The following is a 119,408-nucleotide window of genomic DNA, read 5'->3' as shown; positions in this document are numbered from 1 at the left end:
AACTTTCTCAGCCTCTCTCCATACGGGAGGTGCTCCAGTCCCCTGATCATCCTAGTGGCCCTACTACCTACTTAGAAATACTATTTTCCTCTTCTCCTTCAGCTGCTAAATAACATGCCTAGTAAGTCTGAACTACATCGTAAATTGCTGACACATACAAACTGATTTCATCTTCTGTTTCTGGTGGTCCACTGTAAAATCCTGTAAACAATATTCATTTCTGATCATCCATTTAATTTCTGCTACCTTCATTGATTTTTCTGCATATGGGTTCATCTTTTCTTACCTGTATGTGGTAGCATAATAAATATTGTCAATGAAAGTAGGCTTTTTTTCTTGACTTGGTTCTGTCTTGCATTTTTTTTGCAGGTTTTACCCTGACTTGAATATTCACAATTTGTCTATGCTAGCTACAAATCCAAAAGTAAGACTTCAGCATCCATATAGACATCCATCCACGAACGTGAGCCGGCAGTGTGTGCTCGCAGCCCAGAAAGCCAACCGTATCCTGGGCTGCATCAAAAGGAGCGTGACCAGCAGGTCGAAGGAGGTGATCCTGCCCCTCTACTCTGCTCTCGTGAGACCTCACTTGGAGTATTGTGTGCAGTTCTGGTGTCCTCAACATAAAAATTACATGGAACTGTTGGAACAAGTCCAGAGGAGGGCCACGAGGATGATCAGGGGCTGGAGCACCTCCCGTATGGAGAGAGGCTGAGAAAGTTGGGGCTGTTCAGCCTGGAGAAGAGAAGGCTGCGTGGAGACCTCATAGCAGCCTTCCAGTATCTGAAGGGGGCCTATAGGGATGCTGGGGAGGGACTATTCATTAGGGACTGTAGTGATAGGACAAGGGGTAACGGGTTAAAACTTAAACAGGGGAAGTTTAGATTGGATATAAGGAAGAAATTCTTTACTGCGAGGCTGGTGAGGCACTGGAATGGGTTGCCCAGGAAAGCCTTAGGTGATATGGCTTAGTGTGGGGTGTCCCTGCCCATGGCAGGGGGTTGGAACTAGATGATCTTAAGGTCATTTCCAACCCTAACTATTCTATGATTCTATGATTCTATAATTCTATGTAATCTGAATTATTCTGGAATGTGTTGTATATTATTATATTACTTTTTAGTGAGGATTTTTGGTAGATTGGTTAAAATCTTCTATTTATTCAAAGTGCTCTGTTTTCTGGAAAAACTGAGTCATGGGGCTATCTGATTGCCTTTAAAACTCTTCATTCTTTTTTACTGTTGCTGGAAAACTTAAAAATTAGAAGGACAGAGCTCGGTTTAGGGCATTCAACTCTGGGTTTGTGGGGTTTTTTTTAACCAAAGGTAGATATGCTCATATTGATAGCCTTTTGTGACCATGTCAACAGTACATTGGCTGGCTACACAGATTATGATCAGTACTGGAGCTTGCTTTTGAACTGTCTGCAGTAACTTCACCACTAAAGTAACTAATTTAATTCTTGTTTTTGTTAAAACTTTCTTTTTTCTACCTTGAGAATGTGTTGAAACTTGAATGCTTGAATCAAGCTTTCTTTACAATTTCTTTTCCAAGCTAAACTTGGGGCCTTCAAGCCACAGAGATGCTTGTTCATGACAAAATGTTCATGGCTTCTACAGATAATTTTAAAACATTATCAGGTCTGTTTAGAAACAAAAAACAATCTCTCGTTCTCACCTGTACCAAAGTTGCATACGTAGCTGTGATCTTATAGCACTGGCTAGAAAATAGGGGTTTGCATGTTCTGCCATCACTGTTCTCTGTAATGTCCTTAGAGTCTCTGCCAACATAACCAAAACTGTCTATTTTTAATGAGGTAAAAAGTAACCACTTGTTTTTAAGCAATCATCTTAGGTAAGACAGCATGACATTGCATGAAAAACTTAAAAAATCAGAAAACAAACCAAACCTTCTTCTATAAACAAAACAATACAAATCTTCTTCCAGAAACCTGAAAAACATTCTTCAGAGAGAAGATAAGATTGATTCCCTCTCAAGGACTAGGTACAAATATTATCGTTCACCTTTTAGCCTCTTTATTTCAAGTTTCCAGAATTTGGTTAACTAAAAAAGTCTTGCCATACACATTAATTATTTCATTTTGTTCTAGCAGATGTACTATATACATTTTGGACTTGATTTTTATTTGTATTAAGACACATATGCTCCCTTGAGTCCTCTGTATATTATTGTAATGCCTTTGCTTTGGTTATAAAGTATACAAGCAAAAAAAAAAAAAAAAAAAAAAATCTCGGATCTTTATATTAACCCATCATGTTCACAATCTCTTTAGTTCACAACAACAAAGAGTAGGGGTAGCATTAATACCCTGACATTTGTCAGCTGCCTAGAACAAATACAGCTCCTTCTCCATTTCAGTATCAGCACCAGTAAAGGATGCTCAGATTTTCTTAGCAGAGAGTAACAAATATGAGAGCAGAATAAACATTTTCTGTAGCTTGAAAAGCAGAAACAGATGTATTCTTTCCCATAAAATGAAGAAAAGACATTTAACTTGTTTCTGCATGGCTTTGTTTCTGTCTACTAATTTTATAAGTTGCTTTTGACAGGAAAAATACTGCTCAATAGAGATTGCTTAATAAATGCAAGGTGAGATCGTCAAAGTAGCAAGATGAAGTATGAACTGACAACAAATATAGTTGTTACCTCTTCCATTCACCCATACAATCACTTAAAAAAAAATATCTTTTTTTGTTCCATCAATCTACTTACTTTGACCCTCTAGGGATTAATGTGCTTGTCTTACAGGTAAAAATTACTTTTTACACCTCTTAGCAGTGAGGAGTAATGAAGTTGAGAATACTGTGGATCCATTGCATTCTAAAGTAACAAGAAGATAATTGAAAACTCAGCTGAAAGCAACTGGAAGGGCTTTGCTGGCCAGATGTGACTGATGGAGTCATTTAAAGCTGTGAGAGCTGTGAACATGGGATAGAAGTCAGGATTTGTTCTGAAAAAATGCTATTAATAGAAGTGGGCAGTAAGAAAGAGGATGAGACCAAACCTCAGAAGCAGAATCTGCTGAAAAACTTAAAATATTTAAACAATAGTAATTCTTCTGTTCAAAGCCTCATTTTGAATTCATTAATAGATTTAGAGTACCTTCTAAATAAATCAGATATAATGGAAAAATTACAGAGAGAAACAATACCCTATTAAGCCATTTTTTCTTTCACCAGAGAGGAAAATGTACTTTATGTAATTTAGAGAAAAAGATCCTGTTACTCTTTTGTTATTCACATGATTAAAATAGATGCCAAGGACATATGAAAAGGCAAAGTGTCTGTTAAAATGACAGAGTGTAACAGTGAATATTTACCATTAAAATGCTAATTTTTAAGAGAATAAAAACTATGGAAAGCCTTTTTTTAACAATGAAATTAATTCTCAGTGCCGAAGTGACAATCCTACTGGCGAAATTAGTCTGTTTTTCTGTTCCATAGAAGCAGAGATGTCACTATTCATCCATGCTGTTATAGCTGCAGACTGGAAAGAATACAATACATGATGAACAGATAGCACAATTTCAATTTTCCTTCTCTTCATGGCTTCTTCAGTGAGTTGAACATAGCTGTGAATCAAAGCAAAGATGGTCTTTTTCAGTATCTTGGCACTGCTTTTCATTTTAGACATACCTGTTCTGTCTTGAGCTTTTAAAATATTTGATTCCTGAAATTCACTTTCTTTGACAGTTCAGACTTATGTGTAGGGATTTCAGTAATTTGACCAAAAAAAGTTATTTTAATTTCTTTTTTTACCTTTTTTAAATAGGAACAAAAGGTTGTACAGATACCCAGATTTGATTTATAAGCTTCCATTGTTTGTAAATCAGTTAAAGTTAGTAAAATGGCAGGTTCAAACTAAACCACCTTAATCGGCTCTTCAATCCAGATACACCAAGAGTTTTTTATTAAATTCTTCTCAAGCAGATACACAGACAAATGCTGAAGCTTCACACCACTGAAAAGCTCCAAGAAGCTACCTTTTTGTTTTACATCAAATCTTCCTCATCAATGTTTCTTCAGGTTGCTGTACAAATGTTTCTAATTTTCTGTTCCATAAAAGCTTCCTCTCCTATCCCACTTCCCTCCAAATTATTTAAGCCTACATTCCAAGAAGTTCACAGAGGTGAACTGACAGCTCTTAAGCCTGATACCTTAGCAGTTACAGTGCATTAGAAACAGAGGCAAACCTGTTCAAACAGGATTAGTGTGAGACATGTTAGGGGAGACTGTTTTTTTCAAAGCAGAGTAGCCATGGTTTGAAAATCCAGACTATGAAAAATCTCACTTTAGGCATTAAGGAAAAAAAAAATTAAAAAAACAGTTGTGGAAGCAAACACCAAAGCAAAGGCCAAAATAATCAGTTGTGGTAGCAGAGTTTCTAGCCAGTGCAGAAAAGGACGTTTGAGTTGTCCAGTAAAGAGAAAACATTACTGACAGACCTAGAATGACCAGAGTGTTCAGGCATTATTATACATAATAATACATTTTAAAATGACAGGATTCTGCAGCTATATATTTTGCTCTGAGCTACACCCAAAGCTTTAGAGACTGGAGAAGGTCAACAACAGTATTAACAACATATTTAATCTGTCAAAAAGCTGTATACTTCAGTTTTATCTCAGAAAAGATGGAGCAAATAGTGGAGCAGGTAAAAGTTCAACAGCAGTTTTCCAGGTAACCAGTGCAATCCATTAATTATTTTGCCACTCAGATATTGGCAATCATGTTGCTAAAAACAGTATTTGCTCCTTCCTTGAGTGCTCTTTAAAATGTTGACATTTTTGCTATAATTTCTACCTGTCCTTTGAAGGTGATATAAAGTAACATCTTTCATCATTGGGTTATTGGGGGGTTTTATGTTTCTGCATACAACACATGGATTAGTCTTTTTTTTCTTCCCCCCCCCCCCCCCCCTTCACTATTAGTAGTGATTTTGGAAATGGACAGATAAGCACCTTAATAGCCAGGAAGTAACACTGCAAAAATTAAACTTCTCCAGTGTCTGCCAGCTTAATCCTCCTCCTTTTTAATTTACTACTTGGTTCAGATTCAGTAACTCCCCTGAGGTCAACCATCTGTTCATGTTTCCCCACTCAAAACCCACCCTAAGAGTTATTTCTATAGCAAAAAGTGAGTCAGCAAAATTTCATTTTTTCAAATTCCTCAGAAACATTCACTCATTTTCAAAAAAATCATTCTTTTATTTTGTGGCTGAAGGAAGAGCTTTTCTTCATACTTGCTCTGGAAACTTGGACAGAAAAAGTAAAGTGGGTTGTTATTAGTTGTTCCCTGCATTTTTATTCTTAAACTCAGATGTTAAAGATGATGTTGAGTGAGAATAGAAGCTATAGGATCATAGCTGACCCTCCTGGAAATCAAGGTGAGCTGGTAACTGGTCCTGGCTCAGGTGTGGCTCTCTCCAGGCTGGTTTTTTGTCAGATCTACCAAGTGAAGTTCCATACATGTCAGCAACTCTGACAAGAAAACAAATAGTTATGCTGAAGTATAAAAATTAGGCAATCAAGATGGCTCACAAGGCTTTATCAATTTTATTCCTTCATTGATCTGGAGGCAGTAACATAAATGCTTTGTTAATGCCAACATTTAAAATGCTTCCCCAAAGACGAGTAGGTGGAATATGAGAATGAAAGATACTAGAATCATAGAATCTCAGGTTGGAAGGGATCTTAAGGATCATCTGGTCCAACCTTTCTTGGCCTGGACTAGATGTCCCAGCACCCTGTCCAGCTGAATCTTGCTGGGAATCCCATCCAATGCTGAGAAGTCAACCACTTCCCTGGGGAGATCATTCCAATGGCTGATTGTTCTCATTGTGGGAAATTTTCCTTGTGTCCAACAGGAATGTCCTCAGGATTAATTTGTGCCTATTGATCCTATTTTGTTTTCCAGGTGACTCCTTGTGAAAAGGGAGTCGTCACCCTTTGAAAACTGCAACAGTACTATCTGGATTATCCTCAGGAGACAATGAAAAATAATTACCCCAAAATTTACAGATGTCCATGAAGTGTTCAAGTAAGGAACACTGTTATTTCAATGTGAGTAACGCCACTGGAAAAGGAGAGGTTTGTGTCGGAGGGGCCGGAGGCATCGACTGCGAAGTGTGCTCATGTCCCAGCGCAGAGGCATTCTACATTCAGTCAACCGCCAAGGGCAGGAAGGGCACTGCGGAGCCTCAGGGCTATGGGGGAACAAAAAGCCAGGGCCATGCAACGCCATCCCAGGAGAGGTCGCCTACAGCGCCGTGACAGCAGCATAGCTCTCGCGCGGGAGCTGCAGCCTCCCCCGTAGCCGGGGTGAGGCGGTGGGGGAGACGCAGAGAGGCCCATGCTGCAGGTACGCGGGGCCGGTGCTAATGCGGAGCTCGCCGAGGGCCTGGGCCGGACCCTCTTCCCTCCCTCAACCCGCGGTGTTATCTGAGGCGGGTTCACTCTCCTGAGCGCCACGCCGTCGGCCCCGCTGACACCCGCCGCTGAGGGGAAACGAGGCAGCATCGGCAGTTTTGAGGGTGTCTCAAGGGGCCCGGCACCACAGGCGAACAGCGGGGGACAGCGGGCGGGCTCGGGGAGGCGGGGAGAGTGGGCGTGGGGCGGTACCGGGGGGGCGGAGCTGAACAGGATTTAATACTGGGACAGGGACTGGGTCCGGGTGGGTTGGAGCGGGTGGCTTTGGCAACAGCGGGAGAGAGGTGGGGGTACGGAGGTGGCATGGCTTCGTCGCAAGGCAAGTACGATGTGAGGTTTTCCGACTGGATGGCAGCTCTGCCCAGCAGCATCCACCGCATTCCACTCACCAACCTGGCCATCCCTGGTAGGTACTCCTCATTCCCCTCCCTGGCTGTGATGCGACGAGGGGAGGGGAGCGGAGCGTTCGCCGCGTTTCACTGCCGGTGCCGCTGAAAAGGTAGCGGGTGACTCCCGCGCTTCTTGGGGCGGCTCTGCTCTCCCCTCGAAGTGCCATGTCCCCTGCGCTGTTCCCAGGACGGGGAGGAGAGGGGATGAGGCGCGGCGGGTGAAGGCAGGACGCGGTTGTGGCGGCCCCGGGCTGTCAACAGCTCGGAGGCGCTGGAGGGCAGCGTGCACAGGCTGCACCCGCTGCCTCTGAGGGAAAGTAGCTCGTCTCTGTACTGCTTTGCTGGGGTAGCAGTCCTTGTACAGGACCTCACCCACGACCACAACGCGGTGTATTGCCCGTTTCCTCATAAACTCGTGCGGCGGGGCCGGGCGGGGCGCGGGGCTGCAGGGCGGGCACACGCATAGATGCGGTTTCACTGCTTATAGCCCTCGGAAGACATTCGGACACAACACTAGTTTAAGTCAGATGAGAAATGGCAGTTCACGGTGCTCTATGAACTCTTTCTTTATCCCGCTGTCTGCATTCTCTTGGGAAGGTGTTAACTACACCTATAGACTTACACAAAATACATGTCAGAATCCAAACCAGCGATCGATTCAGATGATCCTTGGTTTGAGGCAGCACCTCGTTTTGCAAGATCTCTTTACCAGCACCCTGTCCCCTCTGAGTTGTCTGACAGCAGTAAAGGAGGTTTCAGAGATGCTCAAGCTGCGATGTCTCTTAATAAGCTCCTTGTGAGAAGTGCTCGCTTCTTGCAAGTTTTGCGTAGCACTGCTTGTGTAACAACAGTTTTTATAGCACTAGTTAAAAATAACTTTTTAAGACAAAGTAAATGCAGCAGCTATTTGCTAGAATGTGTTTTCCATAGTTTTGTTTAAAGATGAGTATGCCCTTTTGAAGTCACGCCTCAGTCTCTTACAATTTACGCAAACTATGTCTAGTATTTCTATTGGTTTTTGATATTGGTTGAATATATCTTGCATAAAATTGCATGCCTCTGAGGCATAGAATATAGCATCCATAACTGTTATGTCAAATTATGTTGAAGATGTAAAAGCTTTCAGTTTGTTAATAACTTTTCATTAACCCAAAAACTGTGGAATGTTCTTGAAGAACATGGGCTACAATGAGAAGTGAGTCAATGATTCATTGGGCCCTTACAGGTTAAATGTATTGTGTTAGAGACTTTTTCTTGGTTTTGAGGAGACCATGATCAAACTTGCTTACTTCTAGATGCAAGAAATTCTCTTTGATATGCATTACCTTTAACTGGCTTCCTTGACTGAAGTATCATGAGGCTATTATTGGTGCATCTATCTCACCAAGATCTCTTAGTTACTTTCTCATAGCCTCTTTGTAAACTATAGAACAGTTTTTCACAATGGATTTTTTTTTTTTTTTCCCAGAGCTTTGGCAGTAATAATATAAGCTTTCACACTTCATTAACATGTTTAAGTAAAAAATGCAAACAACAACAACCAAAAAACCACAAACCAACCAACCAAAAACCAACAAAAAATCCCAATACAGCATTAAGCAACAGGCAAGTTCTGCAGCCTGTAAGTGCAAAACCTGACCCCGTATATTGGCAGAAGGGTTTTGTTCAAGTAACAGTCATGCACAGTCTTGCTTTTTGTGAAATTAGCAGCAAAACTTCCATGAGGTGAGTGGCACACTGTTCAGACCTTTGAAATTTGCCCTTCTACTAGTGTAAATTGACACATACCTCTTATCTGCCTTTCTCACTTTTAAAATGCCAGCTTTGGCAAATAGAACCCTGTGGGGAAGGGGGCAATATGTTAAGTATGAATTAGTCAGAGAGCCTGGCATACAGACTATAGGTCTGTGAAGTTTATATGTTATCTTCTAACAGTAGATTTATTATTATATTCAACATACAATGTGGAAATATACAGTATTCGTATTAAGGCAAACATGGGATTGGTTTCATCTTTTAAGAAGAAAAAACCTTTAAGACATTCATAATGCTTATTTGAAGGTTTCTTCCCATATGACCAGAGCTGAACACGCATGTTGTGTGTGTGTGTGTGATAACTGTTAACATACAACTACTATTCAAGTAGTTAATGGAAGGAATGTGTAGAATCGAAAACCTCATCTGTCAAATCTTCATAGTTTTAACTTGCGTTTTTCTGTTTTGCAAACTAACATTTATTTGCTAATGTATTCATAGAATTACTGATAAATCTTGTAAATTGCATTGTTTCTATTGCTGCCTTTTTTTTTTTTTTTTTAATAAAAAAAAAATTAACAGTACATCTTTATTTTTTTCCAGCAGGATGTAATCTTCCCTTGCTCTGTAGGAATGCTGATTTTGACCTTAATTCAGCAGGATAGAAATCAGTTCTGGAGCCAGAGTAACAGTCCAATGCTTATGTTGAATAAAACAAACTATTAGCTTGAAAATATTAGAATGAATTTTCCAGATGAATGTATTTTCATTTATCCAATACAGAGAATGTTCCATTATATTAGGGGAAAAATGTTGTTTTATTATAAATCATCAGTACATTTCCAATATTCTAGGAGTGTTGGAACTGAAATGATACACTGTGTCATTTTGCACAGACATGCAGATAATGTTTTAACTGTCGCAATAAGAAGCACAAACCCCATAATATTCTGTCACTATGGTACTTCGAACAATACTGTTGAAGTTATGTTATGCTCCTATTATGTTTAAAAACATGACTGATCACACTTTTTTTTTTTTTTTTTTTTTTTGTTAAGGTCAGTTGTTAAGCTTATGCAGACACAGATTTATACTGTTTATCACCACTTATACTTCCATAGCCAGTACTGGATTTAGTTAGTATTTCAGGAAATTTATTTGTTTCATTCTCTGCAGTTCAAGCCGGGTTTTCTTGTATTCATGAGACCAGGAATCCGGTAGATGAGGCCGAGACGCCTAATATAACTTATGCCAGCTTTGTCAATCAGAAACTTTTCCATTTGGATTCCTTCCAAATATGAGGATGATGCATTATACTATGATATTTTCTTCTTTCATTATGCTATGTCTGTTTTCCTGTGAACTGCAAATGGCAGATTTTCCTCAAGTGAAATACCAGTAGCAAATTATAGTATACGCTATTTGAAAATAAAATAGTCTCTTTGCTTCCAGAAAATATTACGCATATTTAATCTTCTATTCCTATGAGAATTACAGCAATGAAATGAAATACTATTAGGATTTTGGCTCCAGGTGTGTCTCCTAGTGTCTGTAAACTGCCTCTTATTTTTAAAGCTCTGCCTGGCTAAACTCGCAACAGTTTGGCTATGAAGAAGAGAGCTGTGGGTTTTTTGGTTATTTTTGTTAGTGGGAGAGTGGACTTTTGGTAGTTGGTAAAGTATGATTTTGTCCAATGCCTGTGTCCCTTTGACCAGCAAAAGAAATAGGGTCTTTTGTAGATAATGTACACTTCAAGAACTGAAATCTTTGTGCCCCTAAGTTGAGGTTGGAAGGTGAGGTACAAAAAGCCTGTGTATTCTGCTGTGTTAATGCCCTCCTGCATCCAGGTTGAAGATACGAGCTACATGCAATGCTGTACAAGAGACATCAGTAGGCAGCATTTACTTATGAATTGTCCCATGTACTGATCAATTAACTTTCTTGATAATCTGTAAATATGTACCTCTTTTTATATCAGTCTGAGTTTTTGAACAGGTAATATTTAATTCATATTGCCTTTTACCCTGGTGTAATATTCCAGACCTCTGAGAAGTCTGTGATAATTTGTGATAGAGAAAAAAGTATTTTCCTCTTCAAGAAACTAATCCCTCCACCCTAACTGGTGCTAAGATCTGCCATATGAATAGTCCTGATGAAGGACATGTTTGTCCTTCATATAGTTTAGATTAAAATCTTCTGAATTAATTTGCCCTGAGAGCATACTTTTGAGATCTGGGACTCTTCAAGCTTTAGTTTCACAGGGGAATTTTTCTCTGAGCAGACGAAATGTTTGGCCTCAGTATGTGTTCTTGTTCACCATAAGCAATACAATTCTCTGTGAAAAATTACTTTCACAGTGATGTCATCTTGGCAGAAATGTTTCCTTAAGAGGAATGGACAGGACCTGTCAGGCTTCCTTGTTATCTCTCTATCTTTGTTATTCTCTCTCAGAAAAGATATTTTACCTATAAAGTTCTTTGTCCATCAGCCAGAAAGCAATTACTAGACACAGCAGAGCTAACGATGCCTCATTTTAAACGAGAAGCTGTTGGCAGGTGGAATTTTATGGTACCTGTCTTTAGAAAGAGGCTCTAAGACTTGAAATTTGTGTTTCCCACTGTCCCATGCTTTGAAAACAAAAAGCAGGACCTCATAGAGAATTAGTTTACAAAATGGGAGTATGCATGTTAAGGTCAAAGATTTATTAACAGATTGAGGTGGTACGAGGAGACTTGGAGAAAAGCATGCATGTTATCGTAGCTGGAATATTTTGGCCGTTTTGTGAATGATAGCATTGCTGAGGTAACATAACAGTGCTGTTTCAAATATTTTCAGTCCTTGTTTTCTGTTGTAATACCTTGCAGATGTTCAAATGGTTACTTCTTGGGTAGACACGTGTCATTCTCACCCCTACAGGAAAATTCTTTCACCTTACAAATGACTAGAAATACTTCCTTGTTGGTTGTATAGACATGCAACATTTTCACTGTTTAAATGTTATGAGGCAGCTCTTTAATTTTGATCTTGAATAGCTGATGAATTGGATGTTTTTAAAGTGAAAAGTGATTGTCTTTAGGAAGCACTTGAAACTGGTTTCTGTCCATCAGCAGTTTACAGAGTATCTCTGCTTCACTTGCTGGGGTCTGATTCTGTACAAAACTAGCTCTGCCTAGAACCATAAACTGATGATGCAGATAAACTTATAAATAAACCTTTAATGCAGGTTGCCTATTAGCTTTTTGAAATGCATGTGAGTATCTGGGAGAATTGCTTCCTTTTCCAGCACACCCTGTACTCTATTTCAGCATTCTTCTACCTGAAATAAGTACTTTATGTTTATTTTCTGCTCAGAAAATAAGCAAAGATCTGACCCTAACTTTTTAGAGTAACTCTTTTCCTTATTGACGGCTGTCTTTTTATCCACAAAACAGTGCCTCACTGACCCTGCACATGCTAATGTGTCGTTTCCAACCCTTCAGAAGTATTTGTTTGATACTGTTTTCTGTGGCATTCAGAATTTCTCCTGCCATGACATGTTTTTAACACGCACAAAATGAAGCTGTTTCACTCCTCACACTGCCATAAAATTCAAATGGTTCAAACTTTTCAGTTACTTGCCCATCTGTTATACAGAGCAATTTGAAACTGGTTTTGCTTGGTTTTCCAATAGGAGCTGTTTATTTAGTCCAGCAGCCTCTGTCCACTCTGTCTCCTGCAGCTTAGCTGCAACAGAGCTGGCTTCTTCTCTTACCTGCCTTGCATTTCACCACCATGGCAGGTGCAGCACAGGGAACGGGTTTATTACCATCTGTAATTATTCCTCTTTTTCCATCTCACTGAATTGCTGCTTCACTTAATCTCCTGGCTGAAAACGTGTTAACTGTTCTGTATATCCAAACTGCCCTTACCTTCTGACAGTTTTTAACTTTGTGTTTGAAGTTTGTTTTGTGGTTGGCAACTTTGTAGCATTCTTACTATAGCACAACTTGTACTGTGTCTTTCACACAAGATGATATACTTGCTTTGAAGATGCTCAGACACACTCAACTGTGTAAGTAATTAAAAATGCAGGTGTAAAGTAGACAAACTTATGAGGACTATAACTTGTAAGCCCCCTAAGAGGGCTATGCAATTTCTTCTACTGCTTAGCACAGATATTAAAATTTTAGCTGCTGAATTAGAAATGAATGATATATTTTTAATAAATACTATTCAGATTTAGTAAACAGATTTGTGTTTAACACAAATGCTCTTCAAAGAGCAGTTAATTCAAGGGAGAATAACCTCCATGCCCATCTTGTGCTTTCTGCAAAGTAGGTACAAATTATAGGTATTTAATTTGTGAATGGATCTGCTTGTGCAGTCCTTACAGTAAAGCCCATGAGACACTGCAAAGAATATAATTTGCAAGAAAGATGATTTGAAATCTGAAAGTGTTTATTTTAATCTAAACTTTTGCAAAGTTGAATGTTCGGGTTTTTTGTGCTTGTTTTGTTTGGTTTTCTTTTTTTGTTTGTTTGTTTTGTTTGATTGTTTTTTTGACTTACTGGAGCATACCTTCATTTCATCTTCACAGTTTCAATAGCTGTGCAGTATCAACTAGTAACTGTGCAGAAATGCTAGGGTAAATCAATGTAAACAAATGCGATTACACACTACTTTTCCCTTCTCTAGTAGCCTGCCACAAATAGGAATCACTAGTGACTTCCTCTGGGGGATGCCCATCTGCAAGAAGGGCCAGAAGGAGGATCTGGGGAACTACAAAGCTGTCAGTCTGACCTTGGTGCTAGTGAAGGTTATGGAGCAGATCATTCTGAGTGCAATCACATGGCACATACAGGACAGCCAGTTCATTAGGCCCAGCCAATATGGGTTTATGAAAGACAGGTCCTGCTTGACCAGCTGCATCTCCTTCTGTGACAAGGTGACTACTTAGCTGATGAGGGAAAGGCTGCAGATGTTGTCTGCCTAGTCTTTACCACAGTGTCCTACAGCATTCTCCTGGAGAAACTGGCTGCTCATGGCTTGGAAGGGTGTACTGTTCACTGGGTAGAAGACTGCCTCGATGGGAGGACCTAAACTGTGGTGATGAATGGAGTTAAATCCAGTTGAAGGCTGGTCACAAGTGTTGTTCACAGGGCTCAGGAATGGGGCCAGTTCTGTTTAATATCTCTAGCAATGATCTGGATGAGAGGATCAAGTGCACCCTCAGTAGGTTTGCAGATGACACCAAGCTGGGCAAGAGTGTTGCTCTGATGGAGGGTCGGAAGGCTCTGCAGAGGGATCTGAACAGACTGAATCAATGGGTTGTGGCCAACTATATGGGGTTCAAGGCAAAATGCCGAGTCCTGCATTTGGGCCATAGCAGCCCCATGCAATATTACAGTCTTGGGGCAGAGTGACTGGAAAGCTGCTCTGTGGAAAAGGACCTTGGGGTGCTGATTGACGGAGCTGAACATGATGCAGATTGTGCCCAGGCAGCCAAGAAAGTCAACAGCATCCTGGCCTGTATCAGCAACAGTGTGGCCAGCAGGGCCAGGGCAGTGATCATCCCCCTGCACTGGGCACTGGTGAGGCTGCACCTCGAATCTTGTGTTCAGTTGTGGGCACCTCACTGCAAGAGAGACATTGAGGTGCTGGAGCGGGTCCAGAGAAGGGCACTGAAGCTAGTGAAGGGTCTGGAGCACAAGTCTGAGGAGTGGTCAAGGACACTGGGGGTGTTTAGTCTGGAGAAGAAAAGTCTTGGAGGGGATCTTATCGCTCTCTACAGCTACCTGTGAGGTGGGGGTCAGTCTCTTCTCCCAAGTAACAAGTGATAGAATGAGAAGAAATAGCCTCAAGTTACAACAGAGGAGGTTTAGATTGGATATTAGGAAAAATTTCTTCACAGAAGGAGTTGTCAAGCATTAGAAGAGGTTGCCAAGGGAAATGGTGGAATCACCATCCCTGCAGGTATTTAGATGACAAGTAGATGTGGCACTTAGGGACATGGTTTAGTGGTGAACTTGGCAGTGTTGGGGAATGGTGGGACTCAATGACCTTAAAGGTATTTTCCACCCTAAATGATTCGACAATTCTATGGTTTCAGTGATGAATAGTGTGTGTTCTTATTTTCATGTATTTATGCTTCTGATAAAAAAACTGTACCAGTGCTGCGTATGTTTGTGCAGTTAGACCACTTGAGGTAATATTTCACATTTTTATAGTAAGGGTTTAGTTTCTTTGTTGGATATAGATAGGCAGCTAAGGAATAGTTTGTACTAAGTGGTTAGTCCCTGCTTCCGGGACTGCTTAGGTGTTGCCTGGAGTACAGTGCTCAGTTCTGGGCTCCCCAGTACAAGAGCAACAAGGAGCTTCTGGAGAAAGTCCAGCAAAGGGCTACTGGAAATAATTTGAGGGTTTTTTTAGCCATTTGCTACATGGAAGAACAGATGAATGACAAAAATATAAATTGTAGTTTATAATACCAATAGTAACCCCTCCTTATTGTCATCTGTCTAAGATGCTTCAGGCAAAGCTAAAGATTTTTCTTCCTTTGTAATTTAGTGCTTGATAGATGGGGACTAAATACAAAAATGTGCTGAGTGCTGCCAGCTCCCTTGGAAGCTGAGGGTTCTCAGCCTTCTGTCAGCTCAGGTCTAAGTATCTGAAGAGAATATTCACTATATTCTATTCACATATTGCTACTGTTTCTACTGTAGCAATATGTCAAAGCCACTTAAAAGAGTGGGGTTTTTGAGGTGAAATGGAATATATTGTTTTCTCTGTTTGGAAGTACAAATTTGGTCTTTTTCTGTCTATATTAAAACCACTTCTTGGTTTTCACTGATCAAATTTAAAACAGATCACTAAAAATGTTTTCAGGTGCTTTGCCGTGTTTTAAAACATCTCTGTTCATATACAATTAAGCTTAATCTTTGCTCTTATCTGGTTAGCTTGTATACCTCATGCTTAAATACTCCACCTCAATGTTTTAGCTATGAAATAAAATTTTGTAGAACAGCTAGAAGAAGAGAAAGGGAGGGGAAAAAAAAAAAAGTGTTCTGAATTGTGGTTCCAGGTTTTGCTCCCCTTTGTGTGTGACACTTTAGGATGTTTCATATGATTTGAGAGGTGACATATGCTGCTCCTCTGAAAGTGAAAACCTATCCATGAATTTTTTTGGTGTATAAATATTGCTTTTAATTTTAAAAAGCCAGGATAAAGGCCACTGAACTAACCTGGCCTTTTAATAAATTCTGTAGTTTTTTGTTTTCTTTTGGGTTTGTTTTTTTTTTCTTCAAAATCCAGTAAGATAAATAGTATACTTAATGCATTACCTTGTTGTTCTGCTATCATCCACAATCTATTTGTGTTTTAATAGAAGATTTATATTTTTTTTAATCTTAAATGTTTGGCATGTATTTATACTTTGGCACCTATGTGACTTGGTTTTATAATTATGAAAGGTTGCTAAACTGGGACTTCAGTGGGAGTGGGAAGGATGTACAATAGATGGGTCATGTGTAGTGCTATGCAGTCAAACTGATGGCTTAGGACCTCAAAGTATATTACTTTTAAAAAATTTCTTTCTGCTAAATCCTTCTGTTAAAACTGTATGCTTAAAAACACATGCTTCAAACTAGACAGGATGTGCATACCAAAGCCAAATGAACCAGCATGTGACTGGTCTTATGTCTCACTCAAATGTTTGCCATTGTCTGTGAAGCTGCTGTATGACCATGAGGAATAATCCGTGCTATGTGTTCCTCTTTGTAGACTGGAGTTGGTAATCTCAAGAAGACCACTGATACTGAAGCTGGCCTTGTTCTTAGGAGAAGAGCTGGATTAGGAAGCGTGCTGCATGGGTTGTGGAATGTTTCATTGACTCCTAGGTGGTACTTTGGGAAAAAGGCTGTTTTACACTGCAAAGATCATGTAAGCTTTTGGTGGAGTGCTGCTTTCCAGCCATGTGAATGCTATCCAGATGTTGCTTTGTCAGCAGAGATGTTTGAGTAGGCACTGATTCTAGTTGCTAGCGGGGGAATCTTAACTGTACTGTCTACGCTAAGTTCTTGGTTTCCTTTGAGGTTGCGTCTTTAACAAAATCAGGATTATTCTTTGCTATTGTAAAGTGACTTCAGTTTTGTAGCAGAGACCTGTTGACACATGGACAAATAAATATAGAAAGGATTAAATGGATCCAGGGTTACACAGTGTGTGAGGGGCAATGGTGGAAATTTAAGGATAGGATGAGAAGTGCTGTGCTGAGGGAAATGAAAGGTGTAATTAGTTTTGTGCACTTGGCTCTGATGTCTACTTTGGCCTGTGTCATGCTAAAGGCTTAAAGACAAGGTGAGAATAAAGGAATATTCCCTCCCACAAGTACCCTTTCATTCTTCTGGCCTCTGGATTTCATGAGCCAAAAGGTTGCATTCAGATTATTACGTTGTATAAACCCTGATGGACTGCTTTTCCAGAGACTCAAGGGAGAGCTGTGCTCCTTGGTCTGTAGGCTGGAGTAGGGACTTTCTCTATTCTTCTTGGCTGCTAGAGAGTGCAAGGTTTGCGTGGCATGAGGAGAGGGCACAAGAAGGTTAGTGACACTGGCTCAGGAATGGGAGAATGCAACTGACATAAATTCAGGTCCCTGCTTCTGGGACTGCTTAGGTGTTTGACACTGATTAGATACTAGTTAGAGGAACAAAATCTGCTCTGTGGGCAGTGGGTGCCTGTGGGCAGTGGGTGCAGCCTGAATACCTCCTTCCCAACCAAGCATGAATATTTCTTTTTTGTGATTTCCTGGGGCCTGTGAATCATGCCCACCACTGCAGAGATGTAGTAGCATGGCTGGAGGATGTCCTGTTCATTCTCCCAGTGCTTAGTAGTTTCTGACTGTTTACAATCCATGTAAATAAACATTTTTTTCTGGAAGAAACTTACATCTTTCTGAATCACATACATTGTGCCAGCTGCTCTAGAGGAACTAATATTTGTGGAGGTCGCTTTCCAGCCCTGCATGTTTTTTAAGTAAGTCTTCAGGCAACAATAATCCAGCAGTGTAGTTTTAGAATTGGAATTCATCTTTCTTTGGCATTGCTTTCCCAGCAATTTCTAGTGCCAAGAGAGAGAAGGCTTCTTAATCTTTAAACCTAGGCTGTCAATTTTATCGAAATAGTAGGAGGTAATGGTGTTTTGCTGTCTTTTTAAAGGTTTTTTTCATATTTAAATGGTATTCAAAAATGCCAATAAACAAATTTAGTGCCTTGGAAGCAATCTCAGCCTGGAGTACAGTGACTAGTTCTGGGCTCTCCAGTACAAGAGAGACAAGGAGCTCCTGGAGTAAATCCAGGAAAGAGCTACTAGAAATATTAAGAGTCTGGAGCGCCTCTCATATGAGGAAAGGCTGAGGGCGCTGGGCCTCTTCAGCGTAGAGAAGAGAAGGCTCAGGGGGGGTCTGATCAATGTGCATAAGTATCTGAAGCGAGGGCATCAAGAGGATGGAGCCAGGCTCTTCTCAGTGGTGCCATGTGATAGGACAAGAGGCAACAGGCATAAACTAAATCACAGGAGGTTCAACCTGATCCTGAGAAAGAACTTCTTCACTATGAGAGTATCTGAGAATTTGAATAGGTTGGCCAGAGAGGCTGTGGAGTCTCCTTCCCTGGAGATATTCAGGACCTGTCCGGACACAGTCTTGAGTAATATGGTCTAAATGACCTTACTTGAGCAGGGCGTGGTTTCTTGCTTGGACTAAACGACCCCTTGTGGTCCCTTCCAATCTCAACCATTCTCCAAGTGAGAGATATCAACTTTTTCTTTCAAAATTGCTATTGTCTGCAAAGAGCATCCTGCTCCTAGAACACAGAAGACAAGAAGCTGAATGTAATCTCTTCCATGTCTCACTTTCCTTCAGGTGTGATTTCAACTCTGTCTTAAGTGTGAGGTGCCAGACAGAAATATAAATAGAGAATATATAAAGCAAATAGAATACAAAGAAGTATTCTTATAACATGGAAATCACATTAAAAAGTGCAGATAGGCTAGCGATCATGTCTTTCATAATAACTTGTGAGCACTGTTTTAATCTAGGAGGCAAAGCTATGTATTTTAAAAACACCAAGCAACTTCTAGGGAAACCTGGAAAGATCCAGGAGGGAGGAAACATTATGCTTCAAGTAAGCTTCAAGTAAGCTTTTTGCATGAGTTTAACCCAGTTCACAGTTAAGTTTGGGTGGGTTTTTTGTTTGGATTGATTTTAAACAGTTTATTTTTTCACTTTGAAGATAAATTATTTTTTCTTTCACGTAGCTATATAGTGGAAGCAATATAAGCTTGCACTCATCCTTCTGACAAATGGGTTTCATTGGATATTTTAGAGGGCCACATTTAAGTCCATCATTCTATCACCATTGCTTTCTCCAGCTGACCAGACCAATTTATTCAGCAAGACCTAACCCAAGACAGATTCATTCCAAAATCACAAGATTTACAATTTAGCCTTATCAAAAAAAATCCATTGTCTTTGATATAGATTAGGGAAAAACTAGAGAAAAGCACGATTTTGGATTTCACCTATTGCAGGTCGAAGTCAACTGACATTGTGATGACTACTAGCGCTGGATCAGGCCTTTAGTTTGTTATTGTAGTGAGCTAAGGAACATACAAAAGAGGTGGAAATAGCATATAATCTTTTTTTTGAGGCAGTGCACTACTGAAATACCACTAAGTAAAATTTTGATTTTGGACTGCCTTCTAATGATACTGAAGCCAGCTGGCCTTTCACAGACTTGCTCTTTTTTACTGTAAAATTAAGAAAATATGAGTCTTTCAAATGTGTTAACATCTATTTATAATAATATGGTTTAATATTTAGGCAGAAGTATTTCAAAACCAAGTTAGCTTATTTTCAAGGTCTTAACATATCTTTTAAGATGTTCTGAATAACTCTTCAGAACAAACTGAAGTCTGGAGAACTCGTGGGACAAGTGGAGGTTGTAATTTCTGGTTTTAATCTTCCAGTTCAAATGTAGCAATCTATACCTGGAATTACTATGGAATTGAGCTATGCATACAATCAGAAAACACTGTTAAAGAAAAGGCTTAAAAATGTCTGTTGTTTATTTGAGGTCGTGAATAGTTGTTTCATTACAGCAGTATCAGTCCATTTTCTAAATATCACTATTGAACAGCTTCTCAGAAAAGACCAATCCTCTTGCTTCGGTCTCTGTTCTTGTCTGGATTTTCATGTCATGTTACTAACTGTGGGGTAGTTTGAAAACAAGTAGTTCAAATAATACTGAGGTGCAAGGGAAGAACAGAAGAGCAGCTGCCAGAAACACTGCATGCACTTGCGTATCAATTAAAGGTTAGGATTTATAGAATTTTTGATGCCTGGTCTGGGTGCTGAGAAGAGAAATACAGCTGGAGATCCTTGAGAGATCATGCAAGTAACCAGATAGGGTGACTTTGGTATTAGCCCAGACCACGTGCAGCAGACTCCATATCATTGTGTAAAATGGTCAGTGATATGGCTGGTTTATGACAGGCCTCCTGGCTTTTGCTGGTGCTTGCAGAGGGAGATGTGAGATCAGATATTCAGTAAAGTGACTTAGAGCCAAAGACATGTACGTAAAGCTTGTCTAAGAGAAATAGAGCATGGAAAGTTGCGCATCGTTTAACCACCTCCACAGCCTCTGTCCTAAACACAAATTGTAAACAAGTCATACGACAGGATGTTTTCCATGTTTCATGAACCAGAAAACTAAATGGCTTGCTTAAAATGGGGGAGACAGAGGCAGGAGTAGGAAGTAAACCCATGTTTTATAGGTCTTAATTTAGTGACAAAGAACCAGAGTTGTGGGATTTGTTTCCTAAAGTAAAGATCATTGAGCCAGTTCCATATCACCATAATCTTTAATATATGCTAGTTGGCAGCAGGGACAAGGTGTGAGACCCAGAAGTCTCCTTTAGCCCAGTCTGAAACCTTGAAGGCACTGGTAGTTCCATACATTCACCCAAAATCATGCAAGACAGAGAATACGGTAAGTTAAAAGGGGAATAAATACACTGAAGTCTGGACAGGTGAGTACAAGCCATTTAGGATACTACTCTAAATTTTTGCCTGCAGATTAGGGAGTGAGTGCTGCCAGATTTAGCTCCATCTCTTTGCAAAACATTGCTTCAGAAAGCATCTAGAGTGCAGCCCAAGAGTGGTTTTCTAACATATTTCACTTCTAAGGCTTGAGTAAAAGTGAAGGAAAATGGGTGTGCAGAAGAAGTGGGCATAGGTATTACACTGCTTTTGGGAAAATAAGTTAAAATAGCAAACCCTACATTTTTCTACCAAATAAGAGGATATATGCAGGCACTTTACCAGCTGCTAATTTTATCTGTAGGCTCTGAAAAGACTGCTTTACTTCTGTCATTCTGATGTAAATTCTGAAAATATGTATCTCTGTGATACCCCTATCTATTAAATTTTGACCTCAAGACCTCTTGAGGAGGGAAATAACTCCTCAAAGGAAAGAGGAAAGAATTGCCTTTATACCACTGCAGCCCTGGTGTTTTTTTTAAAAAAAATGTGAAAGTAACAGAATTTGCTGTGGAGTTTAAATAAAAGGGATGATAAACCATGCAGAAAAAAGGTTTCTGTGAGCTCCCAGGAGAATGGGGCTGTGTTGCGACTATTCAGCACTGAGCTGTTTTGCAGTATTGAAATTTTCCACGAGTGCCCGGCTAGAGTATTTAAAGTGAAAGCTGTTGATGAAAGACTTTTAGGGTGCCAAATTTGAATCAAGATATGGAATTGTTGAGGGCCTAAAATGATGTTTGCCAGTAGGCCTGTGCCTGCTGTTGCATGCTTCTTGCTGCTCTCCTTCACAGTGAATTCAAGTTGACTTCAGAGAAATAAGCTGATGAATGACTTTGGCAAAACCACAGGTTAAAATTAGTTTACTGTTGTTCTGTTGTGTACGATACTTGCTAGAAAGGAAATAAGATCTTGGTAGTACTGCTTGCATCCAATCAATCTCAATGGATATCAGGTGAATACAGCATTGAATTGGTAAAACTGGATTCTTGGCAGGGTTTTTTTTCCACTGCTGCAGTGTTTGGGTCCTGTTTCATTTAATGTTTTTCATTAACAACCTAGATGAGAACCAGCTTATTATGGAAATAAGTGAGTAATGACAATTGAAAGAAACACATGAGGAAAACGGTAGCTCATATTGTACTACAGTGAAATGAACTTCATTTGGATAAAAATAAACTGATAGGCTGGGGCTGGACTGTAGAAATATTCAACAGGCAGCTGTTTTTTTAGAAGGAGGGTTTAAAACATGATAATTCAGGAGGAGACCTGGAGGGTAACGGTGGCTGGGATTTTGACAGATAAGGCAGCTGGGAAGAAAACACCACTGCATGCTTCAGCCACATGCTCTGAAGCACAGTGTGTAGCATAGAGATGGTAGTCTGATGTGGGTGTAAATGAGGTATGGTATTCATTGTTACTGAAAATACAGGCAGAAATGGAAGCTAGAAGTGAAGTACAAAGCCTTTTGAGGTAGTATGTCAGTGTGAGGAGTAGTGAAGCAGGAAATCAGGCTGAGATCAGCATGAGGTGATAGCAACTGAAAAAATGTATTGATGGTGGATTAACTTTACATGTGATTCAAAAAAAAAAAAAAAAGAAAGAAAGTATGATCCCTTTGAGCTCCTTTAATCATGGATTGAAAAGAGTGCCTCAATGTCAAACAAAAAGTTACCACATTACCAGGTGGGTGTCCTGCCTGACCTCAGAAACCTTCTCTTTCCATCCTTTACTCATCTTCAGTAAACCTAAGTTAAAATGTATTTTTCAACCAGCCTTAGTTGTAGTAATGAGTGATAAATCACAGTAGTTCACATGTAAAAACTTGACAGCCTCTGGGGGATGAAGCTTATGCAGTCTTCTTGAAGCTGCAGCTTGGCACATCTTCACCATCACCTATAACTATCTTCTAATCCTAGTATGTAGGTAAGATCAGATGGATTACATGGTCATCAGCTGTGCAGGTGACTTTCTGCTGCAGGTTGACAGCATGTCAGTGTTGGCTTACTCACGAGGAAACCTTACGTGAACACTTCTAGAAATACAAGGAAATTAATCTTAAGAGATGAAAAATGTTTATCCATGTCTCATTGATTTCTCGTCAATTGAGATCACCTTCCATCAAAAAATACTTAAGAGAAGTAGCGTAGAGAGTAACAATTAAGGTACTTTTATAGTTCTTTATTAGACAGCAAATCCAGAGAATTTGCTGCTAAGACAAACTGTGGGTTCGTTACTGGAACAGTTACTACTTAAAAATTGACACTAGGTAATATCTAGGTAAGGTTGTTTTTGCCATGCTGTATAAAAAGTCTGAGCAAGTACCGGAGGAGTGGATTTTCCTGCATGGCTCAACCTGCTCTCTGAGCTCTTCTCTGCAGGGGCTTCTTAAACTCAGCCAAAACGCAGTGCTCCTTTTCAGTGATTTTTCAGTTTTGTGCTGAGAAGCTCCATCTGGGTAAAGAGATGGAGCTGAGAGCTCCATCTGTGACCTTGGAGCCTCTCTCTAGACAGTTGTGTGTGGTAGAGCTTAGCCAATTGAATTACAGCCTGGTAATTATGCAGAGATCACTCCTTATAAAGAAGCAAATTCTGGATAATTTTCTCTTGCCAGTGAGGTTTTTTTATGTGAACAAACACACTGGTAGGACTGCTTACACCTTAAGAAGCGTTTTACAAGCTGGAGGATGACAACCAAAGTTTAGCCTTAACTAGTCATGGGTGTAATTCAGAGGGAATGAAATTCATGCCTTAACGCTTTGTTTGAGTCAAAGCACATTCTGTCTTAGAAGAAAATCTAAAGCAGGAAGCTGTGAGAAAATATATTAACGATTAAATACAATATTACTTTCCAAGGTACAGTAATACTTTGAAGTTAGCTTTCCCTGAGCCATGGGGACAGACCCGACCAAATACTGTACCACGGCAGTTCCTTAAAGCAATGCTGCCTTCAGCTTGCTTCCTATCAGTCTTGAGCTAGGTAGACTAAACCATTATTTTTGGCTTTTGCTTACACTGTCTTTACTGCTGTACCAGCATTTCAGCCTTATCCACATGGAAGAATATCTTCAAGATCCACGCACAGAGAAAATTTGGCTTCTTCATGTGTGGTTCTGGGGCACTTGTCATGTCCTATGTTGAAGAAATACTTCCATAAAATGAAGGCAAACTGGAGATTCGGTGATGTGGAAAAAAAATGAGCAGTATCTCCTTTACAAAGCTTATCTTGTAGACATATATGCTTTAAAAGAATTCCTATTAGTTTTAATTTACACAGTTCCTGAATGTATGTGTTCAAATGCTGTGATGCCTAGCAAGGAGCCCACATTATATCAAATTACCTTCTTCTCCTTTAGAGATTAAAGCTAATTTTCTGAGCTGTCCCCGTATCTGCAAAAGAAAGAAAGAACTAAGCCAAACCCCACATGATTACTACAGAATCTATTACTCTGTTCATACTATTTGAACAGTCCTTCCAGCCCTAATACACTTTGAGGTACCCTATGAAGATTCTCTTTTTATCCTCATAAAGGCATTATGCCTTTCAAAGAGTATTTGAGGGTCAGGTACGCAGAAGTGTTGTTCTGTATAGAAGTGTGTTTCTGTCTGTTCTGTGCTACATAATCATAATTCTCTGGTTGCCTAAGAAAAGGGTATTGCTGTTTAATATATTGGAATAGGAGATAAAAGCCTCAAGAAAAAGTACATGGTGAGGAATCCCTTACCTCACCCAAAGGGAGGACAGGGAAGCTGGTGATATCAGGAGATGAGGCTGAAATCTTTGCTGCTTCTGTACATTTCAGTCTCCGTATCCTTGGGGGTCATTTGAAGATGAAGTCCCATCATTCCATAAGCTGCCCTTTTAAAGCTTTTAATGATGCATTTTATTCTGGCACTAGAAATTATGAAATCCTGAGGAGACCATTTGCTATATTAACACCATGAAGAAGGCTGATGTTAGAGACCTGTGAGATTCATATTTCTGATGGAACTGTCTCTTCCTACATGGTATGAAAATGTTTCTGATTAAATGCTTCTGAGTCTGATTAAAGAATATGAGCAATGTTTCTTCAGGATGGCTCTCCGGTAACAACACAGCTATCACAGCATGCTTTAGGGGTAGTCAGAAGTGAAACATAAGTGTAATTTTTACTACATGTATATTCAGCTTGGAATTAAACTGTGTTTTTACCAATAAAACTGCTAGCACAACTGATAGATTAAGAAGTGGAATCTGTTAAAGTGAGATTTGAGTTCTTTGCAGAAAAAGCACTCCATCTCAGCATGAGGTTTCAGGTTTGCTGTACAGTCTGTTGCATGGAATTATTTTGTAGCTTGAGCTGGTTTCTTCTTCAGTGCTATGCAACAGTCCAGCATAAATAACTATTGCCTATTCTGAACTTCGAGGTCTGTAAAAAGACCATGATCTGAAATTCTGCAATACTGTCATTGTGTATTTTCCAGTAAATTCTATATTATCAGGACAGAAGTTGGAAAGTAACATGTGCTTTTCTTCATTAGCAGTTGACAAAAGCCAACAAAACCCCAATACTTTATTTGGGATGGAAAATTAGGCATTTCCTCGTTCAAAATGAAAGTTTCATTTCAGTCATGAGCCAATTTAAATTTATTAACTCAGTAATAAAAAGATACATAAATCCCAAAGAATTTATTTCAAACCAAGATATTACGTTTAAAAGCACCATATAAATACCTGTACTTTATTCTCCCCACTGTCCTGCTCTCCAGCAGTGTCTGTATGCAGAGTTGTAAGGAAGAGCAAGAACAGGGGCAAGCAAATCTGATGCTTCCCTTTTAAACTCTTGCAGTTTCCAGCTACTGAAAGTGATATAAATTTTGTTTCATTGAAATACTTGTGAATCTTCTAAATCTTTTGGTGATGCTGGATGGAGAGGTGCATGCTTTTTCAAGACCATGAAAAATGTTCAGCTAGTTCTGTTCAGAAAGCCTCTAAGGTCAAAATAGCTTCATATTCTGTGAGGTTTTGAAGATCTTGATGGTTTCCTAACTTCTGTCTGGGTAATTTTACAACTGGGACATTTCTTGTAAAGGATCCATTTGCAGGGAGCTGAATGCCCCTGTACAGAATGCTGTACTTAACCAAAACTGCACATATTAAGCTCCTATTTTAAAGCTGTTGTAAGAAATTGAGCTGATTTCTTGTTGAAAGCTTCCCTTTCTATGAAGTCTGTAATCTAAGTTTTTGGGATTTTTTGGTGGGTTTTTTTGGGTAGGGGTTTTTTTTTTTTTTTTTTTTTTTTTTTTTAGCCACTTATGTCAGATATTTCAGGTTTTGGTGAGCGTGGACTTAGATCAGAAGTAGGACTTATAGGATGGAAACACTTGGCAAAGAGTCAAGATGAGCAGGAGCTCAAGAACTAAACAAGTTTCTGCCTCCAGTGTCTTAAATCCACTTCTTTTGTGGAGCTGTTGTAGGCTATTTTTCGTTTAACAGCCTATATCTAGTTCTAATATGATTTTGGTGTGAATCTGTAGATATTGTCTGTTAATTCCCTTGGGTGTTTCTGTTCTGTAAAGCATCTATGTAAGATTACTTTCTTCCAAAATAATACTTGCAGGCATTTTTGAACAATAAAATATGTAAGGTTGGATTGATTGGTGATCACACATGAAAGATTAGTGTTATGTCTTACAGATTTAAGTAAGAGAAAATATTTTATGAAATGGACGTGTCCATCTAGGTCTAACAGAAATAATCCTTTGCCTATTGCAAGACCTGGGCAATGTGGCCTTATTACCACTTTGCAGAGGCTTCTGAGAACTCTGTCAGAAACCAAACCATTACTAGTTATTTTTATTAAAAAAAAAAAAAAAAGCCCACCATCAAAATCAAAAACATTCAAGAAGCAGAAGCTACTTCTGACAAGGTTATAGAACAATATTCCACTGCAACAAGGATTTTACTGTCTGTTTCAGGAGTAAATTTACCTGAATAGCTAAATGACTGATTTACTTGTGTCTGCCTTGAAGCACAGAGTCTTTTTTAGTCTTTTAGGAGCAGAAATGTGGTTTTTAAGGGCCAGAAACAGGCAACAATATCTGAAAAACTCAGATATGCAGACAATACATGGGCTGCCAGAGTATGGCTCTCCAGATTGAGCAAGGATCAATAATTGTGGTACTGTTAATCAAGGGCATTTAATCATGGATACAACAAATTCTCATAACTAGATTTTTTTCTCACTTTAATTCTTTCTTCATAGTCATTAGTTAATTGACTTAACGGATAGTGCAATACCATTGACTGGTAGAATTTTTGTTTTCCTTACTCTTACTGTCTCTTGACATTATGAAATGTTACAAAATGTTTCAGCTTCAATCTTTTAAAAATCAAACCATTATTTTGTAGTATTGGAATAAGATAGTTTCTTCTGTCTTCACCCTTTTTTTGCAGAAAAAGTAATGTTTAGTAAGGGTTTTGCTTTGAATGTTTATCTTCCCCAAAGCAGAATATGATCTCAAGTATGAACAGTTAAGAATGAATTTATAAGCATAGTCTGTCTTGGGATGGATTGGGGTAGACAAAGCAGGGTATAGCAATGAAAAACATGTTTTCAGCTATAACTTGTATTTATTCAGCTTTTCTGATGGAAGTATAACCCTACCAGAATAAGACTTGCTTAGGTTGAGCTTGGTACTCAGGATGTTTTATAAAAGCTCAAATTCTAAAAGCCTACTCATATCCTCAAACCAGAAAAAGTCAGAATGTGAATAGTCAGAATGTGATCCCAGTTCAACAGGTTAAAAACATTAAGAATGTAGTGAATAAAAAGTATGAAAAGGTACTACTTAATGTAGTGATCCAGTGAACTTTCCTGAACAACACTCGCATAACCTTTCTTACAAGCAGCAGTTATGCGAAGGAAACTAATTTGAGGAAGTTTACTCAGCAGTACTCATAGGAGAGTAAAGTGATGAATCTGACTGATAAATAAGCTGCAAAACACAGATGCTATTATTAGTCCCAGTTAAATAGATGTTTTCAAAGCAACCTGTGGACTAAGCTACATGATATGAAGAGTGAATCTGTATGCTTGGCATGTGTAAGGACTAGAAGCATGAACAGCTGAGCTACAAGTAATGGGAGGAAAGTCTGTAAGCCACACAAAGGCAGTGAACCTTCTCAACAGGAGATCAACAAAAGGCGGAGGTAATATGCATGAAAACACTTTTTAATTACTTGTTTTTGACACAAGCACTGGACTCCCGAGAAGCAAATTATATCTGTAAATATTTTTTAGGCTTCCAGGTATTTAATTCAGGTGGAGATTTACATAATGCAAATATTTTTCTGTGGTATTTGACTTACTTAACACAGCATACCTGTCAGTTTTGAATTCTTGCTGATACTTGCTAAGGTAACATGCATGTATGAGTTTACTTTCATGGGAGCTGGTAAAAGTTTGACTATTAATTTTCAAATGCACCTGGAATTTATGAAACCATGCTCTCAAAGTCAGAATTAGGTCAGTGCTTAAGGTCTGTATATGTGTTGCTCTAAGCTGGCCCATTTTAACCTTAAGTAAATGCATGTGTGTTTCCCTGAGGACAGAAAGCATTTTTAACGTTTTCAAGGCATTTTGACAGTGTCCCTTTTATGTCACCATGTTTCCTAACATTCCCTACTGTCTGTCACTGTCTGGGTGTGCTGTTTTCACCACATGTTCTTGAATTCCCAGAAAGCACAGTGAGTAGGATTATGATGTAACAAATGATTGCAAGGATCTATCACAGCCTTTTAAATGTACATGTAACAAGTCTTTAGACTCTCATTCAAATAATTCATGGACATTTTCATTCATTTGTGTATATACATATATATGAATAAAACCTTATCTTTGTGTATATGTATGTATGTGTATATGTATGTATATTTATGTATGTGTATATATATATATAATTTATCCATTCATGTTTTTTTCAGCTGGTGAGCTAGGCTTTCACCTATAGTGGTCTTCTCAAGTATCTTCTGTTTCTTCAGGGTAAAGAGCTAAAATCACAGTATGACTTCTCTGCTTAAAATTTATCACTACTTAATTGGTACATTGGAGCTGGCAACATTCAGTGTCCTTACCTCTGTGCTAGACACGAGCTGTGCCACTGATTTGAGAGGTGTTTATTCAAAGTACCTGAAAGACTACCTTCTCTTCGTCAGATATTGTAACCAGCTGAACACAGGGCTTTGTAGCTAACTTACCTCATCAAAACTGAATGAAACTGATAATATCACTTGTATCTGGACTTGAAGACTATGCACTCACTTTTCCTCCAGAGAGATGCTGTAGTGACAGGGGTTTCTTCTTAGTTTCTGGAAGTTAGCTCTTTGAAACACACTGTTAAAAATGGACTCCCAGAGGCACGTGTGACCAACCTGTCCCTCTCCCTGCTGTGCACACTCAAAGGGCTTGAAGAATAAAGAGCCTGGGCTTTCTCTGAACTGGACTTGGGCACAGGCCTTATAAACTGAAAAGAATAGTTAGGATGCATGTTATTCCTAATCTGTTTGAATTTGTACGGTTATATAGAATCACAGATTAGTTTGAGTTGGAAGGGACCTTTAAAGGTCATCTTGTCTAACCCTCCTGTAATGAGGAGGGACAGCTTCATGATCAAATGCTTCCTAGTGACAAGTACAGTGTTACTTTGGAGAGTACTTTTTTCTCCCAACATGTGTACATAATCTGTCTAATTCCCGAGCTCCTCTTCATGAGAGCAGCAGCCCACCTTCCCACTGCAGGTAGCTACCAGGCACTTGTAGCAGGCTCATGCTTTGATCTTACATACTTGCAAGATGACACTTAAGCTCAGTAGCCCTGTGTTGAAGCATGTTCCCTGCAAATAACTCGGCATTGATACTTCTCCTTGGGTTATGAAACTATAGGATATGGTACCACAGGTCATTTCCTTACATCAAAGGCTCCTTGGTAGCTAAAGCGTGCCTTTGTCAAAGATCTGTCTGTGTGTGGACAGCAGCATAGAGTATGCTCCTTCAGGTCTCTAGCTAGTAACAGCAACTTCAGACAGAAGCTTGCCTGAACACTTTTATATGAGGACTGAAGCACAAGGCATCTGGAGCAAAATAACAAATGCTTATACACAAAACTTCCTCTACATTTCCTTAACCTTGCCCACAGTACAGATTTTCAGCAAAGTTATTATGACTCTGCTTCTATTTCTGTCCCATTGCACAGTTTTTTCTTCTGTTCTTGTTTGGTCTGTTCTGATATAGATGATCCATTTTATTACATTGTCCCTTCCTGTCTTTTCTTTGAGGTTTTTCCATTTTCTATTTAGGATTTGTGATTTTTTCAATATCTTCTCTTACTGTCCATCGCTTTCTCTTCCCCCAGCTGCTGAGTATTTGTGTTTGGTACAATGGTTAGGAACCATTAGCAAGGTAGTCATCTTTGGCAAGGAGCTGTCATTGTCAAGGATCAGTATTTACTTTGTCTAGACAGACACAGAGATATTTCAACTTCCCTCTTAAGAAAAGAGGCATGGAGTAAAAGTTAAAAGCAATTCAGAGAGCTGCTACAGTGAGACTGGAATTTTTAAGATGAAGCAGTCAGATTAACTACATTCACCTGATGCCAAAGTTTGTTTCCTGTTTTAGTGTTCTGCTGGGTTTAAAGGGCTTCAGAAATGGGATGGTTATGAACAAATAAGTCATGTCTCCAGGGACAATATCATGAATGATGTGTACCAGTCAGAAGTCTGCAAAGGATATGTGTACCACAATTTCAAGCTGAAATAGGTGCCATCTCTGTAACTGCACATATCATCAATTGGATTGAAGGAGGAGTCCTAATTAATTTTGCTATGATTCTGCTTTTGGAATTAAATTCTTACATCTGTAGACTGAAGAAGATGGATTCAGGAACCTTGTTTGCTAGGATTCATTAGAGGTAAGGCTGTTTTTCAAACTGTGGAATACAGATGTAGAATCAAACTTGACAGTGAAATGGGCACTGCCTTCAGAGGCTTTAGGCAAATTCTGTGTCCTTCTACTTTCTTCAATTAAGTGCTTGTCATCCCCCCCAGCTTTGCTGTGACAGTGGGATGCTGCTACGGACATTCTCTACTGAATGGAATCTAAAAGGGCTTTGAAATATTGATGAATAAAAGGTTAATTTTGAATTCTTCATCAATCTGGACTAATTGAAATTCAGTGTACTTTTGTCCGAGAGACTTTGACATTATGTGGTTTAAGATGTCTGCATATTTAAATGAGCATGGAGCTCCAGGAGTTTACTTTGCCAAAGGCCAAGGTGTTAGGTTTAATAGAAGAAAATCATAGAATCAATTAGGTTGGAAAAGACCTTTAAGGTCATTGAGTCCAATCATTAATCTAACTTCCAAGTTCACCACTAAGCCATGTCCCTAAGTGCCAAATCTACACGCCTTTTAAATACACACGAGGACAGTGACTCCACCACTTCCCTGGGCAACCTGTTCTAATACTTGACAACTCCTGTGAAGGAATCCTAATATTCAATCTAAACCTTCCCTGGTGCAGTTTGAAGCTCTTACCTCTTGTCCTATCACTTGTTTCTTGGGAGAAAAGACTGACCTCCCCTTCACTACAATGTCCTTTCAGGTAGTTGTAAGGAGTGATAAGGTGTCTCCTCAGCCTCCTTTTCTCCAGACTAAACATCCCCAGTTCCCTCAGCCATTCCTCCATAAGACTGTGTTCCAGACCCTTTACCAACTTTGGTGCCCTTCTTTGAACCCGCTTCAGCACCTCAATGGCTTTTTTTCTTGTCATGTGCTTCTGTTTATAGTTATGCCAGTGTTCCAAATTCTGCTCTTGCATATTCTTTGACTGTGGTCGGATAATGCTGCTTCCATTGAGCTAATCCAGACATAACATCTTATAGAGCTTGTGCCTCAGGCTATATAATATTAATAAATAAATACTGAATCTATCTGAACAACCATATCCTGTAAGCAGAGATGTAAAACTTGTTGGTGTATATTTGTGTTCCTTTCTTACCCTGGATTACTGATCTGCTATGGCTTCAGTCTTGAACACTTGCTTTTGTGCTTGTGGCTTGGAAGACCTGAGCCAGCTAGAGTGATGGTCATCTTGCTTCTGTCTTCATTTGTCTTTTGGTTGTCTGATGGTTTTGCCTAATTAAAATAAATGAATTTCTATTATGTCTGTGTTTGGAAATAAAGAATGATAGTCACAGATCCTGATTGTCTTTAGTGGGATAAAACTTAACAAAGTACAATGGAAAAGAAATGTTAATACTTGGTTTTTTGCAGTCAAACGTTTCATTTCAAATGGATAAAACCAACTAACATGTTATAACCTCTTTATGCTACCAGGATAAAGGAGCACAAGAAGCTGTGGCAGATGACTGGAGGAAATGCAGAAATATTTCCTTCTGCCTCAGGACAATACATTATTCAATGATTGCCACTGTGATATGTGCCTGACTGAGCCAAACCCTGACATAAGTCAGTGCTCCTCAGATTACATTTGTGCTAGAGTGAGCACCGACTATGTTTGCATAAGCAGCAGCCACTCAATAGGAATGGCTCCAAGGAGAAGGTGCTAATGATAGGTCACCAAAATATCTGCTTCACTGATGGTTGTCCAAAAGATTAGTTCCAACTGTGTATGTGCCATCAAAGCATTTATGTGAGGCTATCTCTGGCACTATGGATTTAGCCACTTCACTGCCAGAGAAGATAAACTTGGACTCTCTTGCTCTTGCCTCCTTAATGTTTTTTTCCTGCAAAATTGGGTAGATGATTGGTGGTATGTGCACAGTAATAAAGCTTGTCAGACACAGCCAGACAAAATTCTTCTGAATTCACATTTAATTTATTCACAACACAGCATGCAGCAAAGCTGATGGCTGCAAGTTAATGTGCTGCACTTTAATAAGATTACTGTTTGCCTCCTAGGTTTTGAGGTTTATGCTAGCTTTGTTTGTCAACCTGGCCAAAGCCAGAGCCATAAGGAATCACAGCTCTACACTGAAATATTCTATTTACTTCGCAGATGCTTTTGCCAGAAGAGAAAACAGTGAAGTAATTAAATAGTGCTGCTTCTATTTTAGAACTGGATTTTTTTTTTTTTTTTTTTTTTTTTTTTTTGGAATGCAGTTTAAAATATGTACTTGTCAGTGTTCTGGCTTACAAATATTACCAGATAAAAATACTTTATTCACAATTCCTCTGTACTTGTGGAATTCGATTTCCACCTGTCTTTGAAACTGGATCCTCTCTTCTTGTTTCCTTTAGAGGTGTGTATTACTGGGAAGAAGGGGCAGGTGAAGAAATGTAAGAACTCTGTAATATCAAATGCAAATGCAGAAATTTCAGTGTGACAAGAGCTGCAAAGTCTCCTGTTAAACAACAGATTATATGGTTCCACTTATATTTATGCCAATTGAGTTCTTGTGTTACAACTCAGTCTTTTAACAGTGGCAGTTCTTCCTCATTAACTGATTACTGCATCCATAATGAAAAGAAGATGAGCCTTAGTCAAGAAAAATGAAGTTATGATGCATCGATTGTGAATGCTCCATCCTTGGCGGTGTTCAATGCCAGGTTGGATGAGGCCTTGGGTGACATGGTTTAGTGTGGGGTGTCCCTGCCCATGGCAGGGGGGTTGGAACTAGATGATCTTAAGGTCCTTTCCAACCCTAACTATTCTATGATTCTATGATTCTGTGATGTCTAATGAGACCATTTCTGTGCACAGTGGGAAGATGCAGGGGTTGGGAGGCACCTGAGAGCACCACTGTGGCAGACGGCTGTCCAGTGCCAGCCCCTGCAGCCCTGCAGGCTTGAGACAGAGCCTCCTCGGGGTGGGCAGAGAGGAGACAGTGTGTGGATATGGTGCCTCTTACAGCAATCTTGCAGTCTGAACTGCTTCAATGTAAGTGTCCTCTGAGACGCTTGCATTAATTTATCTAAAGCCAGTTAAAATAAAATTTTAAGTCTTACTTGTACTCATGCCACTCTTTGGTGGACTTGGCAGTGCTATGTTACCAGGTGGGCTTGATAATCTTAAGGGTCTTTTCCAACCTAAATGATTCTATGCAAACACATTGTTTCTGTACACAAAAGAAAGCAGTATTTGAGATGGAGCTACCATCGTTTGTGTGTATTAACCTTTAATGTCTAAAACCTGTCAAAAGTAACATCAGATTGATCTTTCACTTTACCAGTGTACCCTTGTACTGTGTGTTCTGCAAAACCAAAGCTGGTTAGACTTGATACCTTTTGCAATTCTCTGTCAGTTTTGTGCACCATTTGTGACACAAGCTCTTCTCTGTTTGGATGCAAACACATGAATAATTGCTAGAAAATAACTGACAGATTCATAGGGAAATGCTATAACAAGCTTCAGTTGAAAAGTGCCTGATGTTAGTTATCATCTCCACTTCTCTTGTTTCTTTGCTGCTAACAGAAGGCTGGGGGAGTGGAGAGGGGTGGCAAGGGAATGTATAGGAAGGGATGTGCCACTGAACATAATTGGTTTTGGGAACAGGGACAACCAAATTTGTGTCCAGCACTTCACTGAGAGACTTCAGAAAAAGACATACAGGGGCTATATTTGGAACTATTCAACTGTGTTTGGCAATGGAATTAGGTAATGTAATCCATAGAAAGCACGAGATTGGTTCTGACCTTGTAGGCATTTCTTCAACCAAATTAAAAAATATGCGATTTCTAATGCTGTGCAGGTGGAAAGAAGCACAATAGACAAATGTGCTGGTATTTTGTCTATGTGTAATGCTTTTTATTTATAGGCATCTCTCTTTTAGAAAAGCTGTCTGTTAATGTGTGTCTTCCCTGGATGCCAATAGAGTATGAAAAGGAAAAGTCATGTACATGTGCAGGGAGGGATTGTGGAGGTGGCTGGGGCAGAGGGGCCTTGCCTTTGAGCAAGTGCCACCTCTGCAACAAGACAGTTCACACAGCTTCTGGGGCTTCTTTCTCATCTTAATGATGGAGCCTTACATAGTAGATCAGTCTGAGATTAATAGTTATTTACTTGGCAGAGGAAAAGGTAAATTACTGCCACAGGTTGCCAAGTGCTGTTTCCTGTATCAAGAGCTGGCAGCTGTGTTAGTTACCTGTTGATCGTGAGCTAATGGGATTAGCTGAATGAAAAAACTTAGAGTTCACAAAAATATTGGAAGTTGAAAAGGCCTGAGTTTTTATTAGCTGCTTACTGTTCAAGAAATAGCCTTTTTATGGACTTTGCTCCAAATCTGTGTCCAATCCGATGCTATTGTTATTTTTGTTGCTGCTTTCATAAGGTTTCCAGGTCAATTTGTTGCTGGCAGTAGGTGTTTTTATCATGTTAATTAGATTTTCTTTCCTTGTTTTGTTTTGTTTGTTATCAAATTATTTTGGCAGTGTTTTAGGGTTTTTTGTATAGTGCTTGGTTCTGTGTCAGGATTATTTTTTTAGTATAGTGGAGCATGTTTCTTGTTTCACTTTAATTCCTGTGGAGTTGAGTAGTGGAGTGAGAGAGATGATTTCTCGGTGTTCGAAATTCTCTACCTAGCTGTATATAGTAGTTAAGAATGAGTAATACTTAGAGGTTTGGTGATATAGGTCTTCTGGGTATGGTGTGTAAATCTGAGAACTAAATGATACTGTAGCTTCATTTTTCTTCATTTTGGGCAATCTCAAAGTGAAGACACCAAATTCAGTATCTTCCCATATTGTGTAGTTTTCTTACGGCTGTAATAGTCCCAGCACTTAGAAAACAATATTTCATGGACTGGTGTCTATAACTAGAAACAATTGGATAAACTTCTAGGTATAGAAACCTTTTTCCAGGCCTGAAATGGAAGCAGCAGACTTCAAGCTAAGTACAAAAATACAACCTGACACTAACGCTAGTGCCGTCTAAGAATAAACACAGTCTCAGTAGCTCAATCTGCGAAACATGAAAGTGTTAGTGTCTGGATATTGAATGGAGTGTAGCCTGGGTTGTTCCGAGCATATCCCAGAAGATGTTTTCCCTCAGACTGCCAAGGACTCACAATCTATGCACTGTTCTCATGTCATAGGGAGAGAAATATCAAGATGGCTTGTGTAATTTCAGTTTGTCCAATGCAGTGTTACGGGGTGATGTGCTGTTACTCCCCATGAGGTGTCTATCTCCTTCCTTACAGAGAGCACTCAGGTAGGGTTTTGTGATGGTTCTCTCTCGGCTGTGACCTTCCTCTCTACATTGTTTGTGTGGAGCAAATGCGCAGAGAGAATGATACATTTCCCCATGAGTGCTGGAGGCTCTCCTTCATTTTGCTCTGGTGTTGGAGGCTCTCCTTCATTTGGTCCTTGCCCACATCTGCCTACTGATCATTACAACAAACACAGGGTGCTCATGCCTGGTTCCAGATCCCAGCTTGCTTCAGCCCAGCCAGTGAGTCCTGGGAGCTCTAGAGAGCTGGCTCTTGCCTGCCTTCCTGTAGTGATGGCCCCTTCTTTTGAACTTGAGTCAGCATTTCCCACGAGCATCATCGCCTTTGCTCTTATGCTTTTTAATATTATTTCTGTGTGGGAGAAACACTCTTTCAGAATGAGAGTCTTATTCCTGTGTTTCCCTAAGAATAAGCTGTTCTGTGATGTAAAAACATGAAGCACTTAACAAGCAATTGATGAGCTGTGATCTTTTTTTATGCTGTTTGTTACTATCTTAGTGTTTCAGTTCTCCTCTTTTGATTTCGATTTCTACTCTACGCATTTCTTTTTATCCTTAGATGGTTAGATCCTTGCAGAGATACAAGCTGTATGTGATGTTTCTATAGAAATTTCTCTAACTCGTATCATCTGCAAGGCAGTCATGCTCCTTAGTGAGGACTTCTGCAACCTATCCCGATGCAGATGTCACTGCAATAATTGTGCCTGATGAGACAGAAATGGAGACATCAATGAATATGGGACAGTACATTTAAGAATTAAATAAACCAAACTGAACATTTCTGGTGCTCTGTTTGAAATATTGTGGGCCTAGATTTTGCAGACTTCTTGCAATCTCAGCTGTTTTTCACTGCTCTACAACACACACCTTTTATCCCTTAACCATACTCCTGCTTCTAGACCATGTGGCCTTAAGTCTGGAGATCTTGAGCACCTTCAAGTCTTTCTGATTTTTTTTTTCTTGTGTGTGCTCACAGCTTAGTTTCTAAATAGGGATTTAGAGCAAGGACGCTTTAGGTTTGTGCATTCGAACAGGGATTATGTACTGTTCAGGCACTGAGCTGCTCATCCATGAGACTGAACCATTTCTGGGCACCTCTCATTGCTGGGGAAATGCTGTGATAAGAAGTAAGACTTTCTACTCTTTGTGTGTCTGCCACAGAGGTTTTTCAGGGTCATAGTTTAAGATTTTAAATTTCTAAATTCCATACAGATGGACTTCAAATTCCTTTAAGGTATAACCTTCAGTCTCTTAAGAACCAACCTACTCACCCATTAGTAATACAGGGATATTATTTCCCTTACCTTAAAGATATGTTCATTAATAGCAGAGATATGTATGCTGAGATTTGTGTCACCTAATTTTAGCTGCCTGAAGTGATCTGTTTGTCTTGTTTAAAGAATAGAGAAAAAGAGTTATCTCCACTGGTGAATTATTCTAATTTACATTAGACACCTATACCTGGACAAGGTAAGTACACATCAAAGGTCCCTCTATTTCTCTCTTAACTCTGCAGGACTTAGATAACCACTACCAATTTAAATGAGAGGCTTAATTTTAAGCAGCTACAACTGGGTGAGGTGATCAGGGTGATAGACATGGACCAGCTAAGTGGATGTTCATCTGTGTGATAAAATCAAATACCTGACCCATTGCTGCTTCTGCAGACAGCACATGTTCATCTGAGGCAGTTTTACTGCTGTAATTTTGTAGGGATTTCCTACAATTTTTAATTTTTATTTCTGAGGAATTAAATCCACCCATACTGAGTTCCTGGAAATCTCTGTTTAAATATCACTGTTGAGTTGCAGGAGCAAAATCATAAAAACAATTCCTACATTTGGCTTGGTTTCAAAGAGGGTGACATAATTTTTATCAAACTGCCTCTATTAGTGCTTTAATTCAGCAAACAGAGATTGCTAAATAATGTTCATTTTCTAGCCAAAATGTCAATCAGAACTACATGCTACATGGAGTACTGTACAAACTAACATTTAACATTGCTATTGTAGTAATTATTCTGAACATCTTTCTTTTATGACACTCACAAGAAAAGGGATGACCTGTCACTGAGTTTCCAGACTCTAATTTTTTTCCTTATGTAAGTAACAGTGCACTGATGACATCTCGTTCCCCGCTAGCTGTGCAGTGTTTCTCTGCTGCTCATACCCAGCTGAGAGCTCTCTGTGTTAGTTATTGAGCTACCACAATAGAGGGCAGGAAGGATTCAAACAGCCTTTGTGTCTGTGAACAGGTGCTTTGAATGCTCAGAGGATCTGATGAATAGACAAACATATGATTTGACTGCTAGGGAGATAATTTGACGGCAGACAAAAGGTCACATACTGGTGAAACTTAACTGGTGGCACGAAGGTGGGAACTGCTTTTCTGCTCACTATTCATTTTCCTCCTACACTGAGGGGCACATTCTGCCTCCATTGCAGCTGTTCTTGCTGCACAGGATGAGCGAGGTTTTTGGGTGATGTGCCTGTGCACAGCCACTAAATAGAGCATGCAGCAGACAGGGATGGAGTCCAGCACAGATCAGTTGCTGTTTGTCTCCCTGTTCCTCCTTATGGGCCTTTTATGTGTGGCATCATACACAAAGCTGTCCCTGGCACTTGCATTTGCACTTGCCATGTCATCCTTGAAAATGTCACTTATTGTCCAGACTGCAGTGCCCTTGTGTGCATTTTTCTTGATGCTTGACGGGTGAAAATCAATCATTACCATGAAATCTGGCTTTCTGTATGCAAATAATTGAAATATCTTTTTTATGGAGTTCTTCAAATGAGGCTTACTTGTGGAACAGGAAACAATTAGGGCACAATGTGAATTTATGCCTCTGCACAGAAAGGTATGTTAGTGAAATAAGGCCAAAAATGGATTGTATCTTTTGCTTAGGGATCAGATGCAATTCTGACTGTTTAATTATTATTATTATTTTGCCAGCTAAGCACCTGGAGTGAGCAGCACCTGTGTTTGAAGTGCACTGCAGCAAATAAAGCCATTGTAGTGCCAGTCTGTTCAGACAAAATAGGTTGCGATTCAAAAGATTTTCTTCTCAAGTTTTTGTGCTGATTATCCCTTTCGCTTTCATTCACCTGCACCAGGCGTGCTTTTTATTCTTACTACTTAAGGGAAATTATGGTTCACCTATGTCCTGGGTTCAGCAGTAGCAGCCATTTTTCTCGTTCTTTGTAGCTAGTGCAGTGCTGTGTTTTTGACTTTCAGCCTGGGAACAACACTGATAACACCAATGTTTTTAGTTGTCGCTCAGTAATGTTTACTCTGACCAAGGACTTTCTAAGTCTTATGCTCTGCCAGGGAGGAGGAGAAGCCGAAAGAAAGCAGAGACAGGACACCTGACCCAAACTAGGCAAAGGGGTATTCCATACCACAGCATGTCATGCCAGGTTTTTAAATGGGGGGAAGTTACCTGGAAGGGCTAGGCGCTTGGGTCGGGCTGGGTATCGGTCAGGTGGTGGTGAGCGATTGTATTCTTTTCCCTTGTTATTTCCCTTATCATTATTATTATTTGTGGCAGCAGTAGTAGTTTGTGTTATACCTTAGTTACTGGACTGTTCTTATCTCAGCCCGTGGGAGTTATATTTATTTGATTCTCCTTCCCATTCCTCTGGGAGCAGCAGAAGGAAGAAGAGGAGGAGGTGGGGAGTCAGCAAGCTGCTGTGTGGTTCTGAGTTACTGACTGGGCTTAAACCACGACAGTATTTTGTAGTGCCCAACATGGGGCGCAAAAGTTTGAGATAACGACAGATCTGACCAGAGTGTGTCTAATCATAGTTGTGATAAGCGTTCATTGTTTTGAATAATAGTCACTTGTCACAATGCTGATTTATTGGCTCTCAAAGTTGTTGCTCTTGGTCTCAGAGTTTCAGTATGTCATACCTTACTTACAGCCGGTATTTGCTGGTTTAGTGTTTATTGGCTGAGGGGCTTGGGCTAAGGTTCTTGTTTCGCTGTACTTTATGATAATGACTTGTAATACAACAGACTCATTGATCATGAAACTGATTTGGCTTGCGTTCCCAGTATGGTCGTCATTGTTCAGCAATTACACATCTTCTTTTCCCTCCTTGGGTGGTCAACCTATGAAGAAGACATTCCCTTAAACTCCCAGCTCCCCCACCAGACTGTTTACAGCATCATTTGACAGTTCTGAAGGTTTTGAATGGCCTTTGGGTACCCTTGAGACCTGCTTGCTGATTGTGATGGGGATCACCATGTTGGCACTCATACAGAGTGTGTTTTAGCTACGATCATCTCGTCTGATCTCGGAAGTCAAGCAGAGTCGGGTTAGGGTCTTGTCTAGGGTTAAACAACGATATAGGAGGATCAAGAGGCTGGACAGTCATGAGTGGCAGGGTGTGTGGGATAGTATGGGCAAGTATCTAGTCCAGTGGGTCCCTCTAGTGTTCTGGAAGCATTGGAGATGGAAGTCAGCTGTATGGAATCCCCTATGACAAGTTGCAGAAATTGCTGAAAGAGAGGGTGAATTGAGTCAGTTTGCCAAGGTGAAAGACATCCAGTTGGCCTTGGACATTGCTGAATGAGAAAAGTGCCCAGTAATTTATCTGTATACTAACTCATTTATGGAACACCCTTATGGACACTTGGGCCAAAGAACATGGCATTGAGCGGGTATATCACATCCCCTACCATGCACTACCCTCTGGGAAAATCAAATGGCACAATGGGCTGTTAAAAACTAGACTGAGAGCAATGGGTGGTGGGACTTTCAAACATTGCGATACACATTTGCCAAAAGCCACCTGGTTGGTCAACACCAGAGGTTCTGCCAACAGGGCTGGCCCAGCCCGATCACAACTTTTACATAAAGTAGAAGGGGACAAAGTTCCTGTGGTGCACATAAAGAATTTGCTGGGGAGACATGCTGGATTATTCCTGCTTCAGGTAAAGGCGAACCTACTTGTGGGATTGCTTTTGCTCAGGGAGCCAAATATACTTGGTGGGTAATGTGGGAAGATTGGGAAATCTGATGTGTACCTCAAGGAGATTTGATTTTAGAGGAAACAGTCAATGAACTCAACTGTATGCTGTTGCCTGCTGTGTAACACTTTCATAGCCTACCAGCTAGATGTCTTCAGGTCACCAGTGACTGGCCCTGATTTCCCTCCAATCATCATCCCAAGGAAGAATGATGAAACCAGATGAGCTCAGCAGTAACCAGATGAGTTCTGAGGTGTCATCAGCAGGCAACAATCCAACACTGCACACTCTCTCTCCTGCTCTGAAAGACTGTTACAAGAGATGGAGCCAAATATGATGGACCGGATGAACTCAGCAGCTTTATAGGGATTGGTCCATGCACTAAGGAATGATATCTCTCTATGTGTGTGTGGATGTGTGTGTGTATATATATATATATATATATATATATATATATACACATGAGAAGAGTGATGGTATATTGAAAAATGTGGGATCTGAGCATGATGTGAATGGTATGGAATAAGGGATGGATATGTCCTGGGTTCAGCAGTAGTAGTCATTTTTCTCCTTCTTAGTAGCTAGTGCAGTGCTGTGTTTTTGACTTTCAGCCCGGGATAACACTGATAACACCAATGTTTTTAGCTGTTGCTAAGTAATGTTTACTCTGACCAAGGACTTTCTAAGTCTCTTGCTCTGCCAGGGAGGAGGAGAAGCTGGAAGGAAGCAGTGACAGGATGCCTGACCCAAACTAACCAAAGGGGTATTCCATAACACAGCATGTCATGCCCAGTATATAAATGGAGGGAAGTTACCCAGAAGGGCTAGGTTGCTGCGTGGGTCAGGCTGGGTATCGGTCGGCAGGTGGTGAGCGGTTGTATTCTCTTCCCTTGTTATTTCCCTTATCATTGTCATTATTTGTGGCAGCAGTAGTGGTTTTGTGTTATACCTTAGTTACTGGACTGTTCTTACCACAACCCGCGGGAGTTACATTCTTTCTATTTTCCTCCCCATCCCTCCAGGAGACGGGGGCAAGAAAGGGATGCCGAATGAGCTAGCTGCTGTGTGGTTCTGAGTTACTAGCTGGGCTTAAACCACGACACCTATCAGATGCAACAAATTCATAAAACCTCACATATGATAACTGGGCTGTATTAAACCTGCCTGGAACAATGCTCAGAAATCAGCTATGGATGTAGAAGGACTGTATAGTAATGAGATCTGAACTTTAATAATACCAACACCTATGTCACTATTGTAAAGGGTATTAATCTTTAATTTCAATTTTAAATTCCTGCCTTTTCAGAATCAGTGATACTGCATATTGTAGTTAAGCACTCTCAGGCTGTCTGTCTCATGTGGAAGAGCCTAGATATCACTGACTCCCAGTGATAGACAGACTCCTGCAAGTCAGAGTTTCAAATGTCTTTGGGGACAGAAAGGTAGAAGTGTATGCTCAGAGGGTTTTTCAAAAGAACTGAGACGGTTGTTTTCTGAGTCTTGTTGAAGTGTATTAAGAAAAAAAAAAAAAAAAAAACCAGTCCTTATAGCAAATGAATTATTTCTTCATTTTTTCTTTATTGTTTTGATGAAGAGAGATTTTTTATACTTTAGCTATTGGCTACTAGTTTGCAGGTGGCTTTCAAAAAACCCAGGTACTCAGTTGGAAGACAGATATGGCATAATTCATGATGTGAGATATTTTTTGTTGTATTAGTGAATTCTGCAAGATTAAAGCAACTGCTTTTTGATAAAGATGCAAAGCTCTTTCATAACAAGTGCATCACAAATTATTTAGACAGTGATTATAATGAGTGAATTAGACCTAATTAAAGTATGTCAGTAACATAATGTATGAAATGGCTGATTGCCAGTTGTGGGAACAGATTTTGGAGCTTCTTGCAAATTTTAATTTTTGATGAATATGTTTAGATTTCAAAACATGCCCTCTGATAGGAGGTTTTTATTCTTCGTTATATATCAGTGCGGTTGCTAATAACAGAAGATTATGGACTAGGTATTTGTCATAGGTGAGAAATAATTTGCCATGCAATTATTTTGATACTTTCTTTTTAAAATACTGAACATCTTTACTGTGAATGTGAAGCACAGCACCAAATCAAACTTCTGCAAAAAGGCCTCTTGTGTTGTACATGGGACCTGTCTGATCAGTGACAATGCTACTGGGGTGGGAGAGGAGAATGAATTCCTCCTTGGCGGCACCATCTGGAGCCACAGTCTGCCTGCAAGGCAGTACAGGCTCTGCAGTTGCCATGTGGCTGTGTCCAGCTTGCTGATCTGGCAGTAGTACTGAGGGGCTTCCTGGCTGCACATGGCGTGAGGGTTTGTAGGGTGAAGGGTGGCAATGCAGCAAGGTGGCTCTAGTGGGGGAGAGGGATAACCTTGTTCTGTGACAGGCATCAATTAACAAGGATATCATTAAGCTGTTTGCCTAGTGTTTACTTACACCAGGTACTACCTCAGCTGAAAATTCAGTGATGCCTAATTCCTATGTGTCACTTTTCACTAGGGGACTTTAAATGGGAGAAAAGGTATTAATATCCTCCTTTTTGCAGAATTGATAGTTGAGTGATGAAGTGATTTCCACTAAAGCTTAGCACTCAATTTGTCTTCCATGACTCTCTCTGGGTTACAGCTGTGTGTTGGAGGGATGAGAAGCCTGAGAACTTTGGCTCCATGTGCTCCACAGCTTCAATGATGTCCCAGCAGGATGGCAGTTCTGCATCTAATAGGAAGGCTAAGGCTGTGAAAAAGCTCTTTAAACAAAGTTAAATATGAAAATCTAGGTGTTTTATCTAATTCAATCTGCTTTTAGATAATTGCAGGCAGCTTGCTGGATTGATTTTGTATATTTTTTTTTTTTCCTAGTACAGCCGATCCTAAAAGAAGTAACAAGGATTTTACGTTTTGAAAGTTTTCAGTTACTCAAAATTTGACAAATTCCTGAATTAATGTATATGTCTATAACTGGAAGAATGGCAGAAAGGAGAAAAAAAAAGAAAAAAAGACACTGATAAAGGCAGAGCTTTGATAGTCTTCTTGAATAACTGCAATAGTATCAGAATGGAACAGCTGCCATTGTTTGGTTGTGGAGTGGAACTGTTGAACTGAGATGCTGCCTAGCAGTGCTGTTTTATCAAAGAATTGCTCAATGGCCTAAAGCAAAGGGTCTCCTTTCATATAAGCCACTCATGTCCTCTCACAGCTGGATCAAAAATGGGCCGTCTTGGGCAAGTCATTGCAAATGTCTTGAATTAATAAACATTCAGGCTGGCATACAGCTAGAGAGTGGAGAGGAAGAGGATGTGAAGGCAGTTTGGTCCGTCATATTCCTGCCTGAGTAATAAGGGCAATCTCTATCCAGAACAAAAAAGTGGCATGGAATTTAAAAGAGAACTCAAAAAAAACCATGAAAGGATTTGTGCTGGCAACATCAATGCACTGTGTCAGCTTTACAAATATCTTCAGCTTTGCTAGTATCACCAGCTGTGGGATTATTGATCATAACAGTATTTTGACGGTGGAAGTGTCACCTTAAAGCCAAAACACAGTCAGTCTAGGTGGACTGCAGTCATTGACATGATGTCCAGAGAAAACATGGCTTTTTTTGACATATTCAAGACTGAAAACACTCCATGTTTGGATACTTTGGAAAGTCCCTAAAGTATATTTACTAATTTTTAAATTTTACTGTATCAAAGTTAACATTGAAGGGGGGGGGGGGGATGAAAACAGCTGAAATGAGTTATATGGAGATTAAGGATAGTATCCAATTACATGCTAGGAAATTAGTATGAAATGCTGTATTTATGTAGTGTCAGTATGAAATAGCTAAACCTAATTATTACTTTTAAAGACATGAGCATATCCAGTGTAAACTAGATGTATCCTGAGCATGGACAAAGTGCGGATCAGCTTACTGTTCATTCAGTTAATCAATAGTACTGTCTGTGCTTTTTCATTGACTTCTTAATGCTAGATTGTAAACACTAACAGCCAGATCTGCAGCAGTCTAAATTGGCCTAATGGGTCATTAGAGCTATACTGATAAGCACCAACCGGGAATCTGGTGTGGACTGCAGACTGGAAATTTAGGAAATGGAATAATGCTATTTTGTAACATGCTTCATTCATTTCTTATAGTCCTCTGTATTGCACAGTGGTTTATTTGATTGTTGTATTGAATCGAGCAGGTATACTGTTAGCAACAAATAATGCAATAACAACCGGATTGAAATTGGATTCCTAGTGTGTTTCACAGGACTCTAGATTAATCAATGGTGTGGGGTTTTAAATTGCCTGTTCAGCGATGGTAGAAGAGATGAGTAAAAGGCAGGCACTGACAGTTGAACACTTTCTATTCAGTGTGTCTTTATTTGTTGCCATTCTGTTTGCAAAAAGAAATTATTAGTCTATTTATGTTCCTGGACCACGGAGGATGTGCACCAGGTAATGTGGCTGATATATGTAACATACAGTTATACATATTCTAGCTAAGAATCTTCCAACAGTACCCCTTCCAACAGCAACGCTTACCTCTATTACAGTTGTTAGGGGTATTTTGTTTTTATTGATTTTTTTTGGTTGGTTGGTTGGTTTTGATCTACCAGCTAAAATAGCATGCCCAGTGAGTCTTGTTTCCTGCCTACTGTTTCAGATTGAAGCCTTTTTTGCTGTTTTGCTGTTTTCTTTCCCGTCCTTTAGTGACACCTCTTGGGCTTCAAGGTCAATAACTAAACAAGTCACATGAGTGGATAGGAAGATTAATTATAGAGGGGAAGAGTGGATGGTTATAATTAAAAGCATGGAAACTTTGGAAAGGGTGTTATTAAACTTCATATTTTAGTATTTAACCTTATTCAGAATTCAGGTTGTGAACCTGTGGGGAAGAGGGGTGGCAGACTATCCCATACTTCTGTCTGGAGGGCTCTTAAAGCTCTGCTGAGGTATTACCCCTGGCAGGAATGGGATACTGACTCATCACAGCATGACTGCTTTGACAATGCTTTTCTGAACTACAGGGCTGAAAACATATTTGCACGCAGCTTAAATCTATTTTTAAACCTTCCTGTCTGATTGCAGAGAGGTCTCCTAACTACACCTCATAGACAAGGAGTAAAAACACTGCTCATCTTTGCTTATGTTTCCATTTAGCAGTGACCAAATAAATAGTTTTATTTAAAGTTGTTTTCTGGATTCTCCTTTTCCAGCTGGGTGAATCATTCTACTCTTCCCCTCTATAAAACTACTTAGCTCATAGTCTTCCAGTCTTCATGTCATCTTACTGCAAGAGGCAATTTTCTGGCATTGATCTGGTGTTCTACAAATGTTGTAGATGCTTTTCTTCACCCAGCAGCAGCCATTCATATTCTAATCTTCTGTATACGCTGATAAGAAAGCCTTGTTTACAGTGGGTACACATACTGTGAAGATCTCTTTAAGCAGCAAAGCATGGTGCAAGAAAGAGATAGAAGACATGAGGGCAGCATTGGCTGTGAAGAGCATGTGCTCTGACATCTGCCACAACCCCTGGGTTCCAGACAGCTTCATGTGCTGTCGTCTGATGTTCATGGTGCCTTGCAGCCAACAGCTTATGAAACACATAACTGTCTTGAACGGTCACACACCAAATTTTTGAATGAGATTAATTTCCCTTGTTCTGCAGTTGGATATAAAAGTCAAATACCGATTATGTAGAGGACACAGTGAGGCCTCCTCGAAAGGTGTTTTCCTCTGCAGTACTTTCCCAAGAAGTCATGTTGTAAACCAGTGGTTGTGTGTAGTAAAGAGGAGCTGTGCTGTATTTGCAAACCTCAGCTTGAGAAGGCTGGTAACATCATGGTGTAGTAACTTGGTGGAAAGGTTATGTTAATGGCCAGCTGAAAAAGCCTATGTGCTTCCTCATGGTGCTTGCTGCTCCAGTTGCTTATTCTCTTGCACTCTGTTGAGATAAGCAAAGCAAAATGATTGTGGGCAAACTCTGGGCTGGAGGGATACTCCATCTGTACCCATGTAGGTGGCAACATCCTAAACTTCAGGCTTTGCTGTTCAGGGCTGTTCTTCTTGACTTTTGCAGAAAAAAAAAAAAAAAGCTTTGGTGAAGGTGTAGTATTTTTCATTTGCATCTTGGGGCCTGAGAGAAAATATTTCATTGTTTCCTTCCAGTGAATATGAAGTCAAACATTACAGTGTCTTTGTTTATAGTTGAGACATTGCATGAGAGAGGCTTCTTTTAGAGCACCTTGTCTTGGGAGACATATCTTGCGTTCAGCGCACTGGCTAAAGGAGTTATTTTATTTGTAGCCTTTTGTCAAATATGCCAGACAATACACAAATGTCTAATGTGAAAATTTATGGCAACCAAAGGATAAGGCAAAGTGCAGAGCACGGGGGATGATCAAAATATAACATCTTACATGCTTCCCTCTTCCTTCCCTTCCTTTGCAGTATTTTACATCCTTTTTTGTTTTTTTTTCTTATGTGTCAGCCTTGGCACAGTCAGTCAGCTAAGTTTATATGGGCAGTTTATTAGAAGTGGACTTTTAAGAGGGTTTGTATGTGAAAGCCTTTGTGAACTGACTCAGAAAAGGGAGTAGTTTCCATCTGTTTTCCCAGCTTTCTCCCACAGGAATCAGATGAACTGCTCAGATTTGCCCCAACTTTTCAAGCTCAGTGACTGAGAAAATGAAAAGGAATCTAGCCTGGATTTCTTGCATGGTAATGGAAAACTCTACCAATATCCTTAGGACAGCCCATCCTGGAGTGCTGATAAACTGACTGTCAGTGCACTCGTTACAGTACAGGAGGAGTCCTTATTCTTTGCATCGCAGGTGTTCTTGCGGCAGAGTTTGATGCTTCTACAAACAATTGAAAAATCTTATCTTTAAAAGTTCTTGTTGAGATTCATCTCTGATGGCAGTGGCTTTCTTGTAGGGATCTTTGACGAAAAACCTGTTTCAAGGCATCATTCTTCTACAGCCTTCTTGATGCAACCTCATTTTGTGTAACCACATCTCCTGGTTTTCTTTTTCTTCGCCTCAAAATAATAGGTAAAGATGCAGAAACTGCGTATTCTGGGCTGCTAATTTCTGTCAGCTACAAGATCAATAGAACCGTTCAGTAGTGATGCTAAGATTTAACAGAGAATACTGCACTGTTTGTTGTTTTGATTTTAATAAAAGAAAAAAAGAGAAGGGGGAACACAATTAAATATGAACTATACCAAGGCTAATACATGTCAATGCAGCCATGAGTTAGGAAGAGCTATGCTGTATATGCCAGAGGGAAAAAATGGAGCTCAAAGAAGAAAGGAGAGGCAAGAGATGGGAGAAATGCAAAATCAAGTATCCAAAATTTTCTGTGTTGCTGAAACGATACAATAAGTGGCAAGAGATAGATCCATGTAAATCAGAAGCAATTATTTCCAGGGAAATTTCTCTTGTTGCTGAAAGTATTAAAGGATGTTTTCCATGAGAAGAAATCAAATAAAAGGACAAGAAGCAGAAGTTGTCTGATTCGATCATATTTTAGAGTGTGAACACTGAATTGCTTGTGGCTAGACATAATAAGTAGTGTTTTATGTGTGCATGAGAGGAAGAGATACGAAAAAATCGTTGGCCTGCTCTCTCTTTTATAAGCCTCTTCAGCTGTACACTGCCCTTCAAGGCTGTCCTGTCAATGGCAGCATTAGGATTATGAACAAAAATTACGATTGGAAGGCATTCAGTGTGGGGAAATGCTATTTTGCATGCTCAGCAGAGCTGCCTGGGGTCATCACAGCTTTTTGCTAGTCCTGAAGCTGTTGGCCCACAATTCAAGTCCTGCTGATTGCCTCAGGGAGTAAAACTTGAATGCTGATGACATACTCAGACAGACTGAGCTGGTGCTGGTATAAAACACACCCCAAACTATTCCTGGCACATTAATTTTATGCTTAGAATCAGATATACCTCTTGCTATTTTTTACCTCTTGTATGTTCATATACCACAGTATGTTCACACTCTTGTATGCTAGTCCCCGAATTAAGAGGAAAACTGGCTAATATGATACTTCTGAGACTAGTCCTAACTAAAATGTGAGCTCTAATAGAGGTATCTGATGCATCTGAACATGCAGCAGAGAGCTTGCAAAGTATAAAGAAAACAATAGATCTCTTTGCAGTGTTCCACCACAACCCTGAAAACTTGAAAGAATTGTCATTTGTGGAGTGCTGGTGATAGACAAGAGCTGCAGCTCTCCCCAAGTGTTTAATTTCCAAGTGATTAGATTGCTAGTTCATCTTCAGATTATAGTTGTCCTTAAAATACAAGGTTGTGTGTGATGCTTAATATTGTGATACAGAATATTTTATTAAATCTTCATACATCCAGTGAAATTCATACATGAGAAGACCATGACAGTATACCTATGACAGCCCCTCACATACATCATGGAAGTCATAGTGTTGTGTCTGATCTGATACTGAAGTTGTAACCTCTGCTGGTCTTAAACTGTATGTTGTAGGTGCTTGATCAATCACAATATAAAGATTCTTTTTAAAAATTGGTAGTTATTCTTGCTGAAAGAAGAGCTGATTTACTAATTTTTGTAAATTGAAGTTTTTACTCCATGAATCCAATGGGGTTTAGCCTGGTCAGTGAAAGGAGCCTTCTTCTATTCAATAATTTGCTCTTTGTGTCTGCTCACACACCATCAGAATTCATGTTTACGGTTTCACTTGACTGAAGAAATTAAAATAACTTTTTTAGTGGCTTATTGTAGGGCAGGTTTTAACAATTTTAAGGCTATTGAACCTTTTAAAATTTTTAATACACTGCACAAATATCTAATGGGTTTTTTTTCTGCATTTAGTATGCACACATGCAATATAACTTCCTTCACCTCCACCTTTTCTTCTGTATACAGCTGAGAGACTTATATCACATTTGAAAAAAATAGTGGGGAAGGTACACCAACTGATTCTCTAAGTCTCCAACATGATCATTTCCACTTCTACATCTGTAATGCAAAAATATTCCTGATGCTGTTTGCATTTAGATGTCTGCAGGAAATCTGGTGACCTGACTTGCACTTGGCAGAGCAGCTGGGTATGACTCTAGGGGCTATGGAGATGTGGTGAGCAGTGCTGCTGCCCAGAGCTTGCCCTGCTGCCACTGTGGGCACTGGGTGAGGTCTCCACTGAGCTGATTAGATGTGAAAATTAGCGTGCTTTGCTCTGCATCATGGCCTGATTTTACAGCCCTTTTCCAGGTTTCCAGTGGTGTTAATCTTACATTTGTCTGAGTAAAGACTGCCTTGTTTAGAAGCTACCTTTGATGAAACTAATAGTTCACCTCATGACAAGCTTTTAGTGTAAGTAACTGGGGCTCTTGCAGAGCCCCCACCACTCACATACTGCTGCACCGTGCTGTCAGCATGATGTCTGTAAGGAAACGTGTCTGGAGGTGGTTTGACTGAAAAGAGATCACTTAGCAGTGTCTCAGAAAACATGATAGCAACTCCTCAACACAAATAATTGCAGGACAGTAAAGAAGTTACTAAATGAGAGGGGAAACATGCTCTCAGGAGGGCAGCATAGAATCATAAAATCATAGAATAGTTAAGGTTGGAAAGGACCTTAAGATCATTGAGTTTCAACCACCCTGCCATGGGCAGGGACACCTCACACTAAACCATGTCATCCCAAGGCTCTGTGCAAGCTGGCCTTGAACACTGCCAGGGATGGAGCATTCACAACCTCCCTGGGCAACCCATTCCAGTGCCTCACCAGCCTCACAGTAAAGAATTTCTTCCTTATATCCAATCTAAACTTTCCCTGTTTGAGTTTTAACCCGTTACCCCTTGTCCTATCACTACAGTCCCTAATGAATAGTCTCTCCCCAGCATCCTTATAGGTGCCCTTCAGATACTGGAAGGCTGCTCTGAGGTCTCCACACAGCCTTCTCATCTCCAGGCTGAAGAGCCCCAACTTTCTCAGCCTGTCTTCATACAGGAGGTGCTCCAGTCCCCTGATCATCCTCATGGCCCTCCTCTGTACGTAATTAGTACATTAGCATGTACTAATTTTCTGTTAAATAATAGTTTCTTTAGCAGAATTGGCCTTGTGATGTCTGTAGTTGTGGATGTGCTCACAGTGGAGAGCTAGAAAGATAAATACAGCATTCTTTTTTTCTTATTTCTTTATTTTTCAACAGAGTATTGAGAATTTGAAATGTAGATTAACTGATGTAATGTTCTAAAAGCAACAGGAGCTGGTATTTGTGTTTTCAGAAAGAAACTGTAAGAGATTAAATGTGGGTACTTTCATATATACCAGATGATGAGTATGAATTGAATAATGAGTAACCTAATCAGATTTTTAGCCAAGCTTGCCTGTTGTACTGCAGTAACTGCCAGTTATCTTGGGCCACATAGATCTTTCCCCACTTTCCAACCTGTTTGATTTTAGAAGTGAGCTCTGTATAAGAAAGAAGCAATGCTCAGGTGACATACTGATCTTAACTCAGTCTAGTAGCCAGAAACACTTCCTCAGTGCAGGCACTGCCATGGGCCACAAGATATCTCTTAAAAATACCTTAAAATGGTGACAGCTTCAGCTTGAGTCAAGAGCAGTTTGTCCTAGTCATGGAGCTTACTGGCAAGGTCAACTGTCACAGGCTTCCCTTGGAGGCAACTATAGCCCTGTCCAAAAGCACAAAACAAAATGATCCTCAGGCATATTTCATAGGTGATGCTAGAGGAGCAAGATTAAGTAGTTACTTAAAATCCCTTCTTGTGTATGAAAATTTTATTTGTTTATAAAGAAGACAAGAACAGAGTGTCATTCCAGATCTGAAAGTTGGTCACTAGGTACAGAATGCTATCTCCAGACCAATGGACTACTTCCATCTCTTACAAACACAACTATTCAGTGGTTCTCTGAAGGATAAACTCTCTGTTCTGTATAAGGTTGATCAAAGAGCAGTTGCCTTGTGCTGAGTTTTGAATGTGTTGTACTTTGCCACATGCACCTCTAGGCTGTATCCACTGACCAGTAGTTGGTGTGTCTATTATGGTTGTGCTATGACATTCCATTTGCACAAAGGTGTTCCAGCTTTGATGTTTTGGCTAACAAGTGCAGAATTCTACCTATGGCAGAAGTAGTGACCATGTTTAGCAGAAGTGGAAAAAATACGACTTTGAAGTGACTTTTAGTATAAAGTGGTTCTGCTCACCCTTGCAAGGAAACTGTGTTAAAAGGTTTGTGTACTAATTATAGTGCATCTATCTGGTCCCTCAGAATGTCCCTTTGACACATTTTGCCTGCAGTAACAGCCCTGATAAGACAGCACAAGTGTAAACCTAATGCCATGTCCCTAGGCACAGGACCAAGATTGAAGTTATGGTTATGTGCAATCCAAATGGCTGCTCCAGGACTCACTGGTGACAGAAGGAAAATGCACCTTTATCTCCTGCAGGAGGGTGGGGAGAAAGGTTGCGGGGGGATGAAATTAAGGGGAAAGCTACCAGTTCTAGGAAGTAATGGGCAGGCAGGAATCAAACATTTCCTTTCCTTTTCCCACCTTATCACTTCAAGTCTTCAAGCCAGAAGGGGATAAAAGCAGAGGAAGAGGAGAGTCTGTTAGAGGTGATAGAACTGGCACAGAAGATGTGCACAGACTGGGGAGTGAATGTCTGATGGGGAAATTGTGATTGTGCTGTATTTGCAGCGGCATTTAAATTCCTGCAAAGTTAATAGTAATTTAACAAATGTTGCTTTAACAGCTTCGTTCTCTGTCACTTGTGTCACCTTTTTTGCTGACATTCTCAAACACAACCAGAATACATTTTCTTTTGTCACTGCCTGCCTCTTATTGCTCTCTGGTATTTGATGACTTCAATTTATCTGGTGTTGATGTAATTCCGAAGCAATTTGGAATCTTATTCTTCTGAAAGAAGCTAAATCAAAATGGGCTTCTTCACTGCAAACTTTTGTGCACATAATTAAAATAATTCGAACAGTTAAGTGTTCTTAGAATTGGGCTCTGGATTTGTACTTTATTGGTAATTTCCTTTTGAAAACCAAGGTTAATTCATTTCTGTAGTTATAGCTTGAAAGCATTAAATGCTTACTTAACAGGTTAAAACTGTTGACACTGGAAGATTTAAGTGTCTGGATATAAAGTTGTTTGTGCTGTATGGCCTGGAAAAAATTTTTGATTTAAAAAGTGTAATGATTTGTGTTCACGTTGCCCACAAAAACATTTCAAGTTTGCTTGATAAGCTTGTTTTAAAAATGTCTTCAGTTTGGTTTCTGTCTTTTTTCATTAGAAACTTCAGAGCTTTATCTACAAAAAGTGAAATAGCTCTTCTGTTTTTATCACTTGAGAGGGGGTGATTGAGTTTGATTTCAGTTATGTAGGAGAAGGGCCACGAGGATGATCAGGGAAGTGAAGCACCTCCCATATGAAGACAGGCTGAGAAAGTTGGGGCTCTTCAGCCTGGAGATGAGAAGGCTGCGTGGAGACCTCATAGCAGCCTTCCAGTATCTGAAGGGGGCCTACAAGGATGCTGGGGAGGGACTGTTCATCAGGGACTGTAGTGACAGGACAAGGGGTAACGGGTTCAAACTTAAACAGGGGAAGTTTAGATTGGATATAAGGAAGAAATTCTTTACTGTGAGGCTGGTGAGGCACTGGAATGGGTTGCCCAGGGAGGTTGTGAATGCTCCATCCCTGGCGGTGTTCAAGACCAGGTTGGACAGATCCTTGGGTGGCATGGTTTAGTGTGAGGTGTCCCTGCCCATGGCAGGGGGATTGGAACTTGATGATCTTAAGGTCCTTTCCAACCCTATCTATTCTATGATTCTATGATTCTATCTATGGGCTAGCTCACCACCTACATACTGCAGGCTTATAAAATATTTTTTTCTTACTTTCTGATCAGGCAATTCTCTTGAATAAACCCCAGATATTCTTACATATTAAGAAATATTCCTCTCATGTAAAGAAAAGTCCAACTTTTATTTTTAATGAAAATCCTAATTTCCATAGTGAGATGAAGTTATAAGAAGATGTAGTTTTTGGCTGGCCAGGAATCCAGGAAAAGCATCTACTACTCTGACTTTCATTGAAAAGGTTTCCTGAGCCTTTAGAAAGCCAGAAGATCGGCACAATTCTGTTGGTGCTACAGGCAACCTTGCCTGAAAACTTGACTAATTTATGGGCAGTGCAGAGACTTAAAGATACGGAGTTGTAGAAATCCTATGTGACTGTCGGAGTCTGAGATAGGGGGATATACTGTGAAAGAGCTTCCTTGTCAGGTACTTGCACAGTTAGTGCAAAACTCTGGCAGTTCGGCTGGTTGTGGTCAGGGAGTTTGGGTGGGTAAGACCTGGGAGGTGGCCAGCTCAGTTTCTGTTGGCTTCTTAATTCAGACACAGAACAAAACAAAACTTTGGGGGACTGCAGAGAGAAAGTTCATTGATCTCTCTACAGAGGGACAGTTTTGGACTTCTCAGTTCCTCTCTACCAGATGTAAGCTAACCTGCATAAGGCTGTCTCTGCATTTTTAACTGTTTTACCTAGAAACAGCAGCATGGTGCTTGGGGAACTGAACTGTTTCTCATAGGGTTTTGACAGAGTTTATGAGCCTAGAAAGAGATTTTATGGGTAGCAGAGTGTTAGCTGTATGCATTACATCATAACATTGTGATCAGATACAAAGCCTCTGTAATGGGTCACACATGCACCCTTGGTCTGACTCCAACTTTTTCATTAGCTGGATTTTGCATTACCTGAAGCTTGTGGAGCCTGAGGCAGGCGGTCTGACTATCTTCCCATGCCTTTGGATGTTGGAGTGCTGAGTGACTAAGCCCTCTGGCCTTTGGTTGGTGTCAAGGGTGCACAAATGGTGATGGACACTGGAAAAACAGCTGGTAAGAGGGGCAGCTACCTGTAAGGAAGCTATGTCTCTGCAAAATCTGTATCTTTTTTTCCCCCAGTTGTTTTTGTTTTGCTCTCCTGGGTAATCTTTTTATCAAACAAGGCTTGTATCACCTAAGCAGTTTGAATGCTAAAGGTATCTGGACTGTGAAGTCAGAATTGCATTGCTTGTGGCAGCACCTTTTGACTTCCTTGAGATGTGCTGTGGCATCTTAAGATAACTTGAGAAGTGCTCAGCCATCTTAAAAAGAAGGTGAAACACAATGTTGAAGTGTACCAACTCTAGTGGTCATGACTAGACTTTGTTATTGCTTGAAATCACAGTGCAGCTGGGTAAATATTCATAGGGCTTTTTTCTGGTTTGATTTTTAAGTCCAAACATGACAGTGAGAACATACCAAACGAGACTGCAAGAGCACCTGCATTGGTCTCCTGTGTGCCTGAGGTCATGGAATTTGTCCTAGCTGTTCTATCACAAGAAGAAATGTGTTGTGGTATTCTGTCAGTCACTGTAGAGCCATAAGTGACAAGAATGTTTTTAAAAAAGCAAGGCTGCACTGCAGATGACATTTCATCAGTAGTCACCCAAATATAGGAAGACAACGGCAAGTAAAGCCTGTAATGACATCCAAAGCAGTAGTAAAAGAGTCCACTTCTAGCAACTGTTGGAAAACTCCCAGCACAGAGACAAGAGGAGCTTGCAGCCTGTGGGAGAAGGGAAAGTGAGTAAAATACGCCAAAACTTATGAAACTTTGCTTCCATCTGTCTGTGTGTTTTCTGTGACATTTGGATCTTCAGGGTGTGATTGCTGCTGTCAGGAACATGTTGGGCAGCACTGTTTGATTCAGTACCCTTATTTCACGTGCTGTTTACCAGGCTGTTGTTACGACGGATGGCCAGATCCGCAATGAGGCAAGGGGAGGGCAAGGCAGGGTGAAATTCAGGTACACTTGCCTGCTTTATGAATGATACGTTAAAGCTTAGCCACCAAAAATAGTAGCTTCACTGTGCCTCCGTGTAAATTTCTATGGGACTGAAGAAACTATTCTGGACTAAAATGCACTCTCCCCAAGGGACTTTTTTCAGCACAGAGCCCAATTATTTTTTAAATATGGGGTTAGCCCCAAGGAAGCCATAAATATGTTGATAGCTAAATGTAGTGGGTTAGGTATTCCCAATTGTCCTATTACAGGATTTCAGTAAAGAAAACAAGAGATTGTTTTCCCTAGCAGAAGTACAAATAGATGTTTTCTTGCAATCTAAGTAATACTGTCCATTTTATTCTTGAGTATCCAAGTAGTGTTTGGCCACGTCTAAGTTCATGCAAATTTAATGTCTCAATGGTTGAAACTGGCCACTTTTGTTTTTTGGACCCTGGCTGCTGCAGACATTCTAAGTGTCACTTGATAATTGGTTCTAAGGTTGAGAGAAAAGAAATAAATCTTTATCTTCGGGGGTAGGGAGCAGAAACAGAATAATGCTTGTTGGAAAAGATCTCAGCAAGTCATCTGGTCAATCCCCTGCTCAAAGCTAGCTCCAAGTTAGATGTGGGAGATGAGGATCAGGGGTACAGAGTCCAGCCCTGCTGCACTCCCACTCCAGCCTTAACTCGTCTTGAGGGAAATAATTTTTTACTTATGTCCAAGTGAAAAAATTTTTTTCTGGACAGCTGCTGTCTAGCCAGATGATCTCCAGCTAAAGACCCTGTTCTCCCAGGGACACTGTACCTTCTGCACATTGCTTTTTCAGTTTAAGGTCACTTGGAAGTTATCCACACAGGTAAACTTGTATATACATACATATATATATACATATATATGTATATACATATGTATATGTATATATATACATATATTATATACAAGTATATACATACTTGTATATACATACATGTTATACATACAGGTAAGGCCTGCTGCCTTACCTCTTCATTTTCTTGCACCCTGTCCATATGCTTTAGAGACACTGCCTTTCAAGTTCAGCCACTTCTGAGCCACTTGGCATTTAAGGTAATTCTCCTGCAATCTTCTTAGTTTTCTTACCACATACCAGTTTCCTAAGCAAGCGAAGATGACTGCTCTGAAATCCAGGATCTTCAGTCTGCTATTTGTCTTCCTAGCTTTCCTCAGTATTAAAAATTCTTATATCACCTCACATTCTTCATGTCCATTCTTCCATTTCTTCAAGCTATTTCTTCCTTAGTTCATACCATGTCCAGCAGCATGCCTTGTCTGCTTGAAGGAGTACCTGCAGAAACAGCAACCTTGTTGAAAACAACAAGTTTGGCTTCAGCATGGCTTCACTAAGGGGAAATCCTGCCTGACGAGTTTGGTGGCCTTCCATGATGGGGCTACAGAACTGATGGACAGTTGACATCATCTACCTGGACTTGTGCAAAGAGTTCGACACTGTCCCACACGACATCCTTGTTTCTAAATTGGAGAGACATCAATTTGATAGATGAGCCACTTGGTAGATAAAGAACTGGCTGGATGGCCACACGCAAAGAGTTGTGGTCAATGGCTCCATGTCCGGCTGGAGACCAGTAATGAGTGGTATCCCTCAGGGATTGGTGTTGGGACTGATCTTGTTCAAAATCTTTGTCAGTGACATGGACAGTGGGATTGAGTGCGCCCTCAGCAAGTTTGCCGATGACACCAAGCTGTGTGGTTTGGTTGATACGCTGGAGGGAAGGAATGCCATCCAGAGGGAACTCAACACACTTGTGAGGTGGGCTGATGCCAACCTGATGAAGTTTAACCATGGCAAGTGCAAGGTCCTACACCTGGGTCAGAGCAATCCCAGGTACAGCTACAGGTTGGGCAGAGAAGAGATTCAGAGCAGTCCTGTGGAGAAGGACTTGGGGTTGTTGGTCGATGAGAAAATGAACATGAGCTGGCAGTGTGTGCTCGCAGCCCAGAAAGCCAACCGTATCCTGGGCTGCACGAAAAGGAGCATGACCAGCAGGTCGAAGGCGGTGATCCTGCCCCTCTACTCTGCTTTCGTGAGACCTCACTTGTAGTATTGTGTGCAGTTCTGGTGTCCTCAACATAAAAAGTACATGGAACTATTGGAACAAGTCCAGAGGAGGGCCACGAGGATGATCAGGGGCTGGAGCACCTCCCGTATGGAGAGAGGCTGAGAAAGTTGGGGCTGTTCAGCCTGGAGAAGAGAAGGCTGCGTGGAGACCTCATAGCAGCCTTCCAGTATCTGAAGGGGGGCTATAGGGATGCTGGGGATGGACTCTTCATTAGGGACTGTAGTGACAGGAAGGGGTAACGGGTTCAAACTGAAACAGGGGAAGTTTAGATTGGATCTAAGGAAGAAATTCTTTACTGAGAGGGTGGTAAGGCACTGGAATGGGTTGCCCAAGGAAGTTGTGAATGCTCCACCCCTGGTTGTGAATGCTCCATCCCTGGCGGTGTTCAAGGCCAGGTTGGACAGATCCTTGGGTGGCATGGTTTAGTGTGAGGTGTCCCTGCCCATGGCAGGGGGGTTGGAACTAGATGATCTTCAGGTCGTTTCCAACTCTAACTATTCTATGATTCTAAACAAAGTCGTTGCTTTCCAGATTGCCAGCAAATATCTCTGCTCCCCACGAAAACAAGCCCTGTAATTATAAGGATTCTACCAGTTGTTAAAGAAGGTTTTGTCCACTTTGTCTCTTCTTGACTGGGCAGTCTGTACTATATGCACACCTTGTTTGCCACCTTCAGGATCTTGATCCACAAGAATTCCTGTTTGACTCCTTGAATCAACAGCATGTTGTGTTGTTGAAATAGTGGGAAAACTATGCCATATTTCAAGAAAGTGCAGGATACCTAGTGCACTGGTGAGTAAACATGTTTGCGCAGAAAAGGAATATCGGCTTACTTCTCCTCCTCCACCTTGGCAAAGGACGAGTAAGTTCCCCTCCCTTTGCTTCTCCATATCTTGTTCTGTGAAGTCTCTGTGGTAGATTGTCATATATATCAGGTCAGCATGTCGTACTGTAATAGATAGTCAGTGTGCAAGCACTGCTACTTTCTAAAGATTGCAGGAGTCAGTGCATTAATATTTCATAGAATCATAGGATGGTTTAGTTTGGAAAGGACCTTAAACATCATCTAGTTCCAAGCATCCTGCCATGAGTACCTTCCAGTAGACCAGGGTGCTTAAAGCCCTACCCAACCTGGCCTTGAACACTGCCAGGGATGGAACAGCCATAACTTCTCTGGGCAACCTGTACCATTGCCTCACCACTCTCACAGCAAAATTCTCCTCCTAATATCTCATCTAAATTTACCTTCTTCCAGTTTAAAGCCATTCTTCTTTCCCCTATCGCCACATGCCCTTGTAAAAAAATCCCTCTCCAGATTTCTTGTAGGCCCCTGGAAGGTACCAGAAGGCTTCTATAACGTCTCCCCGGTGCCTTCTCCAGGCTGGACAATACATGCCTGTATCCTGCATCCTGTCTTCATGAGCACTGAGGTTTTGTGATACACAGAACCTGCAAGTCCATTTCCCAGAGGCAATATAGAATGCGAATGTCCTCATGCACCAAAGGGCTGGAAGGAAACCTGTTTGCTAAAACAAGTGTATGTTCGTACAGGATTCTCTCATTACCAGGAACATAGTGATTTTGAGCATGCGAGTGGAAAATATCATACTCTAATTTGATCTGCCAAATGTACAGATTTTGAATGTTCCCAAGTTACACATGTAAACTGGTTAGGACAACAGGGCAGGATGAAAACAAATGTAAATGTAGATGAGTACATGCTGGAAATAAATATTTAGGCAACTATACAAATTGCTTGTGCATGTGGCAAGACAAAATATTTTCTGTATTTTTCAGTCTTTTGAAAGCTGACTTCTACTTCATTCAATGACAACTAAGTTAAGTCTTATTTTATTTTTGTAGTATTTAACTGTATTCTTTGTTTGGATTACAATACATGGTGATACTCAGAGCACTGTGTGCTTTTCTCTGTACCTTCTATGAAAGGATCACCATTTTTAGCTCAAATATGTTCATGAAGACCTTAATTAAGAAAAGATGTTTTTCTAAACTATCCTGCTTGTAATGTTCAGTGTCTGACTGTGGTGTTTCCCACTTCTCTACCCTCTTTTCTCTGTTTTGCATTACCAGTAGCTAAAGCTACCTGCTGACAACTTGTTCCCCTTAGATTTCTGCTTTGAGAACTGTGCTGCCTCTCTTAAGTAATTTTAAGCAGTGTTTGGCACTGTTGTATTTTGGCCATGGTGTTCGACATTAGCTATTTCTGCAATTTCAGGTTGTCAGTGGCTGTAGATCAGGCAATAAAGGGTAAATGGTTTAATTAATCTTAACACCAGTTTGAACCTGCCTTGCAATCAGTTGATCATGGTTATACCTGTGCTTTTTCTGACCTAAAATCCTACTGAAATAAAGGGGGCTTCAATGGACAAAGTGAGGGTTTGCAAGATCCATCCATAGCTAACATCAGTAGCTATGCCTTGGTTTAAACAAGACTCAATTTACTTTGATTTCTAGATTAGTGAAGGTTACATTGAGCAGAACGTTTAATGTATCTCATTGATTTTCTCTGTAATACTGTTGAAACACAAGTCATTGCTCTAATCATTTGTTTTACCATTAAATTTCTGTATTCAGATCTGGTCCCTTGGGATATCAGTGTGTAACAAAATATTCCATGATCTAATCAGCTTCTGCAAGAAATATGCTATCTCTGCAACACTTAGCAGCAGAAAGCTCAATCAAAATGGAAAATTTATCTAATATTTAAAATAAAAGGCAGTTCAAAGAGACAACCATGAAAAGGAGGGCTGTACAAAATCTTAAAACAGTTCTCAGATTAAACGAAGCCAAATCCAAGCCAGAGTCCAAAATGATTTTTTGTGACTCCATTTATTGTTAAGGAACAAAATGCTATAGCTGTCACTTCAGTTTCTAGGGTTTGTTCCAGTTCAGTTAAAATAGCATTGCCAACAAGAATGACTGACTAGCAGGATTTCATTAATGTGGTACTTGCCACAGCATGCGTGCTTTGGAAAGTAATTTTTAAAGGCATCCATGAAAGTGTCAGTAGCGGGTAGGACCTGTGATCTGAACTCATTTTGATGCTAGGATTTGCATCTCTGAGGCCCTAATGTACAGTCCATTTCTGAAATAGAGTTCTACTGACACTGAAGGAGTTTTACAAGCAGTGTTACATAGGCTGTGGAGCAGACCTGCTTGCTATGGTGAATCTGACTAGAAGCATCTCTTCTAGCTGGGACAGCGGGACTGTGGCTCTGCCTGCAGCCAAACAGTATTTCTGTATAAACTACCAGATTTCACCATCAGTGTTCAGAAGGGTAGTGGTATTCAAGGGTGATAAGCATCTTTTAGTGCCAGCTCACCTTTCCATAAAGTAAGACAGTGTCCCTTAGGTATTCAAGAGTAGTGTTATTCAAGGGTGATAAGCATCTTCTAGTGCCAGCTCACCTCTCCATAAAGAAAATGTCCCTTACGGGGGAATGATCATGTGTTTGCTGATGTCTTTAGCTTTATCAGCTGCTTTCATGTATATGTCTAAATGCTGAGCAAGATAAGTTGTTTTGTGGTTGAAAGTTTTCTTAATGGAGGTACCTTAGAAACAGTATTTTGCATAGCAAGGTGTCTCATACATTTTTATTTATCTTTGTTAGTCGTGGAACACAGTAACTTCTGTACATAGGCATGTTAAGCACTGCATCTTGTTCAAGAGCATGCATTCAGTTTCTGTATTGTATCAGTGACATGCAATGCTATTCTTGGCTCTATCTGTTGTACTTATGTAGCAAAGGAAAACAGAATTTGAGGTAAATTTAAGAAGGAAAACAGCATTCAGTAACCTTGTTGATGAGACTTGAAATAAAGAAAAGGTCAGAAAGGTTAAGTGTCCTTTGCATTTTCAACTCATATTTTTGCTGTGATGTAAAGCCAGCTATGATGTTGATGGTTTGTTTTGTGGGGGTTTTTTTAGTTGTTTCAATTTTTTTTCTTTGTTTATGTAAACTACACAATGCATGATACAGTGTGCAGGGCCAGACTCTCCTCTTTTCGTTGTCTGTAGGGATTTATTATGGGACTATCTTTGCTGGACTTACTTCAGGATTGCTTTGATGTTCAGAGCCCAGTGACTTCAGTGACCTTAAAGGCCTAAGAACGAGAAGAAAGTGAGGAAGTGCCCATACAAGCAATGAAAGTAGTGCCTGTTTACTTCAAGTTCATACAAGCTGCTGTTGTGGTAAATGCTGAGAGACAAATGTAGTATATTAAGAGAAAGGGCAAGGGAGGAGTCTGTTGGTGAATGCTGTCACAGGTAAGAAAATTATTAAGAATCACTAATAACACATTAATACAATATTGATTGTTTTCTTCTATTGTGTTTTTAGGTTCTCATGACTCATTTAGCTTTTACATCGATGAAGCTTCTCCAGTTGGTCCTGAACAGCCAGAGACGGTCCAGAATTTTGTGTCTGTTTTTGGGACTGTGGCTAAAAAGCTGATGAGGAAGTGGCTGGCTACACAGACCATGAACTTCACCAGCCAGCTGGGGGCAGGTATACGGTATTTTGATCTTAGAATTTCCACCAAGCCCAGAGATCCAGACAATGAGCTCTACTTTGCTCATGGTTTATTCAGTGCCAAAGTCAAGGAGGGTCTGGAAGAGATCAATGCATTTCTTGCTGATCACCCAAAAGAAGTGGTCTTTCTGGATTTCAATCACTTCTACGGGATGCAGAAATACCATCATGAAAAGCTTGTCCAAATGCTCAAAGACACATATGGAAACAAAATGTGTCCTGCTATATTTGCCCATGAAGTAAGTCTCCAGTACCTGTGGGAAAAGGAACACCAAGTGCTGGTGTTCTACCACAGTCCAGTGGCTCTTGAGGTAGCATTTCTTTGGCCAGGCCAGATGATGCCAGCTCCCTGGGCAAACACAACAGATCCAGAAAAGCTGATTCAATTCCTCCAGGCATCAGTCACTGAAAGAAGAAAGAAAGGTTCCTTCTTTATATCTCAAGTAGTGCTGACACCAAAGGCTAGTACGGTGGTGAAAGGGGTTACTAGTGGTCTCAGAGAAACGATCACAGAAAGGTAAGTTTCTGGCAGGTAACGTGCTGCTGTGCTGAATGTGTGTGTTTGGCAATGCTGCTTTTCTAATTCTTTTTAAAGAAACTCCATCCTACTGTGGGTTAGTCAGAACTTGTGCATAATCTTAAAATATTTAAAGAGACACACATTGAAAGACAAATTTTTGTATTTCGAAACAAAACATGAGCTAAGGCCTAATGTGATTATGGGATTGGGATTGTTTTAGCCTTTTCTTATTTCTTTATTTTTTGGGGTTGGTTTTTTTGTTTGTTTGTTTTTGTTTTTGTTTTTCAAACGTGGTTTCTTACCATGAGCACTGAGCACCTTGTCTTGGATTTCCTTACTGGTGTGGACAAATCCATCTGAATTATCTAGATCATGTAAGTTTCTATTTATGCATCAAGCTTCAGGTACTGAGCAGGTAATTTTTTTTTTGCTCATGAGCAAAGCCTCAAACAGAAGAATTTACATCTTTAACTACCTTTACATACCTTAAAGATGTATGGATTTTCTTTCTGCATACCATCACACATTATATCAAAGATATCAGGACACTGTTAGAGTGAGTTTGCCTCCAAAGAAGCCTTCATTTGTCATACAGGAATGAGACTGCGGACCACTGTAGAGGTTCGGTATATGGAATAATGTGTTGACAGGCCATTAGTTGTTAGATTACAAAAAAAGCAGTCTGTGCAAGACATGAGTTATTTATACCATTCTGACTTGAATAAATCACAGCAAGCTTTCAGCTTAAAGGCATATATGTATGACTGTTCTTGTCAGCTTTGTAGAAAATGTGAAATTTAATGCCAAGACACAAAAGCTATTTTTTCCCCTTAAAAAAAAAAAAAAAAAGAAAAGAAGGGTTGCAAGAGCGTAAAAAATTTATAATGGGGGTCAGCGGCCTTCTAATGTTCTGCTGTCTGCATGGATGTGCCTGTGTTAGGAAAGGTCTATTTGGAACACTGTCCCCTTCTGTATGAGATGAATGACACAGTGCCTGTGACACTACAACCTCCAAAAGAAAACATGCCTCATTTTGGAGAAAGATTGATCCATTTTTATGGCAGCTTTCCCAGGTGACTGTTAACTTGAAAAAAAACAAGGAAAATCTTTATCTGAAATGGTAAAACACTGACACAGAAGGTTTTACAAACACTGGAATATGATTCAGAAATGCTTGTATGACTGCACTTGCAGCTGTTTACATCCTTCACATGTTTTTATAAGTCCGTTACTCTAGGGATGTCCCTTTCTGCGGAGTCTGAAGAGCACTTCCCTCTACTGAAATACTACTTTGTTGATGGATTTCACTATTAAACACTCACTTTGTTGTTCAGGGATTTGTTTTCTCTGGTAAACATCTTTCTGAGTGTTCTTCAGACCACGAAGTAGCAAGATCAAGAAACTACCAGGTTCTTTTTAAAATCTGCTGCATTAGTAAAACATCCATTAAAACCCCCTTTTTTTCTTCTCTGACTCAGATTGTGCTTCCTCAAAGCTGTTTGGAAAAGTAAAAAAAAGTGGATTGTGAATAAGTTTGTCTGAGCTCTGAATGACTTGAGCCTTTGAGCTCTTAGTAAGCCTTTCTCTACAGCAAACTTTGAGATTATAACTTGAAATTTCAGTAAATAATGGGGCTGGAATACCTAGAAATGTTGTTTCCAAATTGCAGTTGAGGTTTTTCACATGAGCTCCAAGTGTGTAATCAGCGGCTGCTACATGAATGTACTTTTTTTTCCTTCTTTGCATAACTTTTGACCATTGCAAAAGAAAAGGATCTTTAAAATTATCTCCGAAGCTAGTATTTAATCTTCCAAGTGTGGCATCTCATTTTAAAGTTTTATTTGTATTTTTGGTACTAAAATACACTGCAGAAAAACACAGGCTTTGAATGTGTGTTAATCAACTTAGGAACTGAGTTTCTATATTATTAACTGCTCTAGAAGTAGACTCAGAACTGATCCTCATTTGACGATGATCCTATTAAAAAATGCATAGACAAGCAATTAAAGGATGTGGTACAATTAATAGAATTTACAGAATTCACTTCAATCTTGCTGCGTTAATGTTGCAGTAACTTAGGAGCCAGGGCATAAGTTCCAGCTGCACTGTTTATTACTTTGAACTGTCTCACAATTATTCATAAAAAGATTATTCTATCCTTTTCAGAATAAATACACAGACCACATACATTATTGGGTTCAGGTAGATAACATATGTGCTTTTGTTGCCAGTTGCTGCATAGTTTTATATGTTTTATACTATTTTCTGTTTATCAATTAATGCTCAGAAGAGCTTTTCACTGAGAATACAGTACCTTGCTTTTAGCAGCAGTTTTGTAATCATATTTGGGTTGGGTTTTTCCCTCACACTAAATTTTGAAAGATCTGAATGCAAATGTGGAGTAAGATTGAACTTTTAATGTAATTCTGGTGTGGTTCCCTCCCCTCCCCCCTCCCCCCTCCCTTAAGTATTATATTGCAGAAATGTTTCCTTTGGCATTTTCAGACATAACCTGTAGTTGTCTCTATTTCTGCCATCTGTAGAGTAGCCATTTTCATTTACATATTGACTTATTTCTGAAAATAGAACGAAGTGTAGGTCCTTTTAGATCAGAACACCCATATTAGGTTTTTGTCTCTGAAGTTGTTAATCATGAGATTATGTACAATCTGAAAAGCAGTGGCCACATTAGAGGAGGAATCTTGTTTCTCGGTTGCAACAGACTGGGAAAAGTGCAAGCAGACACTGAGCAGCAATCCATGCCCCTTTCTGCTGTTTTGAAGCTCATGTTGTGAAAGAAATATTCCTCCATAGCCAAGGTGATTGTTTAATAGCTTTTCATTACACCTGCATGTGGTGGTGGAGGTCCACATGTTCAAACTGCAATAGAGAATTCTCCTAAGGTGATACATTTCAGAAAGAGACGCGATGTTTTCTCTCAGCCTGTTCCCCATAGTACAGATACACAAGAGGGGAGGCCCATGGTAAATTTGATTAAAAAAAAGCTTTTGAGTCCTGTAGAAGATGTACCAGGACTGGGTTTTATTGAGAATGCTTGCTCACAGGCTTTGCTGTCATCACAGGTTATGCTCTGTGGGACAATAATTTGAAAAAAAGGAGAAATGATAAAGTCATCAAGATTTCTATTCCTGCACAAATACAGGAGACAAAAGCCATTTGTTGTATTCTCTTCTTAGGACCACAGCTTATCATTGCAAAACTATGTAACACAGCTTTCATCTTCATTATTTGAATGAGTAAGATGGCTTGCATGAGTGCATGTTACATTTCTTGGATTTGATGAAAAACTTTGAGGACAGCAATATGTTTTTGGGCTTAACATTCTGTCAGACACAGCTTAGATGCCAAGGCATACTCTTTGATTTGCAAGCAGTATGTACCAAATGAATTGCGTTCCCACTGCTTATTGAATTAACTTCACAGTGAGGCAGCTGCCTTTAGTACATTTCAAAGGTGGCTGTGAAGCAACCTTCTCATAAGTGTAGAGTTGTTCTTCATAATGATCTACTTCGTTTTCTGATTTGCAGTGAAACTGCTAATTTTATCTCTGATACTGGAGACAAGCATGATACTCTTTTTTTTGTCTCTGAGGTTGAGTAATATACAACAGGAAAAAACAGAACTCCTTCAGAGGACACAAAAGTCCTGTGGTACTTTCAAAGCTTTCAAGAAATAGACATAAACACATACCCTGTCAATTGTCACTTGATTTCCAAAATAATCTCTAGGGATAATGTTCCCTGTATTCCACATGTGACTAAATCCTTGCCTACCAAACTTCCCCCTTAGCAATCAAAGCAAATTTATAAAAAAAAAAAAAAAAGAAAACAAAACCAAAAATCAAACCCAAAACCAGGAAAAAAATCCAACCTGCGCATGAGAATGAATCTTTGAAGTAGAAGCAAAGCAGCCAAACTGTTAACTAAAAGGGTGGTAAACAGGCCACAGAAGCTGTCTGCAAAAAAGCCATCTCTGTGTGCAGTCATAAACCTAAACAGAGTCAGATTTAGCTAGCACATAGGTAGATATTAAATGAAAAATAATCAAATAATCCCTGAAGTTTCGGGAAGTGTTTTGTTTTGTTTTTGACACAGTTGCTGAGGGTGCACTCATCCAAGCCATATCTCAGCCAGATGAATTTGTGAGAGTTTCTGTATTGCTGAAAGAAAGGAATTTGATCATATTTTGATCCACACTTGATATTGACTAATATTGACTTGATATTCCCTAACTTTTGAAAAAGAAAACAGAAATGTCACCTGTGGGCGGCTGTATTTTCCTGATTGTCTAGGCATACTTCCTGCTTGTAACCTTGATATCTGTCTTCATTATGGGCTGCAGGAGAGCAGCAGGCCCCAGTGAGCTGATTTGTTTAGGACTTAGTGACCTCATAGCAACATAGGTGGTATGTGAGTTCTTTAACTGCCAACAGACAAGTGCAGACTCCATCTCTCACTAATATATGTGGTACAAACTGTCATTCTGGTATATTACTAGGGAATTCAAAAGTACTCTCGGCACTCCAGCCTAATCCTTAGTATTTCTATTCATCCTCAGACTACTCTTAATTACTTTTCTAGTCTTTCCACATGAGAGGTAATCTCTGTTTGCATACAGAGCAGTACAGGGAGACCTTGCCTTCATTTGAAGTATCTATCTGCCATGTCAATAGGCCTGCAGAATAAAATTCCAAATAGGCTGTGTATGCTCAGCCTAATTTTACTGGCAGGCATTTTAGTGGCATTTGACCAGAGGAGAATCTGTCTGCACAAGGATTTTAATATAGTGTTCCCTTGGGAAGTGCTGAGTGGTTGTGTCTGATGGCTTTGGTCATGAAACTGGAATAGTATTAAAATGTCATAAAATACATGAACACTGGAGTTTTAATAACTTTGTTAGGGGAAAGTATTTATGTACATACAGATTAGTATCCTGTGGGATTTAGTCCAGAAAGGAAGTTGGCATGGTGATCACCAGCTCTGTGACCATTAGAACTATCAGTGGCTTAGCTTTGGGATGTGTGTTTAGGGTAGTTGGTGTGGTGTTCTCTTCAGGAGGTTTGGGGTGTCAAAGAACCAACTAGGTTGGAAAAGACCTTTAAGATCATCAAGTCCAACCATTACCCCAGGCATGCCAACACCAACATTGAACAGTATTACTGAGGGCCTTATTTACACAGTTTTTGAACACAGTCTTTTCCTCTATTTGGCCTGCTCATAACTTTTATCATGTTATGCACCAAAACACCTGCTTGCAGTTCTGCTATATGCTGTGTGACTACTTGTTAAGATATTTTATGTGATCCATCATCACATTCTGAGCACCGTCAGAGCCAGCATGTACAGAAGGCAGCAAGTGTTTTTCATCATGAAATGAAATGTCCATTCCTCCAACCCTGCTGCTGTAACCTGTCACTAATGTCTATTTGTCTCAAAGATTTCATGCTTTAGTCTGCACGGCTGCTGTACTGAAATCGCAAATGGATCATTAAGTCAGTTGGGTTTTCTCTGATCTTTCTGACATTGCTTAGATCACTAAGGAAACTACAGCTAATAGACACTAACAAGCGCTTACCCAGGGGGAAATGCATTAGTTGATGCTAACTGCTTTTACCTCATTGTGAAGGGAATGGTTTCTTGGTGGGTTGGCCATTCTCCTCTTCATTTATAAGTTACAAAATGAGTACTGAGGTTTACACAAACGAGACTTTCCAGATTTATTCTCAAGGTGGCTTTCAAGCTGATAATGAGTTTCTGTAATACAAAAACATATATATTAGCAAATATACCTGCTAATAATTTGTAACATTTTTGAATCTATGTTGTATTCACACTTGCATGCTGCAAACAGTCGACTTCAGAACTATTCTGGTAAGTAGATGAGTAGGTGCACCCTTGTCAATTTTTAAGCAGAGAACTAGGCAGTCTAAGAAGCAGTTACTGTGTGTTTGGAAGTTTGAATTTTTAATCTCGTCTAGGTTCTCTGTGGTCCTGAAGTGATAGGATGTGGATAGAATATCTCAGAAAAACCTTTTCAGCTCTTAAAACCCTGTTGCATATGCTGTATCATTCCTCATGTGTTTGGGCAATTCTCAGTATTCTCCAAAACCTTAGAGGGCTTTCTAGATAGATCACATCCACACTTTCCCTAGAGAAGTCACCTGCACATTCCCAACTTCTGCAGTGGCTATGTCTGCTTTGATGGTAGGCTAAGGAAGTCTTAGTTACAGAAAGTCTCTGGGATCAATGGATCCCAGAGAAAGGGATCAGAAAGTCTACAGACAGTCTCTAAGATCAGAGAGTATACCACGCTCCAATTATTTTATTAGATGATCCCCATGCTTATAAACAACCTTTGTGGTGTGAATGAGCAGGTGGCGCATGCAGGCTATACCCAGAGTTCTGTTGGGGCAAAGCCTGCAGAGGGCGCAGTAAGGGATCCTGGCACCCTGGTGCCACATTTGTACAAGTGGCTGCAAAAGGGTGAGTAGGAAAGGACTTATAAATAGGAAAGGCAGCCAGGCCGAAGGTCTTGATGATGTATCACCTTCTGTATGATGCAGAACGTGCACAGGGCTATAAAAATATCCGTGTTTTTTCTCTGTTAAAACAGAGAAGATAAAGCTTGTTCCCTAGGAATTCAGTAACGTCTGCGTGATGCAATGCAGTTCTTTCTTAGGGAGCAGGCTTATTTTCATTTCTTTTGTTCTTAAAGCCTGGAAATGTTTAACTTCATTTTATTGATCTTTTCTCTACAACTTTACTTTTGGACAACTGTTTCATAATTCCATTTTCTTCTAAGATTTATTTTTCTGAGAGTGAGGGACGTGGGTTAAGAGATACACTTCATGTATTCAGAGATTATAATAAAAGATTGCCTATAATTATAATGCTACCATTGCATGTATTGTCCCAGACTGTACAATTGCTTCACCAGAGCACAGCCTATTATATAATTCGTCTTTCAGTATTTATCTCAGACACAAAGAAAAATAATAAACCCCATGTCTTTAAGACACTGAATGATCATAGAGTGGGATTTAACCTTTGGCAATATTTTAATATTGTAGCTGTTGTTCTGAGAGTTTTTGTAACTAAGCAACTGTCATCCAGAATGTATTATATCATAAAATAGTATTAAGATATAAAAGAGAATGAGTGGTTAGAGTGGAGTAGGAGCCATGGTGAGCTGCAGGCGCTTTCCCACTGAAAATTTTTGAGCTATAGCACAAAGAAGGAATCCTGCCATCATTTGTTTCATGGTGAGGTGTTGAAACCTACTTAACTTTATCTTTCAAGTGCTGCCATGGAACTCTCAACATGGCAGTTGCGCCAGCAAGCAATGTAAATCAAGAGTGAAGTTAGATCTTAATTTTGCTGCTGGACAATGAAGTGGGACAGCCATGGATCTTTATTCCCTTCATACTTGGATTTATATACTCTGAAGTCTGAAACTAGTTTCTCTTCTTTTCCAATGAGACCTATTCAAATTACAGCTGCAAGGCAATGCCATAATCCAAATAATTACTACTGGTGCAGGGCTTGTGGTCACTGTCCCTGCATCAGGAGGAGGATCTGCCTCTGCTCATGACCACTGTTGTTGCATCTGTTACTTAGCCACCTTTCACTGTCTTTTTTTTCCCCTCACACACTCTTTCAACTTGGTTTTCATTTCTTGCTCTGGGCTGTGGCAAGCAATCAGCCTGGCAAATTTCACTTATACTTCAGCTGCATGTGTGGTGATGGTTAGTATTTGAACAATTAAGATGAAATAATTAAATCTGAAACTAGAGTGTAACGATCAGTCTTTACATCTTGCCACTGGGAGGAATTAGGAAAAGCTATTTCATACCCAGAGATGCTGTTTCAAGCTGTCATCGGGTGCTGGGGAGTGGTCCTAAAACTCGTTGCTGGAAAGTCATCAAGGTACTTGTGTATTGTCTGAGACCGGTGCTGTTTCTTTGAAGAGTATGAGTGCGTGGCATGGTGACTGTCTGCTCCTACTCTGGTCCATCTGTTAAGCATCCTTCGGCAGGAAGTAAAGGATAGGTCTGAGCCAAGAGAGGTAAGTTCACCCCTGCAGCACTGGAAATCAGAGACATGCTCTTGCCCTGTTCTCTCACCCTCACACTATGCGTTGTGGGTTCCTCTGAGTCTGTTACTAACCTCAGCTCAGAGAGCATTTGGCTGACAACGATCTGTCTCACCTCTGCTGCTGGCTCCTTCTATCCATCAGACAGCATTTCAGTGCTGTTACTGCCTGGCTGCACTAGAACAGAAGAGACATAAATCCAGCTGAACAGTTTTCTCATGGTAGCAAGCTTCGTCCTTTGAGCTCTGCAGTCTGAAGAACATTTGTGGAAATAGTAATCCATGTGATGAACTTCTGTCTTTTTTTCTCCTAAGCTATTTCTCATAAGAGTTATAGGTAGGCTGTTGCTTGAAAAATATTTTCCAGCTCAGCCAGGACTTCTTTTTATTCTCTAGTAACTGAAAATAACACTGGATGGACTGACCACAAAGCTCAGTTACTGTAATTCCTGTCACCAACCTTCTAGGCTTCTCTCCTGCTTACAGACGTCATCAACCGTACTGGCTGTGCAGCTGTTCTCAGGGTACACCTCTTCTGAGATGCGGACTCACATCTGCTTTGTTTTCAAAGTGCTGTGTACTTTTCCCTAGGCCCAAGCTTGTGAACTCCTGTTATCTCTTAAATAACATGTCTGTTGATGCATAATATGCCAGCATGTTCTGTCACATTGACCAAGGGTGTCCTAACAGGTCTCCCCCCAGGTCACTGCTGGGTGAGGGGTGCAGGGTCTCTCTGGCTGGTCTTTGATGCATGATGTGAGGCAAATGCTCAGCTGTCATATCAGCATCTGGTGTGAGAGGTTTGTAGGAAGAAGGGTACCAAAGCAGCTGTATGGTGAATGTGCCAGCCTGGTTTGTATCCTGCAAGAGGAGTGTGAGCCACTACAGTGACTCTCATGGTCAGTTCATGACTGACGTAACAAGTCTCTGTTTCCTTGTGGCTATGGAGCAGAGTGGTCCAGAGTGACTCCATGAAGGAGGAGGGAATGGCCTCTCTTGGCAACCTGTTCTTGAACACCTCTCAAGTGAATGGACCTCAAGGCGGGGGCAGGTGGAGCAAAGTCCCTCCCACTGTAAGAGAACATCAGGTTTGAGAAATCCTGAGGCACATGAACATCCATAAGACTATGGGACCTGATAAGATGCATCACAGTCCTGAGGGAACTGGCTGCTGTAGTTGCCAAACCTCTCTCTGTCATATTTGGAAAGCCATGGTAGTCAGGTGCAGTCCCTGAGATTGGGAAAAGGGAAGCATTGCACCCATTTTTACAAAGGGTATAAAGGAGGCCAATAGGAGCTACCAACCTGTCAGTCTCCCCTCTGTGCCTGGAAAGATTATGGAACAGATTCTCATAGAAGCTACAGCACAGAGAGGACAGGGAGGTGATTTGAGACAGCCAGCACGGTTTCACCAAGGGCAAGTCTTACCTCACCAACGCAGTGGCCTTCTCTGATGCAGTGACTACGTCACTGGACAGGAGAAGAGCTACAGATGTCATCTATCTGGACTTCTGTAAGTCCAGATAGACACAGTCCTCTGCAACATCCTTCTCCTAAATTGGAGAGATACAGAGTTGATGGGTGGACTCTTCAGTGGGTGAGGAATTTGTTAGATGGTTTGCGTTCAGAGAGTGGTCAATGGCTTGATGTCCAGGTGGAGATCAGTGGTGAGTGGTGTCCCTCAGGGGTCTCGACTGGGACCAGTATTGTTTAATGCCTTCATCAATGACACAGATTGTGGGATTGAGAACTCCCTTTGCAAATTTGGAGGTGACAGCAAGCTGAGTGGTGCAGTAGATGCCTGAGGGATAAGATTTAAAGGGAGGGATTCAAGCTGGGAAAAGTGAGTGCGCATGAACCTCAACAATGTCAAGTGCAAGGTGCTGCATAGGGGTTGGGGCAATCCCTGGTATCAAAATATCTCGGGAGATGAAGAGATTGAGAATATATTTGAGGAGGAGGACTTGGAGGTACTGGTGGATGAGAAGCTGGACATTACGTAGCAATGTGCACTCACAGCCCAGAAAGTCAGCCACATCCTTGGCTGCATCAAAAGCAGCATGGCCAGCAAGTTGAAGGAGGTGATCCTGCCCCTCTATTCTGCTCTGGTGAGACTCCACCTGCAGTACTGCATTCAGGTCTGGAGTCCTCAGTACAAGAATGACATGGACCTGTTGGAGAGGATCCAGAGGAGGGCCACAAAAATCCTCAGGGCACTGAAGCATGTCTCCTCTGAGAACAAGATGAGAGAGCTGGGCTTGTTCAGCATGGAAAAGAGAAGGTTCTAGGGAGACCTTATTGCAGCCTTTCCATACTGAAAGGGGGTTTTTAAGAAACATAAGGACAAACTTTTATAGGGTCTGCTGTGATACGACAAGGGGTAATGGTTTTAAACTAGAGGAGGGTGGATTAAGACTAGATATAATGAAGAAATTTATTACGATGAGAGTGATGAGACACTGGAACAAGCTGCCCAGAGAAGCTGTGCCTGCCCCATCCCTGAAGTGTTCAAGATCAGGTTGGATGGGGCTTTGAGAAACCTGGTCTAGTTGAAAATGTCCTTGCTGATAACAGGGTTGGTTGGACTATATGACCTTTAAAGTTCCCTTCCAATCCAAACTATTCTGTTATTCTATGACCTCTTTGTTATGGCATGTCTCAACCAAATATCTCTCCTGGCTGCACTCCAGGAGGATTTTAGTCTGTGGCTGATATATCTTCTGGAATCCCTTGCTATAATTTTACAAGCTATATAATGCATTTTTAGTCTACATTTTCTCTGATGAACTGTCATGTGGTTATTTCATTTGTGGTATAGCAACCTTAGTTCATCAATGTGGAGTTCTCATTAAATAAAATACCACATCAATTCAGTAATACCAGTATTACTGGAAACATGAGACTTCTCTCAATGTCTGCCTATTTTTAGTGCTGATCAGAACCAGTAAGAGCTCTCTGAATCATCAAAACATTTTTGTTTTTAAAGCTAATTTGAGATCACATCTGTGGTATATTGGTTAATATTTTATTTACCTTCCTAAGAGTTTGGTCTGCAGTTGTTAGTTGTGTCAGATGGGGCAGCAAGTGCATGGTTGTGTAAAGTGCTTCCACCCGGTGATTACAAAACTGTCTTTTCTTTTTCCCATTGATGTAGCTTTTTATTGAAAACTGCAGGTATCTTAAAGTTAACTCTTTTTTCCAAGAATATATCTTTTTTTTTTTTTTTTAATCCAGAAGTCTACTTTAACAAAATGTGAAAACATTTCAACTTTTGTATTTCTATTAATTCTGTCTTGTCTTCAGGTTTGTGTTGCAGTGTTAATTGTATGTATAATATTTAATGCTGTTTCTATATTCACAGCTTTCCATTATTGTATTCAGAAGTAAGTCTTAAACTTTATTTGGTGGGGCAGGCCAATATTTCGTATTTGCTTTCGAATTTGAAACAAAATCACTCTTTGAAATGCTGGAGTTTCTCACAGAACAGCAGTTCTTGATTCAGGGCAGATCTATTTAATACCGCAATGGATGTCTAACACTAAAGTACACAGCTTTTACTTGCCTCCCTATCACTGTGGATCAAGCAACAGTCTGCAGACAATTTCATTTTTTTTTTTTTCTCATTCCTAATGTCCATTTTATTTTTGCTTATGACTGTTGGAAATTACAGTTTTATCCATTAATGATAGTGTATACCATTGGACAAGCAAAGTAATAGTATCAGTAACAGTAATTATTCACTTGTCGTGCATGGTAACAAACATGATAAAAGGACGGAGTTTTTCAAGGATACACCGTCTTCTAGATAATACTGTGGCATAACTCCAGGACTTTTACTGTTTTGCAGGAAAAATAAATCAGAACCTGTTTTAATTTCTCTCTAAGAAAGTTTAACCTCATTATTTTGTTTAACCTCATTATTTTGGCCAGAAGTGAAGTGGCCAAAACGCTCCCTTTAAAAATTTTAAATTGTTTGAAGTCAAGGCAAACACCATGATGGTAGAGATAGTCTAGAGTTAGTGATTCGGGACTATGCAGTGTGGAACAGTCTGACACAACTTTATGACTGATATGAATTTTGCTGCCAGTCATGTTTTATTGCCATAAGCTTCATCCTCTAGACATTCCAAGACTGTTGGTATAAGGTTGATTTAAAAGAAAAGGTGACTATTAGCATTTGATTACAAAATCTGCCAGTAATGAATATTAAAAAGGATGGCTCAAAGATAAACATAAATATCTACCAGGGTGAAACAAGCAGATTTAATTCTTTCAGTGAATTCCTTTCCACATGGCAGTAAGTAAATTGTGCCATGGTTGCCTTAATGATAGGACCTTGTGAGCTGGTTAAATAACTGCATTAATTCTGCTTATCCTCTTATTAAGTTCTGCTATATTCAGCATGGATCTTGGATATTAGTTTTTCATCCAGTGTTTGAATTATAAAGATTCTTCTTGGAGCCTTTGTGACTCCTGGTATCACCTGGGGAGATGTTTTATAAAAGCTGTAAGAAGGGAACACATTTAAGCATTCCATAGCAGAATTGCTGAAGGACTACCATGAGCATTGTCTACAGTGAAGGAGACCTATAAAAAACTCTGGTTTAGAGTGGAGAGCAGCAAACATAACACCTATATCTAAAAATGGCAGAGGAATGGTCTAAGTCCCCACAAGCTTTCAGAAGAAGGCAAGGAGACCAAAGAGTTTAACTGAAAAGAAGTGATAATTAAAGATACAGAGGTTAATGGAAAGTAGGATGAATATTAATAAGATTTTACCAAAGGTGGACAGTGTCGAACAATCTTCTGAAAAGAAGGTAATAGTAGCATTCTTCAAAAAAAAGCCTGTTCATCTTTAATATTCCTGTGAAGGACCTTGGATTCAGCTCTAGGTGACTGCTAGTGGTATTTGTTGATAACACGAAGTAAGAGGATATCTTAATAACAGAAGAAAGCTGAGAGGTAACATACGGGAGGAACTGAATGCCTGCAATATTTAGGAATGAGCTGGAATTCAATGATGTAAAATGCAAGGTCGTAACAATAGTAGCAAGCTCTGGTAAGGTGGGATTTCATCAGCTGGGGTAGCCAGGCAAGACAGATGCTGGTTAAAACTGAGCCCTCAGTGGAAAGCATCTGGGAAAAAGAGCAGTATCCTCTTGATATGCACTGAGGCATCTCCAGCATGTGCAGAAAGGTGATGATATTTCTGCCCAAGGTGTGGGTAAGATATATTTTTGGATATCCTATGCAATTCATGTTCTGTGAAGTAGAATAAAACCGGCACAAATACAGAGGGGGACTACTAACTAGGATAATCAGGGAGTGAATTGCTGAAGACATTGAGAGATCTTGTCTTGTTTATCCTAGCGCAATGAAGCCTGAGAGGCTATGTGATTACTGTCTATAAATATCAAAGGGGAATAAATACCAGGGAGGGAAATGAACAGTTTAGGCTAAAGGCTAGTGTTCTCACAAGAGCAACACTTATATACTGACTAAATAAATTCAGGCTGGAAGTAATAGAAGGGCTCCCTCCCATCAGAGCAGTTGTTTTCCATCAGCTGTACAGCTGGAAAAGTGGGAGTGAGAAAGGTGACATCTTTTAAGATGAGCTCTATCTGCTTTTGAAAGAGGACAGAGATCATTAGCAGATTCCTGCCAGGCCCCCTTATAAGGGAGAATGTTGCAAATGCTAACCCACTTTTTCAAAGGCAGCTGTGCATGGTCTTGTCCATGACACTGGCTTTGTCACTGGAGGTGGGAAGAGAGGACTGCAGGGTGCAATGTTCCTCTCCCTGTGAAGCTGCCTGAGGGAGTCCTGGGAGGATTCATGTCTTGAGGAATGTGAGAATTTACAGCCTGGTGATGTGGAAGTAGGTGCTGTTGCAGTATTTGTTCATGGCCCCACAGGCTACCAAGAAGTCAGAGAAATCTGTGTTAGGTGGACAAATCCTCCTGGTATGGGACCAACATGGCAGGAAGATAGTCCAAATTTGGCATAACTACAATTGGTATAATTCAGGGTTTCTCATATGAATGCTTTGGGTTTGTTAAAACTGGCTTGTGAGGAAAACAATAAGAATGAACAAGGAATAGCTCAGGGAAGGCTGCTCCTGGTAAATGATTCACAGTAATGCCCAGGGTGCCTTTTAGGAGGATATTGCTTCTGGGATCCAGTTGATTAACAAAGCTGGTTTAGGTGTGTTAGGGCAAAGCTAGAAGCCAGAAAACGTATAAAGGATCATAAACAGCCTAGTCTCCCTCCCTGGTGGGATGAAGCAGTTGTGGAGGAGCTACTGCGTGTGCAACGACCCCAGACCTGCACCAGACTGCAGTGCTGGGTGGCACTGACAGTGTAATAAGTATCCTTGGTGCTGTGTATCTATTGATACACATCTTGCAAGGGAAATAAAAAAACTAGTTTTGCACGTGAAGGCTTGGTGGAGAAAGAGGTGGAGGAAGTTCAGTTCATGCAAAAAGACTGAACAATCAAATAAATACAATCAAAGGAAGCAGAAGAGGTGGTGCTGAAATGGAGAGAGGTACAGCAGGGAGGAATTTTGATACTAAACAGAAATTTGCTGGAAAAACAGATTTGTGAGCACCACTGATATTGTTTGAAAATTGGGTCAAACTCAATGGCTGATTGTATTTGAGGAAAATATGCAGGAAAACATCTTATCTTGATATTTTCTAACTTCATATTTCAGAAGCATAGAAGCTTTGCAAGTTTCAAAATAACTTTCATTTTTAAATGACACCTAATTTAAAATAATTTAGAAAACCAAAAAGTAAGAAAAGAATGTTTAATTGGCTATGTTGAATATTAACTAGATGTTCAGATTTTTTTAATTAACTGAAAAACTGTACGTTCCTATTTAATTTTGTGCCTCACCATCTCATTTCCTGACTTGCTTTAATCACAACGTCATTCAAGTCAGAAATGTAATTATGCCGAACTTCTGTTACTTGGATGTGCAGCCTGAAGCTCTTAGTATGTTCTGCATTTCTTCATGCTGTCCAGATAGCAGCAGTGATGAAAAATGACTATTTCCTCATACCTTTTTTCAAAGGCAATTATTTTTGACATAATTTTCAATTTAAACTTTGTTGGGTGGATTGTGTCATTGTAATCTGTTTGATGATGTTCCATAAATGAAGCAGAACCTTTGAAGAATCAGAAAGTGTTGAATTTCTGGGAATGCTGCAAAACTCATTCTTCAATGTAGCGTTTTTTTGTTTTTTTTTTTTTTTGAGTATGGTTATTTTCCCTGCATTTTTCAACAATATATGAATTATTCTACATTGTATCAGAATAATGTATTGTTGAATATACTGAGCAAGGTACTATGGCAAACTGCTGTGTGGAGTATTTTATACTGTGGTTGTCTTTTCTGCTACTGCAGCCTGACTTTATATCTCCATTTCATGAAACAAAAATATCAGAACCACTTAGAGTTTCTTACTGGAAAGAAAATGGAAATTGCTTTGCTCTGAACTCAATAGCAAATGATTCAAATGTAGGTGAGATTTAGTCAAATTTTGAAGCATCAGCAGTAAGAGAACAATTTTGCAGGCTACACCATTAGACTAAAAAAAAAATCTCCTTATTTTACGTATTTAATTAAGTAATTTGGATTTAATGTTGTATCTATTTCAGTGGAAACTGTGCAACGATGTGTAAAACTGTTATAGGTCTTACAGTGGAGTGATAGAGCTGTCAGCCAGAAGTTTCTTAAATAAACTCTGTCTCCCACCTACCTGCTCTGCTTTCCCTGATAACAATATGTATCTTTTTATTAAATTTTCCTGTTCTTCAAAAGTGGGATGTTCAGAATTGTTCTGCTAATTCATCAGTGTTCCAAGGTTCTAGGCAGGGCTAGACACCAGATTGGTAGAAATCAGTGCTTGTTCATTCTGGTAGACACTATTTCCTTGTTCTCCACATTAAATTTTAGAGTGTCTTCTCATGCACAATCTTTTTTTTTTTTTTTTTGTCTTTTTTGTTTTTTTAAAAAAATTCCTCCTATTCATTGCCTTTTAATCTCTCTTTTCTTTCTTACATCATTCAACTTTTACATGTGCAAGAGGGTGAGTTTTGTAACAAGGGGCTGAGGCGTCAGCAGCAAGTGACACTGAACTGGGGAGTAGCTGAGCAGCTGGAGTCCCATACCAAGTTGTTTAGCAGGGGATTTGAATGGTTTAATACAGTGGTTCAAGTGTAATGAGGGTATGAACAAAAAGTAACTCTTTTTTAAAGAACGAGAAGATGGTGGGGGTGGAGTGAGAAGGGGAAGTCACAAACCTGAAGCTATTCCCCTAATTACTGATATATGTTTTCTTACATGAAGCAGAGGTTTTATCTGCTTCAGGTCCTGTTTCCATGGTTCCTTATCCACTGAGTGGTCTTGTCAAATTTATATCTCTCCATTTTTAGAGACAAGGTTGTCATCTGGGACAGTGTCAAATGCTTTGCACAAGTGCAGGTTAGAGGAGCAGTTGATGGGTTTGTCTAACTTAATCTGCCACATCACTGAGAAAAGCCAGCCTTTAAACACAGGCAGTAGTTTTCCTGTTAATTTGTATACTATCATGTATTTATCCATACTAGCATAATTATATGTGTTAGAAGGCCTTCAGTCATGATGTAAAAGCTAAATGCTTCACGTGTTTAGCAGTTCAAGCTTTCAGCTCTGGCAATGCCCACTTCAGTTACATGCTACATTGACTGAGAGAGTTGCTTCATTAATGACTTCTTTTATACTACTGAGCTCCTTTCCCAGCTGTCTGCATTCCTTATGTGATTAATTAATGCCGTAGGTGCAATAGCTAAAAACACAGAATTGAGGAAAACTGTTGAAGCATGTTGAACGTTAATAACCTCCAGAACCACCTTTCGCTCCTATTAAATATCCTCTGTCATTTTTATACAAGAATAGGGGTGCAGATTCAATAAATCTGGCTGAAACGTTCACTGATGGGAAGGCAGGAAAGACTTTTTTGAGCCTGTTTCTGCTTACCCATAAATGAGACCTAGAAAGCCAACAACAGCTCAATAGGAAAGCAAAGACATCACAGTATCACAGTATCACAGTATGTTAGAGATTGGAAGGCACCTCAAAAGATCATCTAGTCCAATCCCCCTGCCAGAGCAGGAACACCTAAATAAGGTTACATAGGAATGTGTCCAGGCGGGTTTTGAATGTCTCCAGAGAACATCTGGTCCCTGGTGACTCTGCAGAGTCATCATGGTAGCCTGTCTTCTGATTTCCAAACTGTATAAAGCAATTGGAGCTGACTGAATTATAGGTAAGCATTTCAGAAGAATAATTCAGGTCTTTTGGACGTTTATGTAGGTAGGTCTTGCAGCATGACAGGAAAGGAATCCCACCTGTGTGTCTTCAAGACTATTAATAATAAAACTTCAACCAGTATTGTCCAATTTTGCTGTTTCTTGTCAGTCTGGTCTTTGTAGTGCCAATTTTATGGCCACACTACTGCTGCCTACAGGGTATGTATCTGAGGGGTAAGGAAGTGAATCTAAGGAGTTCCTTCCCAGCCCATTCATGCTGAACTCATGTAAATCTCTGTGCTTCAGTTCGTTTGTTCTTTGTTTGTGCCAATGCATTAGTTTGGGAGATCCTGTTATAAATCGAATGTTATCAATAACCTGGGCCATTTGAGAAAGAGAGATAGCAAAAATTTTTAATTTGTTTCTGTTAAACCAGACAATTTCCATGTTTTGGTTTTTATTTTGTCCCTACAGGTCTATTAGCACAACTGAGAGAATTGTAGATTTTGATCAGGGAGCAGAAACAAATAACTGGCTTGTAAAAGAGGACTTTAAACAAGTTTTGCCACAGAGAAAATTATGATAGAATGATGTACTGTGAAATGGTACCACGTTATCCCAGGAAGCTTATTTACTAATGAATAGTAAGTCTGCAGCAGGAGTCACAGTGAACACTCTTGAGCAGCACATCTTAATGCCGTTACTTTTAGTGGCATCTATTTGTGAGTACTTCAGTTGAAGGTAATGAAGATGTATAAGACTGTTTATGTAGGGATGCTCTAAATATAAAAGAGGGAGGTTGTGACTTCTCCATGACTGAGGGCATGGAAGTACTGATTAAATTGAACATTTGCTAGGTGTGGTTTGTATTGTTGGACTTTGTATAGCTGATCATGCCCAGGGTGGGCTGGAGGAACTTGAATGACTTTTCAAGGTTCTTTCCAATTGTGATTTTTATGATTCAGTGACACACAGAATCTCTATTGCTCCCACTGGAGCAGTGAATTCTCAGCATCATTGAAAAGCCAAAGTCAGCATATGCTGAATTACAGCTGCAGAATTAATCAGTGTTCTTGCAAACCTGGGTAAACTGGATGGAAGGGAGAAAAGTTAAAGGGATTCAGATTCAGGCTCGTGTGCATACATTCTCCTGCAGAGGAGTGCTGTTTTCCCTTGAGCAGTGGCACCTATTTGCAAAAGACTGCAGGGAAACAGGGTGTGTGCTTCGCCAGAGAGGGAAGAAATGCCACATGTTACTTCTGCCCTAAGCAGGTGAACATGCTTCATTTCTCACTGGTCTTCCTGGTAATGGGCACTTAATGCTAGGCACCATTGTAAATGAGACCTGTTATTCTGGATGAGGTTGCATTGGCTCCTTGTACTCCAGAAGAAAATCTGCTCTCTGCCTTTAGCAATCAAACTCATTAAAGAGTGAACAGCCCTTTCATGTTTACGAAGTTCCCTTTCCTTCTCCTTTCTATTGAAGGCTGTGCAGAGAGGAACAGCTGTTTCGCCACAGGAGGTCCTGCCTCAGAGCTCTGCTGTTGCAAGTCTTCTGTCACGTTGTCAGGCTTTGATGACTCAGGCATTAAAAAAAACATAAAAACCAACCACCCCTCTTTCTGAACTAAAATAGCTGAAGAGCAAATTTTTTAAAGCAAATTTTAATACAATTTATTAAGTTGTATTTTATTTCTGAAAGATGTTAATGGGACTCATGGTTTTGCTGCTTGAACTGAAGCTATTTGGATGTTTAATTATTTTTAAACAAAAATCAATGCTGTTGGAGTCTACTTGAGATCTTTGATAGATTAAAAAGAAAAAAAAGTCTTAAATATTCAATAGATTTGAAATGAGCTTTACATCTTTTGTAGTTTAGGGTTGTTTAGAGCAGTGTTTCTCAGCCGAGTTCTTTCATGCATCAGGAAATGGTTCCTGAAAGAAGTGAATAACTTAAACAGAAATCTGCACACTTTTCTGTTTTATAAGAGGACACAAAAAGAACAGAGAAAATAGAAGCAATAAAATACTTGTCAAAGCTGAGCCAGGTTTTACTGGGTTGTAAATGAAAATCACTGAGCAGTGCTATGTAAGAAAGTACATGGCCCCTCAACAAAAAAAGGCTGGCAACAGTGATGTATGGCAAGTTTGCATGTGTGATGCAAGCCGTTCTGATATCTAAAGCATGCCTAAATCATTAGTACCTGTTTCTGACCTAGTAAGGGACCACCTAGAGTTAAAAGCTTTGGTCTGAAAAGAAATATGGTCACATGAAATAACTTTGCATGACACTGCATTGCCCTGCATACGCAGATGCCTACTGCCCAGATCTCCTCCACTCTCCCCCTTCTCATCCAGACTTTTTGACAGGTCGGAAAGCTGGGCAGCCTGGGTGTCGTGGTTTAAGCCCCGGCCGTAAATTAGAACCACGCAGTCTACTTCCCCCCCCCACCCCCAGAGGGATGGGGAGGAGAATCGAAAGAATGTAACTCCCACGGGTTGAGATAAGAACAGTCCAGTAACTCAGGTATAACACAAATCACTACTGCTACCACCAATAATAATAATGATAAGAGAAATAACAAGGGAAGAAAATATGATACCGCTCGCCGGAAAAGAGCCCGACCGAAAAGAGGACGTGCCCTTCCGGGTAGCTCCCAGTTACATCCCCGGGCATGACGTGCTGTGGTATGGAATACCTCTTTGGCTAGTTTGGGTCAGGCGTCCTGTCCCTGCTTCCTCCCGGCCCCTCCTCCTCCCTGGCAGAGCATGAGACTCACAAAGTCTTTGGTCAGTCTAAACATCACTGTTATCAGCTTTGTTCCGAGGCTGAAAGTCAAAAACACAGTGCTGCAACAGCTACTAAAAAGGAGAAAAACTGACTGCTACTGCTGAACCCAGGACACTGGGTGATGGGGTGGATCTGCCCACTGGGACTGAGGTGCACCAGTGGTGGGCTGGGACTGGAATACAGCCCTTTGCACAAAGTTCTTCCACATTGCATCCTGTCATATCACTTCATCCCCACACTCTCTTGCTCTCCTGGGAGGGAGGAGCAGCAGTCTGGTACTTCCTAGTTCCCAGTCAGTTCAAATAAATAATACCTTTATGTATTCCTTCAAGACAGAAATTTTTTAACCAAGATTACTGATCTCAGTACATAATCAAACCCAGGTAACATGCTGTTCCCCTACTTCCCCACCACTCTTCAAGCTCCCAGTCCTGTCGTTTTCCCCTCCCTGCTCTCTCCTGCATTTAGCCTGCTGCTCCTGCTAGGGACATGAAAACAGGAGTTGACTTTAGATGCAGGTTTGTGGGGCAGTTCTGCACTGTCCTGGCAGGGTTGGATCTGGCCAGCCCTGACCTAGGTCAGTGGAGCTGCAGCAGGATGAAAACCATACCCCAGATATTGGGACAAGAGGAGGAGACTTTCTTCTTGCACAGGTTTTGCTGACAAGCACACCTTGGCTCTAGGCTAAGGCAAGCATCACCTTTATGTGTGTGTGGCTCAGCGTTATACAGTGTTTTTTGAAGCCCTTAGGAGTTAGAAGTGATTTCTTCAAAGACTGTGGCTGCTACAGCTGGGTTGCACAGCTGGGGGATGCAGCTGACTCTGTAAGCTGAAGGGCTGCAATTCAGCATCTGTCAGCTTTCCCAGCTGCCTGGCTCTGAGTTTGTAGCATATTAACATAGGAGTTTTCATGCTGTATACCCTACCATTTAGTCATGGTGCTGAAGCCTCACAACACATATCTGAGGCCAGTAGGACTGCTAGTGAACATATCCAGCTTTCACTGCACCATTTACAGCAGGGGCAGCTGAGGTACAGGAAAGCTAGAAAGCTTGATGTTGCCCTCAGGAGAGCTAGAGCCATTCCTACATGCAGATTCAATAGTGGCATTTCTGTCATTATTGCCAGCATGACACTGTTTTATTAGGAAGAATCATTACACTAGCACAATGATAGCTGAGGATGTAGTTACTGTATGACTCTGTAATTAGTGCGATAGCAGAAATAATAACCTTGAGAATCTACAGGTGTGATCTGTACTGATACGGCTGGACTGTCCTCAGCCCTTGAGATCTAACCATTGGTGCCAGACCTCCAATGAGACCCTTAAACACAAACATCAACATCCTCCCTAGCAGAGCCAGGACTTGCCTAATACAAAGGCAGTGATCCTCTCAGGATGTGCAGGCTGAGAGGCTTGTGTATGCTCATACACAAAATCATTCCTTATCAACATTACAAGAATATCTATGAGGACCATCACAATGACTGGGTTTCTGTGAGCACAGTCATGTAAGTAGCTGCCACACAATGTGGTTTGTTCCTCTGACTAAAACCCTTAATGAGAACAATTACTAGTTTAAGGCATGCAGAGACTGGAAATTATAAGGAAGATTGAGCCAGGTTTGTGCTTCTATCACAAAGGCACCCTGAGGAATGTTAAAGCAGGCTTATTCTAATAATCCTTATGAACATGTGAGGTATTTTCACTGAAACTGAGTAACGTGGATTCTTACAGTCATTGATGCAATCCACCTTCAAGATAGCACTACGGAAGGAAGACAATCTGTATGGTTTTTTTTTGTTTGGGTTTTGTTTTTTTTTTTTGTATTTCTATCATAAACAGAGTTGCATAGCTTAGAAAAAATCTTTAAGGTCAGTGGAATCTTTTGTTCAGGTATTTTTTTTCTCACAGGATTGTTTTCTTTGGTATTGTTATGCAAATAATCTTTCTGTTGGAGAATGTGATTCACTTTTTGGCTTATCTTTAAATGCTCTCTAGTCTCATGAACAAAGATTTCTGTGACTTTATATAACAATTTATATATAAGTAAAGGGTTGTGCAACTGTGTCCTGTGTGAAATATCAGTAGAATGTAAACTACCCATTTAACTACCAAGCCTAACTGGAGATGAAGTGGCAGGGCAAGCTGAGTTAAAGATAATCAAAAGGAGGCATGATTATCTGTTAAAGGCTGGCTTAATAAGAACACAGTAGGAAAAAGAAAACAGGATTTCAGTCTATATGGCTAAGTGCATAGAAAGCAAATTCTATGGTCTGAAGACAGAATTACATCAGAATCAGCTTCAGAACAAATAACAGACACCAAAAGAAGGTAATTATGCCTCAAGGGGGAGTAAAATATCAAGGGTATCAACTTATGCAGAAGGAAGTAAGAAAAAAGCTGTGCCTGCCTCCAATCAATCAGTTCACCTTTAAAACTTAAATTCTTCAAGTTTAAATAGGATTAAAGACAAAGGCAACATACAGTCATCTTAAAAGTTCAGCCTTGTGTCTTTATCCAGTGTTCAGCAGTATCTCTTGCATGTGAAGATGCAGTGGAGTTTTCAGCTGCTCTGATTTGCCTTTTATCACCCTGGTGATCCATGCTGTTTTGCTGAGATCTGTCCTGGTTCTTGTGCTTGCAGATCCTTTTAAACAATCCAGGCGTTGCTGGATATTTTAACACCTGCCCTATGTCTGTTATGGTTCCATGGAGTGCAGCTTTTTAGGATAACATAAACTTAAATCTAAAGGTGTTCTTATGTAGCAGAGTGCTTAAGCTCAGTTTTATGAGCAGGTGTGCATGCATTCATGTGCTTCGGTCACTGAATCAATGAGTAAAATAAAACGTGTTGCATGGATCTTGTGGATTTAAGCACATTTGGTGAAGTGAATACTCAGGCTTGTGCATCTCCTGTAAAAAAATAGAGGAGGCAAATTATAACTGGTTGGGATATTTTTCTGTATTAATTTGCTTAAAAAAATGGCTGATTCTGGTGGCCACTAACAATTACAATCTCATTCTGCTAATAGCTGTTTTCTTTAGATCTGTTTTTTCTAAAGCTTTTGGGATCTGGTTCAGCATGTTCAGCTTTGTTTAAACTGCTGTCAGACCAACATTTCACATGTACCTTGCCTCTGTGAAAAAGGCTGTACAAAAAAAATGGCTGTGGGGGAATCACAGATTTATGGATTTTAGAGCAAAGGTAATGTTCATGCTAAACTGACTGTGGCCTTGCCCAGTCCGTAGCTTCTTTTATTTAACCTAGCAGCTTGAGAGTGTATATTTGGAACAACATCCAGGCTTGATTAGAATCATAGAATAGTTAGAGTTGGAAACGACCTTAAGATCATCTAGTTCCAATCCCCCTGCCATGGGCAGGGACACCTCACAATAAACCATGTCACCCAAGGCTCTGTCCAACCTGGCCTCGAACACCGCCAGGAACGGAGCATTCACAACTTTCTTGGGCAACCCATTCCAGTGCCTCACCACCCTCACAGTAAAGAACTTCCTTATATCCCAGCTAAACTTCCCCTGTTTAAGTTTTAACCCATTACCCCTTGTCCTATCACTATAGTCCCTGATGAAGAGTCCCTCCCCAGCATCCTTGTAGGCCCCCTTCAGATACTGGAAGGCTGCTCTGAGGTCTCCACGCAGCCTTCTCTTCTCCAGGCTGAACAGCCTCAACTTTCTCAGCCTGTCTTCATCTGGGAGGTGCCCCAGTTCCCTGATCATCCTTGTGGCCCTCCTCTGGACTTGTTCCAACAGTTCCATGCCTTTTTATGTTGAGGACACCAGAACTGCACACAATACTCCAAGTGAGATCTCACGAGAGCAGAGTAGAGGGGTAGGATCACTTCGTTCGACCTGCTGGTCACGCTCCTTTTGATGCAGCCCAGGATACATGACCACCACTTGGCTTTCACCCCCAAGTCCTTCTCTGCAGGGCTGCTCTGAATCTCTTCTCTGCCCAGCCTGTAGCTGTACCTGGGATTGCTCCAACCCAGGTGTAGGACCTTGCACTTGCCATGGATAACTTCATATGTTTGGCATCAGCCCACCTCACAAGCGTGTCAAGGTCCCTCTGGATGGCATTCCTTCCCTCCAGAATATCAACCAAACCACACAGCTTGGTGTCATCAGTAGACTTGCTGAGGGTGTACTCAATCCCACTGTCCATGTCACTGACAAAGATGTTGAACAAGACCGGTTCCAACACTGATCCCTGATGGACACCACTCATTACTGGTCTCCAGCTGGATATTAAGCCATTGACCACAACTCTTTGTGTGCGGACATCCATCTGGTTCTTCATGTACCAAGTGGCCCATCTATCAAATTGATGTCTCTCCAATTTAGAGACAAGGATGTCGTGTGGGACAGTGTCGAACTCTTTGCACAAGTCCAGGTAGATGACATCAACTGCTTTACTCGTGTCCATCAGTTCTGTAGCCCCATCATAGAAGGCCACCAAATTGGTCAGGCAGGATTTCCCCTTAGTGAAGCCATGCTGGCTGTCACCAACCACCTTGTTGTTTTTCATGTGCATTAGCATGCCTTCCAGCAGAATCTGCTCCAAGATTTTGCCAGACACAGAGGTGAGACTGACCGGTCTGTAGTTCCCTGGATCATCCATTTTCCCATTTTGAAAATGGGGGTTATATTTCCACTTTTCCAGTCATTGGGAACTTCACCTGACTGCCATGATTTTTCAAATATGATGGACAGTGACTTAGCAACTTCATTCACCAGGTCCTTCAGGACCCGCAGATGGACTTCATTAGGTCACATGGGCTTGTGCACGTTCAGGTTCTTAAGATGGTCTTGAACCAGATCCTGTCTTACAGTGGGCCTAAGGTCTTCATTCTCACAGTCCCTGCTTCTGCCTTCCAAGACTCGGGTGGTGTGGGCAGAGACTTTGCCAGTGAAGACTGAGGCAAAGAAGTCATTAAGAACCTCAGCCTTCTTCAAATCCAGGGTAGCCTGTTCTTCTGATAGCTTCCGGAGAGGGCCCACATTGTCCCCACTCTGTCTTTTATTCACAATGTACCTATAGAATCCCTTCCTGTTATCTTTTACATCCCTAGCCAAGTTTAATTCTAACTGGTCCTTAGCTTTCCTAACCTGCTTCCCGGACAACATCCCTGTATTCTTCCCAGGCCGCCTGTCCTTGCGCTCACCTTTTATAAGCCTCTGTTTTCCCTCAAAATTTCCTCAGCAGCTCCTTATCCATCCAAGGAGGTCTCCTGGCCCTCCTGCTGCACTTCCTTCTAGTTGGGACACAACACTCCTGAGATTGTAGCAGGTGATCCTTGAATAACAACCAAGAGTCTTGGGCCCCCCTGCCCTCTAGGGCTGTATCCCATGGAACCTTACTAAGCAGGTTCCTGAAGAGGCCAAAGTCTGCTCTCTTGAAGTTCAGGGCAGTGAGCTTGCTGCATGCTCTTCTCACTGTCCTGAGGATCTCGAACTCGATCATCTCATGATCACTACAACAAAGGCTGCCCTGGAGCATCACATTTCCAATCAGCCCTTCCCTGTTGGTGAGCACAAGGTCACGAGGATTTAAAGACTCCAAGTGCTGCAGGGTTTTTCACAGTCATTGCGAGTTTGTTCCAAAGGTCAATTAGCCTTTCTCTGAAAAATACTCTTTCTCCGAAAAATCTGTACCTTATTTTTTGGAACTCTGTTAACGTCAGACTTCTGAAAACAGAGTCTTGGTGCATGACTTTCTCAGAAGGACTGGGGACCCCTTTGTTTTCCCATAGATATTTCTTGTGATCATTAATTTATATTTTCATGGTGTCAGAAAACTTCTTTATACTCACAAACCCTGTTAAGCAGGCATGCTTTTCACCCCAGTATTACCGTGTTAAAGGTCTGACATAATAAAAATATGCCATCTTAGAAAAAATGAATGTGACCGTGGTGCTTTTTATTTCAGTTACTAACCACTGGTTTATGATTTTATATGATTCATGCCTAAGATAATAACACTTGGAAAGAAAGGGTATACAGTATATATTGTAGTTATATGGTAGAAATCACAGTTGCTCCAGCGTCCTGCAGAATATTGTTTTCAGCATTTATTTGTATGCGTCAAATATGCTTTGCAAATGGCTTGAATGCTATTTCTTCTTCCTTAAACAATTTCTATGGCTTGATGACATTGAAAAGGTATTGGTCCATGCCCTTTCCCTTAGGCAAGGTCAATAATTACTGTGAGCCTGCCTCCCAGTGTTTTCTTCTAAGAAGCTGCATGCAATCAACATGTTACTTCCACACAGAATGAAAATTATAAGAAGAAATGTTTTCAAAAAACTCAAGCAGTATAGAATCATAGAATCACAGAATGGTTTGGGTTGGAAAGGACCTTCAGATCATCTAGTTCCAACCGCCCTGCCATGGGCAGGCACACCACACAGTAAACCATGTCACTCAAGGCTCTGTCTAACCTGGCCCTGAACACTGTCAGGGATGGAGCATTTACCACTTCTTTGAGCAACCTGTTCGAGTGCCTTACCACCCTCACGGTAAAGAACTTCCTTATATCTAACCTGAACTTCCCCTGTTCAAGTTTAAGTATCCTGTGTCCTTTTTCACATGGTTCCTTTAGAAACTGAGTAAATCTTGCCTCAATGCATGTGTCTAACTGCTTTAGGAATAATAATTGTTTCTGCTTTCTCCTTAGGGCTCTTCCTGCAATGATGCACTGGGTCAGAACTCAGAGACCAGGAGAAAGTGGTGTGAATATTATCACTGCAGATTTTGTAGAACTCGGCGACTTTATCAGCACAGTCATAAAGCTCAACTATGTCTTGGATGGAGGTGAAGATGACACTACCTGATAGTCCTATGATACGTGTTCTGTTGCATCATTTAGAGTAAAAAAAAAATAAAAAAATAAAAGATTGCATTTTAAAAGAATTGTCTTATAAAACACTAATCTTCCTATGACACGCTGAGGTGTTTAGGGCTTTAGTGGGTGGGCTTAGGGAAAATGTTTTAATCAGTTGTGATCATTTTTTACGTTTGTTTCATGTGAAGAGCAAAACTAAACATGTTTACAGTGTTTGATAAAAGAAGGCCATTTACATGTTCTCCATGAGGTACCAAATACGATTTATGTGTCTTCTATGGTTACGAATAGTGTCAAGAAATTTGCTGCTTTTGAAGCAGTGGGATGTATATTGCCCTCTGCCTGCTTACAGCAGGATTCCCGACGGTATGAGTATTGCACTGGGAGTCTGAGGGCAGTATATCTGGCCCACAAATTTTGAGCCGCTACACTTCATCTGTTATGTTGGTTTAACTGGTTGTATATATCGGTGAGTTACAGTAAATGCCTTTGTGAAGTAAATCCAAAGTCATGCCTCATGCATAATCAATGGACAGTAAACATGATATATTATGTAGCTTGCATAGGGCACAGACTAAATCCTGCTTGCTTTTCATTCTCAAAATGGGATTTTCCACTGTCTGCCCCAGCTCAAGTGGGTAGGTATATGGTGCTGGTCTAAATCTGTATAGGAGCTGCCAGTGCATATTTTCCCTTGTTGTAGCAGGAGCAAAGTTAGGCCAGCTTGGAGCACCACTTCCTCCCAGAATTAATCTTATGTAAAAGCTTGATCCAATGTCCACTGAATTTAATAGGAAAATTTCCTGTATTTAGCATGGACTGGGGATAGGATCAGCAAATTGTGTGTACTGTAAGGTGGGCAGGATTTTGTCCCATAGTAGAAACCTGCTTTCTGCAGGACTGAAACTGCACTTAAATGATAAGTGCAGTCTAAGCTTTTCTTTGAGGCAGCTGCGAACACAACACTTCTCTGCTGATTGCAAAAAAGATCAGTGCCAGTTTCATCAATGAAAAATTGCTGTACTAAAAAGTGTAGTAGTTCGGTTTCTATCTAATAACAATACTCTGTAGTCCTTATATTGTTCTGGGGATATAATACTGCATAACACAAGGTTAGAAGTCTACTGAATGGCACTGTTCTGGCAGCAAAATCACTGGTCCTGCTACTTTTAATGAAACTTATATAAAACTCAAATACATGAAAAACTTAGTGATTAATAAAACAAAAGCATTGCCACTGTATTACACCTAACTGGATACAGTGCAATCAGTCATATCTCCTGAACATATCAATACCCAGGCACATAACTTTGGAAAGCAAAACATTTCATTTGTGCAAAACAATAGATGCTTGATGTCTTACAAGGAAAATGCTCTTTGAAATATTGCAGGGCTTTCTGGGTTCCCACTAAAATCAAGTTTCTGTTGATATTACTACAACTTTTGGTTGAGTGAGAAGAGAGAATGGCATCATATGGTCCTTTGCTATTTTCTGTCAGATGATAAGGAATACCACCTACCATCAGAGTTTAGAAAATTAAAAATGGTCTTATTGAACAGGTGGGTTACACACAGATTGCAGGGTTTCTCTTGGCTTTAGTTTAGGAAGAAATGAACAGTTGCTGCTATTTTGTATTGAGAGTGTGCCTTGGAAAAAGTATGTGTGTGTGTGTACTATAAAGAAACATTAAAGTGTATGTGTAGTATAATGACAAAATAATTAAATGTATGTATATGATACAAAGACATCTGTGCATACATTCATAATAATATTTTGGTTTCTGTACAGGAATATTATAAATTTGGTTGAAATAAAACCTGTGCAGCTGTTATGAAGTTATGCCATCTCCTTCAGTAGCAGCTTTTTTTCCTGTATAGGTTAGGACTTTATGAGATGAATCTTACATCCTATATTGAATGACTCTTACATCCAATGTAGTGATATAAGACAGTGAAGTCTGTGATCTAAACCAATTGGGTGTTTTACAGCATTAAAACTTTACCCAAACTGCCTCAAAAATTTACCAAGAATCACCGTCCATCATTGTATTAAATGCAGGGTAGGCCTCTAGTGCTTTCACCCACAACTAAGCAAGATAATAGGTGTGTTGATGCACTTTGTATCAGTCACCACAGGCTATTCAAGCAAAATTTATGTAACAGACACAAAAAATGAAACATGAGCATATGGGGTTTTTTAACCCACCCTATGTGGGCATCCCACATAGAAACATGGAAATCTTTGCTTTTTTATTAGCTATGTGGTGTGAAATGCTCTTTTCATTTTTCTATTTTGCTGGATTTGTTTGCTTCCAGACTCTTCCTGTCATCCCTCAGCTGCTTAAGTATAGTCAAAAGAGTTAATATCTTAACATCCTTTTAATATAGTGAAGTAATCTGGATCCTTGGGTAGAGCAAAAACTAGGTTTCTTTCTTCAGATTCTGATTGAAATTCTCTTGCATCTGAGAGCATCAATAACCACGAGTTCCTACTGGGAACCCCAGCTCAAACACACACCAGACATGCTGAGCTTTATGCTTACACAGAAGTGTGCTCAAAGAAAATGTTCTGCTGTATTTAAGAAAAGCGTGTGTGTGTGTGCGTGTATATATGAATAAATATAGAGATATCCTGAGCTTGTTAGCATTGTTATTAAATGTTCGCTTAGCATAAGTCTTATTCTAATTGTCATTTGGGTGCTGGAAATAAAAGCACGGCAAAAAAAAAGTAAAAAAGGATCCTCTGCCAAGAAGGATAATAAACAAATCACAATGGTTTCTCCATTAATGGAAAAAAAAAAAAAAAAAAAAAGAGAAAATATTAGATTTTGGTCAGAAAAGTTGTGTTTTCATTTAGCTGTCAGTCTCTTTTCTGTTGGAGAAGCACAGCACTTTATGTTACAGACAGGTAAACAAACTTGCCTTAATTACTAAAACAAAGGTGGGGAGGGGCATACTATCAATGCTTTTCTGGGGATTTCATCTACAAGGCCACAAAACTGTAAGTCCTGATGGGGATGCGCTCCCTGATTGTATTGTCTGGGAGATCTAAGTGGAAAAGAACAAGCCAGAAAGGACTATGCAGCACAACTCAACCATTCAGGAACCCAGTTTTGGCACCCGTATAAAGCTAAAACTCTCTTTGATTTCAACCAGAAATGAGCTTGCAAGGTTAGGTCAGATACGTTGTTCTGAACTGATTCGTTTGGGAGTTTTCTACACATGTATTATGAGGAACATTTCATGGGAAATTAGATGACTAATCAGCCCATCAGAGGAAAAAATACCTGTCTACAATACTGATCTTCATAAGCATATATTTACTCAAACTGTCATGTCATTCTCCTTCAAAACATTTTTTTCTTTCTGCGCTCATTTTTCTCCTCACTATGTTCATTGTGTATGCATCAACTAGTGTTGTTTTCTGATGTTTCCACGTCTTGATCGTTTCTTTTCAGTCATACTTGAAAAATTGAAACTGTGCTGCACAACACGTGCAGTGTCTCAGCTGGTGTAAGCCTACCTGGTTCTATTTTTCAGTTTACACAGGTTGAGATGACTTTATTGGGCACTGATCCTGCCTGCAGAAATTTAGACCAAACAGTAGGTGGTCCTGGGGTTTGATTTCTGCCTTGTGTGGAGAGGAATAAGATCAGAATAAGACCACAGGAGCCTAGTTTTAAATGTATATAACAGTGGGTTATTTGTATTCCTTTGCTGTTGGTTACGTTATTGGTTCTCTTGGTCTTGCCACTTCAAGCCATTCTTTTAAACATACACATATGCATGTATATATATGTGCATACATGCGTGAGATGGAATGTATGATCCTATATGCTGGGCTAAGCCTTTCTGTCAAACTGATACAAATCAAGACCATTTCTACTAACCTAAAAGTAGTTACTTTTACCCTGGGATGAGAGAAGAGCAGATTATCAGTGTGTGGTAGCTATATGCTGTGCTGCAATGTAAAACTGTGGAGCTTAACTATACAATATCAAAGTGAAAAGCCCTGAAATCACTGCTGCAGTGCTGTTTATCTTGAATATCTTGTATATGGAGCACTAGGTATTATCAGCTGAGTATGCTGTTCGGTGATTTTGAGAGTTCAGGTAACACCATTCTAAACATCTGAACTTCTTTTCAGTGAAGTTAAAGCTAACAGTGCATATGATGTATTTGCCATATGTCAGCGGTAGCTTCTGTGTTACATGCAGTCACCATTGTTCTGAATTGTATATGTTTAACCAATGATGGGGTTAAAATGCTCTATAGTATGTGAAATGTATTGATGACAAGTATGTAGGAGTTCAGTGATCTATTTAGTTTTTACTGTGCTGCTGTTTTGTAGGTATGTGTGTGTAGGGGGGTATGGTTGTCTACAATGTACAATGAAACAATAATTAATCCTAAAGGAAATGGGCAGTTATGTAACCTGCCTTAATGCATTGGCATAATATTGTTTAAATCCAATAATTATCATGTCTGATCGCAAGCGTTACCAAGGATTGCCCATAGGTCTTTCTCATTTTTTGGCACTAAGGAGTTAAACTTGAAGTTACTTGGAGCTCACATGTTGATAAAGAAAGAATAGAATGTTTGCCTGATCAGCTGTCTTGAACGTACAAGTTGGCAAAGACATGCTTTCCAGAGAGATACAGATCAAATCACTTCCGTGCACACACAGCTCCAGCTGATGCCAGTGGCAGTTGTGACCATGCAGGCAAATGTGCTAAAATTCATATTCTGTGATACAATCATGATAGGAGAGTGCTGGTACCCTGGCTTTGGGGACGTACCTGGATTCTATGCAATACTTCTTTTGTCCTGTGCTGGAACATAGCTGTAAATTCACAGAAAGAGCTTTGATCTCTGTTCTAGTCTACGTTGGACTGTAAAAATCCTTAATTATAAATTTCAGAGGCTAATCAGCCTAGGCTGGCTTGCACACATACAGCATTCTGCTTTCAGGAACCATGGCAGCTTTGATTAATAAAAAAGATATCATCATTTCCCAGTGGCTGGCAAGACCTAGTGCTCTGCTTAGGAAACTCTACATTGCCCACATGTAAGACCCCTCTACCATCCCCACAGCCAGGTCTAGATCTTTCTTCATGGTTTCTTTCTGAGATTATTTCAGATAATATCTTTCAGATATGTCTTTCAGATAATACAGATGATTTGAAAGGGTTCATCTTGTGTCTGGCTGTTTGGACAGAGTAGGCAGAGCGTGCCTGGCCTACCTGGCTTCACACCCTCTTCTATTATCTTTGTGTAGTTAAAATACAGCACCTTCCCGCTCTTCTCCTTTGCCTCTGGTCAGTGCTCCTTATCTCAACTACTGTGTACACATTCCTTTAACTGCCAGCTGTGAGCAACACTGCTCAAAGTGTTACAGGTTTGTTGCCTTCAGTAAGCATAACTATCCACAGGTCCTTAAAAGGTGTGAAGTACAGGGCTAAAAGATGGAGTGCCCCATAGCTGGTGTTCCAGGATGGTTTATACCAACAATCCCAAGTTATGTACCCATTGTCCTCTTAGATGGGCTGATGAGAATTCAGTTATAAACTTTCTCCCTCCAAATTGAAAACAGATTGGATGATATGCCAAGCGAGTATGTCCTAAGATGGAGATACACTTAAGCTCTTTTTCTGCGGTGAGATGACAAGTACTAGTCTCTCCTTTCAGCTTCTGATCCTACAAAAGCCAATTTGATCAGGGCAGACTCCTTGAGTAGCTGAAGTCAGTTTTGTTGTGAAGCTGGGATCTTTAAAGCAGAATCCTGGGTTATTAAATATATATTAAGTCTAAAAAAGACATGATTAAAAATATAAATTGAAAAAGAAAATGAAGAAATCCCCGGGCTTGCCAGGACTTGTTAGGTTTTTTTTTTGCCTAACTTCTTCGGTTTTTGAGTGCCTCAGTCATGAGTAGCTTCAGGGTCATGCAGGTGATTAGGTGATATAGGTGATGTAGGTGATTAGGATGTTATTGCCACACTGCCTCCTGATGCTATTCAGTGTCTATGTACAGAAGCCTTTTTATTTCCTGTGAGCATTAATGCATTTGAATGACTTTTCTCTGTTTTGGTGGGAAGAACAATTATGTAACACTGATTATGGAGCTCCTTATGTGTTGTGCCCACAAAGGTTCACAGAGCTGCACCTTCTCTTCTTAGGATTCAGTGGTATTTTAATAAATGTTGTGTAAAAATGGCTACGGTTCTGTATAGCAAATGTGATTTTTTATGGCAAGAATGTGTATTTGGTGTAGAAAAAGAGTAATATAAAATCCAGTTTCTTTGTGAAGTTTTTCCAGTGAAATATCTAATAAAGTTCTGGTATCTGTGTTTTTGGTTTATGATTTCATTGCTACATTTAAGACTTTACGTGTAGAAGGGTTCTTAAACACAGTTATGCAATATGGGGTGGAGTTGGGTGTTAGACCCAGGCTGTGCTATTGTGTTAGGAGTGTAAGTGAACTGCCCTGTGAGGACATTGAAGTGAGGGTACTGTTTCCACCTCTTTACTGGGGTCCCCTTGAATGCCACAGGACATTGTGACATATTTGTGCTGTCAGGGACACCACAGGTCTTGGCTGCCTGTTTTTCCAGCAGGGCTTTCCAGTCCTCAAGCACAAAGTGTATGACCCAACCCTGCAGTCTGGGTAAGATCGTGCTGCTCACACTTGCCATTAGTGGTGTCTTGTAAGAAGGAGGGAGGTGGAAAGCAGGGACTATACCTCTGAAATGTTAGTCTGCCCCGTTGCTCCCCTGAGTGTTCTCAGCGCTGCTGCTTGTAGCTCAAGTCACCATGATGAGGAGTGCCCACTGCTGCCAGTGCTGCTGGAGTGGAAGAGCCACTGCACCAAGCCTGGACCCAGGATGCCATCTAGCAGGTGAGTTCCCTCCATCATCTCCTGGTGCATCATGGGGTGTCTGGGGACCTGTTCCTCAGAGGCAAACCTCCCCCAAGAGCTCTGCACCTGGGAGCACAGCCAGCAAGGCTGGGCTCCGCAGCATGCTACAAAGGTGAAGTGTGGCACAGAATCATAGAATCACAAAATCAGCTAGGTTGGAAAAGACCTTTAAGATCATCAAGTCCTACTGTTACCCAGGACTGCCAAGACCACCACTAAACCGCGTTCCTAAAGACCTCATCTGTGTGGGTTTTGAACACTTCCAGGAATGGTGACTCCACCACTTCCCTGGGCAGCTTGTTCCAATTCCTGAGCACCGTTTTGGTAAAGGAATTTTTGCTACTATCCAATCAGTCAGACACTAAAGCCTTTCAGCATGTTAGCAGCTTGGCATTTAAAGTTTGTGTTACTTTTTCTTCCCAGCAATACCAGTAGTGTTGTTTTCCAGGACAGACCTCTTTTGCTCACCTCTCCTGCCAAGTCACAGGCAAACGCAGCCCAAGTGCTCTGCTCCTATGCTCTTCATGCTCTCTCGGTTGGCCCAGTTTGAAACCAAGAAGCCAGGTGCAGGCTGACAGGGTTTGCAGAAGAAGGTGCCATGAAAGATGGGCAACTCCAAGGAGGCCTCTCTGTCAGTGACTCCCTGCAGAAATCCTTGAAGTATACTTGTCTGCTCTTTAAAATGTCTCTTCTCTTTTTCCTATCCCACATGGATAGGGCTGCTCAACACACAGAATGAATTTTCCTCATTACAAAAGGGACTCTCTTCTCTCTCCACTTTTTATTTTAATTATTTTTTTTTTCTAAACTATTCCAATAAAAGGATAAGCAGGCCAACTTTATCCTGCTTTTGCAATAGCTATTATATTCCAAGTACTGCCTCTGTCCTAACTGTCAAAATAGTGGTCTGTTGTTAACATGAGAATGCAGCCAGCTGTGGTGTGGATGGCTCTAAGAAAGCAGGTGTAACACTAGATGAGAGAGGTATTTAGTAAATGGTTCTGGTACCAGGAAGTAATTGTATATTAAACTACTGGATTTGAGAGGAGAAGATAAAAAAAAAAATGTTTTAAATATTTTCAGTTTGGTAAGATAGTTCAATTCAAACACAACTATTCTCTCAGAAGGTCAATTTAAAACAGATTTTAAGGCAAATAAGCAGTTTATGTGCATAGCCACAGTGTAAGTGACAAATAGAACTTTCACATTTTTGGCCTAGTCTCTTCCTTCTTAGTGTCCTAGCTACAGTTTCTGGCATTATTAACTTATTTTTGTTTTTTCACCCTGCAACTGTGAACTTTCCGAGAAAAAAGTAATTGCATTGTAAGTGTCTTGATTGATATCAAGTAACTTAAATAGCTGGTCTTAATCAGGTTTATATCTTCACACACGAAACAGTGATTTACATAACAAATTTTAATCTTATTTTCCTTTTTTTTCATTGTGACTTTTTGCTGTGTAAAGATGGGTTAATCCCTACAGTTAACCATAAAGACCTGATTAGGCAGCTAAGTGGAATATCAGATTAGACTTGGTGTGTCTTTGCTGAACAGGAGGGTAAGGTATACACATGGGTCAACAAGTATCTATTTTAACACACATCCATGTAGATTGTTATTTAATTTTTATTTCGTGAGGAAACAGCAAAAGCCATTTCTTATATATGTATTATATTTTTTTTATTTAGTTTTTTTTAATGTTGTCACCTGAAGATGATTACAGTGAATTAACACATAGAAAACCAGCGCTATGGCTAATAAAAAAAAATGTTGTAAATAAAATGGAGCTAAATATGCCAGATCCCAAAGAAAATCTGCATCAACACCTTTGTTAAAATCTTTGGAAAGTCGTTTACTAAATGAAAAAGTTTTGATCTAGACTTAAGGATTTGAATAGGTGCTTTTTTTTCTTTTGATTTTCAACTTCTCTTATATTTTTAGGACCAAAAGACCCCAAAACCATTTATATACTTTAGCTCGTAGATAGAATCACAGAATAGTTAGGGTTGGAAAGGACCTTAAGATCATCTAGTTCCAACCACCCTGCCATGGGCAGGGACAACTCACACTAAACCATGTCACCCAAGGCCTCATCCAACCTGGCCTTGAACACCGCCAAGGATGGAGAATTCACAACCACCCTGGGCAACCCATTCCAGTGCCTCACCACCCTTAAAGTAAAGAATTTCTTCCTTATATCCAATCTAAACTTCCTCTGTTTAAGTTTTAACCCGTTACCCCTTGTCCTGTCATTACAGTCCCTAATGAAGAGTCCATCCCCTGCATCCTTGTAGGCCCCCTTCAGATACTGGAAGGCTGCTATGAGGTCTCCACGCAGCCTTCTCTTCTCCAGGCTGAACAGCCTCAACTTTCTCAGCCTGTCTCCATGCAGGAGGTGCTCCAGTCCCCTGATCATCCTCATGGTCCTCCTCTGGACTTGTTTCAACAATTCCATGCCTTTTTTATGTTGAGGACACCAGAACTGTACACAATACTCCAAGTGAGATCTCACGAGAGCAGAGTAGAGGGGTAGGATCACTTCCTTCAATCTGCTGGTCATGCTCCTTTTGAAGCAGCCCAGGATGCCTGACCACTACTTGCCTTTGTGGGCTGTGAGCACACTGAAGCTGGCTCATGTTAAGTTTCTCATCGATCAGCACTCCCAAGTCCTTCTCTGCAGGGCTGCTCTGAATCTCTTCTCTGCCCAACCTGTAGCTGTACCTGGGATTGCTCCAACCCAGGTGTAGGACCTTGCACTTGGCATGGTTAAACTTCATAAGGTTGGCATCAGCCCACCTCACAAGTGTGTCAAGGTCCCTCTGGATGGCATCCCTTCCCTCCAGCGTATCAACCAAACCACACAGCTTGGTGTCATCAGCAAGCTTGCTGAGGGCGCACTCAATCCCACTGTCTATGTCACTGACAAAGATGTTGAACAAGATCAGTTCCAACACCTATCCCTGATGGACACCACTCATTACTGGTCTCTAGCCGGACATGGAGCCATTGACCACAACTCTTTGCGTGCAGCCATCCAGCCAGTTCTTTATCTACCAAGTGGCTCATCTATCAAATTGATGTCTCTCCAATTTAGAGACAAGGATGTCGTGTGGGACAGTGTCGAACTCTTTGCACAAGTCCAGGTAGATGACATCAACTGCTTTACTCGTGTCCATCAGTTCTGTAGCCCCATCATAGAAGGCCACCAAATTGGTCAGGCAGGATTTCCCCTTAGTGAAGCCATGCTGGCTGTCACCAACCACCTTGTTGTTTTTCATGTGCATTAGCATGCCTTCCAGCAGAATCTGCTCCAAGATTTTGCCAGACACAGAGGTGAGACTGACCGGTCTGTAGTTCCCTGGATCATCCATTTTCCCATTTTGAAAATGGGGGTTATATTTCCACTTTTCCAGTCATTGGGAACTTCACCTGACTGCCATGATTTTTCAAATATGATGGACAGTGACTTAGCAACTTCATTCACCAGGTCCTTCAGGACCCGCAGATGGACTTCATTAGGTCACATGGGCTTGTGCACGTTCAGGTTCTTAAGATGGTCTTGAACCAGATCCTGTCTTACAGTGGGCCTAAGGTCTTCATTCTCACAGTCCCTGCTTCTGCCTTCCAAGACTCGGGTGGTGTGGGCAGAGACTTTGCCAGTGAAGACTGAGGCAAAGAAGTCATTAAGAACCTCAGCCTTCTTCAAATCCAGGGTAGCCTGTTCTTCTGATAGCTTCTGGAGAGGGCTCACGTTGTCCCTAGTCTGATGAGCAGAAAAGGGAAGTCTTCCTGGTTTATAAGTTTGGTTTTTTTCAGTTTTGAAAAAGCTAATCAATGATCTAAACTAAATAAAAGAAAGATTATTGATTTCTGCCGAGGAGATCCCACATATGAAAAAGTGAATCACTTCAGTAATCTTCGTTTACTCTACGCTTAGAGCTGGGAGCATCACCCATTTCAGCTTTTTATATTGTGTTTCAGTATGAACAAAGTGGAAATTATTTTACAGTACCAAATAGTAAATGCAAGCTTTTATTTGGATCATTATCAGTCAACAAAGCCTCCAACTCTAAAATGATGTAAGTGAGACTCAGTTTTCATATAGTCATTAATAGCTAGCAGACCTGGAAATGGGGACAGCTGAAATAAAATCTCTTGGGAGAGAGGGAGAATTTGACTCTTGTGCTGGTGGAGAGGAGTGTGGTTGGGGTGGCACAAACTGCAGGTGCTGATCAGCTGGAAAATACCCAGACTCGGGCCTGAATTTCACAGATCAGCTCTGAACGGGATGTCCTGGGTGTCTGTGCTGTGGAAAATATGTATTTTGGGGAAAAAATGTAGAAAATATGTATTTTGGGGAAAGTCTATGGGAAAATGCAAAAATCTAAGAACAGGACAGCTTTATTTGCCTGAGAGGGGAGTTACTGCCTTAGGAGGCATCACATGGGAAGGGACTGGGTTTGCTGCTTTGTAAAATGCATCAGTAAATGTTCCAGGTGTTTTGTTTCTCTGGGAAACACTGATGTAAATAGCCTGCCCGCTTGATCTTACAAATTCATCCCAGCCGATATGGCCTGAAAGACATACCTGAGCACCTTTACCTTCAAATAAGCATATTTGAGTCAGACCAAGCCATGGAAATGGAAACATTTCTATTGAGTTAGACAGATAGGAGCTCCCAGGGCTTCGGGAGAGCCACAGCTCCACAACAGCATTTAGACTAAAAGGAAGATAACTTTAAAAAAATCTTGTGCTAGACTTAAGTAATGCATGTGGTCCTTGCTCATGAAAACCATGCAATGTATGCAGACATATTCTATTTCCTTCTTCCTGTGCTGTTTGCACAAGAAGTGTCATCCTCATTAGCAAAACTATTGCTCGACGAAATGGTTTCCATTCCCTAAGTAGCCATCACATTTCTGCAACTTGTAAACATCTTAAAAGAAAGCTTGTACAACTTGTAGAAGGAAGAATTGGAGAGCATAAGTTGATGTGTGTTTTAGATAGGTCAGGTACTACATAGAGGAGACAGCAAGAATATATCCTACCTTGAAGTCTAAAAGCCTGCTATTAGCTAATTGTCTACATCATCTGGCTTTGCTTTTCTAGTAGCAAAAGAAACCCTGAAGCCCATCTCTCATCTTGCATTCAAATCCAGAAGGAGAGTGCATTGTGCTACTGGATGATACCTGAAACAATTGCTTATCCCTGAGTTTCCAAGCCCTTCCTGTACTGGTGCAGATCTAGCCTGCAGACAAGGCACTTGCTGCTGATGAGAGCCCTGGCACCACCCAGGGTTTAGCGCTTTTTCTAGTGCTGTCTTCGTCAACCTGGCAGTCATCTGACCAGAGCCATCAAAGATCTTGCAAAAGGTTTTTGAGGGTTGGTTTCTTCATAGCAAATCACCATTTATTTCCCTGCAGTAATGGGGAGATTTGCCCACATTCATTAAAACACTTCACCCAAAATCTGAGTGAACACTTTTTCTACTGTCTCTTGTATCTGCTACCCTATAAAATTCACTTCTGTTCTTCCTCTAATTACAGCATTAAAAAATAGAAGGCATAGGAGGTTGTCAGAAACAAAGCATGCTGGATGTACATTTATCTGTCTTGTAGGTCACAGAGTCACTGCAAGCTCCCAAAGTGGCCAGTATATTTTAATAATTCCATTGGCATTGGATTTCTTCAAGAATTAAGTGTCTGGTTTTATTTTTTAATGGAAATTAATAAGCTATTAGCAGTGAATACAGCCAGTGAAAGGTTGTAACCTATTCTCTGGGCTATTGAAAAATGTATATTTATCATCTTCCTACTTTTATCCTCTAATGACTGCTAGCACCAGCACTGAAACAAAGTGTAAATAGTGGAGCAATAAGATTAATTTGCTTTGGTGGTCAAAAAAGCAAATCACGGTAGGGATCATGAAGAAAGAAATAACAACAATTATGTGTTCATGTAAGCAGCATCCGCATCCCGAGTACTGAGTGTGTTTTGGTTAGCCAGATTGTGACAGTTATAAAGAAGACTCAGAGAAGCACAACAAGGATGAGGACAGTTGTGGCTAACTTCCACCTCAGGAAAGACTAGGTCAGGACTCTTCAGCCTGGAGAAGAGGCTGATGGGAAGAGGTAGATAGAAATCTATGAGACCACGGGTGGCATGGAAAGGGTGGACTGCAACTGGTGTCCCAGAAGCAGAATGAGGCATCAGCTGAATCTTGTCGGAGGCATGTTCAGAGCAAGAAAAAGGAGGGGTTTCACCTGCTGTGTACTTACATTGGGAAAGTTCTTGCTGCAAGGTGCTGGTGTGGGTGTTGAATACCTTCATCAGCCCAAAGGGAGACTAGGCAAGTCCATAAAAATTTGTTAAAGGTTACTGAATGTGTAGACAGTGGATTCATCTCAGGAAGTTTTTAAGCTCCGAATAGATGGAGGCTTGAGAGTGCTTGTGAGCTGTTGTTTCATAACAGACACGAAAAATGCTGAAGGTAAATAAAGCATAACCTTTCACACAAATCAAAATTGGATAACACCTGACTAGTGATGAATAGGAAAAAAGTCAATTTATATTACACGGATGTGAAGGTAAGCTCTGCTTGCATAGCTCACTGTTGAGCACCCCACTGATTTGTTATCAGTCACAGAATAATCCAAGCTAATCTATTTCCATATTTAATCCTTCCTAATACCCTTTGCTAGACAGGATTATCAGGTGCTGAAAACATTATCTTGAAGGAAAAGATCCAGCTATGCCTTCATTTATCTATTTATCAAATAGATTAATCTATTTATCAAATAGATGAATGAAGGCATAGCAGCATAGTACTGATTTTCAAAAGGCTGCCTGGTTATTCACTCAACCCACGTTTGTGTAACAGGATTTTTGTGGACCAAAGATTTGTGCATTTAATTTACAGCGGAGTCGAAAACCAGGACTACTTTATTAGCTGAAGTCTCAGCTTGTCACACTGCCTAGTATCAAACCAATTTGCATGCCTTGTCTCCATAGTCTAATCTCAAGCTGTTGTGTCTTCATGCTCCATGTTCAGTGAAATAAGGACTGCAATAGCCTTTTCCAGACAAAAAGCAGCTTCCATATTGAATGCTTTGGGAGGATTAATTATGTAGGTACACAAATAGGTAATCATACACATGATTCATGGACTTGCACAAAATAGCGGTGCTCCAGTTGATCAAACCTTTTAGAGATGAGTTTGTTGTCTGCTTGAATTACTGCATTACTAAAGCTTTAATATGATCAGATCAAGTGTTTTTTTCTTTAAAATATGAAGATTACTACTCTGTATGTCTGTTTGTGCAGACAGCATACTCTGCAAGAAAATCAGGTAATCTGTACTCTCCTTACTGGAACAGTCAAATGTGCAAGCTAAACTTGGCTGAACCTTTTTGTACATGTGCATAGTTGGTTCTCATGTAACAAGGAAGGGAGTGGCAAATTCTTTCAAAAAGCTGCTTGCAGCATCTTACAGCACCACCATAAGCACAGGCTACATAGTCTGAACAGTGAGATTTTAGTATGTAGCAAAATCAAATCTGGAAGTGGGGGAATGGTACGGACAATTAGCTGCCCCCTTTTTGAAATGCAGTGAGGAAAACCTCGTGTATCTCATGGCTAGTGAAAATTGATGGGAGCCATCACATCATTCATTGCCAGCTAGTTCTGTAAGTACACTTGTTTGGTTTAGTGAGGAAGAAGGTTCCTTGAAGAAGAGGAAGTACAGACCATACAGTTAGGTGTTATGGAGTACTTAAGATACAGAAAATTTAGACTTTGGGTTTTGTTGGCAATAAATTGTTAAGACCTGGTGCCTAGGCTACCGCACCACTCTGTCCGGAGCAAAGCACATCAGGCAATAAGTATCTCAGCTTTCTAAGGGTTCAATTAAATGGTTCTGGGTTTATAAAATTTGACTGCAATTTGGCCTGATGATGACAAATTGATGATTGCTGATTGGCCTTCTATGATGGGGCTACGGAACTGAGGGCCGAGGCAGAGCAATTGACGTCATCTACCTGGACTTGTGCAAAGAGTTCGACACTGTCCCACACGACATCCTTGTCTCTAAATTGGAGAGACATCAATTTGATAGATGAGCCACTTGGTAGATAAAGAACTGGCTGGATGGCTGCACGCAAAGAGTTGTGGTCAATGGCTGCATGTCCGGCTGGAGACCAGTAACGAGTGGTGTCCCTCAGGGATTGGTGTTGAACTGATCTTGTTCAACATCTTTGTCAGTGACATGGACAGTGGGATTGAGTGCGCCCTCAGCAAGCTTGCTGATGACACCAAGCTGTGTAGTTTGGTTGATACGCTGGAGGGAAGGAATGCCATCCAGAGGGACCTTGACACACTTGTGAGGTGGGCTGATGCCAACCTCATGAAGTTTAACCATGCCAAGTGCAAGGTCCTACACCTGGGTTGGAGCAATCCCAGGCACAGCTACAGGTTGGGCAGAGAAGAGATTCAGAGCAGTGTGCGCTCGCAGCCCAGAAAGCCAACCGTATCCTGGGCTGCATCAAAAGGAGCATGACCAGCAGATTGAAGGAAGTGATCCTACCCCTCTACTCTGCTCTCGTGAGATCTCACTTGGAGTATTGTGTACAGTTCTGGTGTCCTCAACATAAAAAAGGCATGGAATTGTTGAAACAAGTCCAGAGGAGGGCCACGAGGATGATCAAGGGACTGGAGCACCTCCTGCATGGAGACAGGCTGAGAAAGTTGGGGCTGTTCAGCCTGGAGAAGAGAAGGCTGCGTGGAGACCTCATAGCAGCCTTCCAGTATCTGAAGGGGGCCTACAAGGATGCAGGGGATGGACTCTTCATTAGGGACTGTAATGACAGGACAAGGGGTAACGGGTTAAAACTTAAACAGAGGAAGTTTAGATTGGATATAAGGAAGAAATTCTTTACTTTAAGGGTGGTGAGGCACTGGAATGGGTTGCCCAGGGTGGTTGTGAATTCTCCATCCTTGGCGGTGTTCAAGGCCAGGTTGGATGAGGCCTTGGGTGACATGGTTTAGTGTGAGTTGTCCCTGCCCATGGCAGGGTGGTTGGAACTAGATGATCTTAAGGTCCTTTCCAACCCTAAATATAATATAATATTCTATTCTATTCTATTCTATTCTATTCTATTCTATTCTATTCTATTCTATTATTTAAAACCAGACACAGAAGCACATGTGTCGTGGTTTAAGCCCAAGCCGTAAATTAGAACCACACAGTCTACTTCCCCCCCACCTTTCTTCCCTCTGCTCCTGGAGGGATGAGGAGGAGAATCGAAAGAATGCAGCTCCCACGGGTTGAGATAAGAACAGTTTAATAACTAAGGTATAACACAAATCACTACTGCTACCACCAATAATAATAATGATAAAGGAAATAACAAGCGAAGAGAATACAACACCTTGTACCTTGACCCCAACCCCGCAGCGTTCTAGCCCTTCCGGGAACTCTCAGTTCCATCCCGGGCAAGATGTGCTGTGGTATGGAATACCTCTTTGGCTAGTTTGGGTCAGGTGTCCTGTCCCTGCTTCCTCCCGGCTTCCCCTCCTCCCTGGCAGAGCATGAGACTCACAAAGTCCTTGGTCAGGCTTAACATCGGTGTTATCAGCCCTGTTCCCAGGCCGAAAGACAAAAACACAGTGCTGCAGCAGCTACTAAGAAGAAGAAAAAAATGATTGCTACTGCTGAACCCAAGACAACATGAAAGCAAATGCAACCCCACCCTTCCTGGAGCTGCGTAAGAGGAGGCTGTTTTCTGGTGAAGGGAGTAAACAAAGCTGCTGCTGCTCTCAAATGTTTGTAATTTTCCCCCTCCTTTCACTTTAATAAAGCCTGAGTTCTAAATTAGAGCTTTCTAAAGGACTTGACAAAGAGAAATGTAAATCATCAATTTACATTAAGCTGCTTTTCAGCTTTCAGGGCTGCTTTTTCTGTACATTGAAAGTACCAGTTGTGCAAAGGCTGCAGTTAACAAGTGTAGAGTGTGTTAATTTGCCTGTAATCATAATGTTTAATACAGTAGAGCTCTGAGAAGCATTTCCCCTGATGTTCTATTTGTGCAGCTTAGATTTTGGATCAAATAAATAAAACTTTTAGAGTAAAAAAGTTTAATTTAAAGGACCAAATCACTCTTGTGAGAACTTGTATACGTTAGTAAACTATTCAGTAACCCTCCTGATACTTTTTTTTCTTAATTTGCCCTTTTTCCAGTCTTTCAGAAAGAAGCTGTTGACCTTCTCAAAGAATTAAATAAACAGCCTGGAGAATTACACTGACAATTTTGTAGTAACTTTCAGTCCTGCAGCACTGTGCAGAGCAATAGATAATTGGACTATAATGTTTCTCTTTTCATATCAGATCAAACACTTGGCCTGCTACTGATGCAAGGAGATCTTTTTCTAACTCTTTCTTAGGGACTGTGGACAAAACCAGGACAAAAAACCTGATATCAGTGGTGTTTATTGCCAATGTCCTGCAACTTCTATTGCAGCTGTATTGAATGGATCAGGTGAGTCAAAGGAAGTGGTTTAGTGGAACTTTCATGGAAGTGAAATGGTAACTTCAGTTCTTGTGTGTCTTGAGGGGCACAGTGCATGCTCAGAAATAGTTTATTAATAAATAGAAATGGGATTTATTTACAAGTCTAGATATGTTTTCTCTTACTTCAAAGTGGTAAATATTGTAGCATTAAAGATGCTGGGCTGCATAAAAAGAAGAGTGGCCAACAGGTGAGTGAGGTATCCTGCTCCTCTGCTCCACTTTGGTGAGACCCCACGTTCAGTACCGTATTCAGCTCTGGGACCTTAGAGCAGCTTCCAGTACCTAAAGGGGGCCTACAGGAAAACTGGTGTAGGACAAACTAGGTGTAGGACAAAGGAGAATGGCTTTAAACTGAAAGAGGAGGGATTTAGATTACAGAGTAGGAAAAACTTCTTTACAATGAGTTGTAAGGCCCTGGCACAGGTTGCCCAGAGAAGCTGTGGCTGCCCCATCCCTTGCAGTGTTCAAGGCCAGCCTGGAGAGGACTTTGAGCAACCTGGTATAGCGGAAGGTGTCCCTTTCTCAGTTTGTTTGTTTCACTCCCTCGGTGCTTTCTTGACATTTGTACCTCTACAAAGTGAGGATAAGATATTTGTGCTCTAATTTGCTAGCACTTCACTTGTCAAAAGCATGAAGCCATGCAAATGGGAGTGTCTGTGGATTTTGCAGGCAGCCAGGGATGGCAGGGGTGGGAGGCTTGAGGTCCAGCACGTGCTCAGCTGCCCGTGAGCTAGCTGAAACAGTTTCTCCATCCACTGGGGAAGGCAACCTCTGTTGTACCATGTTGCAAAGGATTCCTTTTTAAACTATAATATGAGAGTTTCTATACCTTTAATTTGTTCTTAAAGAACAGCATTTTCCTTCTCTGACTGCTGTATCTAAGATGTGTTATCTGAGAGATCCCTTTAATTGCATTTTGGAGATGGCTGTTCTATTTCTTTGCTGCATCTCAAAGGTTGCCTTCAAAGCTGCAGGTGGCTCTCCTATATGAGTAACAACCTCTGATAGTTCCTAGGCATTTCAGGGTATAAGCATCTCTCCATAACACGTCCAGCTGCCTCTATGTTGTACCTGTGTGTCCAGATGGCAGACGGAATACTTTAAAACACTGTCTGCAGGCTACACTAATCCTGTTGCTTTGAAGGTGATGAAGTATGCAGTTCTCAGTTTATCTGTATATGGATGAAAGAGAGAAGAATTTTCAGGAAATTCAGGAGAAATATCTGATTCTGAAATGAGCTCCTTCTTCAGACCAGACCTAGGACTTGGATAAATCTCAGCCTTTAAGGACCCTGTTCTTGGTTACTATATATCCATTTGGTCCCATTGCAGTTACTAAAGCAGCATATGTGCTAGCTTATTGCCTGGCTTTCCCCTATGTTTAAGCCTTATTTATGTTTAATCACACTGAATTCAATCCCCTAGCAATCTTCAAGAGTTCCAAATACTGCCACCTGGGCTGACCTCCAGGTCCCATGCGAAGAATGTTGCACTGGTATTGGGGGTTTTACAGGAATTTTGCAATGGCTAGTTGTGAGCTGAGCTATCCACAGGCACCTCCACTGGTCCTTCTATTTTCGAGCCTGAAAGATTTTGGACATTTTTTGGCAGGGAAGGAAACAAGAAAATATCCACTTCCCCATCCCCTCATTGACCAAAAATGTTCTTGGGACGCCTAAATAAACTGAAGTTTGGTAGAACTTAATGGATCTGGGTTGCATCAGTCTGTCATAATTCCTTTCACAATGTTGCTCAAGGACCAAATCAGGTGAAAAGTGGCTGCTGGAAAACAAACAATGAATGTGCAACATGGGCAGCTGTAAGGCTGTGGGGACAATTTACCTTAGCCATTAGCCAAACATTCAAATGTGTTTATGTGGTATTTTGAACAATTCAAGACTTAAATCAAGAAGCGTGCTTTACGGTGACTTAGCAATCTGTAAAATCCCACATTAAGAAGACAAACACATGCAATGTGAGATGTGCTTGTTTTGTCCTAAAGTCCATAACTGTTGCTCTGCTAGTGCTCAGTGTATTGCTTCCCGTATCAGACACCATTAAAGATTGCATGACTTAATTTCTGAGTCTCTGCTGATTGATTCAGCTGTGTTTTGGTCTAAAAGTTTTATTGCCATGAATTATAAAACACAGTAATTCTTACTGCAAAGGTGATCCATACAGTCTTGGAGCTGAATACTAAGGCATTAAATGGCAGGTTTTGCTTCCCCTTACAAGGAGTGATAGTGCAAATGCAAATCACTTACCTCAATGCAGATAACAAGGTCCTGCTGTGACTTAATTAATATAGATCCAGTTTTCATAGTTTTTCCTGAGGACTCAAAAAAGATCAGGTTTTACCCATGTTTGTAAATTCTTGAGTGAATAGTGCAATTAAGCTTCAAGTGATATTTAAAAAATTAAATCAATATTTTAGTAGTACCTTTTCAGCATTCTTGCCTTGTGTTAGGCAGAAAACAGTAAGCCTGGCTATAATAAGCACACTGCATATACATATACACGAGGCAATATTTGTATTAAATAAGTTGTGATTTCTCTTGGGAGAGCATTCAGCACAAGCTTCCTGCTGTACAGCACTGTTCTCTTGCATGACCTGTAGCTGAATGTGTTCTACAGATCTACTGTGTATAGCTTGACTACTATTTTGCTTCATTTAATTTAGTAACCAGAAAACTGCCTTTGGATTTTATGATCTTTCATTTTAGTCAGATTGTGAGGATCCTAGAAACAGGAAGTCTCTATGCAGAGCTGATATCAGCTGGATCGTATCTAATTAGCTCACACTGCTGGTAATTAATACTTTCTTTAGGCAATGCATCCTTCTTTCTCTCAACTGTTCAGATTCTTCTACAAGACTTTTATGATCATCAAAACAATAAAGTCAAATTCCTGTGAATGAAACTGAATCAAACCTCACTCATTCATAACAAAAATGAAGCTGAGTTAATATAGTTTCACCAATATCACCAAATTTTTTTTTTTTTTTTAATCAGGTATCTTGTTCAAAAACCAATTATAATTCCTTCATGGGCTTGGTCATACAGAACATGGTCCTTTTTGCTATTATCTTCTTGTCCAAACTTCCAGTTCTAGTCACTGTACTAATCCCTCTTCTGCATACTCTCCTGATACCCATTGAGTCTCTCTGACATTTCACTTAAGCTTTTCACCTGCTTGATCTTATCTTTTTTATTATTTAAAGAAAGCTTCAACCACTATGATCAGAAAATATCAAAATAATTTCAAAATGAAGACTCCTTTATTGTTCTTCTCAATTCTCTACTTACAACCTTGCTTTTAAGTTTGACCTTTTCTAATTTTGGTCTGAAGCAATAGCCTATTTGTACCCATAGATGGAGCTAACTATGGCTGTAGCATTGTTACTGCACCATGCTGTTTCTATGTAGCTCAAAAAATTCAGGTAACTGGCCATTTTCTTACCTCTGCAGAGCAGAATTATCACTAAAGTATCAGCTGGACGTTAATGACTTAAATTGCTTTTAATGAAATGAAAGATATTTTGCATAACCTTGGCTGGGGTGAACAGCATTAAAAAAGAAGGCAAATCTCTGATATATGTTGCTTAATTTGTTTTTACAGCTTCGCTTGGGCTAAATTACTGCAGTGGTGCAGTCAGCTTTCTTCACAAGGCCCACCATCGCTAGCAGTGCTGAAAAGCCTTTCATTATGAGTATCTTTACAGGGCAAAGTTGGTGTTAAGCAAGCGTTCATACAATGTACCATGAGTCTGGCGACTGTAATATTCTGATGGTGCTCATGGTTCATCTTGTTGCGGGTTCTATCACCAAGACTGACTTTAAACATCAAAATGGGAAACTGCATAGCCAAAAATGTGATATTGGAATATCTTTTTCATAGTTACTAGAAGGTCTACCTAGTGACTATGTTTCACAGCCAGCCAGCTTGTGGTGTCTCAGCAGGGAGGTATGCAATGATAGTCTGGAGCAGCCTGTGGAGGAGAAATCGTAACCAGGGCAGCCTAGAGTGCTCCTAAGCCTTTGTAAAGACATGGTGGTTGAGTGGATGGATGGATGGATGGATGGATGGATGGATGGACAGATGGATGGACGGATGGAAAGAATGGAATAAGGTTATTAGTGCACTATAAACTGGACAAGCAAACATGAGTGTCACAGCTTGGGTGTTTATATACCAGGAACTTATACAGAAGCTGGAATCCAGGGTTTTCCATGCCTAAATGCTGGGAATAGGAAGATTTGGTGGAAAAAGTGTGGGTGGGAAAGCAAGCCTTAAAATGACTGCCGTTAGTAATGCTGATGCTTCAGAGCCCTAAGTGTGTTGGGTTAGTCATAAGACCTACTTCCTGTGGAATTAAATCTTAGAGGGAAGCGTGGGCTTGCATCTTCACCAGTTTCCTCCATCAGCAGCCTTCTTGCATCCTGCATCCTCAGGGTTCACAAGCACAGAACAAAACCCCTTCTGGTGTGTTCCTCCTTCTGCACAGCTTTGTCTTCTATCCCCAGCATAAGTTCATGCAGACGGCAAGGATCAGACACAGGAGTCCAGGCTGTGCTCAGCTGTGCTGCAGCATGTGGTGAGAAGCAGAACTAGTTGTCAGTGATGTCTTTATCCAAGAAAATTAACAACTTGAAGATCATGTAGTGGATTTAGAGGTGAACAATTTTTTTGAAACAGGTGAATAAACCCCTGAGTCTAAAAATTGATGAGGAAAAGGGCAGGAAAAGTAAGTGACTCAGCATATTCCATAGAAAAGAAGGCATGGGATTGGGTGTTGTAATTTCTAGTTCCTAACCTTATGTTTGGTTGTCTGGACAATTCTTCCCTCTGCTGCCCTATCTTGAATTTCATTAATCTGATTACTTCAGCAAGAGCAAGGAACAAGACCTTAAGGCTGGGATTTTCGAGGACAGTTGAGAGAGTCAGCTGTTGATTTCCAGAGTGATTTTATTGTTATTAATATCTATTGGAAAGTCAAGGTCTCAGTTACTTCTAAACGATGGTTTATGGAATTTGAAGATCTTTTCTTCACCTCCCACTTGCACAGCAAGAAGTCAGACGAATTATGTGGAGACTGGTAGAGCTGTCGGTTGCTGTATTTGTGGGCCACTGCATGTAGCCATCAGGTTCCTTGGCAGGTAAGTTTTTTTAGACAATTTAAAAAAATTGAAAACTAAGTGACAGCTGGACCACTAAATCACAGTGTGACCTACTGTATCCACCTCTTGAATGCCTCAACATGTGTTATAACAGGTAAGGCTGAAAATCTTAAACTCAAAAATGACTCTCTGAGGACCTACTGCCCCCTTGGGCAGGGGAAGGGACAGCCTACGACTACATGGCAGCCAGGAAGGAATCATTTTTCCATCTTCATCAGTCTCACTGTCTGAGTTTGACCTATGTCTGTTACAGAGGACTTAGCAATGTGAGTAGATCATGCAGGCATAATAGAGATTCCCCTTTATTTTCCTGGATATTCAAGGATTTATAGTGCAGCTCAGGAGATTAAGGCTGCCTGATGCAGCTGAGCTGGGAGTCAGGTCAGCCTGAGGGTCTCACCATGGACTCTGAAGGAGCTCAGCAGGGAAAGTGAGCAAGAGGGTGTCTTGCAGAATGGCTAAGACATATGATGTAGCATATAATTTTTCTCATATCTTCATCCAGATGTTCAAGGATTCATGCATGCAGTTATCCTTGGGTACAGAGGAAAGATCATGAACTTTTCACAGCCAGCTGCACTCTGCATGCAGGTCACATGCAAATAAATGTGCATGCCGCAAGTTTGGCATGCAACTGTCTTTCAGATACATGAATGTCGGCATAAGGGGTGAGCATTAGAGACCCATAGCTGAAAACCTGACCATTAGCATGCAAAGGAGTTTCAGTATCATCAGTCCCTGTGTTTCATCTTACCATAAATGTATCACAGATGAAACTTTCTGAGTCACAGAGAAGAGCACAGCTCCCATAATTGTAGGTGAAAAGATGTAAAGATGACACGGCAACACCACCAGCTACCATCCCACTGTAGGACATGGGAAGTGACAGAGAAATATTCATGTTGGCTCCGTCAGCAGAGCCGTCTCAGGATCTGGTCTGCCTCCCGGGGAGGCACATGTGTGCAGGCAAAACATCATTACATGAATCTACAACCACAGCTCCTGGCTCTGCTGCCAGGATGCTGGACCAGGAGCTGCGTTCCATCCCAAAGTTTGGGTGGAGAGCTGAGAGCATGCCTTTCTAATGCAATTCTTTCATTGACTTTTGGATTTCACCGGTAAATTCTGTCCAGCATTGGCCAGAATTGCCTCACCACAAAAATGCATACATGTAAATTTTTATTCATATTTGCAGAACTGTAACTAAAAAGGTGACAGAGCTGACAGAGACATTATTCTTTTCAGGATTTGTGGAAAGCTGTTGTAACTTACAACTCTCATTGTGCCTATGGAAAATATGTTAACATCCAGCAGGAATATCTTAAAGCCTTTCTATAAGGGTAGGAACACTAATGGCAGAAGATAATGTTTAGTCCCAGGGGAAAGAAAGAAAATCACCATTTCAAGGTTTGCCTGTTTATTGGGAATACATTTTATAGGGTTTCCTGTGCAAAGAAGGACCTTGCTTGCTCCTCTACTTCTGTTTGGTTTACCTGTAAAACAAGCACACAAATACACATGCACTCATCTGTCATTCCACCTGCATCTCTGATTAGAAAGATCTAACCATATACTTGTTCAAGTTACTTTCTAAATCCATCATGGTTTGTAGAGTATCATGTTTCCTGTAAGCAGCCTGTTTCAGGTCAGAGTGTAATCAAAAGCAATTAATGCAATTACTCACAAATGTGCTACAGATAATGCTCCAGATGCCGTTACGGCACTGTTCTTCCTCACAGGCTTGTAGGCTGTGTGTTTAGGTTTTCCTAGTGCTGCCATTCATTGTGGTTAAACCAGGGGGGTGGATATGGGAGAAAAGTACAATTTATTGTTCCTAACTCCCCACACTGAAAATTTCAAGTGTGTCAGGCAGACCTCAAACCCATTTGCCTATTCTCTTTTCTATTCACTGACTGATAAAGAGTAAGAAGACAACAAGGGTGGAGGCAGCCATGGAAAATCATCATGTTTGAAATATTATAAAGCACTATATGAAAAAAATAAAATTACAGAACTCATATCTAAAATTAAACATGTGCAAAACATGTTGATTTCCAATAATGAGTTTTATAATTATGGAGTAAGTATTCAAAGAGACTATAACTTTAGGCAGTGAAATCTGAAAGACTTGAAATACCTGTGAAATTCAAATTTTGTTTGGAATCCAGCCCTGTCTTTCTCTTTTATCTCAGCCACTGCCAAATAATTTACAGTTCAAGAAAGGCTAATGGAGCTATAAACAAAGCACAGATGCCTCTCACATTTCCTTTATTGGGCTGTGGTATGAAAATAGTCACTGTTCCCACAGGATGGTATATGCATAATTACAGAAGTGCCTCAAGTCTCCTGCTTATCTGCAGAACAGGTACTCCATAACTCATCTTTCACCTACAGTTGGGCTGGTTTAAGGAGCTGAAACTTACCTGAATTCACTCTGTGTCCTCTTACATTATTTTTGTAACGTGAGCATTGGCCTAGTGGGATGATCATTAAACTCATTAAATCTCTAAAGAAGGATTGACTACTGTAAGCTCAGTTTTAAAAGCTGTCTCAGATAGATAGTGGGATATCTTTAGATCACCTTGTGAGCCTGTCAATCCTGCACACACATTAAAGTTCAAGATTTCCCACTTGTGCCAGCATGAAACAAAAATATCTCAGCTGAGCTGAACAGTGCTGAAACTGTTTTACAGCCATGCAGCTGTGACTGAGTTCATTAGCAGCAGATCAGGGCTGTCTCGTGTTCTCTTAAGCCTTTCCTGAAATGCAGATTCAGCAGTGCTGGACTCTGGGCAAAGAGCACTGACCTGCTGCAATTGATGTCTCTGAGAACACTCTGCCTCCAGGGTCAGCTGCAGCTGCTGCTGCTGGGACACGGACATGGCATGATCTAGGCTCTCCAAAAGTTTGAGCAGGGCTCCAGCTGACCGATCTCCCTGCTTCCTGTGGAGATGGCTGCAGGAAAGGGGAGTCCATGTCCTTGGAAAGATGCAGTAGGATTCATCCAGCATTTGCTTAGGAGTAGGCTGTTAGGAGATGCAGGTAGCTGATGGTCAACTTCACTGCAAGCAGATGTATTCGTGCACATAAGCATATTTCAGGACATGAGTCCAAATCAGAAGAAGCATGGTTGAGGGAGGTGATTCTTCCCCTCTACTCCACTCTCGGAGACCTCACCTGCAGCACTGCATCCAGCTCTGGGGCTCCCAACACATGAGGGATGTGGAGCTGTTGGAGTGAGTACATAGGAGGCCACAAAGATGATCAGAGGGCTGGAGCATCTCTGCTATGGAGATAGGCTGAGAGAGTTGGTGTTGTTCAGCCTGGAGGAGAGAAGGCTCCAAGGAGAAAGAGCAGCTTTCAGTGCCTAAAGGCACTGACAAGAAACCTGGAGAGGGATTTTTACAAGAGTATGTAAGTATAAGATAAGGAGGAATGGCTTTAAACTGAAAGAAGGAAGATTTAGATTAGTTATTAGGAAGAAGTTCTTCCCTATGGGGATGGTGAGACACTGGCACAGGTTGCCCAGAGAAGCTCTGGCTGCCCCATCCCTAGCAGTGTCCAAGGCCAGGTTGGACAGGGCTTTGAGCAACCTGGTCTAGTGGAAGGTGTCTCTGCCTGTGGCAGAGGGGTGGAACTAGATGAGCTTTAAGGTCCCTTCAAACTGAAACCATTCTATGATTCTGTGAAATGAGCAAAAATACAAGCTAGCCTGCATGTGCACCTTGCTGTTCACTTCCCATTTTTCTGAAGCTGAGTTTGCTGGCTCTTGCAGGGCAATCATTTCTGTCAGATACAGATAGGCTCTGTGCAAAGCTAAGACTGATCTTTGACTCAAGTCAGCATTGCTGTCCAATGAAAATGCAAAGAGGCTCGGTCATGTATGTATCAGCAGCCAGAGGTAAAGCTTTCCATACACCAGTTTTCATGAGCCCTGATGTTAAGCATTTGCATCTCAGCTGACAAGAGCCATGGTTTGATTTTTAGGTCTGCTCAGAAATATCACTGGTCAAAGCATGGCAGCGTGGCAGGAGAGGATTTGGGACCCCTTACAAACTGGAACCCTTTTCACACCCCCCTGCTGCCCACCAAACCTTGGCTGTTCCACTGAGTGTGTGGCTTTCAGGGAATTTTGGAGACCCAGGCTTCAGACGGGTGGTAAGTCTATGAGGGAGGTCAGGAACCAGGTCTTTAAGATATGATATGTAGGATACTTATCTGATACCGCAGGGGAAGCAGCTTCTATCTGTGTAGGAGATTATTTCTCTACTCCATTGTACAGCCCGTACAATTACCAGCAACCCTCAAGTCTTTCACCCTCAGTATGGTTTCTCCTATCCAGCTTTGCTGAACATATCAAGCATAACTCAGGTATGTACCTACTGTTCTCAATTCAATTTCCTCATGAGGTATGTGAGAGCTGCTTTGCAAATGGATGGCACTATCAAGAGTGCACATCCTCATTTCTGAGGAAAGTGAAGACTAGGAAGAGCTGCAACTGGGATGCTCCTGAGTTACAGAATAATCAAGTCAAATCCCAACTTCTAGTCTTAGAAGCAGATGATGTGAAATCTTTCATTACTGGTACAGTTGGTCTCTGTTCACAAAGCCATTTAGCAGTCATGGTTGTGTTGACCTGAGCCTTACCTTTGTTTCAATGTCCTGAGGCTCCTGAATGTCGCCATGGAACCTGGCTGATGGGGTTTATGGCTAAAGCCAGAATGGCCAAAGTGTTTCAAAGCACAGCCTGACACTATCCTTAATGTCACACCAGTCTGCAAAGATGTCCTGCTGTTTTGTGTCCAACTCAGTCAGAGAGGATAAGGAGGACATATAGTAGTGCTTCCGGTCAGAGAAAGAGGAACTGAAGATACACAAGGTGAGCTGTTTGTGATGATCTCTTATCAGTCTGTTCTGCTGTGTAGACTGGGATTCGAATTGAGCTTTGAACTTGCTCCATCTGCCCCTGAGTCACTGCCAAACACTGTCAGAAACCTCTGATCCTGATTTGCCACAGAAAAAAAACAAGCCATTTATTCTCTTGGCTCTGTAATGTACTTCGTGTTCGACCTAGAAAGTTCATGTCTGGTGAAGAAAGACTTCTTCAGAGCCTTGTATTTGGGGTTGTTTGCTGTGATAAAGTTACCAATCATACAGAAACTTGGAAAAAAAATACCCACGAGTTGCAGAGATGAATCAGCAGAGCTCTTAATTCGTATCAATTTACAGACCTTGCCTAGTGATCAAAGAAATTCAAATCTCTTTCCCTATATACTTGTGATTCATCTAGTTTCTCTGTGGGCAGTTTTGAAAAAGTCGAAATTTAAAGTATTTATTGTGTCAGTTTTAAATGCATTCTCTATTTTGTATTTGTAGTTTGATTTCAACGCCTAAAAGCTCTAAAAAGCTTTGGCTGTGGGTGCTCCCTAGTGGTGAAGTTTGCCTGCTGTAAAGCTGCAGGAATTTTGCTAATGGTTGTGCAATTTCACACCTTAATTGCTTTGAATTTAAGTCCCTCAGAAAGCCTGTTCGGGAGTAGAAAGTCATTCACACGTATCAGTGCTTGCAGGACTGCTCTTTCATGTAGCTAGGACAGGGCCTTTATGATGTGAAAAATGTACACAGAAGTAAAGAAAATCCTTTTTCCTTCCTAGGCTTTGTTTATTTCTGTCTTTAGCATTAATGTGCTACATAAACTCTCCTACATAAGATGAGATATGCCACCCTTGTTTCTTTTCTCATTCTGTATCAGGCACCAATGCAGTAAGTAAGACATACAGAAGCATGGAGAATAATTCTGCTTTCAAAGCCATCCTGCGGGTCTATTTCCAGCAGAAAGTCTTGCAGTTCCCAGTCGGGTGGTTGCTCCCGTGATGGACTTCTTGGGTTTCTCCCCATAAAAATGCCAGGCTGTGGTCAAATCACTGGCAACAAGGACTTTAATGAATGCCAAACTAGCATCAGCCCATGCCTCTCTCTTGGGCTGGACTTTGCCAACCTGAGAAATATCTGAGAGAGGAGGAAACCACGCAGCTGTGAGTCCACTCTTGACCGCAGAATGGTTGTACACAGCCAAGTGCCACATCTCCCTGGTGCAGCAGAAGCCAAGCACAACCATGTTGCCCCTGAGCAACAGCTGTTACGCCAAAAACGTCTTTTCTGCCCTCATCTGCTGTCAGCCGTGAAATTACTCTGAGCCTGAGCTGATGAACACAGCCTTGCAGACTGTATTTGCACTGGTAATCTTCACTGTGTCAATCTCCTCCAGCACAAACTCTCTAAAGCCTTTGGGCTTCCCGAGCATACTCTGGGATTTATGTCTACACAGGCAAGTGAAGGAGCAAAAGGAGAGGTTAGTATCATCTATATACCTAGATATGGTATCTTTTAAGTACATGCATATAATATATATAAGCATATAAATCATGAATATACCTTTTAAATCACATCGCTGTCAATCACTCTAGCCCAGCACAATAGTGCTGGCTCAAGTTCACTTATGTGAAGGTTGCTAGGGCTGTATTACAGGAAAGGAAGTACCACAGCACCACATACACAGAGGCAGTGGGGTCCTTCTGCCCCAGAGATCCTGCCACCAATCCCAGTCCAGTAAAGGACCATGCTAACAGTGATTGTTTAGAGAAAGAGGAATTGTCCCAGGACTTCAGAAGGATCCAGAGGATCATCTGTTTTTGCAGAAGCAGAGCTGAGAATGGGAATGCTAGGACAGGAACATTGATTAGGAATGCACTCAGTTCCTCTCACCTTTTCCCT

The 119,408-nt window shown here is 40.7% G+C and overlaps 1 protein-coding gene across 1 annotated transcript; it reads left to right on the top strand.

The window, feature by feature from the left end:
* Positions 1-6,751: 6,751 nt before the first annotated feature.
* Positions 6,752-89,966, top strand: PLCXD3 (phosphatidylinositol specific phospholipase C X domain containing 3; the record flags this gene model as incomplete). The annotated part of the gene is made up of 3 exons (XM_080638750.1): positions 6,752-6,854; positions 62,203-62,911; positions 89,810-89,966. 3 exons carry the CDS (start codon positions 6,752-6,754, stop codon positions 89,964-89,966), a joined length of 969 nt encoding a protein of 322 aa, XP_080494876.1.
* Between the last annotated feature and the right edge of the window lie 29,442 nt (positions 89,967-119,408).

This window comes from Psittacula echo (assembly GCF_963264785.1).
Source record: "Psittacula echo genome assembly, chromosome: Z".
In the NCBI taxonomy this organism is placed as follows: Eukaryota; Metazoa; Chordata; class Aves; order Psittaciformes; family Psittacidae; genus Psittacula; species Psittacula echo.
Note: the sequence above shows the minus strand (reverse complement) of the source record. Positions and strands in the feature narration are given on the sequence as shown.